The sequence below is a fragment of the Lotus japonicus genome, chromosome 4 (assembly GCF_012489685.1).
Source record: "Lotus japonicus ecotype B-129 chromosome 4, LjGifu_v1.2".
Taxonomy (NCBI): Eukaryota; Viridiplantae; Streptophyta; class Magnoliopsida; order Fabales; family Fabaceae; genus Lotus; species Lotus japonicus.
In genome coordinates this window covers 72,916,760-73,022,823 of record NC_080044.1, presented here as the reverse complement: position 1 = coordinate 73,022,823, position 106,064 = coordinate 72,916,760, and the positions used below count along the sequence as shown (strand labels likewise).

The window sequence follows — 106,064 nt, the reverse complement described above, 5'->3', positions numbered from 1 at the left end:
CCTTGTGCCAGTTTATACATGTTATATGTGATTTTACAGATATATAATCCATCTAAAATGAATTATCATGCCAACCATAGATGCAAATCTAGCTAGGGTACTTGCTGAGCGTGGCTTGAATTAAAAATATAAATAAGTCACAGTAGTCGTTAAAAAACAAACATCTTAACTTCTCACTGGTTTTGTAGAATTAATTGTTCACTCTCAAACACACTCTGTTAATTATATATCCATATCATATCTAGGTCGGCCAGTTCTCTTCTAGTGTTAAGGCTGAATTAATGGCGGACATTGCATATTCCCACGGGCCACGGCCAGTCCTATATATCAATAAAGTATTGCTATATATTCTCTTTCATTTCGGATTCCTGATCTCCATTTCCCATAGAAAGAAAGGTATCTTCATCAGGTGAAAAAGAAGATAGGCCTTGAAAATTAAAAATACAATCCATAAACAAAAGACTTCATCAATTGTACATTCATAATGATTTAAAAATAAAAAAATACCCCAAAAGGACACAACAGTGACAGCACAATCTGCAGCAACTTGATCATTTCAGGCCGTTGTTTAACCTGCATTAACGGATAAAAAAATTCAACATATGTTAATAAAGAATTATACCACAAAAGATCACTTGGCTCACCAGTCACCACGTCATGTAATTAAGCCGGTGTATATTTTCTAGACTAACATAATGTCTGACATTTGTGACAATTAATCTCTTTTAGCGGTTGCTGACATTAACAACTCATTATAAAATGTGTTTCATTCTTTTAGATAATAGTTAAGTTCTCTATACTTAGTAAATGAACGCGGTATGATGGAGATGATAATTTTCTCTTGATCAATAAGTGTATCCCCGCGGAAAGTGCTATGTTTGGGAGCCTGACCTTTGGAGATTTTTTTTCCTATGGGAATGTAGATTGGGTGGAAATTTCTCCGATAAGAATTTTGGGATGGTAATGACGATCACTCTCTACCGTGCAAGGTACGTCATCGCCCCGTATATATAAGTCAAATACAATAATATTGATCATACAAATGTTGAATTGAGTCACTTATAGTAGTCTTCACTAATACCTAATTGATGGTTGAATGATGGAGAAAATATTTAGAGTGATCAACTTCACATTTTAGAAAAGTTGAATGTTGGTTTTACATTTTAAATTGCTTATTTTTTAAACTTTACATATTATGTGATAAATTTCATTCAATGTTATTTGAATTTTGTTATATATTTGTGTTGAATTTGATGTAGATGTATTATTGCTTGTGGTTTTAAATTTATTAATGCATAAATATATTTGTTATATATTATTTAAAAAAATCTAAGTTATATATTTAATTTAAATATTTAATAACATGTTTGAGATTTCCATGAGGATCCATTCATATAGAAAATAGATGAGGTAAAAATTCATCCCGTTACGAGGACTATAAATAGGGACAGGAATGAATGAGAGATATGGGGATGAGGAGCGATAAGTACTCAACACTTACGCCCGCTCAGGTGGTACTCCTAGGTATGATCAGCCACCATGTTGCACCTCCTAGTTTTAGACCCCTGTTTTGCTTCAAAATACATGATATTCTTAATTCTTTGAAAAATTTGTGGCTCTGCCCGCACCACTTAGGCAAATGGCAAGCTTCATCCGCATATAAGCCATTAACAAGTTTATAATAAGAACTACACCTTAATATGCACATGACCAAGGCGTTGACAACGACATCGAACATTGGAAGATTCGTCTAAATTATTATCTGTAGTTCTATTAACTAGCTACCTCAATATCTATATAAACATGCGTATAACACAGCAATGTATATGTATGTACATCCACCAACAAATCGTGCCAGGGTTGGTAGATTGTTGTGGTCTATTAAGCATGTTGATAAGAGTTTGAACATTATCTCTGTGTATATGTATACATGAAAAATGATTTGTTGAGAGAGATAATATCGGCTTTAATGATCTTTATGCCTCAAAAGAGATTAGTATGTATGTAGGTATCAGCTGAGGAACACGTTTGCTTCGAAATATCCATTGCAGAACAAAACCAGTCAAATACATGGTTCCACAACTACATTGATTGAAAGTAGTAGCAGCAGTATTTTACATAGAATTGAATATTATAAACAGAAACTCCTATGGCAGGTCAGGTGCTGAAATGCACTTAACAATTGTGGGGTCGATGAGAATCAAAACTCAAAAGTGGCTCAAATATCAAAACAAAACACTTCAATAATATATACATTATGTGTTTATGCCCTCTTAAAAGTCATACACTATTATATCATATATAATGGGTTTTTGCACGGGTTGACACTTAGTGGTTATCGTATCTCAAATTAAATTTTAACCAATTTGATGATATCCTATTGTTTGACTTTATAAATTGCCTATGAAGGCTATGATTGCTTTCAACATTGCTCTGTTTTGTGCTAGCAATGATCCTCTGACCCTGAACATCAAAAGTTCGGAAGTCTGAAAAAGCTTTTTGTTTGATTTGGTGGATGTAAATGATCAGCAAATATGAAAATGCAGAACATCGTAGCGTTTTGCTAAATGCTAATTACATGGTTAATCATTGCAAACACAAATGCATATAGCTATGTAAAGGATGATAGAGACCCTTTAAAAAAAAGTTAATGATCAAATTAGTCCATAATTTTATAAGTGAGTTTAATTTTAGTCACTCAATGGAAAAATAATGTTTAGTGACATCATTTTTATAATATAACTACTGTAGTTTTTTACTGTCATTAAACATAGTTTTTTCGCCGGAGAACTAAAATTAAAGTCTCTAATAAAATTAGAGACCAATTTGACAATTAGCCCTTAAAAAATATACAAATCAGTTTAAAAGAAAGTAGTATATAAAAGATTATGAATTTGATTCTTGCCACTGATGTAAGGATCATGTAGTACTGCACGATCTATAAATATTATTGTAAGTAATCTATGATTTGATAGACATGTTTTAGCCCTGTAGTGATGATCACAGCCGACGCATGCACCAAAACTTTTTGTGAAAAAAGAAAACTATATTAGTTTCTCACGCTCCCAAAAAAGTTAATAGAAGAATGATTAGCTTGTGGTGTTGATGAGTATTTGAATATTCACAGCAATAATCTGGTGATCGTGAAGCCCTCGGAGATTTTAGATTCATAGTGTGCAAGCTTTTTATCTATTCTCATTATAATTAGTGCGACCACCATTTTGAATTTGAAATGCAGGGAAGCAACCTTTTTTTGCTAACACAAACCCCACCATTAATGATAGTCATAAGAAAACAAACAACTCTTTTATAGAGGGCAACATTAAGTGGACAAATAACCCATCATCCAATCACATTTGAGATAGGTGAGTTGGAATTTTCATATTTTATTTATTAATTTATTTCCAACTCATTTATCTCCAATGTGATTGGATGATGGGTTATTTAACCCAAACTTTATCATGGGTCATTTAGACAACCCATTATATAAAGAAAGATATTTCTATAAATTAATTAAATTGTACATAATTACATCAATATGTACGATTGTTTAAAAAAAATCGACGATGCAAATTCAATAATTTATCATAGTTTTAATTGGGTTGTTCTCTTTAATTACATATTATTCTTCTATGTAGGGCAACACTCTATACTTTCAAATAAGTTCTGACCTATGCCTTTGGCACAATCTCTATAATGAATTAAGTTTTAACAAGTTGGTACCCGTAGATAATGTAAATTATCCTCCTAATGATTAATAATTAGAACGGTATCATGACCAATTCACTTCAGTGCTTTAGACTTCTGATTTTACTACATGATGTTGATTTTTCTGAATATTGTTTAAGCTAAGTAATGGAGATTAATTGCTGAGAAGTGTAATAATTAAAAAAGTCATTAAGTATTCTGAATGGATTAATTTGTCACCTCCTTACACATTAGTCAAGGCTCCTCTGCCTGCAATTTCTCTTGCTATCTGTTGGGGTTGATTGTAATGTATGTCACACATTGCTAATGAAGGAGAAAAAAAGATCAAGTTATGCATCTTTGAGAAGTCCCACATCGCTTAGATTAGTGAGGGGTGGGAGGGTCCAAGGCTATATATAGGGATCTCTAGCTCCTTGTTTCAACACACCAAAATACTAAAGATGTAGCACCTGAAAACACTTTAAGTTTATATTTGTGTTTTCTTTTTCTCTTATGCTCTTGGTTTAGAGCATTGTGAGATGTAGTTCAAATATTTACTTTGGAGAGTGTGGGTGTACTGGGGTCATGAGGTGGTTGAGAGTGAAGTCTATGTGTTGTAACAATTTTCACATAGTGTTTATTCTCTGGTTGTTGGTTTTGACAATGGTCGTGGTTTTTTCTCCGGTTTTGGAGTTTCCACGTAATTTTCTTGTGTTGTGATTGTGTTTTATTTTTCTTCAGCTGTGTTGTTTCCCAACAGTGGTATCAGAGCTTCCGGTTCGATGGATATCACTTTATGTGGTATTGCGAAGGTACTGAAGAAGTGTGACATTGTGAAGTGTTGTTTTGGAAGGTTCTGGAAAGACACCTCTCTTTTCTGGGAACCAACCTGGTGCACGGTTTACTGTCGGTCTGCAGCTGTGATGATGCTGTGATGGAGGAGTTGATGCAATCATGATTACACAAGGCAGTCTAGGCATGAAATTGTCTAGGTGGCACACGAGCATTGGTTGATTTAGATGCAAGGTGTGTGATGATAGCGTGTGGGCATTGGTTGACGTTGATGCAAAGTGCGTGGTTATGTCGGTGGCTGATGAACTTCCGGAGAAAGCCAACATGGAAGTTGCACCATAAATTTTCAGCAAAGTTTCAGCATGTGGAAATTCTTGGAATGGTTTAGTTCCAAGTGAAGAAAATTCTTGGGATGGTTTAGTTCCAAGTGTAGTGTACTCTTTATGGTGGAGTATGATAATTTAATTTGTCGGTATATAGACATTAAGAATTATGTTTGTCGGTGAAGACAATGATTGTCGGTGTAGACAATGAATATTGAAGACCATAGCAATCAAGGTGGAGATTGTTGGAGTTGATTGTAATGTATGTCACACATTGCTAATGAAGGAGAAAAAAAGATCAAGTTATGCATCTTGGAGAAGTCCCACGTCGCTTAGATTAGTGAGGGGTGAGAGGGTCTAAGGCTATATATAGGGATCTCTAGCTCCTTGTTTCAACACACCAAAACACCAAAGATGTAGCACCTGAAAACACTTTAAGCTCTTGGTTTAGAGCATTGTGAGATGTAATTCAAATATTTACTTTGGAGAGTGTGGGTGTACTGGGGTCATGAGGTGGTTGAGAGTGAAGTCTATGTGTTGTAACAATTTTCACATAGTGTTTATTCTCTGGTTGTCGGTTTTGACAACGGTCACGGTTTTTTCTCCGGTTTTGGAGTTTCCACGTAATTTTCTTGTGTTGTGATTGTGTTTTATTTTTCTTCAGTTGTGTTGTTTCCCAACACTATCATGAGGGCAGCCACTCCATGGAGGACCTGTTGATCTCCTTTGATAGTCGTAATTCGAATGTTGTTTTCTTCTGACCTCCCCCCTTGGTCTTCATGGTCCTCTTTAGATTTCTCCACCCAAACTTCATGATCGACGACTCAGAAATTTCAATTTTTCATGCCTCCAGTTTCTCCATATATATGAATAAAGTTCTCAATTGCATATCAAATATGTACACAATCATCTATAGTAAGTCCATAACCGTCATGGAAGGCATGATGTTTTGTGGTGTCTACTAGCTACTTAGGGGCTGGCGGACCGGGGATGTTTGCAAACTCGACATGCATAACCTCTATCATAGAGGGGTTAATGTTCAGTGGGGTATATAGGAGCCATAACACCCTTTTTGGGCAGTTGTGTGGATGCCTCGAGCGGGTGGCTGTGACTTCTTGATATCCATGATCTTAAGTTTTGATTTTCCCTAGTAAATGGCATCGGGTTCCATTGATTTCAAATCTCCTATGTGGTTCTACTTACTAATTAGCTTCAACGACCTTTCTTTGTACTCTACTATCATTTGGGGTCGACCATAGACTAAAGATAATGCGAATAATGATAACTTTTTCAGGACTTGCACTTCTATGTGAAGCATGATATATGAAAGCAAAGTCGCAATCAAAGAGACCTCATAGTAAAACATAGATAGGACTGCGTCCAAGGATTTCTGATTTCCTTGCTAGATTCAGGCTAAAGAGTGTGAAGTCCTCGACAAATCTTTGTTGTTGGTCCAATGATGGATAGACTAAGTGGACAGGTCACGTCAACATGTGCTAGAGATTTGAACCATGTAAAGGGAATCCTGCGCAAAGTTATAAGAGAAGTATTGCATTACCTCGCGTGATGCTTTAAAAGAGTCCATCTCTTTTTCAAAGTCATTAAGTTGTTCACGCATACCGGAATCTCCAGTGTAAAATTCTATCACAGGCACTTTCCAAAAGTTTTCATGTAGTTGTAGCATTTCATGCAAGATTCAGAGAAAAAATAAATCGAAAGGGGTGAAACACATTCTCGTCAAGTTGCGAATTTGTCGTCACTTCTTGCGAATAGGTTCTTGCCACATTTCATCCCATGTTGTGACTACCATCCATGACTTTTCTACACGCCATGATTCCTTCATTATGATGAGGAGTAATGTTTGTTAACTTCTTAATACCTATGAATAGTTTTCATCATCTAGAAAGGCGAGGTAAGGTTGCACTAGGATGTTATCGGCTTGAAACTACGTCACAACACATTGGTTATGCTCTTGTTCACATCTCAAGCGCTTCTCCAGTACTCATATGAGATCGTCGTGGAGTTCTATTGTGTCTCACATGGCCTCGTCCCCAGGGAGTTATTCTTGTAGTGGTTGGAGTGGCAGGTTCACCCCCATCTCCACATGATCACCATTTGTTTTTCATCAATTGTAACGTTGACTTCTTTTCACAAAGGGGTGCGATTTTCATGTTTCATTATGTTAGTCACCATAGTAGAGTTAAATGAGAATATGATTTAACGTTCCCCACAAACAACGTCAATGTTTGGATATAGAATTTATCAACTTGATTAAGGCGACATTGGCAAGGGTTGTATGCCTCACGTTCTAGAATGCTCCTATTTGCAAGATTCATTTTTTGGTCGGATTAGTGATAAGGTGGGCGCACCAATTGTAAGTACCTGCAAGAAACTCCTATACTCAATTCAGCAAGACCATGAGAGAATTAATTTAGAATAAGATTGGATAAATATTGTGTACCTTAAATGTGTCTCCTCATCACTATTTATACGCCAAGTTATTAGTCATCTTTATTCTCATAATGCATTGGAACTCGTCAAAGTGAGTCAATATGTTGTGCCTATTATTTTATTTTAAAAGACACAAACATTGAGTAGTTAGCTCAAAATAGCTGTGAATGAACTAGTAACTAGTATTTTTTTATCCATACTCTGCACGGGAAAATTTGTTATTGTATTTATTACATCAAATTATACTTATATTATGTAAACTTTATGATGATCAATCATAATAAAATCAGAAATTAGAATACCAATAAATAGCACTTAGATTCAGTTCAGAAAATGAAAGCACTTGAGGTTGACTTGTGAGTATGTTCTTATATATACATATAAACTCGTTTGAAATTATTTTAATAAATTTATGAATAAATATGTTTATGTTATAAATGATTGTTAATTTTCCTCTTGTAATAAAAAAAATTGTTATAAACGATAGTTGATATAAACTCTTATTAAACTATGTACCTAAACCCCCATCTAAAAAAAACTATGTACCTGAACAAACAATATGTGAAACCTTATGAATATTTTAATTTTTATTAAGAAAAAAAATATATACAATATTAAGATAATTTAATGCAGGTTTTATCTTCAGTTCAGATCCAGAGAAATGTGAAGGATTCTTGGCAATGGAACAGTGATCCGGAGCGACGATATTCAGTGAAATCAGCATACTTGGATCAGTTTACTCATGAGGACAGCAACTGTTTTTTCAAAGAAGTGTGGCGAGGTCTGGTTCCTTCTAAGGTTGCTTGTCATGCGTGGAGGGTTGCACATGGAATGTTACCAACGTTGGACAATCTGATTCAGAGGGGAGTAGATATGGATAATAGTAGAAGTGACAATTGCTTTCTTTGCTCCCAACAATTGGAAAATGTAAGTCATTTATTCTTTGGCTGCAAGTTCTCATATAAGATTTGGATGAGCTGCTATGCATGGTTAGGGATAAAAACAGTGCTGCCAGTAGATTATAATACTCACTTTATGCAAAAGGAAAACTGGGGGAAAAATAGAAAGCAAAGGTTGTGCTGGAGGACAATTTGGCTCGCTGTTATTTGGAGCATTTGGATTCATAGGAATGTAGTGGTCTTCAAAAGGGAACAACTGAATCTGGAAGAATTAGTAGAACTGGTGAAATTGAGATCCTGGTTGTGGCTCAAATCTCTGTTGCAAAGCTTCAAATCCTCATTTTATGAGTGGATTACAGAACCTCATATTTGTATGATGGGGAATTAAAGGAATTCTTCCGGTTTTGGTTCTATTGGCTCTGTTGGGGTTAGTATTTTTTTCTTCATGTAACTTGTTATATAGCTCAGTTATCGTGCTACTTATGGGTCGGTTATCTGAGCCTAGGCTCCTTGAACATTGTATTCTGTTTGTTTGCACATCTTGTGCTTGTTAATATATTTTTGGCTTTTCAAAAAAAAAGATCACAATTTCATTAGACCACAAGTACATTTATTTACTCCAGTTTTAATCGTAATGGGGCCTGTGGCAAGAGACTTGTAATCGTTTTCCCCTAATTTTTCTAATTGAGCTAAACATAGTAACGATTGGGTCCAAGGTGACCCAAATAAAATAAATTACCTTATGATGAAGAGCCAAAGTCACCCTCCATTCATTGACATAACCCTTTACTATCATCTTATCATATGCAAGCCAGAAATTAGATGCACGCTTGGAAATGTGACTCTAACTATGCTTGCATTCCAACACGTGGATAGCTTACTTTTATACTCCTATGTCTATCAGTATGTACGGCCAAACCATTTTTTCATACTCCGATCCCTCCTGCTCTTTTTTAAGGAACACTTTGAATTTTTTTGTCATTTTTATAATATACACTCTTTAAATTCATACACAATTCTATTTATACTTTTATTAAGTAAAATCAAATAATTCATTCCAATGCAAGTGAATTAGTTAGATAGACTTATTCCCATGTAAAAGATAAATATTGTCTGAAACAATAATATAAAATAATTTATGATATTTTTATTTAACAGTTTAAGCATTTGTGATAATTGATTGGTTATGTCGTAATATAGGGATAAAAAAAAAATTAAATGCTCTCAATCAAAAATGTAGTTGAGTAGTCATTGATCAAATTCTTAAAGGGCTTGGATTCATGAGCAAACATCTCCCTCAAATAGTAGTAAATTTGTGGCTTATCTTTAAGAGCTTGAAAATGGTGAAATAATGATATCTTGGATGATAACGCTTGGGAGCGTGACTTGTGGGCGAACTTGTCATGATCATGATGAGTTTGTGAGTGTCCTTTCTCATCCTCTCGACGAAGGAGCGAAGAGACTGTGGTCGAAGTGGAAACCTCCGTCACAAAGCTATGTAAAGATTAACGTGATGGGAAGCATGGAGAGGATGTAAACTGCATGATGCGAGATTAGAAGAGCAATTGGCTTCTTGTTGTTGAAGGGCATGAGAATGGAGGAGTCCATTCATGGCCGAGGCCCTTGCTCTCTATCATGGACTCTTCGAGTTAAATCTTGGATATTCTCCTCTCTAACCCATATGTCAACTACGATATATTCCTTGATCAGTTATCTTTCAATGACGGACAAGGATATGATAATGAGTCTAACTTTTAGTTAATCATTTGTTAGATTAAGATATAAAATATTTACATAACTTAGTACAGATTGGTATTGGGATAAGATCATAAACCCCTATTACTTTTTTCTTCTATAGTATTCGGTTAAATTGATTTTTGACATGGCAACGCAATCTAGTTGACCAGTGCAGTGCCTACTCGATGGTTGGCCACCTATCAAGTTAAAAATTTACTGTTTTAAAAGATTGATTTCTTTACGGTAAAAAAATTATTATAGGAAGACTATAAGTAGATAAGAAACGCACCTGGAAAAAACAATACAAAGAAATTCGAAATTCTATTTCGAAAGCTTTCATCACGCACCACAAGTATTATCAATAAAATAATAGAAACTCGAACAATTGAATATTAAAATTGTGTTTATTAAAAAGAATATATTGCATATGAGTCAAGAGACTCCACCTTTTTTACGTTTACTTTAAATTTTAATTAAAACAAAATTATATTTTCTTATTTGGCGGAATTCAATTGGTTGCATGTGTAAACAAATTTTACACTGTTAGTGCATACTCCTTTAATTCAAAAAATCGATTGAACTCTTTTGCTAACTTTGCTTGTTATAACTTATTCAAGTTTTGGGTTTAACTTTCACTTTCTCAATGAGAATTTGAACTTTTCCGTACTTATTAAAATCTCAGTTGGTCAGTAACCTTTCTCATAAATCTGAAGGTGTTTTCTCTACGTTCACATGTAATGAGGTTAAGTAGTATATTGATTTTAAAAAAGTTTATACAATCTTCAAAATTTGTCAATAGTTAATCTATTGGGTAGTGTGGAAAAAAATTAATTATCAATGGTAATTAAAATCTTAAAATTAAAAAAGTTTAAGAAGAGAAAAATAATAAATATTTATGACATTTAGTAGGGGTCTTATAAAGGGACACAAAGTATGTCTTTACAGGAAAATAAACCTTCTCAATTGGAAAAAAATATTATGTGAAGTTTTATCATTTTAACAAATAATTTTGTATGTTTGATATTTCAAAAATAAAATAAAATAAAATAAGATAATTAATAGATGGTCAAGTTGTTTTTTTACGATTAATTAAGAGGGTCACAATCCATCTCAATGGGATCTAATATATATGGTTTAAGATTCTCTCTTCACAATGTGAATTGAAACATTATGTATGTCTCTCTTTTCATAAGTATTGTTTAAGAGTCGACAAATAAGGCGACTTGATAGAGTTTATAATTGAGAGGAACATGATCCAAAATATATAGGACATGGATAATAACTACATTTACTAAAGAAATGCCAATAACACCTATTTCAAACAAACTATTCAACCTTTTTTTTTAGTTTATTTATTGAAAAGTCAATACATTTCTCTCACGTCTGAAATATTGACTTTTTAAAGACTAAATCAATTAGATTATGTGTTATAGGCGGTTGACTAAATTACTCAATGGAGTTATTTAATTCATTATAGTGGACCAATCAAATTATTTTTAAAAATTTAATTAAAAAAATTATAAAATTTCTAATTCATTTATCTTAAATATCATTAATCCACTATTGGAATGAGTTTGAATAACTTCATGAGTAAATTAGACAATACTATGTTAGAGAGTGGGTTAAGAAAAATGTGTTGCTAGTAAATTAGACAATATTATGCTAATAACTTAATGATAAGTCTATATCTTATTACTAGCAAAGAAAGATTATAGACTAAGATAGTGTTTAAGTGAAAAAAAATATCATTAATGACATGATGACTTATGATGAGATGAGTAGAGAATTATATTATCAATGCATGACGGGTTCATTTGAGCCTCCAAACTAAAAAGTGGGCCATACAAACTCCGAGTTTCGTTTATATAAATATCAGAATTTGCCACACCAACACACCATAAACTCCAGAGAGTTACTCTCAAATCTGCTTCCATAGCTCTATCCCCTGCAAACACCACAACTTGCTGAGCTCCTTAATAGAATCAAGTTCTCCTTTCTTTCTCAATAGTCACACATAAAACCAAGTCACACTCAACACAAAAATCACCATACTCTTCAAGGTACGTCCTATGAATTACTATAGGTGGTCCTGGTCCATGTCTTTTTGCTTTACATGGATAAAAACGTTAACATAGATATGCTTGTTTTGTCTTTGGTATATCTTGAAGGGAAATTTTTTTAAACTTTTAATTTCTATTAATTTCTTCCATATATACCAAGTACATGGCATTGCTTGCAGATTACAATTAAGCTCATAATCATCATCATCATATACTCTGGATCCATTCTCTCCCCCTCCTTAGATTCTATTTGTAGTTGGATTCTAATAAACTAATCTTCATATTAGCTGGTTTTGCTAGCACAATTGATAACATCACTGAATATAAAAAACGTTTGGTCAACTTGGCAGGTTCCATTTCACACAAACAAGAAAAAAATGAATATTTTTTCGGTGTTTGCCTCCTCCTCCTACAAGCCTCTAGTGATGAGCAATTTTCAACCTGCGCTCACCACCACCATGGACTCCCTCTTCCACCACAGCAAGGACAAGGTGGTTGTCATCATGGGCGCCACTGGCTCCGGAAAATCCAAGCTGGCAATCGACCTCGCCACACACTTTCCACCGGCGGAGGTTGTCAACTCCGACAAGATACAAATGTATTCCGGCCTCGACATCACAACCAACAAGGTAACCGAGGAAGAGTGTCGTGGGGTCCCACATCATCTTCTCGGAACATTTGAGAATCCCAACATGAATTTCACTGCCAGTGATTTCTGCAAACAAGCTTCCTCCGCCATTGGCTCCATTGTGAAGAGGGATGGCCTTCCCATCATAGCTGGTGGCTCCAACTCCTTCATCGATGCTCTGGTCAACCACACCCCTGAATTCCGCTTCAACTATGAATGCTGCTTCCTCTGGGTCGATGTCTCTCTTCCAGTCCTCCACAATTCCCTCTCCAGACGCGTCGATCGCATGATCGATGCGGGCCAGGTTGATGAGGTGCGTCAATTCTTCCTCAACGCACATCATCAGTCTGACTACACGAGAGGGATAAGACGAGCGATTGGGGTCCCTGAGTTCGACCGCTTTCTGAGAGCGGAGGCCTCAGGGGCCGATGAGAGAACGAAAAGGAAGCTCCTTGACACTGCCATTGCTGAACTCAAGGTGAACAACTGCAACCTGGCGATCCGCCAGGTTCAGAAGATTCACCGGCTCTACAATATGTGGAAGAGGAGTATGCACCGGCTAGACGCCACCGAGGTTTTGCTCAAGAATGGTTGTTGTTCCCCTGAGGAAGCAGAGAAGGTTTGGGAGGATCACGTGTTTAGCAAAAGTCGCAGGATCATTCAAAAGTTCTTGTACGAGGAAACAACACACCGTGTTGCTTCTAAGAATAATGGTGTGATTTCATCTTCTTCTTCGAATTCAAGTACCCCATCAGCCATGGCTGCGGTAACCCATTAGAGATTATTCTAATAGAAGATTATGAAACAAACGTCACCACTAACATGCCTCCGATGACATTACCTGAAATTCTATACTTTTTTTTTTTGTTCTTTTGGCCTTTGGTTTAGGGTCATATCATTTTGCTATAGTAAAATTAAAAGCTTTACTTACTACATATATACTATAAAGAAATCTTTTGTTATACTACTTCATAGATTGTGTATTTATGTGAGCAATATTGTAATGTGTTACAAGAACCGATATACTTAACAAGGATCCGTGAATTCATGAATTTATTAATGGAGCTCAGCAAATACAATGCCTCTATTTGTTGGCTAAATAATGGGGTAAGAGTTGCAGACTTGCACCGAACAAATGCTTATATTTAATTTGGTTCATAAGGGACATGATTATTATTTTTTACATAAAAGGAGTTATTGCCTAGCTATCACACTGCGCACAAAAAGTGATCTTGAGATTTCTTACTATTTTAATGAGAAGTACGAGAAAGATTTTACGACAAAAGTATAAATGGTCAAATTACAATTACTAAGTAATAAGATATGATATATTCACATCTTCTGAATTTATCTTCAATCTTATTTCCTTTTACCTTTTTTTTATCACTCTTAGTGTGAATTTGAGGAGTTAATTAATAAAATAGGCAAAGGAGTTTCTATGCCTATATATGAGAAGAATAAATCCTCTCATATAAGATAACATTTTCAAGTTAAATTTTGGTTTAAGTGTAAAAAAATGGCTTTTATACACCTTTGGAAAAACCACACCACAAAAGCTATCTGTTGTAGTTAAAGAGCTCAAGACCCTATAAAGCCCACATTAGAATCTTATACTTTTAATGTGAGACTCAAGTGGGACTCAAGTCTCATACCAAGCAATTAGGTCCTAACATCTCACCATGCTCCACAGCATCGGTGTCCACGCGGATTGGCTATGCACGCTAGCTACCTTAACTAGTCCTGGGGAACACTGCAATACTGACATCACCACCTGCGTTGCTCGTTAGATGTTAGGATTCAATTGTAATGTATGAGACTTGAGTCTCACATCAGAAGTATAAGATTCTAATGTGGAGTTTATGAGAGCATCTCCAAATCCATACTATTCTTGTGGGACCATTTTGCTACATAAGATTTAAAGAACTCATAAGGAACTGAAGCAGATTTTGCTCCAACGATGATTTCTTATTTTACTATTACCTAGGACCCATCGTACCACGTATATTTATAATGAAAGTGAGAGAATCTAATACAAGGAACTCTACTATAATTTTAAGGAACCAAGGCTCCAAGTCAGCAAGCTCTAATTCTTGCTGCTGAAAAATAAGAATTGTTCCTTAGCATCTCCAGCTGGTCTAAGGAACCAACGTTGGAGATGCTCTAAGGCCTTATTCTGTCCAACTACAACAACTAGTTTTTGTGGTATGATTGCTCTAAGGTTCTTATCAATTGGTATCTGAGCCTTCCACCATGTCTCAACTACAAACGAGTGTTGCAGGTGGTGACCTCGACGTTGTAGTGTTCGCTCGTAACTATTCAAAGGGACTAGTGCACAACCAGCACATATGGGCCTGAGGTTGTTGAGCGTGGTGAGATGTTAGGACCAACTTGTAAGGTATGGGACTTGAGTCTTACATTGAAAGTATGTGATCATGTGAGTGCCGAGGCTGCCGAGTGTAGTGGGATGTTAGGACCCAATTACAAGGTATGAGACTTGAGTCTCACATTGGAAGTATGAGATCATGTGGGCCCCGAGGCTGCCGAGCGAGGTAGGATGTTAGGACTCAATTGCAAGGTATGAGACTTGAGTCTCACATTGGAAGTATGATATTCTAATGTAGAGTTTATAAGACTTTGAACTCTCTAATTATAACCGGATGAGTTTTTCTTTATATTTTCTCTTTAATTTGTCCTTGTGAGAGGATCAAGTAGGACTGTGAAAAAAACTTCTTAATCAGCTTTTGTGGTGTGGCTCTCCCAAAGGTTTTTTATTGGCTTACTACATTTAACCTTAACTAGCTATATTTGACCATCATCCGTACAAGTGAGATGCAACGAGGACTGAACTGGATGGGTTCTTTCTTTTTCTTTTCTCTTTAAGTTGTCCTTGAGAGAGGATCAAATATAGGACGACTGTGTGAAAGAACTTCTCAGTTAGTTTCAGTTGGTGCGGCGCCAGCTCTGTACCGTTTGTGAATCTTCCGTACCGGTCGAGTGCGGTGCACCTAGCTTGGTTCTTCATTCTTGGGGTCCAATTAATTGGTGCACATCCTCAATCATTTGTGATGGGCCAAATCGCCTCTTAGTTTGTGTGCAACTAGCATCAGAATAATGTTTTTAGTCTTCATAACTTTCCCTGTACCATCTTGTTAATTTCTAATCTTGGTCTCTTGGACACATGAGATGATCCGAGTGAGATGCGTGTGTGCTTTTTCACTGCATCATTGATTAAAACGTCATTGTAATCAGTACCTCATGATCGAGCTGAATGATATGGATAGTTCAGAAGGGTTTTGGATCAAAGTCAGTACTTATTCTAAATCTGTCACGTAAATTTTCTTTTCAAGAATATTATCAATGTAATTTGACGCTTAATTGATTCTACATGTTAAATCATATCAGCTGAATTAAAATATATATATGTTTAACAGATGCATTGATTGTGTAAGTAAAACTACTGGCTCAATTATGTTAATTACTCAATATATATTCTCATGCCAAGTGTTTATGGGGAATCTTGAAAAACAGACAAAAGGAAGGAAGGTTATAAAAATGGTGGTGGCAATATATATGTATCCTTTCTCTTCTTTCTATATGATTCCACTCTATATAATACAGAGTTTTTCTTCATACTCCCACTTATCACCACACCCATATTTTAGTGTGGACCCACCTTAGAAAAATACATATCTTGTTTTTAAGTGCTTTCAATTTTAATCACATGTAGATACTGAAATTTCGAATTAAAGGACACCCTACATTATAGACATAAAGGTCGGGTCCTCAAGAACAGTTAAGGTCCCTCAACGGCAAGTTCGAGCAGAAGCACAACTGGAGTCTTTGATCAGGCATGGAATGTCTGTTTGAAGTCATAGGGCTTCTAAAGGAGAGCTCAGCACTTAAACAATTCTTGCACCGTGTGCTGAGGAGGACACTGGATTTTCCCCAACACTTAGTAATTTTCACCTCAAGTAGTGAGTTGTGAAGGTCCTCGATCGGGATACCTTCTAGGCATGCTACAATTTGGGGTTCGAACCTGCTATCGAGGTTGGAAGAAATCAGAGCCCATGTTTGTAACAAGTAGGTTCCAGAACCCCCGATTTGAAGAATCTAGAGGTTCCACACAGCTTCTCGTCCCCACGACAGAAGAATCAAGCACCACTAGATCATGGGTGCATGGAGCAAGCCTAGGACTCGATGACAAGGACTACAAGGCATGCCGAGGGAATGACTTAGATTTAGACAACTATATTTTCATGTAATCTAGTCCCTAGTTAGTTATTTTTGAATTTCGGTACTATATATAAACAATGTAATTCTGGAATAGGGGTCAGAAACTAAAATACTAACACTCCAAAACGCCCGCGTGTTTGTAACAAGTAGGTTCCAGAACCCCCGATTTGAAGAATCTAGAGTTCCACATAGCTTCTCGTCCCCACGACAGAAGAATCAAGCACCACTAGATCATGGGTGCATGGAGCAAGCGTAGGACTCGAGGACAAGGACTTCAAGGCATGTCGAGGGAATGACTTAGATTTAGACAACTATATTTTCATATAATCTAGTCACTAGTTAGTTATTTTTGAATTTCGGTACTATATATAAACAATGTAATTCTGGAATAGAGGTCAGAAACTAAAATACTAACACTCCAAAATGCCCACGTGTACACATCGATCATACATACAAGAGGTTACCCGATTTAATGTATAAGAGTTACTTTCACCTTTTTTTTTCTTTCATTGTATGTAGTTTAATTCAATTTACTTTGCTTCCTATTTGATTTTATCTTTTTACAACTTTCTTTACAATCTCTCATTTACTTTTTATGCATCTTTCACTTTCAATCTTTTGTTTTTAGCATCTCAATTGCACAAAGTTATCACCGGATAACTTACAAGCTTTTACTGATCACTACTCCACAAACTAGAGTGTGAGTTCATTAGAACTCTGATTCACCAGGTTATCACCGAATAATTTGGATATCTCTGTCCCTTTGAGTCAACACCTTTGTGAAAATCTAAGTCCTGGGCTCACCGAAGTCTAAACTTCAAGAGTTATCACCAAATAACTCTGTGGTTTTCTAAATTATTTTTGAGAAACTAACAATATTTCAAAGCTCACCAGCATTGGAGAAATAATAAATCTTCAAAGAAAAAGACTCCACACACGCAAGACATGATCCAAGTCTTGGATTGCCCTTTAGATCCATTTGGTTTGTGCAGGAAATACATGGCAAAATTTCCCGTGTAAATATCAACCCCTCGAAAACGCAAAACTCTATACAAATATGTTAATTTACAGGAAATTACTTTTGACAAAACAAATTGCAGCAAAAATTGATAAATGTCATATTTAAGAATTGAAAATGATTTAATTAAAAATTAATAAATGTCAAGCCTGGAAAAAAAACATATAACACAATTTATGACGATCTCAAACCAAGTCTCTCAAAATGGGCTTTGGCTCATGCTGATGAGCCAACTCGGCTCAGCTCACTTTTTGGGTGGGTTGAGTTGAGAAAAATAAAATCTCATATTTAGGTGAGATTATGTTGTTCGAAAAAAAATCAGATGAGATCGATTATTCGGCTCAATTCACCTAACTTAATAATGTTCGGGTTAGAATTGAAGTGAGTCTAGCAAGCTTACCAGCTAGCTCATTTTTATTTTAGTACATAAAAAGAATTAAAATAATTTTTTAATATAATAATAACAACTTGTGTTAGTTTGTTATTATTGAAACATTTACACATTTTATTGTGTTATAATTTTATTTCTAGTACCTTTTACAATTTTTATGAATTTTTTTAATTTTTAATTTTTTGAAAAGTAAGCCAACTCATTTAAGTCGGTTAGGTGAGGTGACTTATGATTTTAAATGTTCATTAAAAAAGTAAGATACTTCTTCGAACTCGTGATGAGTTAGCTTAAGTTAGTCGAGCTAAGTTACTTTTACAAACTTAGTAAAACTACCACAAAATTTTTCACTTATTTTTATACATGAGATTTGTGGTAGTTTTAAATTGCAACAAATTATTTTTATGATGATTTTTTTTTTACTTCATTGGAGGTCAAAATCTTCTATATATTATATGTCAACATCGATGGGTTTATAACAAGTGCATGTGTGGTCAAAATCACCTTTAGTAAAGTGGCATAGACTCTTGGCTTTGCATCCCATTGAAAAAAAGGAAAAGATAAAAGGTGTTTTGAATACTTCTTAAGCATCTTTGTCCACATCAAACACGCATTAGAATATATTAGCCGAAGCTTATAAGTAAATAAAAGTAGGGTATCTGCCCATAATTATTATTAGTTCATTAACAGTACGAAAGTGACTCATATGCATTTCAGCATTTGGCTAATGATCTCTAGTTAAATTAGTAACAGATGTATCATTATCGGTGTATATATTTTAGGGCTCCTTTTGCATGACACATTTGTGAATATATATGATCAATTGCTGCCAACTGGATACGCAAAAGGATTAACATAACACACTATATATCTTATATGAGCGGTTTTTAATTTGTGTATGGGTCGCGCTAGTTGAACATATGGATTTTTAGGCATTGAATATCGACATCTAAAAAGATAAAAAGAACATGATTCTAGTGGTGTGAATCAGTTACAAAATGTGTGTATATGAAAAACATACATATGTAATTTGTGTACACAACAGTCAAAATTACGTTGACTTCGGTATGTATTGAGAGTCGGGGCAGGTGAGTTTAAAATCTTGAGTGAAGGAAAGTGTGGACTGTGAAAGATACCTAATTTGTGGTAAAAAAAAAGCCATGTAAATACTCTTATGCATTACATCTCTTCATTATGGTGTGAAATGCTAGTCCTTCTCATATATTCCATTTTGCTTATAAAAAGACATATCATCATTATGGTGTGAAATGTTACTTTTTCCTACACCCTCCGGTCACTATTATAAGCAAAAGTTAGTATTTTAGATTCATTCAATAAATGATGTATGTGGTCATTAAAATGGTCACATACATCATTTATTGAATGAACATACAAAGCTAACATTTGCTTATAATAGTGATCGGATGGTGTATATGTTTTTTCTCTTCTTTCTATGCATAATTCTCTTCTTCCAATCTTTCGGGTATAGTTTTGTGAGGCTCCGGGGCGTATTGTTCATTAAGTGCACGAGTTAGATTGTTGGATGTGTTAATTTTGGGGTCAAAACCAGCAATTTTGATTTGCACCTGAGTTCACAAAAAACTCTTGCTTCAGGACAATGACTTTATCACGTCACAAATTTTCTTAACTACTCTTTTCAAACAAAAAAACCTCTACGTCGTCCCTTTAATATAATCAAGAATTCTCTTTAGCTATTGTGGGCTCAAGCCTTTGTAAAAGCCCAATGTAATTTTTTAAGATGCAATTGTTGTGGTAACTTAAGTCATATCAAGATGTGGTATCTAAAATTATGTGTACCAATAAAAAAACATACATGTGATTAATCAACATTCATTCATATATTTGTGTTAATATTTTCTTTTATAAATTTTAAATATTAATATTATTATCACTATTTTCTAAGTTATCATTCGCACAATTCTTCTCTTCATTTCCTTTGCGCCGGAACTTGCACCACCATTGTCTTCATTCGCCGGTCACGATCTCCAGATCTCCTTCGTCAATAAACCTCGACGATAAGAACCTTTTCGCTCTTCTTTTGTCGGCCACGATCTTTAAATCTTGCCCTCCCTTTCTATTTTCTTTCTCTTTCTACTGGGTATTGCACCCAAAAATATATTTTGGGCAGACAGAATTATATTCAAATTTGAATCAATTTTAACCACTCAATGTACATATGAATGGTCACAAACGTGCTGCAGGGATGTTCCATAGAGATGTGTTGGAGAGGTTCCAGCCTCCTCTAAAATGATCATGCCAATTCTGTTGTATTACAACCATTACTTTTACGATATATATCAGACAGAAAAAGGATCAACGGGTCTTCTGTTGATGACAATACAGAGAATAAGGTGTCTTATATATCAATTACTATCTATGTGATTCACATTATGCTGAGTGTATATACTAGATGACAACATACTATTCCTTGGCTTAACGTACTATGCGTAAATCATTTCATCTAATATTATGACATTTTTGTCCTTTGCCTTCCCTAAATAATATTTGAAAGTGATTTCTAGTTGAAGTCATATAATTAAGAAATTTTTAAATTTGGCTTACGCACTCGCTATTCGCTATTGTTGTTCAATAATGTTTGACAATGACACCCCAATAAAATTGTACACACCTAAAATACTTTGTTAACATGTTAAATTTTTAATTATCATATTATTATTATATTCATCTCAAACACATGATAATATATATAACAGTCTAGTACTCTTATAACATTATATCATTAACATATCTTATGATATCCTGATGACAATTAATTAAACGGGCTCTAAACACATTGGGAAAGTGAGGGCATATAACTAGATGGACTGTGCAAGATTGAGAACCGAGTGTTGAATGATGAAGAGACGGTGCCGTCACTTTTGTAGCTTGAGGACAATTAATGGACACTTACATACACTCCTTCTCTTGACATGACTCTCTACCCTCTTCTATTCATTCACCAACTATCAACAACATGCTGCACGTGTGCATGCATGCCAAGACAAAACCGTCAAAAAAGTATTGTAAGAGCTGCCAATATTTTTTTGTTATCAATGGTCTTGCTCATAGTCAACACAAACTTATTATTCTTTTATAGCTTAGTCCCAAGTTGAAGTTTTTGTTTCCTTCTTATCCATCTCCATCTTTCTCTTAACACGTAACTCTACCCAATTCGTACCTTCGTGGAACTTGTCTATTTAATTTCTTCATCAGTCAACAATTAATTAATTGTCTGTTCCCTGCTCCTACTTTGTTTTGTTCTTGCCCAAGTTAATTTTGTATAGCATCTTATCGCTATGTCTTCTTCATAGCGTATGGAGGAGTGGGTGATTGTTATGCTGCTTTACAACTAAGAAACGCGTGGCCATAGCCTGGGGATTAATTCAACGTGAGAGGGAGACACGGTTTTGGAGGTTGCACATTCGAATCTTCAACTAACCAAATCACTATTTTATGTACAACCTTATGGAGTATATTTGTTACGTCAATCTTTTCGATCACCAGATAAAATGTTTGTCATGTTATCTTAGGTAGATCCTTTTCTAGATATGTCTTAATATTACTTAGATCCTTCTCATTGTGGAGGTTGGATTTCCTTGCGAATCCTATCTAATTATGAACCGTCCTCGTATTTCCTAACTAGCTTTGGCTTAGATTTGTGTTTGTCAATATATAATTAAAACGTGAAAACGATGAAGATACATAGGCAAATTAATTAAACTATATAATTGTTCATGTCTTTCTTTTATTTTCCAGCTAATATTAAATTTTATTTCAATCAGTCCAGTCCAGAAAGATGTGATTTAATAACGTCCTCAGCAGTCCAAAAGTTCCACAGCTAAGTGGATATACCACATTAACCAGTTGAGACGACCAAAATCAAGATTTATCTCTCAATCAGACCGACACATTTATGAGATTACTGCAAGATTTCCTAAAGGCAATTCTCATTTAAGAAGTCATATACAAATCAAAGATTTCATTTAGACCTAGGTGAGTGGATATACCACGTACACCTATAAATACAAGATTGATTAATGTTCATTTACATAAATATTACGCCTATTAATTCATAGTTCATCTATGACTTTAACCTCTCTCTCTATACTTTTGTACTGATTTGAACGTTAAGAATGTTTTTGTATGAACCTTTCATTCCATATCATTAATATCGTCACACCATATTCATCTAGGTTGCTGTGTACCATTATTGAAGATTGAGAGCTTCCACCGGCTCAAATTCTGGGGAAACAAATATATAGGTAAATATTAACTAGCATCCTTAAAATATTTATTAGGAATCTAAGGTAAAAAGATTAATTTTTATTAAAAGCAAAGCATTATTATGCTATAAAAAAAGCTTTTTTTTAGTCTATACTCTTAACCAATGGTCCTAATTAAGGGCACTCGTTAGTATCATCCTAATCATTATTTTGGAGACACATACACACTATGATATATTCCTTTTTGTAAGTTTAAATAGATCAGTTGTAAGATTTGTGAATCTTTGTCATGCTATAACTGCCGTTTAGATATGATTGGGGAAAGATTTTATGAGTTTCATTAATTTTGCTATCATCTTCAGCCGTCTGGCTGCGCATGTGAACTGATTAATTAAACGTTTGAATTCGATCTTTGTTCTTCAAAACGATATTCTCCACTCATATATACCCAAGAAATAAAGGGAGGAGAGGACGACTTTAAATAAAAATAAAATAGATAAAACATTTGTATAGTTTTAAATTATATTCCATTCCTTCGTGCTTGAAAGTAGATCTATCAAATTAAAATTTGTTATTGAAAGATTTTAACTATAGCATGGGATTCGAATCAAACGCTCCTTTGACTTTGAGAAAAAGAGAATATGGAAATGCATGTGAGAAAGTGAGAGGATTAGTACTTCTCAATCATCATATAATATGTCCATAGTTAACTAAAATCACTATTATGTAACTACTAGAATATAGAAAGAGATCAACGGGTGGTTAGTTTAACTGGTACATGCTTGATTCTTCTTAAGCAAGGTCTCGTGTTCGAGTCTTGTGAATGGAAAAAAAAACCCTGCTGGGAGAGTAAGCCTCACCATGATGTGGATGTTACCGACTTGAATAAGATTGCCTCCGAAGGAGGACATCTGTCCCAAACAAAAAAATATATATAGAAAGAGAAAAATCTTGATTAAGCCGGCTTGAGCAAATATTTCCTGCTCAAAGATGAAAAGTGGATGAAATTGTTATTAATAATAATTTATAGGGGAATTTTAAGCAAAAAGGAGTATTTTGGGTTTAAAAAAAGAAAAAAAAAAGTTAGAGAACAATTTTATACTTTCTGGGCCCATTTTACATCTGTGAATACACTAGTCGGCCATTTCAATCTGGCTCAAATAGATCATAACTGCAATTTGGCCCATTAATAGTCATGGGTCATATCCGTGAGCAGAGTCACTTGTTTTAACCATTTGACAAAAAAAAAAATTGGGCCCTTCACAAAGAGACCTAAGACAAGATTGAGTTGATTGAGGGAGGTCCATGATTTGATTCCTGTAGGGTGTAATTTATTTTTCCAATGTAAAAAAAAGACTTAATAACTTGATCCAAAAGAAAAGACTAAGTAACTAATAAGTAGATTCCGTTGGCTTAGAACCCTAAAAAGAACATATGTTATGAGGAAAGAGGCGACCTCTAAAGTAGTTGAGGCTCGATCGCCTTAATTACAATGAGTCTAATAGAGGGAATCATGATATTACATGCTTGTGGCGAGAATCATGCATTCTACATTTATGCCAGACATTAGATTAGAGGATCCTATTGACTAAGCAAACCACAAGCTCGTGCGGGGGGTGGGGGGGATTTTGGGTCGGGCCAGTCTCCAAGTCTAGTTATGAGCCAGCCAGCCAAAAATGGAATTTCCTTAGCAGTTCACAACCCTCCAAGGCTTAGAGCTACGAAGTCATGCCACAAAAGCCTTGCAATAGTTTTGGCATGTTCAGTCAACCGGGTCTTAAAATTGCGGTGAAGGCCCAGCCCGACGTATAGCCCACAACGGCCCAGGCCCAATACAAGAGATTATATTTTTTTGAAGTGGCATGTGTGTTCTATATTGTCTGTTCTGATACGCTTAATTGCTTATCATCATCACCTGGTTTGCATGTTTGGAAATCGAATGGCAAAACCGGTGGTGCTTTGTAGTACACCACCACAAATTGAATCGCTACGACGTTTTGGAATTTTGCCGCCACCAAATGCTCTTCGATTTCCATCGTTTTGCTGCAAAGCCAGCTCCGCCATCCAATGTAATAACATGAGTTCTTCAACCAGAATCTTTATCAAAGGTAATGTAACATTCTTCGCCCTAAATCCATTTCAAATTTCAATCAATAATGGGCCTCCTCCATTTTTTTGAATCCACCATCTGATAGGTTAGTCTTCAATTTAGATAGTTTTTGTTTGTTGAGAAGCTAAACCCTTGCCTAGTGAAATGATAGATAGCATGCTTGAATACTGAGTAGATAACTATGGAGAAGCATTGGAGTGCTGATTATTTATGTACTTTTTGTCTGTGAAATTGGGATTAAGCACATCAGAAGTGATATTATTATCTCTAAAATGAACAAATATGAGTACCTTGAATTATAGTTGATTGAGTTGAGTTGAGATTCTGATACATTTTAAATTTAATGAAGATGGGATGTAATCATATAACTTTAGTTTCTCATTTAATGATTTAAGAGACCAGGTGAAATTCCTCTAAAGTGAACTTCTTTATAAGATACACAAAGTTAGGGTGCATTCAATCTTATAATTTAGTGAGTAAGATGACCATGTACTTTTTATTCTATACTTCTATTATTAAGGATAGAATCGATAGATGCATCTTTACTTGGCAACTTTTGGATATACTCATTTTAGAGGAGTTTTTTTTTCCCAAGACAAATAAGTTTGCTTCAGAGAATTGTTATCCATGAAATAGTATTTCTTTGCTTAGGAGTTAGAACTTAGAAATGTGGGGATTATAAGGTCTTAGGCTCTCCTATACAACATCTATCTTTTGCGCTTTGGTTCTCCCTATGTTCTTATCAATTGGTATTAGAGCCTTCCTTCATGTCTCTCAGCTACAAACAAACAGTCGGGTGGTTAGCTAGCATTGTAGTGCTTGCTCAGGACTAGTCAAGGGCTAGTGAACACTGAACAGAGAACCTGCTTGGGTTCATGGTGGGATGTTACTATGTTAGGATCCACTTGTAAGCTATGGGAGTTGAGCCCCACATTGTAGCTTGTAAGTATGAGATTCCTCATTCGTGGTTTGGTTTATAAGGCCCTGGGCTCTCCAACCACAATAACTAGTTTTTGTGGCGCGGTTCAAACAAGGTTGTCATTAGTGTTATTGATTGATCCTGTTCTTGCAGTGTTTGTCTTAATAAGTTTTCCATTTCCATTTGCAGTGATAAGTCATTATATTGAAGTGTTCATGGTGGGCCAATGCAGGGCTTCCTCAATCAACCTCTGAAGGACGTTTAATGAAGGCGTTTTCAGAGTTCGGTGATGTTACACAAGGTAATAAATAACTCCTTTTTGGGCGTTGGTGTCTTTTATGGGCAGGCAAACTTTGGATTTAGCCTTAATTTCTGTGGGGTAATTGCTTTTCCATGAATGTGACTTCAATTTTATTGTAACCTTGAGTCTGTAAGGACCGTCAATTTTGGTTGTTTTTATCTTGTGGCAGTCAAGGTTCCAATAGATAAAGAATCAGGGCAATCTTTAGGATATGCATATATTGGGTTTGACAAGGAAGAGTCTGCGAAATCAGCTGTGAAAGAGATGAATGGAAAGGTGTGCATGACTTTTAAGAGCTTGAGTTTCCAACTATAAGAGGTATCTTACTACAATGTTGATGACCTTGGAGCTGGATTTATGGTGCAGTTTTTTGATGGGAGGTTTATTTATGTTACCACCGCAAAGCCTGTATCATCGAAAAGTCAGAAGAGGCCAACTGCCTACAAATTTTAATCACATGAGCTCTGTTTCTGTGGACCACATATTCATGTAAGAGGCAACTTAATTATGAATTTCTAACACTCCGGCAGTGCTGGTTGGTATCGGGGTTATTTTTTGTTACTTTTTTTTTTCACTCCCAATTAAACTAAATACAATTTGAATTTTCTGTTGCAATTCTGATTTTAACTCGTTCCTATAGGATTGGAGCTATAGGAAACTCTGAAGTGGAGGGAGACTCTCTAAAGACCAACAAAATGTGCTAGTAATAGGATTGGAGCTAAGTTGTAGAACACTTGTGGATTACTAATGCCTTAAAAGGCTGAAAGGGGTAACTGAAGTTGATTAGCATAATGGAAACTCAAGAAGGCAAAGTAGTTTTTCAAGAAAGGAGAAGTTAAAGGATGTTAATGCAGTTCTAGAGCATTGGTAATCTACAAGACAACTACAACAGCAGAGCGTGCTACCGTTGTTAATCCATTTGCACGCCAAATAAGAACTTCACAACTGATCAGTATTTCACCTGTTATGCCCTTTCTCTGTCTGATTAGTTTTTACTTTTTAACAATTCAGATTTTGTTTCTCTGAGAACTATAAAGCCCTGCTCTGCACAAATTTTGGTGGTTTGTATTGGAAAATAATCATTTATTTATAAGCTATTCTTAACCGCTTTTTAAAGTTAGCTCAAAACTAGCTTAAGCGATCCGCAGTTTCAAACACTAGCTTAAGCGCTTATAAAATAAGGTTAAATAAACTGTTTCAAACAAAATTTTAGTAAGAAGCGACATTGATTCTAAAATGTAAAAAACCATCACATCTATCTATTGAGATTTTTATTATTTTTTGGTCAACATTAAGAATTGAAAGTTGAATGAATTATGAGAGTTTGAAGAAATGAAGAATGAAGAAAAATACTGCACGCAAGTACATAATGAAGTAACCTACGAAGCCGAATCCGTTTTTTATAGTCCAGATCCACGTATGACGTGGCTCAGGATCACCGTCCGATCTCGATCACGTGACCCAACCCAACAACGATTCCCAGAATTATTAGCACGTGAGCGTGCAGATATCATCATAGGAACACAGTGAAGGAAGAAGAAGAAGATGATGAATGTGGTGAGTGCGTTGATGGTGACTCGGATGCTAACTCGGGATCACAACTCAGTCGATGATGTTATTCTCGGCAACGAAAGCATCCCCTTCGGAACGATTTCATGGTACGCATACGCCGGCATCTCATGTTTCCTGGTCCTGTTCGCCGGAATCATGTCCGGTCTCACCCTCGGTCTCATGTCTCTCAGCCTCGTCGACCTCGAGATTCTCGAACGCAGTGGTTCTCCCTCTGAGAAAAAACAAGCTGGTACAATCAACCCTTCATTCCTTTCATCAATCAATCATCTTCATCTTCCATTGCTAATTGCTTTTTGTGTATTATTCTACATAGCGATCATACTTCCGGTGGTTCAAAAACAACACCAGCTTCTTGTCACTCTGCTTCTCTGTAATGCTGTTGCAATGGAGGTAACAATGATTCAACTGCAATCAATCAATGCCCATTTTGATTTCATTTTGTCTACACTTCAAACTGATTCTAACTTTTTAACAGCTTTTGGCTTTCAAACTTGCAATCTGCAGGCTCTTCCGATATACCTTGATAAACTAGTCAATCAATTTGTTGCTATCATTCTCTCTGTTACTTTCGTGCTGTTTTTTGGGGAGGTATGTATGTCATTTTGCTATATTCATGGTTCAGTTGTTAATCCTCAACATTTGTACACTATGAAATATTATCAAACATAATTTGCTTATTTGATTCAGGTTATTCCACAATCAATTTGTAGCAGATATGGTCTTGCTGTTGGTGCCAACTTAGCATGGCTCGTGCGGATATTAATGGTTATTTGTTACCCTGTTTCTTATCCAGTTGGAAAGGTATAGTCTTCCTTAGAATTTTTTGATAGCCTATATAATCTGATATAATTGAGAAGAGGACAGTGGAATGAAAATTAATAGCATATCCTCACAAGATCTTTCTATGAGACATCAATATACAAAAATGTCATGTTGATTGTGATGCATGTAAGTGATTAAGGTCTTTATGAAGTTCTTTTGTGGAGGCCCTTCTTTCTAGTTTAAAAGAATGCTTTGATTTGTTAAGAATGAACCAAATGAGAAATATGATTTGCTTGTCTTTCAGGCTGAAAGCCTGGTCAACCTTTTAACAGTTATATTATAGCTCTTCACCCCTGAGAGTGTAGGGTTCCAGTTATTCTCATTTATAAATGATGGATTTTATTTTAATCATGATGCCAACAAGTGTTTTTTTTTTCCCTTCTAATATTTGTTCCAGGTTCTGGATTACCTATTGGGGCATAATGAGGCTTTATTTAGGCGAGCTCAGTTAAAAGTTCTTGTCTCCATTCACAGCCAGGAGGTATAAGTTAGTAATTATTTTTCAATTAACAGAATAAGTCATGTCAAGATTAGGAAATTACTCAACTATGTTTGTCTAGGTGTTCAATTCATAAACATTGAATTTGCTTGTTTTTAGGCTGGTAAAGGTGGTGAGCTTACACATGATGAGACGACAATTATCAGTGGAGCACTTGATTTGACTGAAAAGGTTAGTGCTGCTGCAGTTCCCCTGCAGCATTGAGTGTCAACCTATTTGTTTGTGTTCCATTTCATGCCAATCCAATACAATTTAAATTTATGACATTCAATCCAGAAGAACATGAAATTACCTATGTTTGTTTTATATATTGATAATGGTGGAAAGTGGAAATGTGTGAAGGTTACTTCATGGACCTGGTAACTCTGCTCTAGTGTCTTCTATATGGGGACGCTTGGAAGCGTCAATGTTGTGGGAGATGGAATATGGAACTATGATTTTTCAATAATTATTAATTAACTATGTACCACTCCATGTTGATGCAAATTTCACCATCCACTTCCAGACTTCCAGTGATCTTGTATTCCGTAAATGATACATTCTCTTGCATATTTAATGCTTTTTCTTCCAGATTGATAAATGAATTGCTTTAAATTTTTTGCATTTTAATTTGTATCTTTGAACAGACTGCAGAGGAAGCCATGACTCCTATTGAATCAACATTTTCTTTGGATGTTAATTCGAAATTGGATTGGTAAATTTTCTCAATTTCTTCATTAGTATTCTGTAGTGCATTGCATATAGGTGATTGAATTTATTTTCAAATTGACGAAGAATTCATGTGCTTCCTCTTTATGACTTCTTTTGTTGCTGAAGATCTATTTTCCACTTGCATCAATTACTAGAACATGTGGAAAATATATCTCAAGCTATTTCCCACAAACACAAAACTAGAAGTACCTACCTTTTCTTGCTTGTTGGAACTTGGGAGTAGAGTTCTTGGTTCGAAGATGCAGAGAGTATAGTCACTTATTTTTTATGTGTTTTCAATCTCAAATCAGGGAGGCAATGGGGAAAATTCTTGCTCGCGGACATAGCCGAGTTCCTGTCTATTCTGGAAACCCAAAGAATATTATTGGGCTTCTATTGGTGTGTGATTTTCCATATTTTCACTTAATTTACATTTTCGGATTTTCCATTTTATTACTCTATGGCTTCTTTCTTCCTCACATTATTTCTTTTTAAATTAGGTCAAAAGTCTTCTCACTGTTCGACCAGAAACAGAGACCCCTGTCAGTGCTGTATCCATCCGGAGAATTCCACGGTGTGCTTTTCTTCATTCATTTATTCTGTTGTCATTTCTTTCAAACAAGTTGGAAATATCTATAGTGTGTGTAATGGTTTATTTTTACAGGGTTCCATCAGATATGCCACTCTATGATATACTGAATGAGTTCCAAAAGGGCAGTAGTCACATGGCTGCTGTAGTTAAGGTTAAGGGAAAAGGCAAAGAAACTCCACAAATAATTGATGAAGAGAACAAAAGTACTGATGGAGATTCAATGTTGACGACTCCATTGCTACAAAAGCAGGACTTAAAATCAGGAAATGTTGTTGTTGACATTGACAAGCCTTCAAGGCTTCCCAGCAGTAATAAGCTAACTGGTCCGCAACATAGTGATGGCACAACAAATGGTCCCCCTGCAGAAAATATTGAAGACGGTGAAGTGATTGGTATTATCACTTTGGAAGATGTATTTGAAGAACTTCTGCAAGTAAATTTCTGTCTTATATATACCCCTATGTTCCCCCTCCTCCCGTGCCGTGCTTAATCTTTTGTTCACCCTTAAACTGATTATAACTGCTTCTTCAATGCAGGAAGAAATTGTGGACGAGACAGATGAATATGTTGATGTTCATAAGAGGTAATAAAGAGTACAATACTTGAGAACGAAGGGTGACAATACTTTGAGAAATTAAATTGGAGAGGTGGATCAAACTGCTGCGAATCTGAATTTTAATCTTACGTAAATTTTATTTTGCAGAATACGTGTTGCTGCAGCTGCAGCTGCTTCCTCAGTGGCGCGAGCTCCATCAATGCGAAGGATGACTGGCCAGAAGGGTGCTGCTGTAAGTGATTTACTTTGACACTTTTTCTTGTCTACAAATTAGACTAATATAAAAATCCCTTCAAGCCATGACCTTAAACTTATACAGTCATACAATGCAAATCATCTAGAATGACATCAGAAATAGAGTAATATACCACGCAGCTGCAGCAAAAGGTTGTCTCTGCATGGTCTATTACTCTATTTCTGATGTCATTCTAGATGATTTGCATTGGATTGTATGACTGTATAAGTTTAAGGCCATGGCTTGAAGGGATCTTTATATTAGTCTGATTTGTATCTCTTCTTGCGTTAATAGCTTCTCAAGTCTAAAGTAGGACAACAAATTTTCAGAATTGTTTTGTATCTCTGCATGAATGCTTATTATCTGTTTTTTTCTTGTCCCGTTTTTAATTATGCAGGGAGGCCAGAGTAAGCCGGCGCAATCTCCAAAGAAATCCGCAGGGGAAAATGGAGTGAATCCTACAAGATAACAAGGCACCTTGTGTGTACATTTCGTGATAATGTCTATAATATTGAGGGTTTTCCTTCTTCTGAGTCTGGCTGTCTGCAATATGATGCTGAAATAGAAGCCTGGGAGTATGATGCAGAAATAGAAGCCTGGGAGTGGTTTAGTGTTTGATTTACACCATTCTAAGTTCAAAACGTCAAAGGAGCCATCAAGCACACTTGGTCATTTTGTCTTAATATGTAGTATTAATTTTTTTTGGTGACCCATTATGTATTATTATTTATTTAATTAATTATATTCCTATTTATAAGTCATTTTAGAAGTTTTTCATATCACTTAGTAGTAACTTTCATATTGATCAACCTCTTGAGGGGATGAGTTTTCTGTTGTTGGCTGATGCCATGGGAGTTGCCTCAGTGAGGCCTTAGTTTTCTTTTCTTTTCATGACATGTACCAAAAAAAAAAAACTTTCATATAATGAAGCATTAAATGTTTTTTTTTCCAAGTTTGTCATTCATATTTTATTTTATGCTCTGTATATAATTATCTAACACTCACCAATAAAATTCTTCAATTTTTCAAGAAGGGTTTTTTTTTTTTTGTGTAGCAATAAGGGTTATTTAGGATAGTTAAAATATTTTTTTACTAAATTTTAGACTTAAACTTAATTCGAACTACTTTTCTTAATCCATATGAATTATTGAAAGCGGCTTATAAATAATTAGGAACGGACAAAGTATAGCTTTCCTTTCTGAAAGGTCCTAAACATATTAGTATTCTTGGAGGAAGCTTTTTGAATTAATTATTGCAAGCATTTTTCCCCATTTTAATGTTTAACTTCTAATTATTATGTTCATGTTTAGATACCTATTGAAAAATGGTGAACTGAACTAATTTTTCTTAATTTTTATAAATGTCTGGCATGATTTTAATCTCACAATTATTTTTCACCGTGTATTCAGAGATGTACTACAACGATATGTGTGTCAAACGTAACTATTCAAATGTACACCTATAATTCTTCATTATTGTTGTATATTATCTTGGCCTATAATTCTCCACTATTTCTATTTATGTATATTTATCATCGCCTTAGCTTATGGCTTATGCTAGACACCCTTCTTAGCAAAACATAAGCCAATTCAAAAAAAAAAGCTTTAGAAAAGGGTGAAGAGTAATAGCACAAAGGGAACTTTAGAAAATCTCTCACTCAGTATATGGGTTTGTTCTTTCATGTTATCTTCATGTAGTTCATTCTCAACTAATGAGATTCAAAACTCACATTTACATTCCCAACAAGATTTTATTAGTGACAACGATCATGCATAAGTGGATGACGCCCAATGATCATGCTAAGAGAGAGTAAAAGAAGATTAAAACAAAATCCTACTATCAGCATGTTTATCAACAACTGAAGCCATTCTGTGTTCCTTCACAGCTTAGCTAGTGAAGTAACATTCTAGACCCAAAAAGAAGAAAACATGAAAATTAAGCAACTATTAACAGCATGCCGCGAGGTCAAGGTTTTGAAGGTTTCCGAAACCGCAACGAGACGGTGATTTTGGCCGCGTCCGCAATTTAAAACCTTGCACAACAGAGTAATTGGTGAAGATCTTATGGCAGAGTACTCTGTCTCTGCACTATCATCATATCATCTAAAATCTATGATCATCACAACGTAGAAGAAACACCGTGCACCTCCATATGATATAAAATCTAGTCTTCTGCTCCCGCAAGTGCCTTGAACAACGTTGCATAAGTAACTGAGGCTTTGGAATTCTCATTGATAAGGATTGTGTTGCCATAATGCTTTTCTTTTATAGTTCTTGCCTTGTAGAACAACAATAACTTGCTTCTTCTATATATATAGAAAGAACTCAATGAAGAATGTGAAAGACGCGTAGCAGGTGACATTGTGGGCCCTGAATGGAAACAAAGATGACAAAGCAGTCTATGTCACACTGTCTCCCTGCCAAATCACCAACCAAGAATTACTACAACTCATCCTGATAGGAGTGGCCAACCCTGTCTGTTCTGACCAAAATGATCGGTTTACATACGCATAGTGTAGACACTCGACAAACATTCGGAATAAGAAATTAAGAGAAAAAAGAGAAATAATAAATTCGATATACAGTATAAAAATGAGATAAAGAGAAAAATGAGGCGTCTGAAGCTGAGTATCTATACTCTTGGATGTGTAAGTATATAAATGATACATATCTGCCTTATGTACTGTAGTAGGGTACGTATTTTATATTGTGAAAACAATTGTATCTATTTGTGCCTCAATTTCAGGATTCTTTTTATAGATTTTCTATAAATATTATCTTTTATCATATAGCTACCAACCACATAGTCCAGCTAGGACTTTTGACCATGTGATGGAGAGCAATCTTAACATAAGTCAGTGGAAATTATCAGCTTAACATGTACTAGTGAAAATTGAAAATCATACTGTTGTATTTACTAAGTATGTGACCAAATCAGTGATTGATAATTTCTAGAAGTGTCAGATTCTAATCATACATGTAAAAGCTATACAAAGGAAAGTAATTTCTGATTATTGTTAACATTCCTGTGATCCTGTCTAATTAGTAACATAAGACAGTGCAAAAGAAAGGAATTACACCAAACACAACACAAGTTCATTAAATGCTGATGTGCAATGGTCAAAGCCAATAAGCTACATGATGATACCTCAAACTCAAAAAGGTACAACAAAATAAGTGTTTCTGCTAAGAGTACTTGTGCCAATTTAGAAGCATAGTGATACACACCCTCATGATGTAAAGCTTCCCCCTTTGTTGTCTTACCATTCTCCTCAACTTGGAAAATCTCCTACCCATTCTTCCCATTTTGAGTCTCTGATTGCTGATGGATATTTAGGCACACAATTTATTGAAGATTCAAATCTGACCTGGTAGGGGACTAATGTACTAATTGGATCCACGTGTAGAGTTGCATGGCCTCATCATAAGGCTCCACTTGTACTTGAATTTCACATCAACAGCACGTGCCTTTCCTTTCCAAATTCAACTCAGACGCTTAGTTTTAGACTTTTAGTTTAAATCATGCCTGCCATAAGTGATTGTCGCTTCTCTGAAAGCGATTAGCAAGTACAAAAACACCAGCCTTATCTTAAATAGTACCTAAAGCTCAATTATCTTATCCTATCAAATAGAGGGTCCTCTCTAACTTTCTTGATCACCAAGCAGTTCAAATCAGATAAAAGAGACACACACAAGTGAAGTGAGGGATTGGGGATGAAGCCAACAAAATAAACCAGAAGTTCAACATCACATCTCTCTTGGGCCACTTTGAAGAGATTACTTGTTCTAACTTAAAAGGGGTCAAGCATGTGACTTACAAACTTGTCAGATAATGTCTCAATAAAGGCAAAACGCCGGTGTTATGAAGCTTGCGCTATGATTGGGTACAAAGAGGGGGGTCGAACTCACTTTGTAAATCTAACATAAACAATTTTACTTTACACTTTTTACAAGAGACTGATTCAACGGGCCACAACTTAAACCTGCAACCTCAAAGTCACATGACATGAACCTTACTGTTGCGCCGAGACTTGCCTTCTTAAATCATGTCTTTAGAAAGAAAAAAAAAAATTGGCATCAAAAGGTTTCTACAGTTCTAATCTTATCTTTAATTTGGAAAAGTATCAAAGATAAGATTCTTAGCAAATATAATTAATCTTTGTGGACCAAAAGGAAATTTCAATCACTAATAGAACTAGTTGTGGAAGTGTGAGGATAATCAAGCTGGGGACATGTCATTTCAAGTGTTGGGATTTTGTTCTGTTTTTAGTCTGAAATGGGAAAAAAATGAAAGTTCCAGGCTGGTGAGTAGTCCTACTGTGACTAACATCTGTTGGATTTATGTGAAGAACAGTGATGGAATAAGTTAGTTGATCTGTGTAGTTCAGGATGTGACTAACTGAGACTGCACAGGACCAGTGTGGCAACATTCCTTTTAGGGAAACATCATGGAAAAATATTCAATTATGGAGTGCTTCTTATCATGAAATATGAGGTCCATTTTCAAAATGGAACCCAGAAGATGAAAAATCAGAACTGAATTATTAGCAGAAATAGGGGGTTTATTAGATGTACCGGTTAAAGTTAGGGACAAAGCAACAACAGCTTTAAAGTTTTCAATATAAAGGTAAACAGTTCCTGTTGTTGCTGGGAATAATGCTAAAGGAAAAAGATGAAAATTGATGCATGTTGCCATGATCATGATATTAATTGTAGTTCATGTGATTAAGCAAATGGATATTGAGAGTTCCTGATTGTGCAGGGTGAAATTCATGAAAATAATGTATTATGCAAGAGGCTGCATTTCATTGCAATTGGGGGCCGCTTTTGGAATGATGTGAATGATTATGACTTTATGAGTTTACCAGCAATCACATTATTTTTTCAATAGTGACAATCACTACTAGAAAAAGTATATTTCACATCGAGGTTTTCACATCGGTTGATGTCATAACCGATGTGAAAGGCAACGCGGTGGCAGTTTTGAAATTATGGTGAACTTTCTGAGACTTTTCACATCGGTTGGGATTAGGCCCGATGGGAAAAGTCATTTATTACATCGGTTTCTATATAACCCGATGTAAAAGGTCTAGGCGGTGGCAATTTTGAAATTTTAGTGAAGTACCTTTTCACATCAGTTGGGATTATGCCCGATGTGAAAAGTCTCTCACACAACAAAACCCCAACACGCACAAATCTCAGTTCACCAAAACCCCAACACGCACAAGTCTCTCGCCGCCGCAAGCAACTCAGTCTCTCGCCGCCGCTATGGTCGTTGCTCGCCGCCGCTCTACTCGTGACTGGCCGCCGCTCCTGCTCGTGGCTCTTGATTCGCCGCCACTCCTGCTTCGTGGGTTTTGCCGATTAAGGAAGAAGATGGAAACCTAGCTTATGGGTTTTTCCGATTCAGGAAGAAGATGGAAAACTAAGTTTGCTACAAGGTAAGTTTGCTGGAATTTGGGCTTCTCTGTAATCAGTTAACTACGTCCCTGCTTTAAGCTAATTTTCGTTGTTATGAGGTAAGTGTATATTTTATGTCGCTTTTGTTATATATTTATGTCCTATTACCCTGAAATGTTTAATTTTCTTTGTTGATTGTTTTCAATTTTTTTGATATAGAGCTATGGAGATTTATCAATTGGCTGAGGGTAGTAAAAAAAGGGCTGAATTGGTTCGTCCCAAAGTAAGTGTAGGGTAGATTATGGTTGCGTCTTGTTGTTGTTGTGTTGATATATATTAAGTGTATAAACATCGAATTCATTTGTAGGCAAGGTTGCAGCCTAATGGGAATGATTGTGGATATTATGTGATGAAGAATATGCTTGACATTGTCTCTGCTAATATTACTAAGTCTTGGAATGAGGTATTTTAATTTTATGATAAGTTAAATGTTTGTCTCTTAATTAGTTTGTCTCACTGTTTGAGTTCTTCATCAAAATGTCACAAACCTTGTATTTTAACCCATTATACAAATTGTAGGTATTCAATGATCCAACGGCATTAACAGAAGAAGAGTTGTATGATTTGCGATACAGTTGGGCAACTTGTTTTCTAGAGTTGATTAAACCTTAGAACTTATCAGGTTTATGCCTAAACTGTCTGAAAAACCTTAGCTCTCTTTGTATTGTGCTTTTTTCTGCACCTGCATTTGTCTTTGCTGCACTTGATGCGTGCGTACGTACCTTGTTATACTCTAGTTTTTTATTCTCTTTTGTCTTTGTTTTGGCTATATGTTGCTTGTTGAGTTTGTTTAGCTGATATACTGATCATATCATTAGTTTGTTTATGCTAGATTGATTGAATTGCTGGGAATTTTGCTGATATGGACAGTAGATTGGTGGAGAGATGATTGAATGGATTCATATGAGGCACTTTTTTTGCTGAATTGCGTGGCTCAGAATTTCAAGTGGTAGTGAATCTCTTTTTGTTGTATTGGTGGTCTTGGAGGCTTGGTAAAATTTGGGATAGGCAGTAACATTTGGGCAGTTTGTTGCCTTTGGATTAGTAGCTTTAGAGTTCTTACTATCTTATTGCTTTAGTAGTTCGAGACTTTACTACCTTAGTCTTTTCTTTAGCTTAGCTAGTTTATCTTTAGCTTAGCTAGTTTTGGTTACTTTGTATTTTGGCTTTGGACCGTTTCCTTGGTTTTTTCCAAAAAATATTTGGCAATGCATGATCAATTATTAATGATCAATGAATATTCAGCTCAAATTACTGTAAAAAAACTGAAAAAAAAGGAAAAAAAAGGACATTTCACCTCGGTTAGAAAATCAGCTGATGTAAAATATGTATATAAAAAAAAAAAAGAGAGTATTCACATCGGTTGCGAAAAGAACCGATGTGAAATGTCTAACTTTCCACATCGGTTATTTCCTACCAACCGATGTGAAATGTATACTTTTCACATCGGTTATTTGATTCGCCCGATGTGAAAAATTACTTTTCACATCGGTTGTACAACCGATGTGAAAAGGTGGTGACATACTATATCACCCTTACTTACATCGGTTATGAACCGATGTAAAAAGTGATTTTGACCCGATGTTAAAAGTAGTTTTTCTAGTAGTGAATTTCCTACATTTGCAATTATTTTATGACAATTCTTATCAATGCTAAATTGAGAATTTTGATGGTACATCCACATTTTATGATATCCACATATATAGTTGGAAAACCTTGTACAAGACACGGATGGCTTTTTCAAGGTTTTTTTTTCCACAATTATATTTACAAAAATAACAACTTACCAAATAAATATAATAAAAATATATTTTACAAAAGTGTGGTTTTTTTTTTTTCATGTGAATGCTGAGTAAGAGAGGTTTTGAATGGTGCTTGACTACTTAACACTACTCACTAAGCTTATTATTGCATTTTGTGTCTGATCGAGTATTATAGTATAACATCGCTATTTGACAACTGTACTCGCATTAATAATATAAGTCTTTCCAGCATGTTTTGTCCTCATCAATCACGTGTTTCCTGAAGAAAAAAAACTTTCTAATAAGTCACGCATCCCAATATTTTTCCGAGTCAAGCACACTTACCATTAGAGTTTTTATGAGTTGAGCTTCCCAAAAAGAAGATGCATCTCGTTTTTATGAGTAGCATCAATCAAATCTTATAAGTCATCATCAACGGTATAATCTCATACTTATACAGCCTCAAAATACCTCTTGTCACTACACCAGAAAAGGGCTTTTACAGCGCCCCTTTTACAGTGTTTCAGATGGCAGCCGCTGTAAAAACACAAACAATGAGCGGATGATAGGCTTTTACAGCGGTTGTTAAAACAAATCGCTGTAAATTTGTTCCCTATTAAGAGCGGTTCAGATCGCAGCCGCTGTAAAAACAAAAGCACGGAGCGGATGATAGGCTTTTACAACGGTTGTTCTAAGTAACCGCTTTAAAAGATTAAGAAATTAATAAATCTTGGATTTAATTGTTTCGTATGAGATTCGAACCCGGATACCTTAGGCTTTTGTTTTGATTTGTTAATATTTATCAATTGATTTGGTAAGATTGCAGAACCCACTAACTTTACCCAAATCCCCTTCTCAGTTTCGTTCCACTATATCTCGATCTGTTACCTCAGTCTCTCTCAACCGCTGTGCTCCTTCTCTCAACCCCTAAACCCCATCGTGTCGCCACCATCCCTGGCGCGCCGCTGCCGCTCTTGTTTTTCATCGTTCAACACTTTGGCTCAAGGTTCTTGGCCGCACGTACAACTGAGGTCAGTGGTTCTCCATCCTCGATCTGTTAACGCTGAGGAAGGCCAGCGACTCCAATTTCTTCTCTACGCCTTCCAAACGCATCCTTGCGAGAAGGCCTAGCCTCTTCATCCTCCTCCCCTGCACATTGGCCGCTCACGGTGGCGGAAGGTTAGGTTTGTTTGTCATATCACTTTTTAGTTCAAAAAGTAACAAACAACCCTTAAATTGGAGGAATTTAACACTGTGATTCTTCCCTGCTTATTTTTTGTGTTTGTACTGCAAGTTTTTCCTTATTCTGTTAGCCATATTCATGTCAATGATCCTATGTTGCATATTGGTTTCTTCTTCTTTTTTCTTTTTTTGTCTCAGACTCGGAGCTACATATGGTTCTGAGTTCTGATGATGCATTCACTCTTGCATAACTATTATATGATATCATTGAGGCTATTGTTATATTTCAGGTCTCATTGCAGATGACATTGAATCTAAAAAATATCGGTGGATGGGAAGTGCTCGTCTAGATTTTTATGTTAGTAAGCCCTTTTATAATGTTCACCACACATTTTATATTTATGCTTTTCTCTTACTAATATGTGCGTCTCTTAAATGGATTAGTGTTATAATATCATGTTAGCACTTGTGTTGAGGGCAAGAATATAAACCGTAAAAAGATTTAATCATTGAATTGCAATTTGCAAGTTATCTATTTTATTCGCGGGTATTTTTACAATATGACTTTCTGTAGAATGCTTTCAAGTACGTAGTTTACAAAATCTCACTTTTGATATCTAGCACTAGAATCAGATATAAACTAATAGCAAAACGCACTTGATGAACCAGTCTAGTCCACTGGTAATTCTTTCTCCCCTCTCTTTTGTTTTTATCAGTTTCCTGCAAGTTTCTGTCTACTTTGATTTTATTAGGGTCCATTTTGTTTGTGTATGACTCTGAGGAAAGTTCCAAATATAAAGAGAAATGCATCACGGCTAAGGACACTTGCCTTTGTTTTTAGGAGAATATTTCTTACTTAAAGTTAAATTTCTATTTTGTGTAATTCTGTTTTGAAGGGTTATTCTGACCTCTATATGTTATTGTAACATAAATGACCTTCTGGTGGGGAACTTGACTGTAAGATGTAACATAAACTTGTATTGCAATTGCCAATTAGTATAATTTCTAAGTGCAAGACGTTAATCATCAATATTTATTTTTTCACCGCTTTCCTGCTTTAGGGTCTCTGTCGATTAATAAATCTGAGGCAATACAATGGATGTGTTTCTTTCGTGCCTGCACCTGGGTTTGAGGATTATGGGGAGCCAACTACTTACCCTGGAAAACCTACCAGCAAAGGTGACAGCAGTGATCCCAGTGAAGTGGAGCCCGTTAATTTGCAAAGACTTTGTTATACTTATCAAGGACCTGAAATAAACTTGGAAAATCTGAATTGGAGAGTTATAAATGGACCCTTTGTTTCTGTCTGGCTTCACAACCTTGGGGTGCAGAAGACACAATGGCAGCACCTGACGCAAAGGTCAGTTTTTGTTATTGAAGAATTTAATATTAAGCATATAATGTCTCTCACACTCTCCCCTGTATTTTGATAGTGCATTAGAGTTAAGTTGATGAAATGTGTATTACTCAACACAAATAACATACAATACAGCCATTTGCTGTCCCAAATACAAAAGTCTCCTGCTGAGAACTCTCTTTCCATAATTTACAAATAACAACTTATATAACAGTACTATGATCAGTTATTTTCGACAAACAACTGCCATTAAGTAGTTTCCTATGATCAAATATACTCCTAAAACAGAACTGTTAAACTGCCAGTGATCAAAATATTCATTCTCCTAAGTTCTCTCTTTTGAGTATAACCCTCCATGTGTGTGTGTGTTTGTGCTTGTGTTTTAGGACTAGTCACATTCATCTTGTTGATTTGCCAAATGCGTTTTTAACAAGTTTAACATTAATTATAGGTATATTTCAGGGCTAAGGTTATCTTTGGATTAAATGCTCTTGTGGGAAAACATGTAAATCTCAGTTCTGCTATTGGACCTTGGAGCTAAGTCAATGCTATCTCTTATATGTTACTGGCACAATAAGACTATAATTGATAATGATTATCTTTAGGCTCTCATCATCTTTATCACAAGGCACGTGTGCACTTGAAAATGATAAAATTTCTTCCCCAAATTTTATTTCTGATATGAATATTTGTAGATGGTACCGGATTAAGATTACTGTGAGATGGAAGGAAAGAACAGTGAAGATGGCTTTTTTTTTAATTCTTGCTAGAGTTGTTCAATGTGAAGGTAATTCATCTTAAGTTGGGGGAAGGTGTATTAATTTTCTCAATATTGTGATGAATTTTATAAACAGATTAGGTCACTTCAGATTGTGACAAGGAAAAATTACAAGAAAGATTAGCCAAGATTTCTGGGGGTGTTGCAGTGCTTAAGGTATGGATATTTAAGTTGACCTTGCTTGCTTAATTATGGGTTAGTTTCTTTTCTGTATTCCATATTCATTTTTTCTATTCTTTACAATAAAATACAAAATAGTTAGTAATTTTATGATTTAGAGATAGGTGAAGTTAAGGACGTGGTTGATATGCTTTAGAAATTGTTGATTTTATGGCTGAACTAGCATGGTAGGTGATGGCATATAGGAATAAAAGAAAAAGCCTTTTTATAGCGGTTCCGCAATAAACCGCTGTAATAGAGAGACTAATTACATCGGTTTCAGTTAGATAACCGCTGTTAAAGATGTGAACTTACCGCGGTTAATAGTATAAACCGCTGTAAATAAGGGATCTTCTACAGCGGTTTAAACCGCTGAAAGTCTTTTACAGCGGCGAGATCTACAGCGGTTCAAAACCGCTGTAAAAGGGCAAATTTAAGCGCTGTAAAAGCCATTTTTTGGCGTAGTGTGTTCTGGTGTGGAATACTGGAATCCACTCAGTCATGTGTTCCTTCGCCTAGAAGCCTCACCATGAGTCACTCCTTCTCTGTACATTTCTATTGCACCAACAATATAATCACTCCCTACCCTCGTCAGCCTCGAGTGTCACATGTCTCGAAATACCTCTTGTTCCGGTGTGGGGTCCACTCAGTCATGTGTTCCTTCGAGTATCACATGTTCGTCAGTTTCCGTTTAATTTGTCCTCAAACCACACCGTTATAGGAGATGTGAAGTTGACATTAATACTATTTGTAACATCTCGATATGATGATTAACCCACTGTAACGAAGAATATTCGGGTTCAAGTATTAGTTGGACCATTACCTTTTCAATTTTGGTCACAGTTTCTTTGGTCAAAATTTTAGTCACAATTGGACCCATTACCATGCTGCTGGCCATAGTTTATTTGGGTTTATTTTCTTGGCCTCGCATAGCTCTAGCCCAATGCAGTGTATGATTAAAGGAGACTAGAGACATGATGAGTAATATTATTGGAAAAACCTCAAAAAGAGAGAGAGAAAAAAAGAATTGGCGAAGAAATGTGAATTTACCAAACATGATCATAGACACAATATAAATCAAATCAAATAATCTTCTAAGAAAAAAAAAAGGTTTGCCCACATGCACAAAATCCCCCCGCTAGACAACCACATTATTGCTTGCTTAATAAATTTAATTCCTAATTAAAACAAGGTGGAACCCACCACCCTAATTAATTAACAGAATCGTACACACACATGAATAAATCAACACATGATCGATAACCCTCTCAATTAAATGATTAATTAATACATAGCTTCAACATGCATCACCATACCCTACCTTTCCATGTTCATTTGAGAAAGAACTTTCTTCTCCGCGTGAATAAAACTCGTGACATTGCTGCCATGTGTTGTGCTTTTTCCCTTTTGAGACTCCATGTCGTCGTTTGACTCTTCTTCATCCACCTCATTCCCCAACGAAAAATACACCACCTTCTTCATCTCACCACCATAAACCTTGACCAGAACCATATATAGAGAAACGGCGAAAACCGCGACGGCGATGAAGAACCAGCTGAAGAGCACGTTGACGAGCGCATTAGCACGGTGCTGAGCCTCATGGGCGGAGCACCTCACAACCTGGTGACCGGCCTCGTAGTTGAGAAAACAACCTTTGGCTATAAAGGCTGGTGTCCACACCATGATACCCATCACCATGAGCCAAAGTCCTATGGAGAGTATGCTCACGGAGCGAACAAAGTTCACCAAGAAGCTACTGGGAAAGCCAATACCTGATCAAAAATTCCACAAATTTACAATATATCAATGGGCAATCACGTAACTGGAGACGTGCATGTCACAAGACACATGAAGTTAAAAAAATTCTCACTAGGGCGATGTGTCTTTCTAGAAAATTTCTGCTAATCACATATTCACATTATAAACTATGGTCTCTATATTTGCACATACAACTGATACAAGCGACATATGAGTTTTTTTGGTTGGTGGTCTAAAACCAACCGTAGTTTACATTGTTATAAAAATAACTAGAATTATTTCTTATAAAAATCATATTCCGTGAACTGGCATGGAATATGATTTCAAGAGTAATACATTATGGGTTTTAGTTCTTTGTAGTTATTTTTTATAACCTTACACATTGGTTGAATTTTAAATACAGAAAATAAACTAACAATAAAATATTTTGAGGGGACTAAATTAGGTCAATCATGTTTATTAGATGTTGACAATATTAGACTGACACCAGGCAAAACTCATTTACATATTATTGTACGTAACACGACCTCATAGTTGGGTTGTACCGTTATATGTTAAGGTAAACACTAATTAAACCAATAAAAATGAGATAATATGCACAAAAACAAAAATAAAATTGGAGCTAAAAACCTTATGTACGCAATTTTAAATAAATAGTAGATAGAAGTTAATGTTGAAGAAGCTAACGTCTAAACACTTTTTAATATGTTTCTTGCAATAATACTACTTAGACATTAAGTAGTACAAATATTTTTGGACATCTCATTTTATCAAATTTATATCACATTTATTGTCCTTTAATTCATTTTTCATTCTGTGTGTCAATTGGGTGTACTGTCACTGGTCTATACAACTGTCTGCAAATCATGTTTATATTATATTTGAAATGCATAACAATACCTATGATGCTGGTGGAGAGTGAAACGAAGACGATAAGCTGCAGCATAAGGTGGTACTGTCCTTCTGGTCCCATGTGGTCTGCAGAATGGAAGTGGAAGAGAAGAAATTGTTGAGCAAAAGCTACGGCAGCTAGGAGCTGTGTTAGGCTTTGGTGAATACGCACGCGGCTGCGGTGGAGAATGATGGCGAAGGCTGCGTAGGTGAAGAATGTCATGGAGATGGAGGAGTGCTCGAAGTTGTGGAGGTGGTTGGAGGGGATGGTTCCATCGGGGTCGAGCGGTTGGTGGCGGGCGGGGCCGATAAAGAGTTCCATTGCCACAGAGGCGGTAGTGCCCGCCATGATGAGGAGGAGCTCCAAGTATTTGAAGTTTGGAGCAGGGAACCATGGTGGACCGTTGTAAGTGTTGGGGTTGAGAATGTGAAGCTTTATGTGGTTGAAGAGGTGCCACAAACCAATTATGAAGAAGCCAAAACCTGGAACCACGTGTCCCACCAGGGAGCCCATGGTATAGCTAGGTCTTTGTGAGAGTGGTGATGGATATGGATATGGTGGATGTGTGTGTAATGTTGGAGGGAAAATGTGTTTGTTTGGTGAAGGAGAAAGGCTGAAAAATGGGTTAGTTTATAAGAGGGAAAACTAAGGGCTCTAGAGAGTCTTGTGGGGAGGGTTTTGAAGTCAAATTTGGTGGCTTGGTTTTGGCAATGAGAAGCTTATGTTTTGACTCTGAGCAAATGAATAATGTATAGTTGAAAAATTAAATTCACATCCACTTTATGAGATAAGGTAGAAATAAGAGAGAAATGAGTGATATGATTTGTTATGTGACAGGAAATGCAGATACATAAGAAAAAAATATTAAAATTAGATGAAAGAGAAAATGAGGTGTGTATGTACCTTAAAGAGAAGTCAATAATGATATTTACACATCTCATTTTTTAAACACTTAATTTCCACTTCTTTTTATTTCTATATATTTCCTCTTATCATCTATCACATCTCATATTTTCTCTCTCTTAATTTTTCTTTTCTTCTTATCTTACTTCTCATTTCACTTCTCTCCACCTCAAATAGAGGTGTGAAAGAAACATTAATCGTTTATAATACATTCACACCACCACATTGAATGAATATGAAGAAAAATGTGAAAAATGAGTGATATGATATGTGATGTGATAAGAAATGCAGAGAGAAATATTAAGAAAAAAATATGTGGAAATAAAATAATGAGAAAAATAAGTGTGAATAAATCATTACTCTTTAATTATTTATTAGATGAATATGACATGAGATATATAAAGTGCAACTAATGAAACAAAAATAATAATGGTTGGTTGGTTACTAGCTTAATTCTTTTAAGAATTGCCTCAAATTTAAGTTTTGTGGATAAAAAAAAACTTAGTTGTTAGTAATTAGTAATTGTTAGCACCCAATTTTGTCCTACGTTGATAAAATCAATTTAATATAACATAAAGTATGAAAATAAATACTCAAAATTAAAATAATAATTAATTAAAATTTTCAGAATTTATAATAATTATTAATTAATTAAATCCGAAAATAATAATAAATAATAAATAAATTAGATGTTTCCAGTATTTCTTCATCTACAAGTATCTATATACTTTATAAAAGAAAATCGTTATCCACTAAATTATAACACATGACACTCTAAGAATGACTCTCCTCAAACTCATCTCTTTGGCTGACAAGTGTCACCGCCAGAGAGACTTTCGCATATTAATTGTTAACACCAATTTCTCTCTAATTTGTCACCTATTAAATTAACACCTATTAAATGACGATACACAAAAAAAAAAACAATTTGATACACCAAAAACATTCAAATCCAATCAAAGCGTTACTATTCTTTTGCCAATCATATATACGAATTTTAAATAGCTTGACTTTTTAGCTCCAGGCTTGAACGTTGTTTTGCAAGACCTTTTTCAATCATAAATGTTTGATTTGGTCCAAACATAACTACACGCTATTTCTGCATGACTTTTTTCAAACAATAAATGCATTAATTTTCACCCGTGCGTTGTTATTTGAAATCCACGTTTTTTCATTCATAATCCCACAATTCCATGCGTGCATTATCAATGCATTTGACTTTTTAATTTTATGGACAATTAAGGAATCTTTTTAATTTTTTTACGGAAAATTGATTGATTGGCCCGTGCCTACAACAAAATATATGATGGCAATTATTTTCAAAAAAAGTCTCGATTTTGTAAGAAAATAACACGGTGATTTCATGTGAATAGAATCAGAAATAAATGAGGAATAATTTGACCGCACCGTTTATTACTAAAATACCGTAGGAAATAAAATCAAAGTGTGAACCCTAATTTCACACTATATATACCCCCTCATGGCACATTTCTCCTCCATCATTCCTTGAATATTTCAACTTAACCTCCTTTTTTATGGCTTCAAGAATCGATGATCTGGCAAAGGTCGATGCCTCCAAAGAAACCTGGACAATTGTTGCCAAAGTCAGTCATCTATGGCTTAGTCCGAGCCTATATGGCTCAAAACTACCCTTTTCAATGGACATGATACTTATGGATGACAAGGTATACTTTATTTTTTTTATTTAAACATTTTTAATGTAATATTTCTTATGCATTCGTAAATTGCTTAGTTTGTTTATTTTTAAAATGTCAGGGCTGCAAGATTCATGCTACTGTTAGGAAGACTTTGATATATCGATTTCAATCTTCCCTAACTGAGGGAAAAGTATACCATATTTCCTACTTTGGTGTGGGCGAGAGCGGACATGATTTTCGCCCGACCGAGCATCCATTCAAGATCAAATTTGATATTCAGACCTACTACCTAACAAGGTTATCAACATAACGCCGTACTCTTTCGTTCCACTTGCTGACATTATGTATAAGGACCTTGATACATCATTCCTTATAGGTATTTACTCTTCTGCATCCTCTTGATCTTTTCAAAAATAGTAATTAATTTGTCTTTACATTTTTTTGTTTACTTTTTTCACCAGATGTAATTGGAATTCTAACGGGCGCAAGTGGTGAACAAGAGTTCGAAAATGATGGTACTAAACAGAAGAGGATAACTATAGAACTTGATCAAGATGAGTACACCTCATGTTCTTTGTTTATTAAAATGATCGATCCTAATTTTACCATTATGAAAATTCAATGATAAAACTATTTTTGTGAGTAGGGTTCGTGTTGAATGTGCTTTTTTCGGGAAATATGTTTCTGAGGTCATTGGTTATCTTTCATCGGTTGATGCAACCAATGCTGTCGTGGTTGTACAGTGTTGTAAGATCAAGCCATTCAAAGGTATTAATTAATTTTTCAGAAGTTACTAAGATTTGAATTATTTAAACGTGTTTTATTTTTAATTTTAATTACTTTTTTACAGGTAAGACTAGCATTCAAAACGTTTATGGTGCTACTAGAGTTCTTTTTAATCCTCAGATTCAAGAAGCTGCCCCTCTCCGTGCTCGGTAAATTATATTATGAAATAGTTATCACAAATATTGTTGATTTATTTTAACAACTTTTTTATAGTTAAGTTATCGCAATATATAATTATGTTTTATCTCCAATTTGCATGGGAATTACTATTTTTGAAATAAATTGGGAATAGATTTTAAAATTTTCAGAATTGAATTAGCTGATGAAAAGTCAAACTTTTAATTTCGAACTTAATGTTGTTGATTCTTTTAACCCTAAAACAATCAACATTAACTACACATTTTAATTTAATTATGGTAAACCGTGAGCCTCAGTTAGCTATGAGTCAAACACGGCCCACTATAAATGAATTTCCAATTAGCAAAAGCCCATAACGAGTCAGAAATTAAAAAAGAAAATAATTTTGTCATTAAAAGTGTATATTTTCCCAAAACGTGTTTTTATTCAAATGTATATATATTTGGTATCAGAATATAATTACTTAATGGTTTAAATCTGCAAGATTTTCCTCCATTTAAATTCTATATTCGAATTTTTATAAAAAAACCTTTTGACCAAACTTATTTAATGATTATTTCAAAAATTGAAGTTAGTCAAATATCAGCAAAATTAATGTTAGTCAAAATTAATGCTATATTCCAGGTTAATTAATTTTATTCAAATACTATATCTCTTACGTTTTCTTTTTTAATTTTAGTGATCAGTGCACTTATTTAATGATATTTGGATTAACCTATTTAATAATTATTTCAAAAAATAAAGTTAGGTAAATATCAAAAAAATTAATTGCTGAATTAATTTCCCTTTATAATAAAAACAGTTTTTAGTACAATTATTTAGTAATTCTTAAATGCATTAATTTTTACTCAATGGTTTAATAAAGTTATTTTTGCTTTCGAAAAAATTGATCAATGAAGACAAATTTTAAAAATAAATAAATGAGAACATGTACCAAATTATAAGAAAATATTAATTGCGATAAATAGACTTTTGAAAAATAGTGAAATATTCAGTTTAGGAATTTATGCTGTTTTTTATGGTATTATTTTTCACTACAACCTAACATAAATTTTGAAAACCATAATAATAGTAAATAATTTCGATGAGATATTATCAAGCTTAATTTCATGCTTTTAATGTGCAAAATATTTAATAGGATAACAAAGGTTTTTGCATACGATTAATATGCTTTCAAATGAAATTCTTTAATGAAATCAATTATGATTAAGCTTCAAATTTGGCATAATCAAACAATCTATGCACATATTAATTATGATTTGTTTTCTTAAATAATAACTAACGTTTTTACCCCGTGCGTTGCACGGCGATATTTGATCTCATTATTTAGGCACGTATTAATAAATTAAGATATAAAAAAATGAACATTCAACCAAACAAAATCACAATAAGTGTCACACACACGCGCACACACACATATATAATAGTGTTTTCAATTTCAATTTATCATACCATTACTTATATTTACTCTTAGTTTTAAAAAAAAAAACTTAAGTAATATGAAAAATCATTTTGATAATCACACAAAATTGTACAAGTTGTGTGACACTCATTGTGATTTTTTTTTGTTGAATGCTCATTTTTTTTTTCATATCTTAATTTATTAATACCTGCCTAAATAATGAGATCATGTTCACCGTGCAACGCACGGGGTAAAAACGCTAGTAATTGAGAATTATTCTAAAGAATATTCTAATTAATTTAGGAAATGCAGGAAACAAATCAGGGTAAATCAAGATCATATTAGGATTGATGAGTAAGAAACCCTAAACATACAACTATAAATAGAGAAGGGGTTTTGGCAGTGAGATCAGGTTTAGAGAGGGAGAAAAAAAACTGAGTGTTCACTTTCGAGTTGTAGTTCCATATTTGAACTGCAACTCTAAGATATTGAATGTGATTGTGAGTGGGTTTTCAGTAGCAAGGTGGTGATTGAAAATGTTTGGCTCATCTTTGTTAGATAACATGTTATTAATACCTGTTATTGACAAAGATGTCTCTTTAATATGCAAAGATGCCTCTTTAATATGCGCTATATTGTTCTCTTTATAAATTGATTTGAATGTATTTATTTGTCCGAATCTGACCTTTTTATGATAGAAAGGAAATTTTTCTTCTTCTTCTCTATCGTGAATAGCTTGGGTGTTGGAATGTAATGGCTTTGAAGTTCCAAATTTAAATATCATAATAAACTTTGGCTTTCCTTCACTTTATCTTACCTTTCCTCTGTGTGCATATTGGACTACAAATGTTTTGAATGTTTTATTTTAATTTTTTCTTTCTTCCCCTTGCTTTTATCCACCGTCGTTTCCCTGCGCTTCTTCTCCGTCATTTCTCTTTCTTTTTACAGCATAAGATTTGTTTTTTTTTTAAATAGGTCAGGTTAACATATATAATTAAATATTAAGTATATATCACTTACTACCATATCTATTCCATAATCACTCAAATTCCAATCTTCCAAATCTCAATATCATAACAACTCTCGTAAACGTTTTTTCATATAATGTAAAAAACCCCACCAATTTTAAAAGAACTCTTTCTATAAAAAGATTAAAATATATTAATGTAATAAATGAAACCTTTTTTTTATTAAAAAACACAAACCAACCCAAAAGTATTATAAGAACTACGTAGCCTTGAAAACCCCACCTCATATTAAGGGAGACGTAGGCGTGAGCTTTAAAGCTTATCGGGCACAATCAATGAATAATCTTTTTTTTATTTATTTAATTAGAATCATATAAAAATAATATAAAATCTTTTTTTTCATAAGTAGGTTTAAAGTTATTAGATTTTGCACAATTAATTAGAGGTACCGTTTTTCTAAACGGACATCGTGGGTGCTAAAACCTTCCCCACATGTAAGTGACTCTCGAATTCAGATCTCTAATCGTAGACTAGTTTTATTTATTTTGAGGGTTCCAAATAAATTGGTGGCGGCTCTACATTATTTTATATTATTTTCTGCCACGACCCCGGTTGCGACACTAATGTTAGTAAATTAGTATTTTCGAGTTCGAACCAGGACTCTTCACCCTTCAACTCATCCAGTTCTTATATCTCCTAACTCTTACAATTTGAGCTAACCCAACTTAATTGCTTCCATTCGAAGATAAATGTCATACACAAAAAAAAACTAACCAAACAAATAAAGAGCTTTATGCATTACAATTTCCTTTTGTCCAATTTTTTTTTTAAATGAGGCAAAAGCTTGTATTGGTGTGCTCTCTCTCAAATTCGGCTCAAGTTTTGTTAATGTTTTGGAAAATTATACATTGACACTCAAAAGTTAAATTTCACCTTACACATTGGGAGAGATAAAAATAAAATAACTTTAACAAATGAGAGATATGATTGATGATGTAAAATAAAAAAAAGAAAAATTTAGTTGTGAAAATAAGATGGAAATGAAAATGCGTGTGCAAGTAATAGTTGTAATTTTATTTGGTGTGAAATTTATGGGCTTGTAGAAGCTTAATTTGACCATTTTTTGAGACTGATCCAAGAGGCTTCTTTTACTTGTCAATCACCACTTTATAGACATCATGAACGACCTTTCTTTTGTAAACACCATATATATCTGACTTTTATTTGTTTTGTGAATTATATTATATATTTGCCTACTATTCTTCCGACAAATGCAATTTGAATTCCTATGGTGAACGTGTATAGAATGTTTGAATTCCCTTGGTTGACCAATTTATTTTTCGCTTTTGTTTCTGCTCTGAGCAGAGCTGTTGTCAGGTAGAAATGATTCATAGCAGAACAAATGAGCAGTGAAGTGTTTTTTCCTTGTCTTCAACCACCACCTTAATCAGATGGAAAACATCATAGACACAAAGAAGAGGGCGTGGGAGTTTTTTGTCCAAATAAAATTTGATGAGAGAGAAAATGAAATTTGAATTTAACTTTCATTTGAATTTGGTTTAAAGAAAAGGGCGTTGGGGTTTTTTGTCCAAATAAAAAGGTGTTGTTTGCTAACTTACTCATTCACAAAATCAAATGGGAATAAGTTAACATTTCCCATATATATATATATATAATATCGATTATTACTAGGACTTCTTTAAGATAGAAAATAGTATGCAGGCCTTCATGGCAACCATTAAAAATATTACATCATAAGCATTTGAACAATAGAAAGGAAAATATTATACAAGTGATTTGATTGAAGATTCCAGATAAGAACCACTTAATAATATCTGTGGAATAAATATATTACTGAGAAAAATAGTAAACAAAATTTTTGATACCCAAAATAGATGACTAAAAGTCCTCATCAAGCTTGAAAACAAAGTTCTTCCCAGCATCTTGGAGGCTTGACATTACAGATGCCTTCTGATATTCACCCACCCTTCTCTCAAAAAAGTTTGCCTTTCCTCTGCTCAATCATGAGGTAGATTATGTAACAGGGGATCAGACATTGCATTTAACACAAATAAGATACATTCAAAAGCATTATTTTTGAAAAAAAAGCATAAACAAGGAGTACACAGTGAACTCAAATCAATCTTCCAAAAATGATAAAGTAGAAATAATGGCATCAACCATATCTATAAAATACTCACTGCAAAGATATGAACTCCATCCAATCAAAGGGGTTTTCCACATTGTATTTTTTTTGGTAGCCCAAGGAAACCTGAAAGGGAGAAAAGAAATGCAGTTAACCAACCATGGGAGAATTAATGTAGAAGGAAGCAATTGGAGAGAATCAACTTCCCTTCCCATGTTACCACAAAACAAGACTTATTAGCGACATACCAATAGCCTATCAGCAACAAATTTTATGTACTGGCTCATGAGCGTCGAGTTCATGCCAATCAATGCACAAGGAAGGGCCTCACAGACAAACTCCGTCTCAATTTCAACAGCTTCATGTACGATGTGATGAACCCGCTCAGAATCTAGTGGCCTCTGTAACAAGCTGCAGGCAACAAATGAGAGAACATTACATCCTTACATCTTCATTCTAGTTAGAATGCATTAATGAAAAAAAGTCAACACTACCTGTATAGAAGGCAAGCAAAATCACAGTGAAGGCCTTCATCTCTAGAGATTAGCTCATTTGAGAATGTGAGACCAGGCATCAATCCTCTTTTCTTAAGCCAGAAAATGGAACAAAAGCTGCGAGCAAACACCAAGTGAGAAACAAGAAAGTTACACGGAAAATAAGACAAGACTCATTTTAACTCATGTGAAGAAACAAGTAAAAGCCTATGAGCTTCATTTTCATGAGATAACTACCTTCCGGAGAAAAATATCCCTTCAATACATGCAAAAGCAACAAGTCTCTCCGCGAATGAAGTGGAACTGTAGCCCAGATAATACAAGAAGTTATTAGAAAGTAGTTTCTATGTTCCCTTTTGAAAAATATGAAGCAAAACTCAGTAACACAAAAAAGGGCAGATAACTGCACAAAACATAGCAGACCAAAAAGTAAAATACCCTCCAGGTTTGTGATCATAATTCACGGAAATATGGAGTAAATGGATGTTGAATATAAAAAAACTAAAAACTCATTCACAGGATAACCTGTTATATCCTAAAAGCCCTCCATCAAGATGTTTATAGTAAAAACTATAAGCTCATAAGACACGGTATCCTTAAACACAAATATAGACTCAAAACTTCAATGGCTTTATGGAAAAGTCGGACTAAGGTAACTCGGATCAGGATCTGATGTTGAAATTGTGTCCATCTCTCTCTTCATATGTATTAAATATGTAGGAAGCTGTGAATACTTATGAAGAGAGAGATAGATACAATGTTCCACTCAACATTGTCATGTCACATGCAATGATCCAATTCCAGCTCAGTATACATTGCTCATACATGTATATGCCAAACATAAGCAAATGACCCAAATGGGCCTACCCTATTTTATCAGGGCTAGCTTTTCCAAGGTATTTTGGCCTCGAAGGCTGGCCCATTAGACCAGTTGATTTCTCAAAACAGCCAGGTTTTTACTACTGCATTGATTTTAACAGGCCCATTTCAGAGGCTATTCAGAGCGCAATTAGGATTAAATGTAACCTATTAATCCAATTCAATGCCCATTCCGCCTTCCTTGCAACACAAGGCAGATTTTCAATTGCATTGAATAATCTATGCTTCTCTCTTGAATCTTTGATAAGTGTCTCCAACAGCAAGCTGTACATCTCTGACAAAAACAAAACCTCAAATCAGGCAATAGGAAAATATTATGCTAAGGAAGAGAAGAAGACTTCAACTATAAAGCTATACCAGAATGAATATTCTCCATTGCTATCTGAAAGCCATAGAATGCCCGAGCCTGTCAATAATTATAGTCCGATGGTTAAATGCTAAGCTAGAAGTTTAACACATGAAATGCTGAAAAGAAAATGAATAACAATCATAAAAACAATGACAATTCTTGCAACAAGCAATTGAAATACAAGATACCCCCTCCCCCGATGTTTCTTAGTGTGAAAAGGAAGGGACAAAATACAAAAGGTCTTGCATAAAAGAAATGAAAATTTGAAAAAGAAAAGTTAAGTTACAACAATACTAATATGAAAATTCAAACCCCTCCTCCTAGAAAAGAAGAATAGACATACAACTCAAAGTGTGCTGAAGCACCACATCCCACTACTATTTTTTATTCTAGCAAGTATCTAATGCATGTGAGTAGTATGTGACAGAATGAAAACAGTCACAAATATAAGAACTAATTGTTAACTTAAATGCATAGTTAATGCAACAAATATTAGAGAGTAAGCAAAAAAACACAGGCTTATGATACTACCTCAGGAATTTGAACATCGTTCAAAAACCTAGCAGCCAAATTCTCCAAGACGATTCCATCAGATGCAGCAAAAAAAGCTAGGACGTGTGTAATGAAGTGCTTCTCAGAGTTAGACAAGGTCGCCCAATGTTGTACATCATAGGTGAGATCAACCTCTTCAGCTGTCAACAAATATGTGAGTTATTAAAATTGAGTGAAAAAAATAAAGGCTATGCTTAATCCAACCAACCACATGGACATAGCAGGGCTCAATTATGGTTTCCGATAATGGCTGATTTTGAAAAAGAAATTAGAGTGACCATATAGTTCAAAATTATAAGCATCTTGAACACCTTTATCTTCACTCGAAGCCTCGGGTGAGTTCATACTCAAAAGTCAAAATTATATTTTGTTTTATATAAATAGTAGCCACTAAACTGTGTTTAGAAGGGGAAAATAAATTTCATCAGATACCTTCAAGAAAAACAGGGGAAATATGATTTAATTACATACGAATACATCTTAAAATGTTCAAATTAATGGTTAGAAATTCAGTATCATCTTTATGCAGTATATGAATGGACAGAATGGTGATTGAAATCAGGAAATTGAAATTTCCCTCAACAAACTGCAAGATGAGATATAGAGACTGGAAAAAACAGGAAAGATATTCTACTTCCAGTTGTGATACATGTGTGTGATAATTCATTGTGAATATTCAATTGGCTGCATATGGAATGTTAGTTACACACACCCATATAATATTCAAGTTTCAAATAAAGGTGACAGGAAGAAAAAAATCACTCAATTATTGACAAAAAACAAACAAAGGAATCATTCATTCTTTCACTAGGTTAATTGTTGTGGGAGGATACATTCTAGAAAGGAACAAAGTAACTTATTTAAAGTGAAGAGATATGGCATGGTACATGTGTAATTTAAATAATTGTGCTAAATTTATGCTAAATTTAATCATTTGTAGAGGAACAAGGTTAATTATGCTAAATTTAATCATTTGCCCACATATAATTGGAAATTGAAATAGGCCAAGTGATTACTTATTAGTATTATCTTGAATTCTCATGTATAGAGGAAAAGAAAAAAGTGCAATCATCACTCAACAGAGATAAAATTCAGAAAAAAACAGAGGAGTTTGGATTGTGGAACAAATTTAGCAAGAAAGGAAAATGAAGTACCGGTCCAGAAACTGGCTTGAGCCTTCTTGTACATCTCCCAAACTTGCTTGTAGCGAATGGGGAACATGCAAAACCTCTGAGTTTGTTCCATGAGTATCGGTTCCTGTTCATGTTCGTGTTCCGTTTGCGCAGGAACAAGTTGTTGTTTGGTTTCTTTGCGTGCTGGTCCATTTTCCAGAGACCCCATTTGTGTAGGAATTGGAAGGAGGAAGAGAGAACAGAGAGAAAGAGAGAGAGTAAACCCTGCAAAAACCCCTTATCAGGAACAGGAAACACCCGGGAGAGTTGGGTTTGGGGCCCCTTATGGGGCTCCGCGCCCCACTTAAAGTGGGGAAATTACGGAAAAACCTCCTTTACAAGAATACGGAATATTAAATTTCGTATTCAATACGGAATATAAAGTTCCGTATTATATTACTATGTAATCGACAGGGGTTTTTTCAAAACCCATTTCAGCGCTCCAAACCATTCCCAACCCTTGCTCTGCAATCTTCGAGACCGACGCTCTCCTTGCTTCAATCATCATCTGGACAGGGTACCATCGTCTCCATCATCAACCCCATTCTCCCCATTCATTGCATTGAACCTAGAGGTAAGTAAGTTTGGATTTCAACTTGAATTCACCATTTAACTTGAAATTATGGAATCTTTCAACCCTAGGATAGTCGATTTATGCTTAAGTAGATGTTAGGTTGGCTGAAATTGTATAAATTGGTCTTTGGGGCGAGTTCCAATCATGCAATGTCGTTAATGGAGTTCTGGTTCGATACGGAACATAATATTCCGTATTCAATATGAAACTTAATGTTCCGTATTGGATATGAAACTTAATGTTCCGTATTGGATATGAAACTTAATGTTCCGTATTTTGTGTCTGTTTAGAGTTATAAACTTAATTTATAAAATGTTTTTATAAAACTTAATATAATTAGCTTAGTTTATTTATAAAACCTAATCTAATTAGCTTAGTTAATTTATAAAATGTTTTTAATTTAGTTATAAACATCGTGAATTATTTAGTGATTTTATTTAGAGATTTAATTGAGAAATTTAGTAATTGAGCGAGTATAATTTATTCAGTGAATTTATTTAGAAAATGTTTGCTCTGAATATATAGTGAGAATGAAGAACAGAAAGAGGTCTCGAGCTAGTGAGGATGCGGGGCCTACAGAGGATAGACACCGGCGATTACATGCTTCTAGCCGGCGCGGCGATCATGCTGCGACCTCTCACGCGGTTGAGGCTTCAGCTCCAGCTCCAGTTGATTCTATGCAGTCGCCCATGGTAGAGGCTTCAGCTCCAGCTCCAGTTGAGCCTACTGATCGAGTTCCTACTCCGCCGTCTCCCATGGTTGAGGTACCTCGCCATGAGTCACCAGGCGAGGAGTCATCAGGCGAGGAGTCATCCGGCGATGAGTCATCCGGCGATGAGTCATCCGACGAGGAGTCATCCGGCGAGGAGGGGTCATATGACGAGGATAGTATTCCTCCTCCTGATGTTGATGCTGATGTCGTGCCAGAGGCTCAGGGTGGCGAGGAGGACCTGATCCAGAGGTTGCCGCCGTTTCCGGGGGGGCCTGTTGATCTGTCGCTTCTCACGCATTATGCTGATCACAAGGCTCCCTGGACGTGGCATGCACTCCTACGCACAGACGAGCGGTATGTGGACCGTCGACACTTGAGGGTGGCCACAGCTGGGGGGAAGGTTTGGAACCTTGCTTGTGATGGTGATTCAGACAGTCACAGGAGGGTTCGAGAGTTGATTGAGCAGACGGGTCTTCATCAGCTACCCTGGTGCAGCTACTCGGAGACAGATGCAGGCCTCATTTTGGCCCTTGTGGAGCGATGGCATGAGGAGACTAGTAGCTTCCACATGCCGTTTGGGGAGATGACCATCACCCTGGACGACGTGTCGGCTCTTCTCCATCTCCCAATGGGGTCGAGGTTCTATACGCCTGGGAGGGGGGAGAGGGACGAGTGTGCAGCGCTATGTGCTGAGTTGATGGGAGGATCTGTTGCTCGTTATCATGCTGAGTTTGATAAGAACAGGAGCCAGACTATTCGCTTTGGGGTCTTGCAGACCCTGTATGATGCTGCGTTGGAGGGTATGTCTTAATTATTACTTGATTAAATAGTATCTATTATTATTGTATTGTTATTAACTGTTAACTCAATTCATTTCATTGTAGAGCACCGATATGAGGACGCTGCACGGATTTGGCTGGTGAACCAGCTAGGCGCGACGCTCTTTGCTAGCAAGAGCGGTGGATACCACACGACCGTCTACTGGATAGGTATGTTGCAGGATCTCGGTCGAGTGTCCGAGTACGCGTGGGGCGCGATTGCGCTCGCTACGTTGTACGACCAGCTTGATCGAGCGTCCAGGAGGGGGACGGCCCAGATGGGAGGTTTCAGCTCACTCTTGCTAGGATGGGCCTACGAGTACCTTTCTGATCGCGTCATTATCCGGAGGGCGGATCCGGAGTACTCGCAGGACCAGCCTAGGGCGCGGCGGTGGGTTATGTCCCGGGTCGGGCATGCAGGCCTCGATGAGAGGCGAGTCATGCTCGATGAGCTGACGGTGGATGACATTATATGGACCCCATTTGAGGACCATCGGGCTCATCGACCACGGGATCAGAGGGCCATGTATTCTGGCTACATCCGGACGCCATTTGGCCGTGTTGTTCGACGACATCTACCAGAGAGGGTTCTGCGCCAGTTTGGCTACATCCAGGATGTCCCTCGACACCCCTCCGAGATCCAGACGACTGGGTCCCTTGCTGAGACCGCAGATGCTGCCTATGCTGATTTTGTGCCGCACCTGCGCCCTCAGGGGATCCCTGCTACTCATTCGGGAGAGGCTGTGGAGGAGTACATGAGGTGGTATGGCGGTGTGTCCCATCGGTTCATCATCCCTGATGATAGGAGGGAGGAGTTCAGTGCTGTGGTAAGTTTGAATTTTATTTTTCATGCAATTGTGATTTTTTGTTCATGATATTTTATTTGTACACTCACATTTATGTACATTATTTTTGCAGACGGTTGTGCGTCGGGTCGTGGACTTGTTGGAGCAGTCACTGGAGGTGCCAGATGCTCTTGCAGTTGGCACGCATGCCCGATCCCTCACTGAGAGGGCGCTGAATCTTATTAGATCCAGCGCATTCATCGGTACCCAGGGAGTAGCCTTTGCTGCTGTCCGAGGAGCTGGAGCTGCAGGAGGCAGAGGTCGTGGAGGTAGAGCGCGTGGAGGCAGAGCCCGTGGAGGCAGAGCCCGTGGAGAGGGTGCACCTGCAGAGGGCGCTCGTGGAGGCAGAGCTCGTGGACCTAGAGGTCGGAGGGGTGGCGGTAGGGGTCGGGGCGAGTGACTGTATATTTGTATATATTTTTTTGTGTACTTTTATATTATGACATGTGACGACATTGTATGGACTCTTTTTATATTAACCACGCTTTCTATTTCCACCTATTATGTTTAGACTCTTATAATGAAAAATAACCTGTATAACTACACCGTGAATAATGAAAGGCAAGATAAGTAACATAAGGCCCATCAATATACCAATGACCATCAAATTACTATTATTAAAAGCAGCAATGAACAACATAAGGGCAAGGCCCATCAGATTAATATTACAGAGCGTTTACAAATGAATATTACACAAAGTGTGGTGTCAGTCTGTGGTGATGTCTACATAGCTTTGGTGACTAAGAGGAACACCAAAAGTAACAAACCAAGCTTCCAATTCTGATGTGAACCTGTGTAAACGTGTAACATATGGGACGCACCAGCTTACTGATATAGGATCAACATACCGTTCCCACTGGAGAGCAATTGGCGGCATAGAATGTCCAGGAGTTAGATGGAGCTACATTATAGAGAATAACAATAAAATTAGATAACTTACAAATACAACAAATTAATTCACAAACTGGATATTAGTGTACGCAATAAAAAAATACCTGTACAAAGTGATTTATCACATGACCAACAGCTATAACACGATGTACAGGAGGTGGACCTTCTCCTCTTAGTGGAAGGTATGACCAACAACCCTGAGAAGAGATGGATATGAAAACCACTTGGAACCTGGTTGCTACAAGGTATCCCATCTCTGGCAGTTGCATCCATTTATCCTCGGTAGCCGGATGACCAGGAGGAAGAGTGAGTCGAGAATGTAAGGCATTAACCACATGTCTGGACCACATTTCATCATACAATCCTCTGTGTCGTTCAAGTTCGTCTATCAACGCTTCCCTAACACATGGCCAACCTTCCTCACCTGATGGTAGTCCCAGTAATGCAGCAATGACTCTATAGCCACAGTTACCATCGTCCTCAACATTCTGAACTGTGTGTATATATGGGTGGAAAAAGGATGGAAAATGACCCATGAAATAGCTTGTATCAGACTTCTTAACACGCTTCTTCTTCTTTGGTGGTTGCGAAGCCTTCTTTGCCTCTTTGATCTCCCTATCAACATGCTCAAAACCTGAAGGATCACGAGTCAAGGATCCTATTGCTTTAACCTTGGGTGGTTTTCTTTCGTTCGCCTTAAGAGTGCGCTTGGACCTTATCTGAACCTCAGGAGTACAAAGTGAACTGCTTTCAGAACAATAGATAGCTTGAAGCTTCCTCCTTACCATACTCTGCCCTCTAGTATCCAAAGAACTGAAATAATGTGTCAATGCCTCAACTTCTGGTTGCATATCTCCATGGTTCATGCCGCAAATATGGTTGCTGATAGTATCTGCAACAGGTTCAGGTACATGCTCCCAACTCAGTCTCTTCCAGAATGGATGAATTGACTCATATGGAATTCTTTCATAACCTGCAAGTTCACAAAAGTGTCACTTTCAATAACAAATAGAATTAATTGACAAGAGAGTGGTTGACCGGTGACCTGCAAGTTCACAACCGCAAGGTAGTCCATGAGTCTCTCTCAACAAGCAATCGCATCCGCCGTAGGACTTCATTCTTATATGTTCATCGTCGATGAGCTGCAGGCATTTGTTTGACACAAATCCTCTAATATTTGTGTAAAATGGGAACATGAAAATGTGATCAATTCTGTGAATACTGCGCTCAAACGATGCTAATATTTCAGTATGTCGATTACATGTCAAACTATGCGACGCATCCCAAGAAGTGGCTAGGTCACCCTTGCAATCCCGCAACATCTTCTTCAAACTGGCATGTGCACCCTCAGCCCTGCAAACAACAAACAGATATCTTATTAACTCTCCAATGTAAACAATCTATCAAATGAAAAACATATAACAAGGCATAAATTAAGCTCATATAATTTTTGTACCTGTTACTTGTTGTTGTTCCAAAGTGCATCACATGATTTGTCCATGCCTTGGCAAATTTTTCCTTGTGGACCAACCATGTAGTAGAACAATAGGAGGTAAAGTTGCTGTATTTGTCCTTGCACATATTAAACAATTGCATCCATTGAACTTCAAATTCTTCAACTGTTGCAGCATCCACCACCTCTCCCCACTTCCCCATAACCAATTCAGCAAAATCATCTGTACCAACATAGAGTTTGCACTTTGCCAAAACACACTTGTTGATGTGCCACAAGCATAATAAATGGCTGGTGTTGGGAAGGCTTTGCTTAGCAGCACTCAATAAGGCAAGATCCCTGTCAGTAACAATCACCTTAGGCAACATGGCTTGATCAGCTAATAGAGACTTCATACACTCCAGTGCCCAAACGTAGTCATCTGTGCCCTCATTAACAATGTAGCAAAAGGCTATGGAGTATGTCTTATCTGTGGAAGTCAGTCCAACAATCTCAAGCAATGGAATTTTATATTTGTTTGTCTTGTATGTGCAATGCATAATCACTACATATGGAAATGTGTTGAACAGTTTGATAGCATTTGGATGAGCCCAAAATACATCCATAATGACTTCCGATCCAGGCTCATGTCTTTCAAAGTGGACGTACTTGTCACCGTCCAACTTCTTCAACAAGTGTTGCATTTCTGTCAATGACCCGCGGAGGGATTTTCTTAACCTCTTGCAAGCACCATAAATCTGAGATATGGTAGTCAAGTTTAAAGGATTGTTTTCCTTCAAAGTCAACAGCATCTTTCTCGGTGGAACCCAACTCTTTGACATTTTTTCCACTTGCTCCTTCTCTTCGGAATTTAGACGACCAACAAAATTGTGGCCAAGTAGTGACCTAGCTGGTTCATGGTTGTGTGTACCTTCCATCACCTTTAGCCGCCAATCTCTATCTATGCCATTTTTCATAGGTCGTCCTTTTAGTCTAAAAGGACATTCTGTCTTTTGTGTTCTCGTTCCTTCAACAAGGTCAGGGTCTCTGTAGGGAACATACTTACCATGCTTCTCGCACCCCAACATGACATAAGCTTTTCTGCTTCCATTCCCACCGCTATCTGACTTTGTGATCAACACAACATATCCATTTTCAATCGCAATTCCATGAACCCAATTGATAAGATCATCACGGGTAGGGAAAATCTGTTCAATGATGCATACCCAACACACAAACAAGGCATAAACAAGGGTGATCAAGACATAATAAGAATTGATATATTACACTTTCAAAACAATGCAAAAATCTGTTCAAAGAATACCTGATCAGTTGTAAATAAATGCGAGACATCTATACTTATACACGGGGGTACAAATGCTGGTGGTGGCACCTCTTCAGGTTGAGCATTGTTCAATCCAACTTCAATCAATTGGGATTCATGAAATAAAAATGATTCTGTCATCCCTGGAAGAGAATACGGAACTTTATTATCCATATTGCATACGGAACTTTATAATTCGTATTGAATACGGAAATTTATAATTCGTATTGAATACGGTATATTAATTTTCGTATAGACTCCGAAACTTTATATTCCGTATTTTAACACATCTCAGAATTCAGAAAATCATCATTCTAACTACTTAATCTACTTAATCTAACTACTTAATCTAACAACTTCAACTACTTAAACTAACAACATACTACAAACAACTAACAACACTTACCTCAAATGCTATCTTTTTGCATCCAATGGTGGAGAGCTTGCCAATGAAGGAGTTGATGGTGGTGGTAGGAAGAATGGAAGTGAGGATGAAAGTGAGGTAGGAGAGGGTGAGAGAGAGGGTGGTCTGGAGGCATTGAGGGGGTTAAGGGGGCTGGTGAGGGGTTGGTGACGGAGGAGTAATGGTGGAGGGGTTGGTGGAGGGAGGAGTAATGGTGGAAAAGGTGATGACTGTCAGAGTTATAATACGGAATTTTAACTTCCGTATTCTATTTTATTGAATACGGAAGTTTAAGTTCCGTAGGACATTTATGGGTTAAAAAAAAAGATGTGGGGCGCGGAGCCCCATAGGGGGGGCCCCAAACCCAACTCCCAACACCCGGGTGAAGTTGCTTTCAGTTTTGTTAGTTTCTCTTTTCCATTTTCATCGCCCCCTACGACGCCGTTTTACTCTCTGTTCTGTTGTCGGTTTTTTTTTTTTTCAAAACAAACATAAATTAATTTATTCTTCTAAACAATTCTAAACAAGTCTCTTAAAATAAAATGAGTTTAATAGACGTGCATTGTCGGTGTAAAAAAGTTTTACATTGTCATCCAATTATTGTATCTCAAGTGGAATAAATATTTATATTCTTCATTTATTTTAGAGTAAAGTACACTCACTCCCCTCAAGTTTTGTTAGAATAACACTCCACCCCATTCTTATCTAAAATCTACACCCCACCCCATTTTATATAGAGGCAAATTTAGTGACGAAAAATATTCTTCATTAATAATTAGTTATTATTTAAATTGTTAATCAATAATTTCAAAAATTATTTTCAATATAATCCAATAAATATAAAAATGAAAACATTACAGTCCTCCCCATTCTCTCAATCGCGTTCTTCCTCCGTAAATTTACAATGCAAATTCTGCAATAGCACACATGACCGGTTGACAAACCATATCTCGAACATAGTGAAACATGCTTGTGTTTTCATATTTGGTAATAATTCAATTTTAATCAAAATAATCTATTTATACCTCCAATTTTTAAAATTGGATTGTATCCGGATAACGCTTGCATCCTCTGTCTTACCGCGGCTGCTGGCACAGAGTTAGCTGATGCTTATTCCCCGGATGCCGTCATTGTTTCTTCTCCTGGAAAAGAAGTTCACGACCCGTAGGCCCTCTACCTCCACGCGGCATTGTTCCGTCAGGCTTTCGCCCATTGCGGAAAATTCCCCACTGCTGCCTCCTGTTCCAAAAAGCAACACAAATGGGTGGTGAAGAAAATAGAGAAACAAAATTAAGAAATATGAAGTGGATCGGAGGTTATTAGAACCCAACGATGCGGTGGAGCACTGTTTTTAACAAAATCCAACAACATCTTAAACCAACAAAGTGTTTGCTCACAACTTAAAGGGATGAAGTTCACAACAAGTAGTTGAACAAGTGGCTTTGGGGATGTGCGATTCACGTTCTGGGGTTCAAGTCGCAACAAAACTTTGAGGCATGGTGGTGCCATGAGGTTTCACATTCTGGGATGGTTGTCGTCGTGTTAAAGGGAGCAAAGGTTTGGTGGTGACCGTTTGTGGTGAGAAATACGATTTGGAGATAGATGAGACGTGGACTTAACAGGTAGAGTGGATGATTTTTTTAAATTTAATTCAGTAAAATTATTTTCATAAATTGATGTATGATAGTGTATATGCATTTAATTTATTTAAATTTTAACTAATTAGTAATTATTTTTTATTAGTGACGAATTTGTTTTCGTCACTAAATTTTGCCTTTATAAAAAATGGGGTGGAGTGTAGATTTTAAAAACCAATGGGGTGGAGTGTCATTCTTGCAAACCTTTAGGGGGGTGAGTGTATTTTACTCTTTATTTTAATTAAATTACAATTATAGTTCCTGATGTGACGAAAATCAATTGGATGTCTATGTAAAAAAAGTTTTCGCTACGTTATAATTTCCTTTGTTTTTTGAAATTAACATTTTATTAAATTTTAAGGGCCACCAAATTATAGGGAGTTGGGTTTGGGGCCCCCCTATGGGGCTTCGCGCCTCACCTCTTTTTTTTAACCCAAAAATGCCCTACGGAAATAACACTTCCGTATTCACTAAAATAGAATACGGAAGTTAAACTTCCATATTCTATCTCTGACAGACATCACCTTTTCCACCATTACTCCTCCCTCCACCAACCCCTCCACCATTACTCCTCCGTCACCAACCTCTCACCAGCCCCCTTAACCCCCTCAATGCCTCCAGACCACCCTCTCTCTCACCCTCTCCTACCTCACTTTCATTCTTCCTACCACCACCACCACCCTCTCTCTCACCCTCTCCTACCTCACCATTGGATGCATTTGAGGTAAGTGTTGTTTGTTGTTTGTTGTTATGTTGAAGTAGTGGAAGTTGTTAGATTAAGTAGTTTAAGTAGTTAGATTAAGTAGTTTGAGTAGTTAGAAGGATGAGTTTTTGAATTCTGAGCGTGATAAAATACGGAATACACATTTCCGTATTTAATACGGACATGTATAGTCCGTATTAAATACGGATTTTCCAATTCCGTATTCAATACGGATTTGCAAATTCCGTATTCACTACGGATTCTAAAGTTCCATATATGTACAGGGATGACAGAATCATTTTTCTTTCGTGAATCACAATTGATTGAAGCTGGATTGCACAATGGTCAACCTGAAGAGGCCACTACAGAGGTGCCACCACCAACATTTGTACCCCCGTGTATAAGTATAGATGTCTCGCATTTATTTGCAACTGATCAGGTATTCTTTATTATTTGAACAGATTTTTGCATTGTTTTGAGAGTGTAATATATCAATTCTTATTATGTCTTGATCACCCTTGTAATCAATTCTTATTATTATAATAGATTTTCCCTACCCGTGATGATCTTATCAATTGGGTTCATGGAATTGCGATTGAAAATTGATATGTTGCGTTGATCACAAAGTCAGATTATGGTGGGAATGGAAGCAGAAAAGCTTATGTCATGTTGGGGTGCGAGAAGCATGGTAAGTATGTTCCCTACAGAGACCTTGACCTTGTTCAAGGAACGAGATCACAAAAGTCAGATTGTCCTTTTAGACTAAAAGGACGACCTATGAAAAATGGCATAGATAGAGATTGGCGGCTAAAGGTGATGGAAGGTATACACAACCATGAACCAGCTAGGTCACTACTTGGGCACAATTTTGTTGGTCGTCTAAAACCCGGAGAGAAGGAGCAAGTGGGAAAAATGACAAGGAGTTGGGTTCCACCGAGAAAGATGCTGTTGACTTTGAAGGAAAATAATCCTTTAAACTTGACTACCATATCTCAGATTTATGGTGTTTACAAGAGGTTAAGAAAATCCCTCCGCGGGTCATTGACAGAAATGCAACACTTGTTGAAGAAGTTGGACGGTGACAAGTATGTCCACTTTGAAAGACATGAGCCTGGATCGGAAGTCATTAGAGATGTATTTTGGGCTCATCCAAATGCTATCAAACTGTTCAACACATTCCCGTATGTAGTGATTATGGATTGCACATACAAGACAAACAAATATGCAATTCCCTTGCTTGAGATTGTTGGACTGACTTCCACAGATAAGACATACTCCATAGCCTTTTGCTACATTGTTAATGAGGGCACAGATGACTACGTTTGGGCACTGGAGTGTATGAAGTCTCTATTAGCTGATCAAGCCATGTTGCCTAAGGTGATTGTTACTAACAGAGATCTTGCCTTATTGAGTGCTGCTAAGCAAAGCCTTCCCAACACTACCCATTTATTATGCTTGTGGCACATCAACAAGTGTGTTTTGGCAAAGTGCAAACTCTATGTTGACACAGATGATTTTGCTGAATTGGTTATGATGAAGTGGGCAGAGGTGGTGGATGCTGCAACAGTTGAAGAATTTGAAGTGAAATGGATGCAATTGTTTAATATGTGCAAGGGAAAATAGAGCAACTTTACCTCCTATTGTTCTACTACATGGTTGGTCCACAAGGAGAAATTTGCCAAGGCATGGACAAATCATGTGATGCACTTTGGAACAACAACAAGTAACAGGTAAAAAAATTATATGAGCTTAATTTATGCCTTGTTAGTTCATTTGATAGATTGTTGTTAATAAGATATCTATTTGTTGTTTGCAGGGCTGAGGGTGCACATGCCAGTTTGAAGAAGATGTTGCGGGATTGCAAGGGTGACCTGGCCACTTCATGGGATGCGTCGCATAGTTTGACATGTAATCGACATACTGAAATATTAGCATCGTTTGAGCGCAGTATTCACAGAATTGATCACATTTTCATGTGCCCATTTCACACAAATATTAGAGGATTTGTGTCAAACAAATGCCTGCAGCTCATTGATGCTGAACATATAAGAATGAAGTCCTACGGCGGATGCGATTGCTTGTTGAGAGAGACTCATGGACTACCTTGCGGTTGTGAACTTGCAGGTCACCGGTCAACCACTCTCTTGTCAATTAATTATATTTGTTATTGAAAGTGACACTTTTGTGAACTTGCAGGTTATGAAAGAATTCCATATGAGTCAATTCATCCATTCTGGAAGAGACTGAGTTGGGAGCATGTACCTGAACCTGTTGCAGATACTACCAGCAACCATATTTGCGGCATGAACCATGGAGATATGAAACCAGAAGTTGAGGCATTGACACATTATTTCAGTTCTTTGGATACTGGAGGGCAGAGTATGGTAAAGAGGAAGCTTCAACCGATCTATTGTCCTGAAAGCAGTTCACTTTGTACTCCTGCGGTTAAGATAAGGTCCAAGCGCACTCTTAAGGCGAATGAGAGCAGACCACCCAAGGTTAAAGCAATAGGATCCATGACTCGTGATCTTTCAGGTTTTGAACACGTTGATAGGGAGATCAAAGAGGCAAAGAAGGCTTCACAACCGCCAAAGAAGAAGAAGCGTGTGAAGAAGTCTGATACAAGCTATTTCATGGGTCATTTTCCATCCTTTTTCCACCCATATATACAAACAGTTCAGAATGTTGAGGATGATGGTAACTGTGGCTATAGAGTCGTTGCTGCATTACTCAGACTACCATCAGGTGAGGAAAGTTGGTCATGGGTTAGGGCAGCGTTGATAGAAGAACTTGAACGACATAGAGGATTGTATGATGAAATGTGGTCCAGACATGTGGTTAATGCCTTACATTCCCGACTCACTCTTCCTCCTGGTCATCCGGCTACCGAGGATAAATGGATGCAACTGCCAGAGATGGGATACCTTATAGCAACCAGGTTCCAAGTGGTTTTCATATCCATCTCCTCTACGGGTTGTTGTTCATACCTTCCACTAAGAGGAGAAGGTCCACCGGATGTACATCATGTTATAGCTGTTGGTCATGTGATAAATCACTTTGTACAAGTATTTTTTGATTGAGTACACTAATATCCAATTGGTGAATTAATTTGTTGTATTTGCAAGTTATCTAATTTTATTGTTATTCTCTATAATGTAGCTCCATCTAACTCCTCGACATTCTATGCCGCCAATTGCTCTCCAGTGGGAACGGTATGTTGATCCCACATCAGTACGACGCTGGAACGCCCCATATGATACACGTTTACGCAGGTTCACGTCAGAATTCGAAGCTTGGCTTGTTACTTTTGGTGTTCCTCTTAGTCACCAAAGCTATGTAGACATCACCTCAGATTGACACCATACTTTGTGTAATATTCATTTGTAAACGCTCTGTAATATTAATCTGATGAGCCTTGCCCTTATGATGTTCATTTGCTGCTTTTAATAATATTAATTTGATGGTCATTGTTATATTGATGTGCCTTATTATTTTGAAACAGCATCAGGGATAATTACGGTGTAGTTATACATGTTTTTTTCAATATAAGAGTCTAAATATAATGAGTGGAAATAGAAAGCATGATTAATATAAAGAGAGTCATAATACAAAGAGTCACATGTCATAATATAAAAATACACAAAAAATATACAAATATACAGTCAATCACTCGCCCCGACCCCTACCGGCCCCCCTACGACCTCTAGGTCCACGAGCTCTGCCTCCACGAGCACCCTCTGCAGGAGCACCCTCTCCACGGGCTCTGCCTCCACGCGCTCTGCCTCCACGCGCTCTGCCTCCACGCGTTCTACCTCCACGACCTCTGCCTCCCGCAGCTCTAGCTCCTCGGACAGCAGCAAAGGCTACTCCATGGATACCAATGAAGGCATTGGATCTAATAAGATCTAGCGCCCTCTCAGTGAGGGATCGGGCATGCGTGCCCACTGCAAGAGCATCTGGCACCTCCAGTGACTGCTCCAACAAGTCCACGGCCCGACGCATAAGAGTCTGCAAAAATAATGTACATACATTTTTAGGTACAAATAAAATATCATGAACAAAAAATCACAATTGAATGGAAAATAAAATTCAAACTTACCATAGCACTGAACTCCTCCCTCCTATCCTCAGGGATGATGAACCGATGGGACACAGCGCTATACCACCTCATGTAATCCTCCACAGCCTCTCTCGAATAAGTAGCAGGGATCCCCTGAGGGCGTAGGTGCGACACATAGTCAGCATAGGCGGCATCTGCGGTGTCAGCAAGGGACCCAGTCGTCTGGATCTCAGAGGGGTGTCGAGGGACATCCTGTATGTAGCCAAACTGGCGCAGAACCCTCTCTGGTAGATGTCGTCGAACAACACGGCCAAATGGCGTCCGGATGTAGCCATAATACATGGCCCTCAGATCCCGTGGTCGATGAGCCCGATGGTCCTCAAATGGGGTCCATATAATGTCATCCACCGTCAGCTCATCGAGCATGACTCGCCTCTCATCAAGGCCTGCATGCCCGACCCGGGACATAACCCACCGCCGCGCCCTAGGCTGGTCCTGCGAGTACTTCGGATCCGCCCTCCGGATAATGACGCGATCAGAAAGGTACTCGTAGACCCATCCTAGCAGGAGCGAGCTGAAACCTCTCATCTGGGCCGTCCCCCTCCTGGACGCTCGACTAAGCTGGTCGTACAACGTAGCGAGCGCAATCGCGCCCCACGCGTACTCGGACACTCGGCCAAGATCCTGCAACATCCCTATCCAGTACACGGTCGTGTGGTAGCCACCGCTCTTGCTAGCAAAGAGCGTGGCGCCTAGCTGGTTCACCAGCCAAATCCGTGCAGCGTCTTCATATCGGTGCTCTACAATGAAATGAATTGAGTTAACAGTTTATAACAATACAATAATAATAGATACAATTTAATCAAGTAATAATTAAGACATACCCTCCAACGCAACATCATACAGGGTCTGCAAGACCCATAGCGAATAGTCTGACACCTGTTCGTATCAAACTCAGCCTCATAACGAGCAATAGATCCTCCCATCAACTCAGCACAGAGCGCTGCACACTCGTCCTTCTCCCCCTCCCAGGCGTATAGAACCTCGACCCCATAGGGAGATGGAGAAGAGCCGACACGTCGTTCAGGGTGATAGTCATCTCCCCAAACGGCATGTGGAAGCTACTAGTCTCCTCATGCCATCGCTCCACAATGGCCAAAATAAGGCCTGCATCTGTCACCGGGTAGCTGCAATAGGGTAGCTGATGAAGACTCGTCTGCTCAATCAACTCTCGAACCCGCCTGTGACTGTCTGAATCACCATCACAAGCAAGGTTCTAAACCTTCCCCCCAGTTGTGGCCACCTTCAAGTGTCGACGATCCACATACCGCTCGTCTGTGCGTAGGAGTGCATGCCACGCCCAGGGAGCCTTGTGATCAGCATAATGGGTGAGGAGCGACAGCTCAACAGGCCCCCTGGAAACGGCGGCAACCTCTGGATCAGGTCCTCCTCGCCACCCTGTGCCCCCTGCTCTGGCAGGACATCAGCATCAATATCAGGAGGAGGAATACTATCCTCGTCGGATGACTCCTCGCCGGAAGACTCCTCGCCTGATGACTCCTCGCCTGGTGACTCCTCGCCTGATGACTCCTCGCCTGGTGACTCATGGCGAGGTAACTCAACCGTGGGAGACGGCGGAGAATCAACTGAGGGTAACTCAACCATGGGAGACGGCGGAGAATCAACTGGAGCTGAAGCCTCCACCGCCTGAGAGGTTGCAGCATGATCGTCGCGCCGGCTAAAAGCATGTAAGCGCCGGTGTCTATCCTCAGTAGCCCCCACATCCTCACTAGCTCGAGACCTCTTTCTGTTCTTCATTCTCACTATTTATTCAGAGCAAACATTCACTATATTTACCATTTCAGCCATAGACAGAAACATGATGCAAGCAAATGGAAAATTCCTAGAATGAATTTGACTGAATTTTTTAAGTACATAGATGATAATTGTATCTTCTGTGGATTATGCATGCTTGGATCAACTTTTATTTTCCTAATAATCAATTATGGCATCTAGAAACTACTCACAAAGTGCTTTGGAAACCTTCTATAATTGATTCTGAACCCAGAATCAATTATAAGGGTATATGTGATTCTGAGATGAATACGGAACACCGTTTTCCGTATTCAATACGGAACACCAGGTTCTATATTCAATACGGAACACCAGGTTCCATATTAAATACGGAACATCAGGTTCCATATTTAATACGGAAAACGGTGTTCCGTATTAAACCAGAACCTCCATAAACCAGAACCTCCATCGGAACTCGCCCCAAAGCACATTCAAGCCATTTCAGCCAACATAACCTCTACGTAAGCATCAATCGACTACCCTAGGGTTGAAAGATTCACATAATTTCAAGTTAAATGGTGAAAATCCAAACTTACTTACCTCTAGGTTTCAATGCAATGAATGGGGAGAATGGGTTTGATGAATAGCTTTGATGGAGATGATGGAACCTTTCCAGATGATGATTCAAGCAAGGGGAGCGTCAGAGATCGAAGATTGAAGAACGAGGGGAGAATGGGGGAGAAATGGGTGTTGAAAGCGCTGAAATGGGTTTGAAAAAACCCTGTCGTTTTACATACTAATATAATACGGAAATGTGTCTTCCGTATTAAATACGGACGGTAAAGTTCCGTATTCTATTAAAGGGGGCATTCCAGTAATTTCCCCACTTTAAGTGGGACGCGGAGCCCCATAGGGGGCCAAACCCAATTCCCCAAATTATAGATACCAAAAAATTTCATATTCATGATCCTTCTACATATAACGAAGCACCCGAAACCAAAGACTAGTCAAACACAGACTCACAACACTCAGAACTCAGTGTGAAGCAAGCAGTATCAGCAATCATCATGTCAGGCCCTGAGTGCTGCTCAAATCCACCAACCCTCAACCCCACCGGCGGAGCTGGCCACGTTGACAAGATCGCCGGCGTCAACGCCTATTTCTCCGGCTCCTCTCACTCCAACCTCGCCGTTCTTCTCCTCTCCGATGTTTTCGGTATCAAATTCTGCATTTCATTCTTTTCAGGAGCCTGTGCTATATATATAGATAATCTAGTAACAGTTGTTGACTTTTACCAAAACCTTCGTCTAATTTCATATGCTCAATTTTCCTTGCAGGATATGAAGCACCAAATTTAAGGTATGCCTACAAATACAGTTATTTGACTTATTTCCACTTTTCACTTGTTCATGTTTTCTTTGATCTCATGTATATATATATATATATCAATGAGAATTTATAATGGTTGCTCATGTTACTTGCAGTTTTCACTTACAAATTAAAATTTTCCAAGGTTTTGATGAACTATGCTGTTAATACAATTTGACTGTTTCATTCTGCTCTGTTTACAAACTTCTCTGTCTCCACCTCTCTTGTATGTAATGTTTTTTGTTGACTTTGTTCTCTGTATTGAAGGAACCTTGCGGACAAAGTTGCAGCTGCTGGCTATTATGTGGTTGTTCCTGATCTCTTGAAGGGTGAGCCCTTGGACCTTGGGAACCCTGACAGGCCCTTTCCCGCTTGGATAAAAGATCATGGACCGGTTAGTTCTTATTTATAATACTTGCTTGTTCATGATTTTTCTCTTCTTGTATAAATTAAAGAAACAATTTTTTGGTGGTATTAAAAATTGAAATTCAGTTTTTTGTTGCCTTATTGGAACTTTGAACATTCTGAGTGGGGGATGTATGGCTGGAATGCGATTTCTAGTTATGTGATGTAATTAACTAATTATCATTTCAACAGCTCAGCCATTAGCCTGCTACCTTTGTATGTGGTTTTATTTGTAGATTGAGCATTAGGAAGGGTTAAATGTCAAATCAAATTTACAAAATTGTGACGCTCTCTGATGCTTACCCGCTATATTAACAGGACAAAGGTTTTGAAGATACAAAGCCGATAATTGAAGCTTTAAAGAGTAAAGGTGTTTCAGCTATTGGGGCTGTTGGTTTTTGCTGGGGTGGTGAGTGCCTCTCATCTGCTTATTTTGTTTGCATTTCCCCTTCTTTAGCTTGTGTAACAGTTTCAGCTCCTTGCAGGTGTTGTACTTATTGGTTGGATTTAAAGTTTTAAACATGATATTAATAATTGAACTAACACAATGTATTATATATTCCTTCTTTTTATCAGCTAAGGTTGTGGTTGAACTTGCGAAATCCAGACTGATCCAAGCTGCTGTGCTATTGCATCCATCGTTTGTCTCTTTGGATGATATCAAGGGTATAAATTTTCAATGTTAAGATATATTTCCTTAATTTGCGATTTGTTTAGGAAATGTCTTTTAGCATCTTATGCGGGAAAAAGACTACTAAGATTATGTTGGAGCTTCATGTTAGGAAAAACAGAAAAACTTGTCAATTGTCGTTTTCATCAATTTAAGCATTTTTGGCATAATGTCACTTCCCATGCTAATGTGCAGTATCTAAAAATAAGGGTAAAGATTTGGAGTAGGTTTTTAACTTACTCCTGGAGTAAATGGAGTCCTCCTCTCTTTATATTTATATTCACTTATTTGAAGAAATATATTTTTCATTACTAATTTATTAACTGCTAAGGGACTACTTGCCTTTACTTTTTTCCTCTCTTTTCTTTTCTTTCCTTCTTGTAAAATACAAATTATATTGGAATCTACTGTTATATAACTATTTCTTTTTCATTTAAACTTAGTCAAAATGCTGCAGAGAGAAGTTCTGGTTGAAAGCTGTTTTAGTATAACACAAAACAAAAAAATATGCTTATTTGATTAGATGTTAGATGATTAAATATTTGTCCAGAAGATGAGCAATACCTGCAGCAACAATGGAGTGTCTTTTGAATGACAGCTTTATATAGTTATACACTTGACAACCACATGATTCATGTTCACTATTTTTATGTATTTGGTATATTATACAAGTATACATTAGTGCAAAATATTAGGAACTCAATTGTATGTAGACTTAATGAGAGGCGGGTTTTTATGGATTTGGTATGCAATGCAATCTTACGCATGTAGAGGCTGGTTATAACTTATGTGCTACATAGGGGTAATTTAAATTGGCATCCCCCCTCCAATTTCTCCTGTTTCTTTGCTTTTTCTGTAACATCATGTTGAACTCATGTTGGTATAGTCCATTGTGAAAAAATTCTATTTCATCCGTAGCTTCTTTCATTAGAACTTATTAACTTGTAATTTTTCAATGAATGAAAAAAAGACAAGAAACAGATTTCTTAAAGCAGTGACTGAGATGCTCATATTCCAAGAGTTAATTATTGCTCTTCTGTTCAGGTGTTGATATTCCAATTTCTGTACTTGCTGCTGAGATTGACACAATTTCTCCTCCAGAGCTTGTGAAACAGTTTGAGCAAGTCCTAGCTGCAAAATCTCAGGTCACATAATTGTCATTTTTTTGTGTCCAGCCTTTTATATTACCTTGATGATTTGCTATTGTTCATGTTTTTGGGTTCTCTACACACATCATCTGTTACAAGATGCTGTAATCAGTCAATTCAGTTTGGTTAGCTTTTTCACTTTTTCTTTTGCTACTATTTGTGTCTTGAAAATAATTGTGTTGACACATGGTGTACAAGATATACATCACAACTGTGCAAATGGGCAACTAAATTGACATTTTTAAACCGGGATCCTCATGCAATATATAATTGCTCATCTAGACAAGAAATTGTTTTTTATCAGACATTGATGCATGTTTGGATTTTGGAAATCATTCTACAATTGATTGATTCTAAAACCAAAATTAATTATGGGAAGAAGCTTCCTGTGAGTAGCTTATGGGTTCCAAAATTGATTATGAGGATATAGAAGTTAATCCAAACGTGCTATGAATTTGCACATATGCAAGAATACCTCATGTATGTAAGATACCGCCCATCACTCATGAACCAATTTTTGTTTTTGTGCAGGTTGCCAGTTTTGTGAAAATATTTCCTAAAGTTTCACACGGTTGGAGTGTGAGATACAACCTGGAAGATACAGAAGCTGTGAAGGAAGCAGAGGAGGCCCATCAGGACTTGCTGGACTGGTTTGCTAAACATCTCAAGTGAGAAATTTAGCTGGATTGGTTTGCACATGTTGGTTGTGGAGGATCTAAAATGGCTATGCCTATATTTCCACAAATGTAGCTTACAGTTTATAAGAAAATAAATGCTTGAGTGGGTGTAAAATAAATGCTGTATTGTTTTTTTTTTTTGGTCATTAAATGCTGTATTGTTGTGTCTTGGACAATGGACATGGATCGTATTGGTAGACTCATTGTAGTAATATTGCATTCGATTATAAGTTTGTTGGACTTGTGATTTAAGTTGTGCTATTGCATTCGTTTATAAGTTTGTTGGAGTTGTGATTTAAGTTGTGCTATGGAATTATATTTCAAGACTTTTATGTTAGAATCCCCAACCTTTGATGGTTGCTTATACCCAGGTATTTTCTTAGACTGACTTCTGATAAAATATTCTTGATTATTAATTATTAATAATTTTCTCTAAAAATTAAAAGATACTTGCTTCACCCAATGAGTGTCGGTCGCAATGGTTAAAAGTGGTTGTTTGAACCCCTGAGGTCGATAATTCGATCCTTAGGTAACGCACTCTTGGGAGACTTCTAACAATTACCACACCCGGATCGAACATGATTGTCTTAAAGATGATACTTGTGGTTAGACCAAAAACATACATACTTCCTAAATAGCTAATAGCTAATAAACAATAGCAGGACAAATGATTTTCTACTTAAACTAGTAAGCCCCCTTTTTTTATGACCCTTTGGTGGCGATATTTATCTCATTAGTTGACTTCTCTTAACCTATCTTATCAAAATCCACATTTTTCATTGTTTAATATTTTAATTATAGGAATGCTACCAATTAAATAATTATAAACGTTCTTCTATCTGGAAAGCTAGCTTTAGAACATTCTCGGTTCAAATTTAAGTGTTGCATTTTTTTTCTTTCCCAATTTCAATTAAAATAATTTTCCCTTCATTGAATAATATTGCAATTGTAATCTTTTACTCTCATTCTTCCAAAGTTTTATATTATCATCAAATTCTTGGTTGTTTCTTTTATTTTATCTGTCACAAGTACAAATGAGTAATCAGTTTGACCGAACTTTGCCTTGCCCACCAATAAGTTGGTCGTAAGAGATGATGCATGTTTACATTTTAGCATTATTATTATTCCTCTTCTTTTTCCTGAATCACTGCTTTTGGTCTTTCTCCAACATTGCACAAGCAACAAAGGCACCAAGTCTTAAATCTTGTCTAACATCTTATTTTTTATATTTAGTTTCAGACACAAACAAACATCCTGAAGAGTGAGAAAATTAGGCCATGTTCTGAACACATTACAGAAGAAAAATATGTCAGGTCCTGAGTCCTGGGTAGGCCATGTTGAAAAACTTGGTGGCCTAGACACCTATGTTACTGGATCCTCTTATTCCAAGCTTGCCATTCTTATGGTTTCTGAAGTTTTTGGTACTTGAAACTCATCCTTTTTCTCAGTACTGGCTTATATCATCATGGTCACTTTTTCGTTTTGTTACATATGTATGGATATGATATTACACTATATTTGATTTATCTTGCAGCACGTGCTAACATCCATTTGCACTGCGCTAGTGTTAACAGATATTCCTGTTATTTTCTTCTAGACATATTTGTGACGCGGGGAGTGGCTTTGCTTCTTTATATGATTGATAATACTTCAGTTTTAATTTAAAGTTATTGATTCAAAACCGGCATCACATTTTTAACTTCACACGTTCCATTGCCTTGTAGGATATGAAGCTCCACTTCTAAGGTATGGACAATTTTAGTGTTTGTTTTCCGTGTTCAATTTTTCCCCTTTTATTTGGTCATCTGCAAATGTAAATCGTCTTTTCTGCATCAAGCTGGTCTTCTGCTCAATATTTTATTCAACTAGTCTGAATCCAATTAAAATGGTGATATCTGCTGCAATGGAAGACATGACTGAGAGAATGCATGTTATTGGTGAATGTCATGTTATTCAACTAGTCTGATTCCAATTAAAATGGTCTTCTGCCCCAATCTATCCTGAATGTCATGTTATTGGTGATTAAGTTTTAAATCTTCAAAGAGAATGCATTTGTACTTATTTATCTTGCTGATTAGTATGTGTTAAACAGTACACATTTGTATAAAGATTCCTATTTTGTACAATGATCCATTTGTACTTATTATATATTAGTTGTGAGTTCTGAAGTATTCCAATGGAAATTTATGTTCTCTGTTGTTAAGAAAACTTGCAGACAAGGTTGCAGCTACATGGTACTATGTAGTGGTTCCTGATTTTTTACACGGAGATCCATTTTCCTCAGAGGATGCTACCAGGCTTCTACCTGTTTGGTTAAAAGATCATGAACCAGTGAGTTCTTTTACTTCAGGGTTTATCTGTACTTGTAAGCTGAAAATTTGTATCCTAGCTGAAATTTGTAATGCTGACATTTAAGCATTTATGGTTTGGATTTAGATCTCTAAATTATGTGTCATTTTCACTGTAATTAACAGTTGATTTCTCTCCACACATTGCTGTTAATTTTAGTTATCTACCTTTTATGACATTTAAGGTATTTGATGAAAAATTAGTGTGGTTTTCACCAATCAAATGTAAAAGAATTGTTCCTTATTTTAAATCATAATTCATCATGCTCTTATACTGTAATGTTATGCTGATAGAACAAAGCTTTTGAAGATGCAAAACCAGTGATTGAAGCTTTAAAAGATAAAGGTGTTTTGGCCATAGGGGCTGCCTCTTTTTGTTGGGGTGGTAAGTTCCCTTATTATCAGCCTGTCCATTTGTTTATTATTTCTTTGCATACTTATTGGTTATATATTTTGAACTGATTAGATGAATTAACATATGAACTTACAAGTTAAAATCACAATTATGTATTATTTGTTGAGTTGACTGTTGTTGGTATTTCCCTCTAATTTCTCAGCCAACAAAGTGAAGTAATAGCATCTAATCATGATGTACCAAATACATGTGTACTAGTTAAAACAAAGAAATGAAACGAAAGTCTACAAGTTGCAGAATGCAAGTACCAAATCTTGTTTGTTATCATTCAATGGAAAGTCTACAATTCGCGGAGTGCCTTGAGCATGAGGATAGTTTTTTTAACATCTTAAACTTTCGAATTTCAGCAATGTTGCTGGTTATCGTCATCTTCTTTAAAAATCTTGAATTCTGTATAATATATTTTGCAAACCTAAACTCAGCTTTGGTGCCTCTATACCCATTTAGATAGCATCTTTTAAGGTGTAATAGAATGCATTCAGGAACCGATGGTGGAGATTGCCAAAATTCTATTTTTTCCAATTCTTCAAAGACAGAGCTAGGAGGATCCGAAGGCTGCCAACAATAAACACAAAATAAATAAATGAAAACATGTGTAGAAATGATGAAAAAATAGAAATCATCCTAATCTTTTAAGCAAAACCAGGTTTATGACAAGAACTTGAAGCTTGGGGCAATGACTGAGCAATTCCGCTACCTGAGACCAATCAGGATTATAGTATCTATAGACAAGCTCAACATGTGTTAGAGTGTTGCTGTACATCCATTGAGTCTCATAGAGTCTAAAATAAATCTGCATCATTGATTACAATTTCAAGAAATCAAATATATCATTGTCAATAGGAATGAACAAGAATGATGGATAAATTAATCACATTACCTCATCTAAGTGCAAAAACTCGACATTGTTGACCACCATGAGCAAAAAACATGTATGTATGACTGAAATATCTGCTCTGACCAACTTGGGTAACGTTTTAAACTCTCTGTCAGTGACATAATTACCAAAACTCAATCCACTCACCTTCAAATCCTCAAGAAGCTCGGCGAGATATTCGCGTTCTGAGAAATACAAATCTTGCAGATGCAGGACTTTAAGGAATGGCAAATCAACAACAGAGGAAAACTGATTCAAATCTAACCACTGCAACCTGAGAACCACAAGAGTCCTGCAACTGAAGATGGACGACAAGTTGATCGGTGAATTACTATAAAGGTTGAGATCGAGGTGCTGAACTCTGCGTTGCGCAGCAGCATTAACCCATATTAGATAAAATTTCAAATTTACATATCACTGACTTGTCAAAATAGCGCGCCAAATTCTAGCTTCTCCATTCCATTGGTGTCTTACACTAAGTGAAACCAATCAAATTTGCCTGGGTTCTAACCTCAAACCAACATGCACTGAGACTCACTCACAGGTTCACGTTTGCGCTTGTAACTTGCTAGGCAAGTTAAACTCTAACGGGCCTAACTTTTTGCTATGGTGAGTTAAGAGTTCACAGCAGAGAAACTTATAACTTTCTCTCTACGTGTGTGAGACACAATTAAGGATTTTTTTTTAAAAGATCACAATTAGCAATGTGTAGTATGTGTGTGTCATAATTGATTTAATCTGTTAATTTGGTTAGTCTATAGATATTTTCAGCATTAATCTCATATTTTAGTTTTTGTAAGATAAAAAGGGTTAAAAAAGACGGTAAAAAAGGCCCAACTTTTGGTGAACATGATAGAATTTTTACCCTTGAACATGATGGGATAAAGATACATAATTTAATTTAGTTTTTTTTTACAAGGAATAAATTTACATTTAGTAAAATCAACTTCTCATTTCAAAAAAAAAAACTTCTCATAAATTTGTGAGATTTTCTTCAACCCCTTTTGATTTAAGTGGTGTGGGAATGTATATAAGTTCTATTCTTCTAGATATAGAGGGTTTTTAGATTAAAAAAAATAATGGTTATCTTAACATTTTTAACCTAAACATTCAATTATGAAAATATGTGTCATTCAGTTATTGGACGTCTCCATAAAAATGTAGAATTAAATATTAACGGTGCACAATAATTAAAGTCTTTTTTTTTGTCTTTTGGTCATCAGTCTCTACGGAAAAAAAAAAGAACTCACGTGACTAATCTGGTTCGGAATAGGGTAGTGATGTCCCTTGCCACGAAGCTATTATTTTTGTTTGTTGATTAAAAAAACAATATTTGTTTGATTTATTTACAATGGTACTGTAAGCTTATCAAAAAAAAAAACAATGGTACTGTAAAATTTAATAAAAAAGCCTAAATCAAATTTGTATGGTTGCCACATCCTGCAGTTGTCCATATATGGACCACAATGATATGAGTGCATAGCAATAGCAAAGTGGAATCTCCCATTTCTTCACGTCATCTCTCTCTCTCTCTCTGTTCCAAAATTTGATCCCCAAGAGCAGAGCTGTGAAGTGAATTGCAGAGAAGAGAAGAGCAATGTCAGGGCCACAATGTTGCTCAAACCCACCAACCATTAACCCCACTGCAGGTGCAGGCCATGTTGAGAAATTTGCTGGTCTTGATTCCTATCTCACTGGCTCCCCTCACTCTAAGCTTGCCATTCTACTTGTCTCTGACATTTATGGTATCTTTCAAACACCCCATCTTCACTTTTGCATTCTATGAAGAGACTCTGGTTTCATTTCCAACTCCATCTAGTGGGAAAAGGCTTGCTTGTTGTTGTTGGCTGTATCAATATATTTTTTTAAAGGTTATTATCGCCTGTAGCCAATAATATCATCTTTTAACTTCACATGCTTGATTTGTTTTGTAGGATATGAAGCGCCGAATTTAAGGTATGATCTTATACTCAAGTCTCATGCCTATTGTCTATTTCTAAGTTAGCTAATTTTTTTACTTTATATGTTAGAGCAAGTTATCTTGGTTTCATACTGTCCAATTTCCAATTAATCGCGGACCATCACGGTGAGTCAAAAATCCACTATTTCAGCCGCTATTTGGAGGCGAATAGCGCGCTATAGTGGCAATAGCGGCGTCACAATTAGCAAAAAAATCCTACTTTTCCATTTTAAAGTAATGGCTCATAATCTTTAGGTAACAGTGAATGATAGATTTCAATTTTCGTAGGGAATTAATCAAATATATATCTATATCAACATGTTAACTGTAAATTATGAATTATGATATAATCATCTTCTTTCTTGGGAAGTCTACCTTTTACTCTCAAATTTTATCAAGTTCTGGTGAATTATTCCACTAATGGAATCTGGCTGTTTAACTCTCTTTTCCAATTCTCTCTTTCTCCATCTCTCTCTCTCTCTCTATGGTGCCAAATGTAGTGTATCTCTGGGCAGTGATACTGTTTGTCCTCTGTTGTTAAGGAACCTTGCAGACAAGGTTGCAGCTGCTGGATATTATGTGGTTGTTCCTGACTTCTTCTATGGTGACCCATATAATCCTGAGAATGCTAACAGGCCTTTACCTGTTTGGTTAAAAGATCATGGAACGGTAAGTTCTTATTTATAATAATTGGTTTTTACAATTACAAGCTGTTTGAATGTTAGTGGGCCACCTGTATATCAGTATATATGTTTGGATGAGTGGATCAAATACTATGGATTATCTCGCATAAAATGTATAGAAATTGTACATTGATTTGTAAACTTTTATTGTCATTCTCATCTAGTGAAAAATGGTTTTTTTGTGTGTTGTAATTTGTAATTCATAATTCCCTGATTCTTTCATATCAATAATAGGACAAAGGATTTGAAGTTGCCAAACCCATAGTTGAAGCTTTAAAAAGTAAAGGTGTGTCGGCTATTGGGGCTGCTGGATTTTGTTGGGGAGGTAAGTACCTCTCATTCCACTCATTCGGAGTGCTTATAATTTCCCCTCCTCTTGTTTGCATATTGATATACTATATAGCACTTTCAGCTTCACTTAGGTGTAGTTTCTGGTATGGTTTGAAATTATGAACACAACTAAGCAATCAAACTCACAGAGTGTAGTCTTTCTCTTCTTTCCTTCAGCTAAGGTTGTGGTTGAACTTGCGAAATCCAGACTAATCCAAGCTGCTGTGCAATTACACCCATCATTTGTCTCTCTGGATGACATCAATGGTATGAATTCTCAATATTTAAATTTCTTCTGTCTGCATATTTTAGTTATTGAAAACTTCACTGTATCTTCTAAGAATGACTACCAAAATTATGTTGCAGCTTCTTGTCATACCATTGATATAGGCAATTAGGCATGTTCGGAATATAACTACAGTCCTCAGTCACTTCCTAAATAATCATATTTGTCTTTATGCTGACTTGCAGTGTATTTTACTGTTTCTACATACTTCTGGTATGTCTGTATCATAATCATTACATTTTGAACATTTGATTGAATAAAAGAGAAATAGATTTGGTAAACCGTAAACATCTTATGCTGAGCCTAAATATTGAGCACTTCACTTTATAAATGATGTTGAAGGTTTCTGAGTCCTAGAAGTACGATTGTTTGAAAGATGAGCAAACCATAATAGTGTTTTTTATGGACTGTGCTTGCAATCTATTTTTCTGAAGGTCAATAATTTGCTACACAGGGGTATCTATATTTTATTTTTGTGTTGAAAAAATCTCCTTGCCTGTTGTCTTTTATTACAACAGTGTACTTAACTTCTGTTGATTTAATTGATTGTGCATAAGTTCTATTTTATTGGAGTTTGTTCCATACCAATTCATTCCGTTCTCATTTTTAAGCATATTTCTTAAGCAGTGACTATTGACTAAGATGTTCATATTCTAACAGTCAATTATTGGTCTAACTTTTAGGTGTTGATATTCCAATTGCTATACTTGGAGCTGAGATTGACAAAATGTCTCCTCCAGAGCTTCTGAAACAGTTTGAACAAGTCTTAACTGCTAAACCTGGGGTCAGATATTTTTTTCTCTTTTTGCTGGTTATCTACCATCATTTTAGATTACCTTTATGTTCTGATGATGATAATATTTTCTGGTTACTATGTGATTTTATTTTTAATTCAAAGATGACGTGTTCTTTCATTATCAGTTTCCATTTTTTGGTTCTGATGGGTTCAGACAAGTTGAATTTGAGAAATCTATCTGTAGCTAAGCTCTGTTTAAATTTCATTTTTACCAAGCACATTGTGCTTTGTGTCTTGTTTTTGGCTACTGAAAAACATTCATCGTCACCATCCTCTTGTCTACGTCATAACTCAGACCTTAAAGCTGGACCCATAACTGTTTCTTATTGAGAATGATTAATATGGCTTCTGAATTGTTATTTTTATTTTTAGCAGGTTGATAGTTATGTTAAAATATTTCCTAAAGTCTCACACGGTTGGAGTGTGAGATACAACATCGAAGATGCAGAAGCTGTGAAGGCTGCTGAGGAAGCCCATCAGGACATGCTGGACTGGTTTGCTAAACATCTCAAGTGAGAAATCAATCTTGTTCTATGAATGTGAAGAAGAACTTCTATTGCCTCTTTTCTAATAAGAGCTTGTTTGTCTGAGATTGTTCATAACTTTGCTTTTCCAATTTCTGGGTCATATTTTCGAGGACTGTGGTAAATACATCTTCAGCTTCGCCTCGTATGTAAAATAATCTTCAAAGTTCTGTTATCATTCACTTTGTTTGAATGGATTGGATTGAAGAAGCTTTGTTTTTAAACTCTAGTTATTCCCCGCCAAGGGTGAGTTTGTCCAAGTGCCTAATGCTAAGGTCTATGTATAAATTCTGGAATTGTGGTCTTTGAATGATTCTGGTGTATAAAAAGATAACTAAGGGCCCGTTTGTAAATTAAGTTCTTGTTGCATAATTTGTTCTAATAAAAAGTTGAGTTTTAAAATAAATTGTGCAAGTTTATATACCGTCTCCGGTTCAAGCTCAAAATAATTTGTTGTTAAAATTGTGCCATATATTTATATAATAAACTATAAAGTTGTTGAAATTTCAATTTCAATAATTTGATTAACAATTATAATCATATGTTTTACTTAATCTCGTACACCCTTGTTTAACAATTATATTCTTCTTCTTCTAACTGCAAGCAAAAACAAAATTGTCAAGTTTAGTAAGGAAATAATTGAGCAGTCTTAATCTTAAAATGAATAATAATCATATAACATAATGAAAAAACGAAGGCCTAAACTTTTCATTGAAAAGTAAACATGATTTATGTTTGCCGCCAGTAAATAATATTTGAATATTACTCATAAGTCATAAATAATGTAATTTTCTACAATGCTATCTCATATCTGTCATGACAGGGAAGGAAAGAGAAAATTGTATGTTAAATTAAAAGAGAAAATTGTATTTCCTTCACTTTATAAAATCTGTACATTTTTTCAAAAAAAATTAACCTGCAATTGTGAGAAAATAATCTACACAGATGAAAGTATAGAGATGAAGTGAATAAACTCCATACAAGAATAAATAAATAAAACCTCTGATTGGTGGTGAAAAAAGTCACGACCTGGAATTGAACTCACCAAAAGTTAACACGTCACAAACCTCTGAACAAATTTAAGAATACTAAACAACAGACAGATAGCGAGATTAAGAAAAACTGAATAGAAAAGTACAAGGTTGAAATATTCAAAGTCTTAAATGAACTTTATAAATGGAAAAGCTGAATTGAGTGAGATTGGTGGAGGGAAGCAAAGCAAGCAAAAGAGTAAAAGTAAGAGAAAAGAGGAAATGTCAAGGTTAGGCTTAGGCTTAGCATGTTGCTCAAATCCACCAAAACTGGACCCTTGTAGTGGAGAAGGCCATGTTCAGAAATTTGGTGGCCTTGATTCTTACCTCACTGGCTCCCCTCACTCCAACAGAGCTATTCTCTTTGTTTCTGATATTTTTGGTATACTTAATTAAGTTTAATTACTATGCACTTACGGTGTAAAAAATTTAGACATTAGTCATCTTCGTTTAACTTTACATGCTTGATTTAATTTGTCTTGTAGGATATGAAGCGCCAGTCTTAAGGTATGGCTCTTTCTCATGTTTGCTTTCTGTATAAGTATAACTTACAAAATTTTGATCATCTGCATGGTTATTTGTTCGAGCAAGTTGTTTTGGCTTAATTCAGCACAAATTCAGATTAATGTGCCTATCGATATCTTGTTAGATCATTGCTAGATATATGTTTATATTTGATAAAGTTTCACTTTCATCCAAATCAATTCTGAAACTCCGAAACTACTCGCAAAAGCTTCTCCCCATAATTGATTTTGGTTTCATAATCAATTGTGGTAAACAATACTCCAACAGATTTGGCTGTTAATTTCATCCAACTCATCTGCTCTCTTTGTCTACTCTCTCTTTTTATGATGCTAAATGTAACTTTTCCCCTATTAAGTAATATAGTTTGTTGTAAAGGAAGCTTGCAGACAAGGTTGCAGCAGCTAGGTATTTTGTGGTGGTTCCTGACTTCTTCTATGGCGATCCCTTTGATTCCGAAGATGTTAATAGGCCTTTACCTGTTTGGGTGAAAGATCATGAACCGGTTAGTTCTCTTTTTAATGGTACTTGGCTGTTAATGATAATTTTTATAAGAGAAACAGAAAGTCCTGTGTATATATTGAAATCTAATGTTTGGTATCCTTATTGGTACTTTGATAAGTACTCTTGATTTTGGGTTATGATTCCAATGTTTTCCCGTGTAATGTTATTATCATTTTTGCTGCTGGTTTGCCAGCTTTATTTATGGTTTGTTTTAATTAGATGTACAAACTCATGACCTTTTGTAGATTGCAATACATCATTTTCTCATAGGACACAGGTTTTGACGCTGTAAAACCTGTCATTGAAGCCTTAAAATGTAAAGGTGCTTCTCTGATTGGTGCTGCTGGTTTTTGTTGGGGAGGTGAGTGCACGCCTTTCACTTATTTGGTGTATTTCCGCTTAGAAATATAAAATAAAACCATTCATGTGTCATTTACTCAACTGCTTAAGTTTTTTGGGATAATTCTTCATGGCAGTTCCCCTCCTTTGTGTATGTAGTTGTTTTGGCTCGTCTTAGGTGTATATTGGTTGCATAGGTTTAAACACAACTAAGTTCATCATAAACTCAAAAGAATTTACCATGTGTTCTTGTTTGTCTCAGCTAAGACCGTGTGTGAACTTGCGAAATACAAACTTATCCAAGCTGTTGTGACTGCACATCCATCATCTATCACTGTGGATGACATAGATGGTATGAATTTTCAGTGTTTAGATTATTTCTTAACTTGCAAATTCTTTGTTCAGGGGGTGCCAGAGCACTTTATAAGCAGAAAAAATTACTATAACATGTTGCAGCTTCTTTTCAATTGTGATGCCATCAATTTAAGTATATATGCTTGGATATAAGAGGCTGAGATGTTCATATTCTAATAGTTAAGTGTTGGTATCACTTTCAGGTGTTAATATTCCTATTGCTATACTTGGAGCTGAGCTTGACACAGTTACTCCTGAAGAGCTTATAAAACAATTTAAAGAAGTCCTGGCTGATAAACCTTGGGTTGGATGAACCTTCATTTCTTTTTCTGGTTATATATGCTACAAGATGTCATATTGTTCATTTCAATCATTGAATGCGCACATATTGACGACCAAAAATGTTATTATGTATTACGCACAATCGACACACACATTCTTTTTTTAACCGTCGTTGGACAGTTAAACAGTTAAAAACCGCACTAATGCGTGTGTCCCTGAAAAAAAAGTGTATGTATGCATATAAGAACTCTTGACGACGAATATCTCATGTATTTAAGATATCACTAATGTAGCTATTTTTGTTTTGTGCAGGTTGATAGTTATGTAAAAATATTTCCTAACGTCTCACATGGGTTTACTTTGAGGTACAATGCTGAAGATCCAGAAGCTGTGAAGGCTGCAAAGAAGGCCCATCAAATATTGTTGGACTGGTTTAATAAACACCTTGAGTGAGAAAACTTAATTGTTGGATGCAATTAGAGATTCTATGTTGATTGGAATTGCGTCATCGTGTCCTGAAGTGGAGGCTAGGAAATAAAAATGATACCCATTCCACTTAGCTTTCTTATGTTACAATAAAATTTGATGTTTAGGATTTGAGATCTTAAGACTTCATGCTTGAAGGCTTTATGTTACAACCTTATTTCTGTTTATTTTGCATCATTTGTGAAATCCATCTATGAAATGAGACCCCCATGTTTATGTTCCATTATTACACGAGTGTTGCAAGTTTTTAAGCTCATCCGCAAAAGGTAAGCCAAACATCTCACTTGTTAGTGGCGGTGAGTCTTTTTCCTTTGCGCATTGAGGGCGTATCTAAATGGCTAGTACTTAAAAGTGATTTTGGAAGCACTTCTCATTGCAAAAATAATAATGTTGATACCAAAATCACAAATATAACAAAACTTCAATGGGGAAAAACGCTCAGCTTCTTCGTCCTTCCTTCATGTGATGAACTGTGACTGAACCCAGCTACGTATTCCATTCATTTCTTCGAATCCGAGCACGTTGACGTTGTTGAGTAGAGATTCAAATTCTCGCATTTCATTCAATTTGGTGAAAGCTTGTAGAAGAAGATTCATCTTCCATTCAATTCCTGAGACACTGGTGGCAGAAATGGAGGCTCCACAAGGAGGATCAGAGAGGGACAAACCTTCCTCTCCGATCACCGTCGTCTCAGCATTCTGGAAAGGTACGATTCCGCCACCTTCCAACTTCAATCACACTTTCCATTCACCTCAACCGCTCTCTGCAACTGATCCTTCCTTAACAATTTCAATACTGTTATTGTTTTACTCACTGGTATTATTTTTTGGTAGAATTTAATAGCAAATGTAGATTGATTGGATGGATCAACAGCATTTCAAGTTTTCCATATACTCAATTGCATACTAATTCCAGTAATCAGATCTGCATTGTGCTGATTTTGGTAATTTTTGCCAAGAATGGCTTGAGTTGCTTTTATGCAGTGTTCGGAGCGCCTCAGCTTTAGATTTAAGAAGAATTTGATTGAAATTAATGGAATTATAAATCCTGTAAAAAAATTAGAGTGCTAGGGTTTACTACTTTACTTGTTATGAAATATAGTATGCGCGGTTTGGTTTCGAACTAATTGGATTCTCAAATTAGTAATGTTCAAAACAAATTTCGCTCACGAGTAGCTTCGTTCGTAGAAGGCTTCAGTCATTTCCCCATGATGTTTATTTGTTTATCCAGAGAGTATAAGTTTTAAGTGATTTTTTTGAAACTGATTTGGTCAGTGGTTCAATTTTTTGAATTTGTGCTGCTCCACAAAACTATTGTCAAAAGCAGAATGGAAAAACTTGTGGTGCAATAATATTTTTTTTTTCTTTTCAGATTTTGACTTGGAGAAGGAGAAATCCATATTGGATGAACAAGGACTTCGAATTGCAGAGAACCAGGAAAACAGTCAGAAAAATAGGCGGAAGCTTGCAGAGAGCACTAGAAGTATGCATACCTTCACTCGATACTATTTCCAGATTATAGCAAAAAGATACACATAACATAAGGGCTACATTGTGAATCCACCTTACAAGCATTTTAAGTATAATAATTTGGGCTTACATTGTGATCACAGCTGCATTATCGTTCTTTTCCGTAATCTTCACTTCAGTGATATTCATCATTAGTATTTGTCTGAATTCTGAAAGATTTCCCATTATGCTGTATACAGATTTCAAGAAAGCTTCACCGGAGGATAAGTTGAATTTGTTTAATACCTTGCTTAGGGGGTATCAGGAAGAGGTTGATAATCTTACGAAGAGAGCAAAGTTTGGAGAAAACGCTTTCCTCAACATCTATCAAAAGCTCTATGAAGCCCCAGATCCTTATCCAGCTCTTGCCTCAATTGCTGTGAGTTCCCGCATTACTTAAATGCTCCATGACAATAACTTGCAGTAAAAACATGACTGTCAATTTTAATGCATATTTTTCTTTTTCATACCTTCATGATAGTACTTCTATGATTTTTATGTTTATGTTAGTGTATTACAGCATGAGAGGAGATGGTTCTGTATATCTTTTTCTCATATCTAAACTATAGAAAAAGTTATTTCTCAAATCTTATGATGTCTTGCTCCTAAATATCAACTGACCCCTCTTTCTTTATGATTATATATTTTCGGGTTTCAGTTAATGGCTAGATGAAGTTGGTTTACATGATTATAGATACTGGTTCAGATTCCCTTAAGAATTTTCTACTTAGCCTGCTTGCACAGTTATATATATGAAACTTGTGTGCATCTACTTGCTTGCTTTTGGGCTATTGCCACCTATTTTGCTTGTTCATTTTTTGATATATTTATTTGGATAGGAGCAAGATCTCAAGATGTCTGAGCTCGAATCTGAAAACCGAAAAATGAAAGTTGAGCTTGAGGAATTTAGAACAGAGGCAACTCACTTGAAGAATCAGCAGGCTACGATACGAAGACTTGAAGAACGAAGTAGGCAGTTAGAGCTGCAGGTTATTAATATTTATGATAGTGTTCACTGACTCACTGTACACAATTACATATAGTAATAGGCTGTTTGTTTCATCCCTGGAGATTAAGCATCAGATTTCTATTTGACATTTAAACTTATGTGTTAGATGGAAGAGAAAGTAAAAGAAATTGTGGAGATTAAGCAGCGCAATCTGGCAGAAGAGAATCAGAAAACATTAGAAATTTTAAAAGAAAGGTATCTTTTTGGTTCGTATCATCGGTTGTTTGTATATTCAATTAAATACACGAGAACAGTGGACATAATTTGTTTGTCTGTCCAGCTTTATACATTGACTATGATATTGGAACCATCCTTTCGCTACCTTGTCATTGCTTACCTAGGGAAATTATTCCTTTATATGTAGGGAACAGTTACTGCAGGACCAACTGCAGAGTGCAAAAGAAAGTGTTTCTACTATGCAGAAATTACATGAACTTGCACAAAACAAGTTGTTTGAACTTCGTGCTCAATCTGGTAATCTTATAGTTTTCAAACACTGACCATGCTTTTTTTACCTGAAATGCAAATATCACAATATAGTCTGACTGCAGCACTGTGCCTTTTCTTTCTGCATATTGAAATTATAATTGCTCAAAGATTATTCTATATTGAAGAAAATGATATTTTTTATTGAGATTTCAGACGAAGAGAGGGCAGCTAAGCAAGCTGAGGTCAATCTGCTGATGGATGAAGTTGAACGAGCACAAACAATGCTTCTTGGCTTGGAGAGAGAGAAGGTATGTTTCACAAAAAAAATTTTGATATCAAAATGTATTGTTTGTGTTCATGTGTAGGATGCTCGATTGTTTATTTTTTCATGTTTTTGGCTTTCTCCTTTTTTTCCTCAGCATTTACAAATATTATCTCTGTTTTTGCTCCATATTAGCTACTTCCGAAGTTATAACACTTTGCTGCTTTTATTCTGATAGTGAAAAAAATTAATTTTCTCTGCTGTTGTCAATCTAAAGCCCTGGTGAATACTCCTTTCCCACGCAAAGAAAAATAAGTAATACAGGAGCAATTTTGTGACAAAAACAATATATGAAACCTGAAAGAATTGTTCCTTTTGGAATGACTTTGTTTTTGTAGTCAATTATTATTCTGGAGTTTGGATTTTTTTCCATAACAGGTTTCTCAATATATTTTTCCTTTCCAGTTAAATTCCTTCTAGATTTTTGTAAGCTATCTTGTATGCACATGATTTCAGCTGACAATTCTACTTTAAACTTTTACTCATTATCCCTTTATCTTAAATGCTTAATGTTCTTTCCAGTTCCACCCATAGGTATAAGTAATAGGATTCTGTGACTATATTATCCAGAAAGGCTATTATCAATGGCTGTAAATGGAATGTTTGTGTTTTTTCCCCTCTGATTGAATGAATTTTGTCTCAAGCTGCTGATGACTTTCATATTGAGCTAGTCTTGCTGTTTGTTCTTGTTATCCTTTTTTACATGCAGGGGGTTCTCCGATCTCAGTTACAAACCACAAATCAAGATGGTGAAATTAAGAAGAGGTAAGAGTAAGACGGTCCTGTCTTCTTCTTTTTTTCTACTTTTTGGGTAAATGATATCCTGTCACCAAATGTGAACAACACAAACAACTTGCAGCGATAGCTGTACCCATTCACATTTTCCTTTCTAAAATTAAAAAAGGATTCATTTTCAATTTCAAAATCATGGAAAGAAACATATCACTTTTTTAGTTAAAGAATTAATTATGACCACGCCCATCCCTAGCATTATTTTTAATACACATTCAGTTTTGCATGTCCTCCAAAGATTCTTTGGTATTTTCCTTCCAAAGATTATTGTTGAAAATAACCCCAGTTCAATTTGATAAGAGTGGCTGGCTGAAATACTTTCATCTTTGAGTAATATAATCAGTTTACTTTATGCCATCATACTTTTAGCTTATGCTTTTGTCGGCAATTTTCTACCCAAAATTTAGCACCATAAAGCTTCAGTGGCCTTACGGCTATTTGGTAAAATTTTACTTCCAGTTTGATAGACACTTTCCATTCACATATTATATTATACTTAAAGCTATCCATTTCGCCTAGCTCAAATTCAATATCTCTTTTAATCTCTCTATTCTTTATAATGAACACGTCATAGTAAACTTATTCTTCGGTGAACGGCTAGTCAACGTGTATCCATCTGCCTGGCTATCTATATTTGCACACTTACTAATAAAGACTGCCCAAATCCTTTTCCTTGTTTTTTTTCTTTTTCTATTACTATATTACTATTTTTGTTTTTGCAGTGATAATTCAGACTCAACTGTTGCACTTGAGAATTCTTTAATTGCCAAAGATAGGCAAATCTCTGAATTGAACATGGAGCTACACAATATTGAAACAACCTTATCAAATGAACGTGAAGAACATATGAAAGATGTCAAAAAATTTACTGCACTGCTCAATGAAAAGGTGATATCACAAGTGTAATATCAGTCCCTTACATCCTGCCTCTCTATTTTCTTTGATCTATTTCAATCTGACCATTCTTTAAAAAGGACCATAGTTCTAATTTTCTTGTTCAAAAAATATTTAACTTAACAGCTTTTTCATGACGACTGCACCAAAGATTGTCAATGCCCGAAGATTTCAATCTCATGTTTTGGGTTTTTTATATTTTGAATGAGCCACAGTCCCAATCCCAAATCAGATGCACTACTGGTAGCTGTGTCCTGTTTTGTAATTAAAACTAAAGTATATAAATCTATTTACGCATGCAATTTTTTTTTGTCCTTTTCCTGTTTATCAAATTATTGAACCTTTTTTTCTTGACGAGTGGTTTTTGACCATCTTGTTCACATTATCTCATCTCATTGGGGCATGGAGGATCTTAATGAAGTGTTGCTTCTAGGATGATGAGAATTTGTTGTCCTTACTTGAGATATGAAAATGCTTCATAATGCACTTCCTTTGTGGGATCTGGTGTATGATTTCCTCACTTTATGAGTTAGTAAAGCCTTCTCTAACGATAAAAGAATAAAATTCTCATAGTATAAACAATTATATTATGTGTCTGCTTGTGACTTCAAGGCTTTTTATAATTGTTTTTTCAGTGTATTTTGCTAAATTGTGCATGTTCTATGTTTTAGTTGTTCGGTTACATTTTTCCGGTATCCTTATCTTAATATAGGAGGCTTCTATTGAGGCAATGAGGAAAGAGCTTCACGCAAGGCCAACAGAAAAGATGGTTGATGATTTGCGTAAGAAAGTGAAGATTTTGCAGGTGATTTATTGTTCTTTTATATTGGCCTTTTACGTAACCTCTCATTTTGGGCACTCAGCTCTGCACTGTCCATCTTACTCATGGCTATTCATTCAGGCAGTGGGTTATAATTCAATTGAGGCTGAAGACTGGGAAGTAGCAACAAGTGGGGAGGAGATGAGCAAGATGGAATCTCTTCTTCTTGATAAGAACCGAAAAATGGAACACGAGCTAACACAATTGAAGGTACGACATGGTTCTTATTTCTTAAGCAATTAAGACTTCTGATCCCATCCCCAATCTTCTTAAGAAACTAATAATAGGTAAAGCATCAATCAACTCACATAATTCTAACTATGTTTGGTATAGTTTCCCACGAAGCTGTGGACTAATAGTGCTTCCTGTACTTTGTGCATTTGACCCTTACTCATGTTGTGGGATCATTGAACATTGGAAAAAACTTATTTTTCAAGAGATGATCTGCCAGTGTTATCTCTATTGTTATTTAAATGTAGTTCTACCATTTTTCCAGGTGAAACTTTCTGAAAAAACTTCTTCACTCGAAATAGCAGAACAGAAGGCAGTGGAACTTACTACTAAGGTTAATGAACAACAAAAACTGATACAAAAGTTGGAAGATGATATATTAAAGGTTTGGAACAACTACTACTGAATTACTGTATCTACCACTAATAGAAGACAATCCCCTTTATTTTTCTCCTTTCTTCTGCTTTTTATTTATTAAATCACCTAACTGCTCTTTGGTTCAGGGCTATAGTTCTAATTCCAAAGATCATAAAGGATTCCCTGATGACTGGGATCTATCCGAGGCTGGTAGGAGTGAGGTGTCTGAGGTGAATTTCTCTTTCCAATATGCTATTTTGACCAACCTTCACTAGTTCTGAATCATATTCTTCGACAGAAGCGGAATATGAGCAACTGAAAAGATTTATAATCTTGATCGTGGTTTATCACTGTTGTTTTCTTATGAGCAAACCTAATTAATTATCATTATTGATCTTGGACAGAATTGAAAATTTTCTTCTTGTATTAGATAATTTTCTTGTGTCTGTTTGGCTACACTTTGAAGATTTTCTTCTGCATAAAGTTTCATTTCTGCTCGCTTAAACTTTAAGTTTTCTTATATTGCTTCTGCTGCATCAGAATATGGATCAAAGGCATGCCTTAGATCAAGATCAGAGCTCAATGCTTAAGGTAATCTGTAATCAGAGAGATCGATTCAGAATACGCTTGCGAGAGACAGAAGAGGTATCTTTATAGTCAATATCGATTTAGAACACTCATCTGTTCTTTCTATTTGACATTACTTCCATCAAATTTTAGATTTTATTGTGATGGTGGACTTGGGTGAATTCTTCACGTTTAATAGGAAATAAGGCAGTTGAAGGAGAAGATTCGGGTACTAATAGGGGAACTTGAAAAGACCAAAGCAGATAATGTCAAGCTATATGGGAAGATTCGTTATGTCCAAGATTACAATACGGCGAAAGTGGTCTCTAGGGGTTCTAAAAAGGTGATGTAAATTCTCTTTATTTAAACACCGTGCTATTACTTTCTTAAATTTTTCCCCTAACCTAGTTTATCCTGAAGAGGAGATTTATTTGTGATTTTTTGTTCAGTATGCAGAAGATCTTGAAAGTGGTTTCACGTCAGATGTTGAATCTAAATACAAGAAGATATACGAGGATGATATAAATCCTTTTGCTGCATTCTCAAAAAAGGTGGGGCATTTTCTATACCATCACATCCCCTAAGTGAAGTGTCATTACCTTTTTATCAGTATACGTCTTTTTGAAGTTTTTGTTTAGTGCCACATGAAGTCTGTATAAGTTGACTCAGCAAATTTTTCTGCCTAATATAAAAAAACCATATAGTAAGATTTTCAAAAGAAGGTTCATTAATAGCTTAAGTGCTTAACTTCACTCTAACAACTGTTTGTGTTTGCAAAATAATTTCTATCTAAAATATGAAGTTTTCTGTTACAATAATGAGATTGGAAAATAGGAATTTCACTAGTAATCAGCTCAGGGAACAATGACTCATGTCTTGATGGGTTGGAAAGAGTGGAGAGAGAAAGAATCAAAAGGAATCCTCACGTAATGTGTATGAGAGTGAACATCTGTGTCACCTAGTATCATATTTATGTTCATGTTACAGTAGTACAAAGATTAGTGCAATAGTATAAATAGTAATGATTAATATATACAGTAAGGAAACTACTTCTACAGAGAAAATCCGAACTTTTGTTTCAGTACATGAGAAAGACCGAACTTCCATTCGTTAAATAGCTTTTGTTGAAGCAATTGAACACTGGTACTAGGGGATTTGTTTATGAGAAATTATTCTGTTTAAATCTCCTTATATCATCCCCCACTTTACCTTGCACGGAGAGTGGAGCAAGGAATTGGGTTGATCTTAGAAACACGAAAAGTTGAGCTCTCACTATATATGCTTTATTTTCAATCAAATACCATTCAATTCTGGTTTTAAGCAGATCTATCTGTGCTACATGAAATTAGGAAAGGGATCAAAGATACAAGGAGTTGGGATTCAGGGACAGAATCACACTCAGCAGCGGACGTTTTCTTCTTGGTAACAAGTAAGCTTCTGCCTCATTGCATATGCTCTCCAATTCCAATGTTTCTAATTTCTCCTGTTTGAATGATCTGTTCATCTGTTTGGTATTGTGATTGAGGGAGAAAACTTTTCAAGTCCTTGTAATACAATGATAATGATACATCCTTCCAAATGGTAATTTTAACTATTGCTGTTTGTTTATGTGAATAGTTATTTGATTAAGAATGCTCTTGCAGGTATGCCCGTACCTTTGCATTCTTTTATACCATCGGGCTGCATATGTTGGTCTTTACCTGTCTCTATCGAATGTCGGCTCTGAGTTATCTTAGGTATATATCTGATGATAAACTTCGTTGTTATGACTTCTACACATGAATTTCACTTACTCTCGTCCTTTTCATTCCATTCAGCCATGGCCCAGAGGAACCTCTGATCGGAGCGAGGAAGGTTGATCTTCCGCGTGGACCTTAGTGGATATACAACTTATTTTCTGTAGTCAGTTTTCAGATGGAATGAAAACAAATTGTCAATATTCTAATAATATCAAGTGTCTTGTACATATAACAACAGTGTTTTGTTCTGATATATATATTGATGCAATGAAATATAGAGGTTCTTTCTGGTGTTAGGCTTTCGTTCCCGTGTCTCTCAGATGGATTTGTCGACGTCGTGTCCATGCTGATGCAGGGTTTAACCATGAACTTCAGAGAGAAAACATCTTCCTTATTGATTGTTTTTCTTCTTTGAAGTATTCATTTTTAATTGAAAAAATGCGAAACATTAATATAAAAGAAACAGAGGATTACCTTCCTATACTTTGCAATATGGTCCGTTGCACCATTTACATTCCCTCCAACATTTCTGCTTCCATGGTTAATCACAGTCTAAATTCAAGAGAGTGCACTAGATGGGTTGAGATGGATTTTATGTCTCATCCGGTTCTAATTTTTTATCAGAACAATTCTTTAGAGGTGTAGAAACCTGATGATCTAAGTGGAATATAAGTTGATTGACTTAAAGTAGAGCTGGAGTAAGTGGAAAAAAGTTCACACAATTAGTAACTAGAAAATTGATTTAAACACGTCATCGACTTGATGTTGAGTGTTTATGAATGTGTTTGCATTAATATTTTGACTTGTCGAAAGTACTTTCAATGTCAATTCATCTCTCAGCAAGGATTACGAAAACGTGTGTCTCTATCAAATTTGACTACAAACAAACATAAACTATATAAGATCATCTTAACATTATGATTTCTTGTGGAATAAGGTTATACCAAACTCAAGTAATTTAGACAAGATTAGGTGGAATGAGGCAGGTTTCACTCATCCCTAAATATATTAACAAAAATGAGTAACGGGGGATAAATTTACCCAACTTTATTATATTTCAACTAGAGTTGTATCAAGTATCAACTTACTTAAGGATCCAACCATCTTTCATTGCTAACTTTCTCCATTAATGTTATCATAACTATTTAAACTTTGAACATATAATAAATTCACATGTGCCTAATGAATCATAATTAGAATCATATTATTGAAAATTGTGGATAGAAACCCCTGTATTTCTAGCATATTATAAATATAAAGCCTCATCATAGTATGATTATACCATAATGATATTATTGAAAAATATGAATGGCAATATGATTGTTGTAGTTAGACAGATAAAACTAGGTTTGGTTAAGCTTAATCATCAACTGAGTCGTTGTAGTATAGTGGTAAGTATTCCCGCCTGTCACGCGGGTGACCCGGGTTCGATCCCCGGCAACGGCGTTTTGAATATTGTTTTTATCTATTTTCCATATCCAATTTCCTCGAAGGAACCATGAACGTCGCTACTTGTTCGGTATCATCATTCAACTTCCCAAGGTGGCGCCGATTCTCAAAACCCCTCATGTATCTCTCTTCTTCTTCCTCCTGCATCATGTCTCCTCAGAATTCCTCAGCTTCCATAACCACCGCTGCATCACCCACCATACAGCCCAAGAAGAAGGAACCTTGGTTAATCGTTGGCCTCGGAAATCCCGGGAAGAAGTACGCTTCTACCCGCCACAATGTCAGTAACAGTAACTCATTGTTAATTCATGTATGATTTTGATTATTGAACTGCTGACTGTGCTGCATAGCTGAATGGGATTTTGGAATTTTGTTTCAGGTGGGATTTGAGATGGTTGATACTATTGCTGAAGCTGAAGGGATATCTATCAACAGTGTTTCTTTCAAGGCCCTGTTTGGAAAAGGTAAAAAAATAACCGAATTTTCGCTCTCTGATTAATTTGTGATTAGCATCAAAATGTATTTATTTATCTTCAGTTCTTTCAGTTTTGGTGTCCATGTTGTGATAATTTAAGTGTTTGTATTGTTTTCTTATTGCAGGTGTTATTGGTGATGTACCGGTTATACTTGCAAAACCACAGACTTATATGAATTTAAGCGGTGAATCTGTAAGTCTGCATTCTGTAGAATCTTTAGATGTAATGATAGGGTAGGATAGCAATGCTAAGAGAAGTGTTCAAAAAACATTTTCTCATGTGACTTGATTCTGTATATGGAATTTTTTTTGCCGAATGCTCAAATTTCGTAGTTACAAAATGATGAATAACTGGGGAGGAAACATCATCAACAAAATTACAGTTCTCTGAACCTAGCAAAATTAATTATGGTCTGATTAAGGTGCATATGGACCAGAAAACATTGCTGAAATATAAAATTATAGGAATCCATTTGATTTTTTATTTAAATAGCTGGGCTAGAGATTTGCATAGAAACTCTTATTTCTAATTTCTATATATGAGTGACTGTCCAACAAAGTGTCTCAACTTGTCAGAGAATGGAGGAATCCACAAGAGTTCGAACATTAGTAATTCTTTTTTTCACTTTGGTATTTGACATTTCACATTTGACACCCCTTAGAGTAGCCATGATGAAGCAGTAGTGCTTTGTAGTTATTGATAGTCAGGGATTTGACCATTGGTAGCCAGACACTTGAAAATAGTACCGATATACTTAAACACTTTGGATGCTCCTAACGTACATTCTACATTTTTTTAGGTTTTTTTTATACCAATACAGATGGGAATACCATATGCATTTATTATCTTTACAAGAAATCATGCTAGATTAAAACATCAATTCTCTTTTTGATTTAAGATTTTTTCTGTTATGTCCATGCTATGCTGATTTTATATGTTGTGTACTACTGTAACGCCATATTCCTATAATTTCAAACATTTGCCCTGTACCCCGATCCATTTTCAGTTCCTATCATGTCCTTGTTCTATTTCTTACCTGTGCTTCTTAAGATTTTACTGAAATAAAGATTTCTGTTTTGATGCTGATTGGCTGACGTTGAAATCTATTTTGAAGGTTGGGGCCATAGTTTCATATTACAAGATTCCAGTGAAGCAAGTGCTCGTGGTATAGTATATATGCTATGACTACTTTGTTCTTTTTATTTGCTAGTGATGAAGAAAATGTGGAAGGATGATCTTCCCGAGTGTTCAGTTAATAATTTTCTTTTTCAGATCTTTGATGACATGGATTTGCCTTTTGCTAAATTGCGGCTGCTACCAAAGGGTGGACATGGAGGTCACAATGGGTAACTAAAATATACTTTGGTTTGACATCCTATTAAGTTCATAAATTTGTTTCAAAAAAAGAAGTTCATAAATTAACATGTCCACTGTTGTTCTGAATATCATGGCCAAGTTTCTTAAATCTTAACATTTCTTAAAGTATAAATGCCATGTTTTTCTTCCTTCTTTATTCTCACCCACAATCTGGGTCACTGATCTGACAATGCTCTACTTGAAGAATGCATTGCTGCAAAATCATTTTTTATGCTATCAACTGGATCAAACCAAAGATTATTGATGGTTGTGAGATGCTAGGCTTTCACATTTTTATGCCTTATCTTGGATCTTGGATAGTAACTATTTGTTGTCATTGGATGTGGCTAAGTTTTTTGATCTTTGGCTAATGTTCACAATAATCTCCTCCCTTTCTCTTGGGGCAAAGTGTATTTGAGTAGCTGTGTTGTGTGACTAAGACAATATGCATAGCAAGCATATAGAGAGCGAGAATTACAATATGAAAACGTAAACACCTTCCTTTCTCTGCTGAAATTATATGTGGTGTCGATAAATTAGCTTCCTTGTCCCATCATTCCAAGCACTATTTTGTGCAGGACCCTCTGAAATTGATTCCTTCTGTTAACCTAGCCTTTTGTATTTTAATTTGCTTTGCGTAGTTCAGCATATGCCATGCATGTTTAGGAAAGTCATTGTCGTCATCTCTCTATATTTTGAAAGGCGGTTGAAGACATACAACAAGCCTGTACTATTTTATATTGATCGTGTTTGTTGTTAAACGGAAGAGAAATGAAGCCTCACTATTTTTGTTCTCCTTGCTATTTGGCAGAATGAAGAGTGTTATTAATCACTTTAAAGGGAATCTTGGTTTTCCCCGTTTAAGAATTGGTATGTTCATATCGTTTCTAGGATTATAACATTCATTTATATGATAAAATTTGTAATATCTAATTCTCATTTTGCTTTAATTTTATTAGGCATTGGACGGCCTCCTGGCAAAATGGATCCAGTGGCATTTGTTCTTCGCTCATTCACTAAACAGGAAAGAGAAGAGGTAGGCATTTATTTTCTTTTCATTTTGAACTGATAAGTTGGCACATGAGAGTCCTAAACCTTAATAAATTTTCAGTTGGATTTTACATTACAACATGGATTAGAAGCTGTGCGGATTCTTTTGCTGGAGGGGTTTGATAAAAGTGCAACGTTTGTAAATAGTTCTAAGAAGATGGAGCAAATAGGTTGAGAAGCGGAAGTCATGGCTTGGATCAGACCAGCTCTGATATCATGTTATGGAATCAGTAGGCAATTGTAGGTATATTTTGTCATATAAGATCATTTTCTGTTTATAAAGATCCATCTCGGGCTGACCACGAGTGGCACTTGACCATTTGTGTTTATCATTGCATTAGATGACCTTTTGTATACTTTTTTCATAATAGCATAATAATAATGAAGAGTCTTTTTTCATAATAGCATAATGTCTTGAATTTGCTCATCCCATTCCTTTTCCTCATTCTTTGGGCCACTAGACCTTTTGTATACTTTTTCATAATAGCATAATAATAATGAAGAGTCTTTGACTGCTTGCTCTGGGTGCTGCCTTTTGTTACACATTTGTGTGTGTGTGTGTGTGTGTGTGTAATCTGTCTAGAAGTAAAAGAGGTGATCAGGTGAAGAAAGAAATGTGTCTGCAAGTGCAAGTCTTGTTATTTAGTATAATAATAAGTCAGGTGATTCCTTCTGGTTTGTTCTGCTCTGCATGTGAAGTGTATTGTATCATTTCCAAAAGTGAATTAAGTTATATAGACAAATATGGAATGGAAGGAATCACGATATAATTCACTTTTTATAATTTAAAATTTCAACCAATTTTTAAGTTATGTCATTCTCATATGATACATTTGTAGCCTAGAAAAGGAAAAACAAGAAGTAAAGGGTGCGCAACAGGCAAAGCAGTGACCAAGAAACAACAACACAAAGAGGAGTAATGATATATACACACCTCATTTTTTAAACACTTCATTTCCACCTCTTTTTATTTCTATCTCTCTCATCTTATCATCTATCACATCTCATACTTTCTCTCTCTTACTTTTTCTTTTCTTCATATCTCTTTCTTCATTCCACCTCTTCCACCTCGAATGAGAGGTGTGTAAATAACATTATTGAGACAAAGAGTCTATTTTATATTTCAAATCTTATTAGTTTTTAATGATGACTTCTACATATTACCATTGCCACTCCTAGTTCCTTGTGTACAAAAGTCTACAAACCTAAAAGCAATTGTCACATCAAATAAAAGTATGCAGACATTTCCAATCCCATTTATTATCTAATATTAAAAGGGGAATAAGCCAAGGCACTAATGCCCAAGCACTTTCTGATAAGAATAGATTAAAACATGCAAGCAGTCTTTTTTTTTTGTTGTTACGCTTCTTCTTCTTCTCTATATATGTGTTCGGTTTAAGTTGGATCAGGACTTTTTGGCCCGAACCGAACCGTTGCTTGACTAATACGTCTTCGAACCGTTGCTTGACTAATACGTCTTAAAGTATATGGTATCTCTCTCTTGTCTTGTGCTGCTCTTACTTTTCACAGAGATTGTGGTCCCTAATGCTCTTTTTGTTGTTTTCTTAATTTCATTTAGACGTTTTAGTTTATAATAATAATAATAATAATAATAATAATAATAATGTAGCAGCTAAATTTGACAAATTAATTATAGGCTAAAAAGCATTTTTGGCCCCTGATGTTTTAAGTTTGTGCAAATTCTGCCCCTACTTTATTTTTGTCGATGTTTCTACCCCTCATGTTTTCAAACAGTGCATCGTCTACCCCTCATGTTTTCAAACAGTGCATCGTCTACCCTCCGTCAGGGATGCACTGTTTGAAAACATGAGGGGTAGAAACATCGACAAAAATAAAGTAGGGGCAGAATTTGCATAAACTTAAAACATCATGGGCCAAAAGTGCATTTTAGCCTTAATTAAACTGTACAACTTTATTTTACATGCTTTCAAATATAGTACAAGTGTTTATTTGTCTGACGTGAGGTATCAATGAAGAGTAGCTTTCAACATTTTTTTATTTTAATTTTTAATTGGGGGATGGATGGTGTCATGCTATGAAACCAATTAAATATAGAATCTGAGTAATCTTAGACCATATACAATGGATGGTTGAAACCATTGTTTAAGTATGTTGAATTTTGTTGAAATGGTTTAATGGTTGTTGAAGTTTGTTGAAAGGGGGGAGAGAAAAAAAATTTGTTGAAGATTTTCAACAAGTTTAAAGAGCATGCGGTGTGCCACGTGGCGCGAGGCCAATGGCCACCGCAGGCGCGTGTGCCACACGCGCAGACGCGCCTTGTCTGCAGGAAAGAGAAATTTTTTTTTTTTTGCTCCTGACACGTGGCTCGTTCTGATTGGTTGCTCCAGATTTCGTTTTTCCTTATCTTTTAAACTCGATTATTTCATCAAAAAAAATATTTTCTGAAAAAAAAAATTATACCAAAATTCATGATTTTTTTCCTCTATAAATAGAGACTTGGTTCGTTTGATTTGGACACAGAAAAAAAAACCAAGTTTTTTCACTCTCTTTATCTCTCTCACTATCTTATTTATCTATATATATTAGTATTTGTATTGAAATGGATCCCAACAATCACCATTTCAACACCTAGAATTATAGTCTATATTTAAAAAAAAATTGTTAAGTGTTTATTGTTTTAATTTAATTTAAATCGATAATTGTAATTTTATGTAATTATAAAAACAAAAATATAAAATTAAATAAAAATGTGAAATAAAAAAGTGGTGGGGTAGGGTGAGTGGTGGGGTAGGGTGTTGAGAGTTAAGTAAAACCATTGGAGTGAGTAATTGTTGAGAGTTTGTTGAATTAGAGAGAGAAAATGATGTGGAGTGTTGGGAAGAGAAAAAGTGGGGTAGAAAATGGTTAAACAAAACATTTTTTGTTTAACCATTGTATATGGTCTTATTAATGAAGATGTCATGAAACAGTCTAATAGAATAATACGTGCGATACGTGCGATAATGCACGTACTATTTGATGGTGACAGAATATATATCAAACGGTCAACATTTGAATAAAATAGAGAAATTTATGAATGTCAAACATATATGTCACCTACACGGCTACACTAACATATCAGAGAAAACCTGTTGTTCTCCCATCAATCATGTGCTCCATAAAATTCTACGAGAAAACATTCTTATGCTGTTCTATCATGCTTATGCTTGTTGTGATCGGTCTGGGTCCCCTTTATCGTGTTCTCAACGTCAAAGCTTCTAGCCTCAGATTTGGATACACCATCAATGGTGTAGTCACTCTCCTGGTTGCTGCATTTTTTATATGGATATCAGTACTTTGGACCAAATGTGTTGAATTTAAATCTTTGTTCGACAAATCTCTTTGGAAATTCATGGGTAAGCTCTATACCTTTACTCTCGCCTACTTCATGAATGTGAATGCTGGTTATCTGTCTATCCCACCCCCACCAAGATCAGCATCCCCACTCCCACACAAACCAACTGATTGGGAATCGGATGCGCTGGATGAAGCTATTATGGCATTTATCTTCTTTATGTTCATGACGTATCTCGGTGTTGCTATTGAGGCCGTGGAGACAAAGCTAAAGACTGAAGTTCTTGGGCCCGTTCATGCTGCTGCTATGGGATATGGGTTCGCATTTTCACCTAAGTTAGCTGATGCTAATTACCTGGCGATTAAAGGAGTTTCACCATATTATGTGCACATCCCAGCTTTTTTGATAGGTGGTTTTTCCTTATTTTCTCCGAGTTTTTTAAGCTTCTTATGGTTGTTATGCACGAGAGGGGTGGTCGGACGAACGTACTGAAAAATAAAGGTACATGCGTAAATCATCAAGTTATGTTCTCATCAAGTTATGTGGTTAATTTAATTACGGATCTGTTTTTTATTTCACTTTTACACATTTGATTTTTAGTGTGGTGACTGGTGACTTAGTTCATGGCGGTGGTAAGGCGGTGGTAACGAGCTTGAGCGAGGTGGCTGCGGATTCATGGAGTTTATTAGTATTTTGATACTGCTTAGTATTTTCATCTTCATTTCACTATCTTCATCCTTCATTTCACTTTTACTGCTTAGTATTTTCATCTTCATTTCACTATCTTCATCCTTCTTTTCACTTTTACTGCTTAGTATTACTGTAGTAGCTTATTAGTATTTTGATGTAATTTCACTTTTACTGCTTAGTATCACATCATGGAGTCTATTAGTATTTTGATGTAATTTCACTTTTACTGCTTAGTATCACTATCTTCATTCTTCACTGTAGTAGCTGGGGATACATGGAGTTTATTAATATTGTAATGTAATTTCACTTTTACTGCTGAGTAAAGCTGTACTGTTGCTTAGTATTTGAGTACTTTTATTTTTAACTAGTGTTTTTCCCTTAATTGTTCTTCCCTTTCTTTTTTTCAAAGCTTAATTGTTAATAGATTGTAAGCCCACTTCTGATGTATCAAAAAAACAAATAGAAAGCCCACTTCTGAAATAATATAACGCTTAATTGTTATCTACTTAACAAATTGAAAGCCCACTATGTATAAAAAAAAACAAATAGAAAGTCATTCTAGATCTACAAAAAAAAAGTATTTCATTATATTATATTATAAATAATTCGAAGAGTAGTAGCTGTTAACTAGTATTTTATTCTTCTATCAATTTAAACATCGCTTAAATGCCTAAATGGTCTTTTTAGTATTAAAAGGTTCTCGTTGTTGAAGAAAATAGAGTCAATAATCATTAAACCGACCATATTTAAAAGAAATGCTTATAAAGAAAGCATACACAATTGACCAAAAACAAAAGGAGAAACTAAAAATGTTCAATCTATCTTGTTGGGAATGTTAAAAAGTTGTTGGCTTTCCATTTGATGCTCAAGATCTTGGTCTGTCCTCACAAATTTCTTCCAGAACCAGTGGTCTTCAAAAAGAAGATAAATCTCCTCGATTGGAACTTGTTTTGTTTCCGGCAAAAGGAAGAAGATAAAGCAACTCATGACCACAATTAAGCCACCAAACAGCAAAAAGATCCCATATTTGAGGTGACAGAGTGACACGAGAAACAATTGTGCAACAAGAGCAGTGAAGATCATGTTGACACAGACCACAATACTCTGTGGAGCTGACCTTATCTCCAATGGAAACAACTCACTTGGAACCAACCACCCTAGGGGACCCCAAGATCTTCCATATGCCAACACAAACAAGAAAATCACCACAACAAGGAAGGTACTAACTCCTTTATAGAGCTCTTTACCATGTCCAAACTCCAGAGCCAAAACCACAGCAATACAAATCTGCAAATCAACAAAAATAAAGTCAAATAAACAATTCAATAAAAGCACTGGTTAGTATAGCATTTGTTGAATGAGACTAATAGCATGTTTAGATCAACTTTTAAATCAGAATCAATTCTACCGTTAAATTGATTCCAACTTTAGAATCAATTGTAGAAGAATTTCCAAACATGCACTTAAAATCAATTCTAAAGTCAGAATCGATTATGGGTTGAAGCTTGTTTCTGGGAGTCAAACTTGTTTATGATGAAAAATAAGCTGATCCAAACATGCTATATACTATATAGGACAAAATGTAGTTAGTTACCATGCAGCATATCATTTCAAAACCAGCTTCCATAAAGAATTTTCTTCTACCAAACTTGTCAACTAAAAACATGGAGATCACAGTGGCAACAAGTAGCAAGGTAGTCAAATCGAGATACGTATCGTGTATCACTAGACCCTAATTCTGTGTCGCGTATCGTATCGTAATGTGTATCGTAAGATACGGACACAAAAAAATTTAAGTCATAAATTAAATAATATACTAATATATCATATAAATATAGTTCAAAATAATCAAAGATCCAAGTCATAAGTAGAAAAGTAGTCTCACAAAGTTCAAGTTCAACCTAATTCCAAGCCATAAGCCAAACTAAAGTACTAAACATCAATAAAATGACTAAATGCAAGCAATTAAAATATAATTCAAAGTTCAAACTAGTTAAATCAATCATCAATCATCCCCTAGGTCAACATCACAGGGGCAGCAAGGCAGCAATCTTGATTCATGAAACAGAGGAACAAGAAAACAACTCTGTGAATGGGTAGCAAGCGTGAAACAGAGAACAGAACAGGGGCAGCAAGCAACGTGAAACAGAGAACAGGAGCAACGTAATTACGTGAAACAGAGAAAAAGATGAAACGACATTTTGATATGTTTTTTTCTTTTAAAAAGCCTGAAACACGTTCAAAAATTCAAACCGGATCGCGGGATCCGACTCGGATCCAAGCTGTGTTCGTATCGCGCGATTTAGTCCAAGAAACGATTCCGGCGATACA

General features: G+C 36.0%; 16 protein-coding genes and 1 non-coding gene across 26 annotated transcripts; 13 read left to right on the top strand and 4 right to left on the bottom strand.

The window, feature by feature from the left end:
- Positions 1 to 11,800: 11,800 nt before the first annotated feature.
- LOC130716258 (adenylate isopentenyltransferase 5, chloroplastic-like) lies at positions 11,801 to 13,514 on the top strand. The gene is made up of 2 exons (XM_057566464.1): positions 11,801 to 11,949; positions 12,300 to 13,514. Exon 2 carries the CDS (start codon positions 12,327 to 12,329, stop codon positions 13,353 to 13,355), a length of 1,029 nt encoding a protein of 342 aa, XP_057422447.1. The 5' UTR covers positions 11,801 to 11,949; positions 12,300 to 12,326; the 3' UTR covers positions 13,356 to 13,514.
- A 10,740-nt stretch (positions 13,515 to 24,254) lies between these two features.
- On the top strand, positions 24,255 to 27,017 carry LOC130716111 (glycine-rich RNA-binding protein 4, mitochondrial). 2 transcript variants are annotated; one of them, XR_009011873.1, is made up of 5 exons: positions 24,255 to 24,568; positions 25,722 to 25,790; positions 25,960 to 26,066; positions 26,157 to 26,325; positions 26,431 to 27,017. XR_009011873.1 is itself a non-coding variant. In XM_057566302.1 (5 exons), the coding sequence occupies exons 1-4, from the start codon at positions 24,385 to 24,387 to the stop codon at positions 26,241 to 26,243; spliced, it is 447 nt and encodes a 148-aa protein (XP_057422285.1). In that variant the 5' UTR covers positions 24,257 to 24,384; the 3' UTR covers positions 26,244 to 26,279; positions 26,431 to 27,017. The 2 variants fall into 2 exon arrangements, 1 of the variants encoding a protein (XP_057422285.1); XM_057566302.1 differs by having other exon boundaries at positions 24,257 to 24,568; positions 26,157 to 26,279.
- A 190-nt stretch (positions 27,018 to 27,207) lies between these two features.
- LOC130716109 (DUF21 domain-containing protein At4g14240-like) lies at positions 27,208 to 31,517 on the top strand. The gene is made up of 13 exons (XM_057566300.1): positions 27,208 to 27,591; positions 27,676 to 27,752; positions 27,867 to 27,950; positions 28,050 to 28,163; positions 28,582 to 28,665; positions 28,783 to 28,854; positions 29,310 to 29,377; positions 29,685 to 29,772; positions 29,874 to 29,947; positions 30,038 to 30,398; positions 30,502 to 30,548; positions 30,669 to 30,753; positions 31,154 to 31,517. The coding sequence occupies exons 1-13, from the start codon at positions 27,336 to 27,338 to the stop codon at positions 31,223 to 31,225; spliced, it is 1,482 nt and encodes a 493-aa protein (XP_057422283.1). The 5' UTR covers positions 27,208 to 27,335; the 3' UTR covers positions 31,226 to 31,517.
- Positions 31,518 to 33,533: 2,016 nt separating this feature from the next.
- Positions 33,534 to 34,087, bottom strand: LOC130716113 (small polypeptide DEVIL 21-like). The gene has a single exon (XM_057566307.1). The coding sequence runs from the start codon at positions 34,059 to 34,061 to the stop codon at positions 33,942 to 33,944; it is 120 nt and encodes a 39-aa protein (XP_057422290.1). The 5' UTR covers positions 34,062 to 34,087; the 3' UTR covers positions 33,534 to 33,941.
- A 4,708-nt stretch (positions 34,088 to 38,795) lies between these two features.
- Positions 38,796 to 41,653, top strand: LOC130716112 (sphingosine kinase 1-like). 4 transcript variants are annotated; one of them, XR_009011874.1, is made up of 4 exons: positions 38,796 to 39,136; positions 39,430 to 39,501; positions 40,201 to 40,499; positions 40,948 to 41,653. XR_009011874.1 is itself a non-coding variant. In XM_057566304.1 (4 exons), exons 2-4 carry the CDS (start codon positions 39,471 to 39,473, stop codon positions 41,035 to 41,037), a joined length of 405 nt encoding a protein of 134 aa, XP_057422287.1. In that variant the 5' UTR covers positions 38,796 to 39,136; positions 39,430 to 39,470; the 3' UTR covers positions 41,038 to 41,653. The 4 variants fall into 4 exon arrangements, 3 of the variants coding, with proteins under 3 accessions (XP_057422287.1, XP_057422289.1, XP_057422288.1); XM_057566304.1 differs by having other exon boundaries at positions 39,430 to 39,497; positions 40,959 to 41,653; XM_057566306.1 differs by having other exon boundaries at positions 39,430 to 39,497.
- Positions 41,654 to 42,603: 950 nt separating this feature from the next.
- Positions 42,604 to 44,689, bottom strand: LOC130716110 (uncharacterized). Its single transcript, XM_057566301.1, has 2 exons — positions 44,092 to 44,689; positions 42,604 to 43,205 (listed from the first exon to the last, which is right to left on the bottom strand). The coding sequence occupies exons 1-2, from the start codon at positions 44,594 to 44,596 to the stop codon at positions 42,751 to 42,753; spliced, it is 960 nt and encodes a 319-aa protein (XP_057422284.1). The 5' UTR covers positions 44,597 to 44,689; the 3' UTR covers positions 42,604 to 42,750.
- Positions 44,690 to 46,521: 1,832 nt separating this feature from the next.
- Positions 46,522 to 47,583, top strand: LOC130713321 (uncharacterized). The gene is made up of 4 exons (XM_057563096.1): positions 46,522 to 46,671; positions 46,763 to 46,941; positions 47,291 to 47,412; positions 47,495 to 47,583. Exons 1-4 carry the CDS (start codon positions 46,522 to 46,524, stop codon positions 47,581 to 47,583), a joined length of 540 nt encoding a protein of 179 aa, XP_057419079.1.
- Positions 47,584 to 51,643: 4,060 nt separating this feature from the next.
- LOC130710317 (ribonucleoside-diphosphate reductase small chain A) lies at positions 51,644 to 55,791 on the bottom strand. Its single transcript, XM_057559534.1, has 9 exons — positions 55,513 to 55,791; positions 54,338 to 54,498; positions 53,815 to 53,863; positions 53,605 to 53,731; positions 52,816 to 52,881; positions 52,579 to 52,695; positions 52,333 to 52,495; positions 52,140 to 52,210; positions 51,644 to 51,952 (listed from the first exon to the last, which is right to left on the bottom strand). The coding sequence occupies exons 1-9, from the start codon at positions 55,697 to 55,699 to the stop codon at positions 51,838 to 51,840; spliced, it is 1,056 nt and encodes a 351-aa protein (XP_057415517.1). The 5' UTR covers positions 55,700 to 55,791; the 3' UTR covers positions 51,644 to 51,837.
- Positions 55,792 to 55,910: 119 nt separating this feature from the next.
- LOC130710315 (protein MAIN-LIKE 1-like) lies at positions 55,911 to 58,978 on the top strand. Its single transcript, XM_057559532.1, has 4 exons — positions 55,911 to 56,104; positions 56,630 to 57,616; positions 57,701 to 58,461; positions 58,553 to 58,978. Exons 2-4 carry the CDS (start codon positions 56,635 to 56,637, stop codon positions 58,877 to 58,879), a joined length of 2,070 nt encoding a protein of 689 aa, XP_057415515.1. The 5' UTR covers positions 55,911 to 56,104; positions 56,630 to 56,634; the 3' UTR covers positions 58,880 to 58,978.
- Positions 58,979 to 59,064: 86 nt separating this feature from the next.
- On the bottom strand, positions 59,065 to 62,587 carry LOC130710313 (PKS-NRPS hybrid synthetase cheA-like). Of its 2 annotated transcripts, XM_057559531.1 has the most exons (6): positions 62,533 to 62,587; positions 62,127 to 62,269; positions 60,827 to 62,010; positions 60,416 to 60,723; positions 59,475 to 60,343; positions 59,065 to 59,380 (listed from the first exon to the last, which is right to left on the bottom strand). In XM_057559531.1, exons 2-6 carry the CDS (start codon positions 62,265 to 62,267, stop codon positions 59,186 to 59,188), a joined length of 2,697 nt encoding a protein of 898 aa, XP_057415514.1. In that variant the 5' UTR covers positions 62,268 to 62,269; positions 62,533 to 62,587; the 3' UTR covers positions 59,065 to 59,185. The 2 variants fall into 2 exon arrangements, with proteins under 2 accessions (XP_057415514.1, XP_057415513.1); XM_057559530.1 differs by lacking the exon at positions 62,533 to 62,587 and having other exon boundaries at positions 62,127 to 62,453.
- A 9,108-nt stretch (positions 62,588 to 71,695) lies between these two features.
- LOC130710321 (endo-1,3;1,4-beta-D-glucanase-like) lies at positions 71,696 to 75,243 on the top strand. The gene is made up of 7 exons (XM_057559541.1): positions 71,696 to 71,938; positions 72,061 to 72,082; positions 72,359 to 72,485; positions 72,815 to 72,905; positions 73,073 to 73,162; positions 74,211 to 74,311; positions 74,846 to 75,243. The coding sequence occupies exons 1-7, from the start codon at positions 71,791 to 71,793 to the stop codon at positions 74,984 to 74,986; spliced, it is 720 nt and encodes a 239-aa protein (XP_057415524.1). The 5' UTR covers positions 71,696 to 71,790; the 3' UTR covers positions 74,987 to 75,243.
- Positions 75,244 to 75,736: 493 nt separating this feature from the next.
- LOC130710322 (endo-1,3;1,4-beta-D-glucanase-like) lies at positions 75,737 to 80,215 on the top strand. 2 transcript variants are annotated; one of them, XM_057559542.1, is made up of 5 exons: positions 76,049 to 76,412; positions 76,716 to 76,737; positions 77,196 to 77,322; positions 77,634 to 77,724; positions 80,078 to 80,215. In XM_057559542.1, exons 1-5 carry the CDS (start codon positions 76,298 to 76,300, stop codon positions 80,104 to 80,106), a joined length of 384 nt encoding a protein of 127 aa, XP_057415525.1. In that variant the 5' UTR covers positions 76,049 to 76,297; the 3' UTR covers positions 80,107 to 80,215. The 2 variants fall into 2 exon arrangements, with proteins under 2 accessions (XP_057415526.1, XP_057415525.1); XM_057559543.1 differs by lacking the exon at positions 76,716 to 76,737 and having other exon boundaries at positions 75,737 to 76,412; positions 77,207 to 77,322.
- On the top strand, positions 80,099 to 83,563 carry LOC130710320 (endo-1,3;1,4-beta-D-glucanase-like). 4 transcript variants are annotated; one of them, XM_057559537.1, is made up of 7 exons: positions 80,099 to 80,376; positions 80,566 to 80,587; positions 81,092 to 81,260; positions 81,509 to 81,599; positions 81,782 to 81,871; positions 82,574 to 82,674; positions 83,059 to 83,563. In XM_057559537.1, the coding sequence occupies exons 1-7, from the start codon at positions 80,229 to 80,231 to the stop codon at positions 83,200 to 83,202; spliced, it is 765 nt and encodes a 254-aa protein (XP_057415520.1). In that variant the 5' UTR covers positions 80,099 to 80,228; the 3' UTR covers positions 83,203 to 83,563. The 4 variants fall into 4 exon arrangements, with proteins under 4 accessions (XP_057415520.1, XP_057415522.1, XP_057415521.1 ...); XM_057559539.1 differs by having other exon boundaries at positions 80,101 to 80,376; positions 81,134 to 81,260; XM_057559538.1 differs by having other exon boundaries at positions 80,101 to 80,376; positions 83,062 to 83,563.
- A 655-nt stretch (positions 83,564 to 84,218) lies between these two features.
- On the top strand, positions 84,219 to 86,951 carry LOC130710318 (endo-1,3;1,4-beta-D-glucanase-like). Its single transcript, XM_057559536.1, has 7 exons — positions 84,219 to 84,623; positions 84,727 to 84,748; positions 85,142 to 85,268; positions 85,538 to 85,628; positions 85,869 to 85,958; positions 86,164 to 86,264; positions 86,555 to 86,951. The coding sequence occupies exons 1-7, from the start codon at positions 84,374 to 84,376 to the stop codon at positions 86,693 to 86,695; spliced, it is 822 nt and encodes a 273-aa protein (XP_057415519.1). The 5' UTR covers positions 84,219 to 84,373; the 3' UTR covers positions 86,696 to 86,951.
- Positions 86,952 to 89,090: 2,139 nt separating this feature from the next.
- Positions 89,091 to 95,683, top strand: LOC130710316 (protein CASP-like). The gene is made up of 16 exons (XM_057559533.1): positions 89,091 to 89,225; positions 89,352 to 89,440; positions 89,610 to 89,719; positions 89,888 to 89,982; positions 90,706 to 90,761; positions 91,511 to 91,676; positions 92,395 to 92,487; positions 92,584 to 92,712; positions 92,999 to 93,118; positions 93,237 to 93,320; positions 93,631 to 93,735; positions 93,857 to 94,000; positions 94,107 to 94,208; positions 95,007 to 95,086; positions 95,301 to 95,393; positions 95,475 to 95,683. The coding sequence occupies exons 1-16, from the start codon at positions 89,091 to 89,093 to the stop codon at positions 95,533 to 95,535; spliced, it is 1,662 nt and encodes a 553-aa protein (XP_057415516.1). The 3' UTR covers positions 95,536 to 95,683.
- A 1,087-nt stretch (positions 95,684 to 96,770) lies between these two features.
- TRNAD-GUC (transfer RNA aspartic acid (anticodon GUC)) lies at positions 96,771 to 96,842 on the top strand. Its single transcript has one exon. It is a non-coding gene; the product is annotated as a tRNA-Asp (tRNA).
- On the top strand, positions 96,817 to 100,151 carry LOC130713320 (peptidyl-tRNA hydrolase, mitochondrial-like; the record flags this gene model as incomplete). The annotated part of the gene is made up of 8 exons (XM_057563095.1): positions 96,817 to 97,125; positions 97,225 to 97,309; positions 97,446 to 97,513; positions 98,436 to 98,486; positions 98,594 to 98,667; positions 99,489 to 99,547; positions 99,637 to 99,713; positions 99,789 to 100,151. Coding segments are annotated over 8 exons (837 nt in total), but the record flags the coding sequence as incomplete, so codon positions are not given.
- Positions 100,152 to 106,064: the final 5,913 nt, after the last annotated feature.

Bases quoted from the DNA above. Each gene is read 5' to 3' on its own strand.
- LOC130716258 (XM_057566464.1), top strand. From the start codon at position 12,327: ATGAATATTTTTTCGGTGTTTGCCTCCTCCTCCTACAAGCCTCTAGTG.
- LOC130716111 (XM_057566302.1), top strand. From the start codon at position 24,385: ATGTTTGGAAATCGAATGGCAAAACCGGTGGTGCTTTGTAGTACACCA. The intron at 24,569-25,721 runs GTAATGTAACAT...GGGCCAATGCAG, and splicing joins AACCAGAATCTTTATCAAAG to GGCTTCCTCAATCAACCTCT. The intron at 25,791-25,959 runs GTAATAAATAAC...ATCTTGTGGCAG, and splicing joins GTTCGGTGATGTTACACAAG to TCAAGGTTCCAATAGATAAA.
- LOC130716109 (XM_057566300.1), top strand. From the start codon at position 27,336: ATGATGAATGTGGTGAGTGCGTTGATGGTGACTCGGATGCTAACTCGG. The intron at 27,951-28,049 runs GTATGTATGTCA...TATTTGATTCAG, and splicing joins TCGTGCTGTTTTTTGGGGAG to GTTATTCCACAATCAATTTG. The intron at 30,754-31,153 runs GTAAGTGATTTA...TTAATTATGCAG, and splicing joins CTGGCCAGAAGGGTGCTGCT to GGAGGCCAGAGTAAGCCGGC.
- LOC130716113 (XM_057566307.1), bottom strand. From the start codon at position 34,061: ATGGGAAGAATGGGTAGGAGATTTTCCAAGTTGAGGAGAATGGTAAGA.
- LOC130716112 (XM_057566304.1), top strand. From the start codon at position 39,471: ATGGGAAGTGCTCGTCTAGATTTTTAT. The intron at 39,498-40,200 runs GTTAGTAAGCCC...TTCCTGCTTTAG, and splicing joins GTGCTCGTCTAGATTTTTAT to GGTCTCTGTCGATTAATAAA. The intron at 40,500-40,958 runs GTCAGTTTTTGT...GGTATATTTCAG, and splicing joins TGGCAGCACCTGACGCAAAG to GGCTAAGGTTATCTTTGGAT.
- LOC130716110 (XM_057566301.1), bottom strand. From the start codon at position 44,596: ATGGGCTCCCTGGTGGGACACGTGGTTCCAGGTTTTGGCTTCTTCATA. The intron at 43,206-44,091 runs GTATTGTTATGC...ATTTTTGATCAG, and splicing joins ACTCTCCACCAGCATCATAG to GTATTGGCTTTCCCAGTAGC.
- LOC130713321 (XM_057563096.1), top strand. From the start codon at position 46,522: ATGGCTTCAAGAATCGATGATCTGGCAAAGGTCGATGCCTCCAAAGAA. The intron at 46,672-46,762 runs GTATACTTTATT...TTAAAATGTCAG, and splicing joins TGATACTTATGGATGACAAG to GGCTGCAAGATTCATGCTAC. The intron at 47,413-47,494 runs GTATTAATTAAT...ACTTTTTTACAG, and splicing joins TAAGATCAAGCCATTCAAAG to GTAAGACTAGCATTCAAAAC.
- LOC130710317 (XM_057559534.1), bottom strand. From the start codon at position 55,699: ATGGGGTCTCTGGAAAATGGACCAGCACGCAAAGAAACCAAACAACAA. The intron at 53,732-53,814 runs GTATAGCTTTAT...TGTTTTTGTCAG, and splicing joins AATGGAGAATATTCATTCTG to AGATGTACAGCTTGCTGTTG. The intron at 52,696-52,815 runs GTAGTTATCTCA...GTTTGCTCGCAG, and splicing joins GGGATATTTTTCTCCGGAAG to CTTTTGTTCCATTTTCTGGC.
- LOC130710315 (XM_057559532.1), top strand. From the start codon at position 56,635: ATGAAGAACAGAAAGAGGTCTCGAGCTAGTGAGGATGCGGGGCCTACA. The intron at 57,617-57,700 runs GTATGTCTTAAT...ATTTCATTGTAG, and splicing joins GTATGATGCTGCGTTGGAGG to AGCACCGATATGAGGACGCT. The intron at 58,462-58,552 runs GTAAGTTTGAAT...TTATTTTTGCAG, and splicing joins GGGAGGAGTTCAGTGCTGTG to ACGGTTGTGCGTCGGGTCGT.
- LOC130710313 (XM_057559530.1), bottom strand. From the start codon at position 62,300: ATGGATAATAAAGTTCCGTATTCTCTTCCAGGGATGACAGAATCATTT. The intron at 62,011-62,126 runs GTATTCTTTGAA...ATCATTGAACAG, and splicing joins ATTTATTTACAACTGATCAG to ATTTTCCCTACCCGTGATGA. The intron at 60,344-60,415 runs GTCACCGGTCAA...GTGAACTTGCAG, and splicing joins TTGCGGTTGTGAACTTGCAG to GTTATGAAAGAATTCCATAT.
- LOC130710321 (XM_057559541.1), top strand. From the start codon at position 71,791: ATGTCAGGCCCTGAGTGCTGCTCAAATCCACCAACCCTCAACCCCACC. The intron at 72,486-72,814 runs GTTAGTTCTTAT...CTATATTAACAG, and splicing joins GGATAAAAGATCATGGACCG to GACAAAGGTTTTGAAGATAC. The intron at 74,312-74,845 runs GTCACATAATTG...GTTTTTGTGCAG, and splicing joins TCCTAGCTGCAAAATCTCAG to GTTGCCAGTTTTGTGAAAAT.
- LOC130710322 (XM_057559542.1), top strand. From the start codon at position 76,298: ATGTCAGGTCCTGAGTCCTGGGTAGGCCATGTTGAAAAACTTGGTGGC. The intron at 76,413-76,715 runs GTACTTGAAACT...ATTGCCTTGTAG, and splicing joins TATGGTTTCTGAAGTTTTTG to GATATGAAGCTCCACTTCTA. The intron at 77,323-77,633 runs GTGAGTTCTTTT...TTATGCTGATAG, and splicing joins GGTTAAAAGATCATGAACCA to AACAAAGCTTTTGAAGATGC.
- LOC130710320 (XM_057559537.1), top strand. From the start codon at position 80,229: ATGTCAGGGCCACAATGTTGCTCAAACCCACCAACCATTAACCCCACT. The intron at 81,261-81,508 runs GTAAGTTCTTAT...TATCAATAATAG, and splicing joins GGTTAAAAGATCATGGAACG to GACAAAGGATTTGAAGTTGC. The intron at 82,675-83,058 runs GTCAGATATTTT...TTTTATTTTTAG, and splicing joins TCTTAACTGCTAAACCTGGG to CAGGTTGATAGTTATGTTAA.
- LOC130710318 (XM_057559536.1), top strand. From the start codon at position 84,374: ATGAACTTTATAAATGGAAAAGCTGAATTGAGTGAGATTGGTGGAGGG. The intron at 85,269-85,537 runs GTTAGTTCTCTT...ATTTTCTCATAG, and splicing joins GGGTGAAAGATCATGAACCG to GACACAGGTTTTGACGCTGT. The intron at 85,629-85,868 runs GTGAGTGCACGC...TGTTTGTCTCAG, and splicing joins TGCTGGTTTTTGTTGGGGAG to CTAAGACCGTGTGTGAACTT.
- LOC130710316 (XM_057559533.1), top strand. From the start codon at position 89,091: ATGTCTGAGCTCGAATCTGAAAACCGAAAAATGAAAGTTGAGCTTGAG. The intron at 92,713-92,998 runs GTACGACATGGT...CCATTTTTCCAG, and splicing joins ACGAGCTAACACAATTGAAG to GTGAAACTTTCTGAAAAAAC. The intron at 95,087-95,300 runs GTAAGCTTCTGC...ATGCTCTTGCAG, and splicing joins CGTTTTCTTCTTGGTAACAA to GTATGCCCGTACCTTTGCAT.